Source organism: Arachis ipaensis, chromosome B6 (assembly GCF_059453495.1).
Source record: "Arachis ipaensis isolate K30076 ecotype BB chromosome B6, ASM5945349v1, whole genome shotgun sequence".
Classification (NCBI taxonomy): Eukaryota; Viridiplantae; Streptophyta; class Magnoliopsida; order Fabales; family Fabaceae; genus Arachis; species Arachis ipaensis.
In genome coordinates, this window is record NC_142441.1 from 121,901,733 (window position 1) to 122,040,932 (window position 139,200).

Sequence of the window (139,200 nt, forward strand, 5' to 3'; positions counted from 1 at the left end):
CACACACTAACATCCCCAACGACTATTTTAGTTTGGCACGAGTTCTTTTTTAAAAGATTTTCTTCTTTTTAGTTATTCTAATTTCCATTCATGCAATTTATTCCTCCTAATTTTATGTTTGAAGTTTGTTCTTCATTCTCTTTTGTTTACATTGCAATAAATTTTACATTGCAGTAAATTTTAACTTTTAGGTAATTTTTTTTTTTTTGGAGTATTTTCATTTGCAAAACAATGTCATTTTAATTTCTTATTTCCTCATAAAAAAGAAAAATATATCAAACAATTTTACTTCTTTATCATCACACTAATGATCGACTTTGGTGCATAAAAAGAACTGGTACTCACAATAAATGAATATATTTCACCCTCAGATAATACATATCAAACTAACCCATATTCTTTGATGCAGCAACTAAGCATTTGTCATACACAAAACACATACATCACAGCAACCTCACTATTCAGTGTGACACATCTCTTTCAAGTTACGTGCAACTCAACAAAAAATTTGATTTTTTTTTAGGTTAAACCTATTCACAATATAACATAAGGCTATTAATTTATAACACCAAAAAAATTAGTACAGAATATAAAACAAATAATTACTAATTAAATCTCCTCTTTAAGAAAAGAGAAAGTATAGAGAGCCAATAGAATAGTTGTACAATGTGTACAATGGAGGTTTATGGATGTCCGATTCAGTATTAGAGATATAACCATTAGTGTTACCTTTTTCCATCAGCTTAAGCTTTTGGGATGAGTGGTTTCATGACATGGTATCAGAACTCTAGATTTACCCCAAAATTAGCTTAAACTTTTGGGATGAGTGGTTTCATGACATGAGATGTTTATTATCCCTAGTACCCGATGGTTATTCTGGATAGTATGGGTGATGTTTATTTTTTAACTCATATTGGGTCAAATAAATAGCCCATTGTACATATTGTACAAATATTCTATTGGCTCCCTAGCGATGATTATTCTGGATAGTATAAGTGATGTTCATTTTTTAACTCATATTGGGCCAAATAAATATCCCATTGTACACATTGTACAAATATTCCATTGGCTCCCTAGCAGGACTCGAAAATAAACATATCTCCTAGTTTTGTTATTAACAAAACTGACGTCAAAATTTTTTAAACACAGACATAAATACCTAACACTAAATATATATTCTCAGAATGAGAAATTTTTATTAATGTTCAAGACAAAATGAAAAAGCATTATAGAAGTCGAATTTTATGTGCTTTATATATATACACTTTTTCGAATACTTTCAAGTGAACTCTTTTTCAAATTTATTTACAGAGTTTAGATCAATTACATTAGCAGTTTGCCTTTAAATTAACGTTATGTGTAACTAAAATTTCAAACATAAATGTCTCTCACCTGATTTTTGGTCATCTCGACAGGGTATGGAATCAATCTTGTATCAAGATCTCAGTTCGGGAAGCACATACAACTCCTATGAAAAAGAGTTGGCTCGACACGAAAATTACTGAGCGTTTGTGTCACATTGAACTGTGTTAAAAACTCTTGCGACAAATTGGACTCTGTACGATCACATGCACTTGCACTCCACTGACTTCTGTTACATCAGTATAATTAGGAATTTCCAGAGTTTCTATGTGCTAGTAAAGTGTTTAGATTGAAATCTTTTACTTCTTCTAAACTTCTCTTATTTACATACCACAATAAGTGAAATGCTTTTCTCTTGACACGATCTACCTTCCTCATTTGTCTCAGGGTTTTTATGATGCACAACTTAGTTTTTTCCAACCGCAATTAATTACCACCATACCATTATTATAATTCACATTTTTGTTTATCACTTTTATCCATAACTATCAATTGTGTTAATTTTTTAGTTATTGAAGATTTGCTAAAAGAATCATTTTTTTACTTGATTTAGATATTTACATATATAACTATGATATAGATACTTGTTATTTTTCACACTTGCTTGTTAAGTCATATTTTATTGATTTAAAAAAAAATAATTAAGATATAAATTATTCAAATTTTTTGTTAATCAAATTATCAAAATTTGTCAATGATCATAAAAAATAATATCAAATATATTATACGTTTTTAAAAGAATAACATTATATGTCACAAAAAAAAATATTATATGAACAATATTATTTTAGCAACTTTTAACAACTACAATTGACCCATAAAAAAGTTTATATTGTTGAGTACCTCTTTTACTCTCAACACTATTTATAGTAATTCTAAACTTTTATCGATATCTCATATTTCAATTTTTATGTTCCTAGATAATAAAATGTTTAAGGTTTTTTTAAAGGTCCATTTAATTTCAAAATAGAATAGAAATTATTTGTTGTTAATTTTTTATATTTTTACGAAAGTAATTTTTATGCTCTTTTAACTTTTAAATTTGACATAAAATATAAAAAATAATAAAGAATAAATTATTATTAAATAAAAAATTAAAAATCAATATTTTATAAGTTATTTAATTTTTTTTAATGTACACAGTAAAAATTTTTTTATTATATGTAACAATTAAGATAAAAATTTATAACTACTTGTTAATTTATTTATTTTCTCAAATGAAGCAAATATAAAAATCTAAATACAAAGAACTCTTTTTTTTACATAACTTTAATTGTTAAATTTTTTTTATGTCTTTTAATTATTATACTAAAAAATGATGAATACTACTTTACAAATAAATAAATAAAAATTGTCACCATTCTTAATTGAAATTATCTAAACTCTTATAAACGCAATAAAAAACTAAATTTAAGCTTTTTTATTATGAGTATTTTTTTATTATTTAATATGTACAAACTTTAATTTCTTTATTCGTGATAAAAGTTAAAAAATAATTTTAATATTATTTTTTTGGTTTAACCAGATTAAATTTTAGTGTTATTAGGTCAAATTTTTTTAGACAAAAAAATATATTCATCAAGTCTTTTTTTTTTAATAGAATACGGAGTGCGTCCATTACATCATAACTTTAATAAGTAATATAAATTTTAAAATATTAAATAAATTAATACTTATTTCTGCTCTAATCATATTTATTTTTAATACGGAAATTTATATGTATCACATGCGCATGTTTCTAGTTCCCATGAAAGAATTTTGTTCGTTCATTAAATTGAAATAAACTAATCCATAATACCACAAATTTCGACAATTCACTCATATTTTTTAAAAATTTATGAAATTCTCTAGCAAGCGCAAAAAAAAAAAAAATAAATAAATTCACGTCTCTTGTGACATAGTCTAAAAAATCTACAGCTAGATAAATTTATACATACATTAATACATATGTATGTATGTTTTCTTTTCAACTTCTATTTTTGTATTTTTTTTTGCAATAACCAATACATAAATGATAAAACAAATTTTTTATCATGTAGTTTCAAATCCACATTAATGTCAAATTTGTGTTTGCGCCTCCTAACTTTCTTTCACAGCCAAAAATAATTTACTATTTTTTTGTTGATAAAATTTTATTATTCCATTCACTAAGAAAAAATGTATTATTTTAACTTCTCCAATATTATTTTTTTTTAATTTAGTTATTATCAAATTTTAAATCGCAATACTATCATCCGCAATAAACTCATTACCATAAATTTTAATTTTTATCATCATTACCAGATTTTTTGGCAGTCCAAACTTCTCAAACATGCCTTGGCCAATTTATAGGACCTGGCCTGCATCACACACACTTGGTCCAAATATAATTCAGTTTGGCTAATCAACAAGATGGCTAGGCTAACAGCTAATGCCTTCACATCCTAGCCTTTAGTTGCAAGGGAACACAAGTGTGAGATTATCTGTGTCTGTGGGCTTCTCAACTGCTCCACCCGTTGCATACCCAATGAGCAATCCTATTTTTGGTGTATATTCAAAACAACTTTCCACAATCTTAACCCCTCAAATTTATTTATAATATATATGTGTGGTTTAAATTGATGGAACATCACGTTCCGCTCCCTAAACTGTCATACCTGAACATCTTCCTAATATATATATATATATATATATATATATATATATATATTTCAAAAGTTTTCACCAATTCCATTTCACTTTATTGGAACTAAGCTATATATATAGATTTGGAAAGTTTTCACCAGTTTCATTTCACTTTGTTGGAACTAAGCTATACCAAATTTAATCATCGTCCATTTTATGAGTAAAATAAATGAAATGATTAGATTTGATGGATATAAATCTTTGTGTGCATAACACAATATGAATCAGGGTGGAATCAAACTGGTTGATCCATTTATATTCATTAATTAACCATGATAACGTCTAATTTGTCCTAATGTGAGTCGATCACTGTATTATTTGTTCAGGCTAGTGAAATTGGATGGGCCACATTCTGGGCCATTTAGAACAACATAAGTAAAAAAAAATATATTTTTTTTTAAAAAAGGAGAAACAAATTAAACCCATTTACATGTTTTGAAAATAATGATTTTAGATATTAAAAAATTATGTTATTATTGTGTTTTAATGTATTTCGAAATAATAGGGAAGTCTATTATTAGTGCTAATATATTGTTGAAGTAGACGTTGAAAACCCACATTTCATGAGAAGTGAATATTGAATAATTTATTATTTTTTTATTATAAATAATTAAAATTTGATTTGAAATTAATTGTTATATTTTGTGTCGTTTAAATTCATCTTTATTAATGTGTTTCCTTGTTTATTTTTTTTTTAAGATGGACACAGTATTATGTGGTGAAAAGCACAAGTAGGAACATGTAAGTGAGTCTCATTTTTTTTATAGGATAAATATAATTAATAAACTAAACAAATTTAAATATTATATGAAAATCCTAAATAAAAAAATATTATGTGCATTTCTCGTTTATATTTTTATGTAAATCGAATTCATGAAATTTGAATTATCTTTTTTGGTATTAAATCGAATCAATGTGATTCAAATTAGTAGGATAACTTTGTAAATCGAAGTTATTAATTTCGAGTTCTCATTTATTCTACTAATTCGAATAAGATTAATTCGATTTAACACTAGAGAAGCTAATTCGTATTTGGTGAATTCGATTTACATAGAAACTAGTGGCTCAATAAATACTATCGTGCCTATTCAACAATTTTTCTATTATTTTTATTTAAGATAATTTTATTTATTTTTTTAATTATATTATTCAGACTTCATTTTGTTAATTAAATATTTTCTATCATTTTAATATTGTCCTAACTTTATTTATATTGTAACATCTTACCACACAGAGTCTTATACTTAAGTCATAAAGATGAGGCGGTAAGGTATTACAACCTCTAAAAGTAAAATATATATAATAATAACAATGAAAAAGAGATAATATACTAGGAGTCTTGAAAGATAGGTAAAACAAAATCGCAAAATCAAAAAGCGCAACCCTCAGAAAACGTGGTTACTTGCGTGAGAAGAAAACTAAAGTTCAATAACATATATATACAGATGACACGAGTAGAGGGCCAATAGTACAAAATAACAAGCTCCTAACTCAGCCTGCGAAGCCAAGGTTGGCCGGAGAACATATACGTATATATATATATACATAATAATAACCCAAAAGAACATGTTCAGGTGCCCTAGTTCTCCATAAAACCTCTAAGAGGTACATAAACAAATTATTCTTTCATCTAAGAGGAGAAAATATACATATATATACATCAAAGTAACAAAAGGAGACTTCAAAGTAAACCACTTCGCTGCAGAAACTTCAGATGCCTACCAAGGTGCTGCTCGACCTGCATCTAAAAACAACAAGACAGTATAGGATGAGAACCAGAGATTCTCAGCATGGTAAAGGTGCCACGCGCATAATGTATGAGGTCCTGGGAATGCCAGAGGCAATCCTAGAACACCGATACTCAGATTATAAAGCTAAAAATTACTAAACAGAAATCGAAAAAAGGATAGGTGTCTAAGGAATTCTAAACTCAACTTAAACTCTATCTTAACACCCAACCTGTCCACCCTTCCTCTGTTCCTCCATCTCCAGTGAATTTACAAATACAGACAAACAGGCAATTGCAAACACAGGTAGGAGACAAATAGTGCAAGTAGCAATGATCACAATTATCAATATATATTCAGTTAGGCAATCCCAAATAAGGTATAGCAAACAAGCAAACAAAATGTATATGATGAATGTCTATCCTACTAACCGTGAGCTCACGTGTCGGTTACTTTGCCAGAACCTGACACATCTGGTGGCTAACCCAAACATTGGTCTCTAGGTTGCGCATCTCCAGGAGGATCAAAAACGAAGGAAAGTGCCTTTCCACCTTCTTCTGGAGGTTTCACGAAGGAGAGTGCCTTTCCACATCGAAGGAGTGTGCCTTTCCACCTTGCAACCAGAGAAGAATGTGGGAAAAAAATACGAAGGAGAGTGCCTTTCCACCTTCCCCACATCTACATCACGACAAGAGAGGAAACTTCCATCCTCAACTTGTCATATCGACCATTTTGGCCACATACAGTCATCCCCAAATCTCATCATTTATCATCATCATTTCCTTACATTCGTTCTTTATAGCCATAGCAACATGTATGCATTTAGCTTTCACACCATTCTCTTATAATTCATCACGTTTACCCTTTTCTTCCTTCCTAAGTTACCTCAATTCCCTAGCTTCAACTAGCTACTAGGTTTAGTATTATACTTTATGACTAAAAGGAGAAAAATAGAGGTTTAGAAGTCTAAAATCTGGTTTAAAACACAAAAATCCAGTTTTGTAGGAAACAGTAGCTCACGCATCTGTAACAGCCCAGACCACCCGCTAGCACGATATTATCAACTTTAGCACACAAGGCCTCACGGTTTTGTCTTTGATGATAAGGATGATAGCCGAAACCCCCCACACTCACTCGTCAAAATGCGTCATATTAGGAAGAGGTATCCACACCCTTATAAGGCATGCTTCGTTCCCCTCCCCAATCGATATGGGACCTTACATATATCATTTTTTTTGTTAAAATAAAGTCAATAAAAAATGAAAGACATTTAAAATACTAAATTATAAAAGTACACAATAAATATATATCTATCTTATTGAAAAATAATAATTCTAAAAAATTAATAGATAAAATTCAAAAAAATTATATATAAAATAAAATACATGTTAATTTTTAAAAAAAATAAATTTTACTTAAATGTCATAAATATTTATCTTTGTTTTCATGTTTTAAATGTGTTAGGTCAAAATATAAATTTAAAAAGACCTTCATTTTTTTACAAATAGTAAAAAAATAAAAAGATAAAATAGTTTATTTTTTTGTCTTCTTTATAATTATTCACACAGTAAATATAAATAAATAATTTTTACTGTCTTAATAATATATAATTGGATATATATTTAAATTATTTTTATATTTAAGATTCATCATTGATTAATTTTAAAAAATTATGAAATAATGTGATTTTGACTAATAAATATTTAAAAAATAAAAAGTTTTTAATTTTTTAATAAATATTTTTAAGACACTTTTAAGTTTTTAAGTAATATTTATAGAATGACATTACTAATAATTATTTTCTTTCTTAAAGTCCCAAATTGTTCTCTTATTTTTTTAAAATTTTATTCTTTTTACTATTAAATTTGAGTTGGAATTTGAAAGAAAATATATATTTTAATCTTTATTATTGATATTTTATGTTATATTTTTCTTCTTTATTTTAGTCCCAATCTAATCTGCTAAGTTAATATACTATTATACATGCAAATTTGGATAAGTATGTTATATCTGGATCAACTTTTGTCACAAAAAATTAGATGTGGTAAAACCAAGGTTTTGAAAATCGGACCGGACCGGCCGGTTCGACCGGTTTAACCGTGAACCGGTGATGTAAGCGGTCCGGTCCTCCTTTAATAACCGTTGGATAGAAAACCGCTGAAAAACCGCTGCTAGCTTTGTTTGTAATTGCTAGGTGAAGGTTTAGTGTTTTCTAATTGCTTTAGTGTTTTCTAATTGCTGGCTTTGTTTTCTAATTGCTGGCTTTAGTCGAAGAAATTGGAGGGGCTGGATGAGGAGACATTGATGCCTCAGAAGACACCACCACCATCAACATATTAATAAGATTATATGAATTTGATTGATGACATTTAATATAGTTTTTTAAATTTGAAAACTATTTTAATATTTATGTTATATTATAATTAATTAATTATATTTTAGCATGTTTATTTATAATTTATTTATTATTTTATTTTAAAACGGTTTTTTCGGTTGAACCACCGGTTAGACCGATTGAACCAATGAACCAGTGAACCAGTAGCTAGAGCGGTTTGATGACCGGTCCGGTTTTCCGAACCTTGGGTAAAACGCGTTGAACCATCAGGTCGACCCGCTAAAAAAGGCAAGTCTAATTATGATTTGGAGTCCACCGAATTTGCACCGCAAAATTAGCGGATTTTGCTGATGTAATATGAGTGTCCAATTTTATCTAGATCTCTATACTATTGTTATTTATATTCAAATATGCTATTGTCATTTACATTCAAGTAATAAAAAAAAATTATCATCTCACTACTTTAAGTACTTATACATATTTTAATAATGATATTATGATATATAAAATATGATAAATATTTTCAGTCAACTATTTTTTAATTAACTATGATGGTTTTTTTATCTGTTATTAATAAAATAATATAAAATAAACTGAAATAACTTTTTTTCAGTAATTCTTAATTTTTAAGATCATTGATTTAATTTTAAAAAAAATGGAATTGTTTGACGTAATTCTTAATTCTTGATTCTTAATTTTTATTTGTATATATTTTAAAAAAGTTTATTATTAAATTCTTTTCGTAAAAGAAAATTTTACACCCTTCTTTAATTTTGTATTAATACGATTTAATATATGTGTGAATGGTCAAATATATTAGATACACATATATATTTTTATCGTTGTCTAAATTTATTATGTATTAAATAAAATAAAACATTACTATTTATAGCATAAATTAAATAAAAAATGTCCAAAACTTTTATAATAAAAAAATTAGAATTTTAAAAATAAATAAATATTTATCTTTTTAATATATTAACATATTTTTTTTTTGAGATACAAATTATAGACTAAAAACATTACTTGATGGAGATAAAGCTTGACAAGGCACTGTTGATTATGAGAAAAATTAAAGTTGTCAATTATACTATGAAAATATTTTAATTAAACTATATTAAAAATAATTTTTGAAAATTAGAGTCTAAATTTATTAGGTATTAAATAAAATAAAAGATTACTATTTATAGCATAGATTAAATAAAAAATATAAATAAATAAATTTGCTATTTTTTTAAGAGAATCTTTACATATGTTTATTCACCGTGTAAGATATACAATGCAGAGGTACAGTCAAATTCTAATGAAACAGTGGCGCAAGAGAAAAATTTATATGTAATGCATATGATATTTTTGAGTAATTAAGTTGAAATTGTTAAGAAGAAGAGGAGAATATGACGATGGAAAAAAGATAGGAAGTGACTACCAAAAATGACTAATATTGTTCACCGAAAGAATGCTTCGAATGATCACACTATTAAAGAGAAGAGAAATTTTTTCATGGGGGTTATGGGCGTAGGATTCTTACGCAGGAAGTTGGGTTTCTATATAGGGTTATACTACCGTGCTGAAAGGAAAATTTTTCTACTGGTACTGAAAGTATGTGGCATGAAAAAAGAAAGAACGTGTGTTTAGATTGTTGCTAAAATCTCGAACAATTTCTGCATAATAGCAGAGTGTGATGTACGAGGATTAAGTACAATTAATCAGTTGATGAAGAGAAATGCGTTAATGATAGTGATTATGGTATTGGGCTTTTTTTTAGGATTTAGAAAATATTTAGGTTCACACTAAGGTTTGGTTTTTCGATTATTGAACAAAGATAAAGTGAGTAAAATATATGATAGATTGTATTGACTATGGAGTTATAAATGAGTTTTTTTATAAATATATTTTTGAAAATTTTTTTATTGAGTTGTTAATTTTTGGTCAGTTTGACATAGTATGCAGTTTATTTTTCTTTTTATTGAGGGAGATACTAATTGTTAATTTAAATATTGAAATTGTCATGACAAAAAAAAATTAAAATTGTAAAAAAAAAAATATTACAACTTAAGTGTATATTTAGATTGAAGTGTATAGATGAAAAAATTGATGTTGATTAAAAGTGAGTTAGGATTAGCATAATTTATGTTTAGCAAATTTTTATATAAAAATATATTGTAGTAAATTAAATATTGTTTGGATTATATTCTTCAAATTAATTTTAGATAAAAATTATTAAAAGACACGAATTTAAAATTAAATAATATATAAAAAATTAATTTGTAATTAAAATTAAAAAAAGACTATTTAGCAGTTATTAAAAAATTTAAAAAACATGTTTTATTATGAGACCATTTAATAGTTTAAACATTCTGGGACCATCGAATCCAGTACCGAATAACTGCATTTGTTTTAGATTATAGTGGCAACGATTAAAATGAAAAGAAAGAATGAGCACCCATTATGAAAAAAAAAAGGGCATCAAACTCATATTTTTTCTTTAATTTATTAGGTATTAAATAAAATAAAATATTATTATCAGTATAAATTAAATAAAAATATCTAAGTATGATGTTACGAAAAAATATTATTACGACAGAAATTAAAATTACCAATTAATTAAAGGGATTATGCCAATTTAATTATGGCAAAAAAAAATCAGAGTCTAAATTTATTAGATATTAAATAAAATAAAATATTATTAATTACATTATAAGTAAAATAAAAAATATTCAATACTTTTAGAATTAAAGAAATTAAAATCTTAAAAATAAATAAATAAATATTGATATACAAATTTTAGTAATTATAAAAATTGGTTAGAGAATAACCGAATATTTTTGAATTATAGTAATAGGAATAAATTGAAAAGATAGAATTGGACACTAAATTCATATATTTTAAAAGATTTAGTTTTGGAAAATTAAATTATTTAAAATATATTTAGTTAAGAAAAAATTTATTCTATTTTAAAGTTTGATTTATTAAGAAAAATATAATGTTTTAAACCCAATCTTTTAAGGAGAGATTTTGTTTTAAGTAAAGATTTGAGCTCGGTTTATTAAGAAAAGGAATCTCTACCACAGGAGAGCAGAGAACAAGGATTTAAAGAATATATTAATTAATGAAGTGTCTGCCACAGGAGAGCAGATGTGACATTGTTTGAGCCTTAGTGCCAAATGTAAAGTGGGGACGCCCACACACTGAGAACTGTTTTCCAGATGTACGCTTATTGATTTGGAAAGTCACACTGATGCGGCCTAGCCGTACGACTTAAAGTCACACTGATGCGGCCTGGCCGTACGACTTATAAGCACACTGATGCATCTGGAAAACCATATCTGAGACTTGTGCCCGGGTAATGTCGGGAGCGGGTAGGCAACCGACACATGAGCTCATGGCCTGCGTTAGGGATAGACATGCATCATATTGATTGCGCATTTGCATTTGATTGCGCTTGCCTGTTTTATTACTTTGTGATTGTATTGTTTGTCTTGTTGTGACTTGCTTGTACATTGAATTGAATCTCTTGCTTGCACTATTTGTTTGTGAGTGTATTAAAGTGATTACGAGTTGACATTTGACTAAGGATTAACTATGTGGCTGAGAGATAGAAAATGTGACTAGTTTTATATTTAAAATTTATTTTGAGTTTAGAAATTTAAAGAAAAGTAATTATTTATCTAAAGTAGAAATAAAAGTATTTTCAAAGGGTTAACAAAATAGTTTTATTGAGTAAAGTTAATTATTTGCATTAAATTCATTACTTTTACGGCATTTCCATTCCCTACTGAGAACGTGTGGTTTGTTCTCACCCCAAAATCTTCCACCCTTTTAGTGACACAGGTTCGAAGATTCAGTTAGAAGATGCAGACGACTAGTAGTTTTACTTGTGATTCATGTTATTTTTATAGAGTTCCCTCGTCCTTGTTGCTTTAAGTTTTATTTTATCCAGAGGGATAGGTATTGTATTTGAGTTTTATATTAAATTTATTTGTATAGCATTTATTATTATTAATAATTGTGTGATTTTAATTACTAAAAATAATTTTCTGATATTTTCTTATAAACTGAAACGCGATATCGACCTAAAGACTCAATATTAAATAGTAAATAAGGTGAACAAGTTAGTAACTCCTTACTTTTGGTACGATCATAACGTGCTAAAAATTAGGGATAGATATACATAAAACATGTACGTAACGTTTTTTTATTTGAGACTTTCATGTAATATTCAAATCTGTTTGGTTTATTAATGTTGCTTATCTTTTTTTATAGTAGGCCTTTATACCCTGTTGAATCATGCATATGGATGTTCAAATCCTAAAAAATTTTAATAGTAGAAACAAAAAATATAAACAAAAATTAAGTCTAAATTTATTATTAAAAATGAAAGCTAGTTATATTTATCAAGAATAAATTATAATTATATAAAATCCCATATATACATACGTATAAAACTAAATTTAAATTTTTAGTAAATTAAGTAACAGATAAAAAATATCTTACTTTAAACATATTAAAGTAATAATTGATAATTATTTTCAGTTTAATTTCAACAAAATTAAATATTTTTAAGCTGTATATATTTTCAAATAAGTATTTAATTATTTATTATTTTATATTTATTTATAAAATTGTACTTGCTAAATAAATTTTTTATTTAAAATATCTAAATAATTCTTTTTTTGGAAATTTTGTAGGTGTCCGTCTAAGCATTATCTCATTTATTAAAAATAAGCATTTAATAAAATTTTTTTATATATAAAAAAATTATATTTTTATTACATTTTGAGTCGTATTTTTCACTCACATTTTTAATCTTCTCAAAATAAAAGAATTACAATGTGGCTTCCCTCCCCTCTAAATCCATAATGACATCCATAATAACCCAATGCCATTCAGCCCATCATGGGCTTAGAGCCGTTTATAGCCAAATATAACTATGCCTATCCGGCTATCCGCTTTCTCACTATCCTTTTCGTATTTTGCTTTCTTAATTCAGGGACGAATTTGAAATTACACTATTTACGACGCGACAAATAAATTACCTGCAACAATTCTATCTTTGGTATAGCTTTGTTCTACTATAATGCATTGGAACATGTGAAAACCTTCCTATAGATTTTACCTTTTTCAAATGTAACACCCTGTCTTTTCACGGATTATTTATTGAAAATTCTGTGACGAAAACTTACAAACTCCAAGAATCACCGTTTGATATAAACACAAGAAGACGGATATAGATATATGGATAACGCTAACATAAAAAAATAGATAGAAGGTGCGATAAAGGCTTGTACGAATCCGTTTTTCGCGCTGTGATTTCCGAAATTTTGTAATAAGAACTCGGGAATTTCTAGAATCGCAATACGTGGCGATATATCGAACATACATAAATATATTTATATATCAATTAGATATGTTTAGAACCGGAGGGTTTTGTGACAATGTTTTTCACCACATCGGCTTAAAATTCTGACGACGAGAACTGGTGGTTAAAATTTTGAACATGGTTCGTTAATTTCTCTCAGGATTAATCTCCAATACAAGTTTAATCACTTGTAATGGTTAATCTCCACATAATTAATTCATCAAGTGATGAATTAGTTATAGAAAAACCTAGATACATCATCAAAGAATTAATACATGATCACACTTTTTAATCATTAGCCAAACCATTAACTCCAGTTACAACTTAACCAAAGCTTAATCTCACTCTTCGTTACTTTGTAACCCAAGTTAATCACCCTCCCATTCTCTCACTCCTCTTGCTAGGAAGCCAAGTCACATGATGATAAGGAGAAAGCATTTAATGATGAATTACATGGAACTAAACAAGTGTGACCTCCCTTAAACCCTTTGCATAGTAGCTTAATTCCCATCCTTTCTCCACCTAATCTCCACTTAAACTCCTTATCATTAGCTCACTTAGTTATAAAGCAATCAAAACAAAGAAGAGAGTGTTAAGAGAAGGAGTATAACCGAGACATACAAGAGAGAGTGAAAGTCAAGTTCTTGAATTAACACATGCCTCCTTCCTCTCTTCCTCAAGACTTTGGTTTTCCTTCCCATTAGACACACTAATTTCATAAGCTATCTCATGTCAAGAACAGCATAACAAAGAGGAGAAAGATTAGAAAGAGTGACCGAAGAGAGTGAGTAAGAAAGAGCACAATACCTTCATCATTCCTTCAAGCTTCACATCCTCATCTTCTTAGGGGTTAAAGTAGCTGAGTTCTTCTCTTCATATTCATCACAAACCAGCATCCTAATCCATCCTATCTTCCAAGATCATCCATCCAGCCGAGAGTCCAAGCTCAAGGAGGGATATCTTAGCTGAAAGAAAGAGCTAAGGGAAGGATTTCAAGGAAAGCTTGTAACACGGGTAAAGGTTAGGAACATTAGGTGCTTGGTTGTTGTGTTTAATGATGATGCATGACTGACTTTGATGATGAATTATGTATGTGAAATGATAAATGATTGATAGTGGTGCTGTGTATATGATTCTATTTTGAGAAAATGTGAATTGCTATATTGCTGTTTTTGAGTTTAAGTGATAAACTCTCTGGGTGAAAAAAGTGATTTAATGAGATAGTAATTATCTTGGATCTTGGGGCTTATAAACAAGTTTATATACACAATATACACGTGTTAGAGTGATTAATTAGATAAAATAAGGGCTAGAAGCTTAAAGTGAATCTCAAAGTGAGTTAGGAGACTGGGGCAGATTCTGCAGAATCAGTGGCAGCAAGAGCAGTAACTTCTCGAGGTTGCTGCTCTCTCTCTAGACCTCCAAAATTCGTGAAACTAAATTTCAATAAAACTTTGATATGTCTATTTCTTTTCAACCAAATTTAATAATTTCGTTATTTGTCGATTGAAAGTTATAAAGGTTTAGATTTTGTCCCTCAAAGCTATCAAACCAGATTTTTAATTTTAAAATATAAACTTCCAATCTGCATAACGTTAATTCTAAAATGCTTTTGAGTTACTTTCAAAGTCTAATAGAAGCTAGATATGTCTAGAGTGATGGATTGAATTTTTAGAGTCATATAGTTTGTAGATCAAAAGTTATGAGGTTTGCAAACTGATGAGCTCTCTGACTTGGCTATACAAAATTCTGCAGAACGTGTGTCAAAGCCAGCAACTTGTTCAATTTACTGGTATTGATCCAGAAGTCAAATTGGTGTACAACCAATTGGGGGTAAAACTTTAGGGTGTCTAGTTTGTTCCATCAAAAGCGCATAATTTTTAGAATTATACATTGGGAGTTATGGATTTTACAAAATTGCTGCTCACTGTTGGCTAAACAGAATTTCTAAATTTAGAGCAGTGAATTCCTAGATGCATAACTTCCAACCCAGAAGGACTTTTGAGGTGAGATCAAAACCAAACGAAGGATTAGCTTGTCTAGTTAATCAAATCTAAATTTCAGATCCATAGACGTATTAGAGAATTAGTTATGCACTCTGGAAGTTAACCGGGTCACTGGTTAACCAAACAGAAACTTTTAAAAACAGAATCTGCATTACTTTTCCTCCTGAAATGGGATTGCTCTGAAACTTGAACCAAATGAAACTTAGGAGAGTCTAGTATAATTATAACAAATTTGAGAGATTTTAGATTAGAAACAGATTTTTCATGATTTTCCAAAGTCTACTGCTATTTGCTGTTTTTCCAGAAGTTACCGAAAAGGGCAGTCGAACTTTGAAAATTTATAAAAAAATTAAATTCTTAATACGAAAAGGGTTGCGTGATGAACTCTCTGTTTCACGATGAAGAGGGTTGGAGGGGTTGGGTGCACAGTGAAGAAGGTTGGAAGTGCAACGAAGAGGGTTGGGAAAATAAAGCTCTGTGTTAGGGTTTTGTCAGTAGTTAGTTTAGTGAATAGAGAAGAGTGAATAATAGTGAAGTATTTTTCTCAGTAGTTTTACATAACTCTATTGGCATACTTTAAAACATCATCGTAATGTAATTCTATTGGCATGCTTTAAAAGCGTGCCTGTTGTTCTCTATGGCTACGTTTAATAAGCGTGATATCAAAAGTAGTGTCTAATTTTTAATTAATCACCACCTTTATAAAAGTGTGGCCATTGACCTCTTTAGACCATCCTTTTGAAATGTGACAAGAAAAAACGTAGTCAAATCTCTAACTTATTGATTTTATACTAACATGATTGAACTTAGTTAACTTGGATGTATAACATTATTCGGTTTTTAATTAACCAATATGAGTAGAAATTTTACATCCTTATATTACCCCCCGTAAGAAAACCGAGTGCCAATAGAATTACGTTACAGTGATGTTTTAAAATTCGGTCATAACGTTTTTTATTGAAGCGTGGCTTAAAAATATCAATGGGCACGCTTTTGAAATGTGACTTTTTTCATTACTTTTAAAAAACGTACCCATTTCCTACATGTTCAGAAACTCTAATTACCCTTTACCGTCACCCCCTCTCCTCTCAGGCTCTCACTCTTCTCATCTCTTCACTCAACTCATTCAACCATAACACAACCCTAACAACGCCACTCACTGTCTCCCTCTCTCAACCCGTCGCATCCCCTCCCTCCAACCCGTCGCAGCACCTCCATCCAATCCTCCCTCATCGGTCATCCCTTGTGCCGCCGTCTCCCTCTCCATCAGTCATCGCGTTGCCATCTCCCTCTCTAAAGTCGTAGCGCCTCTGTTTCCCTCTCTCAACTCTGTGTTCTTGGTCGCCAGTCTTTGCCTCTTTCGCGTGTCTCGCCATCCTCTGCGTGTGGCTGTGCTGAAGCTCCAAACTCCGAAGCTTTTGCCTCTACTTTATTAGGTTTGTTTATCTTCCTCCATTAGTATTTCCAGTTTTAGATACATTGATGCTAATTGGTTTAGATAAATTGATAATGATGAATTTAGATGACTGTTGGTGATTCTTGCTTATTAGATAAATTGATAAATTGTGATTGTAGTGCTCAGACTCAGTCCCTCTCCTTTCTCCTCCTTAGTCCTACAGTCGTCGCAGCCCCAACTGCCTTGACTCCAGGGACGGACCGAGGCTTACACTGTGTTTGGATCAATAGAAACGAGAAGGAAAGAAAATGCACGGAAGGAAAATTGATGGAAAATGAAGTTTTCCTCTGATTGGATGAGCATAGAAAATGGATGGAAAAGGAAAACAATGGTGTGGAGCCCACATTGAAGTTTTCTTTCCACACCTGCAAAGAAAACCACCGAAGTTCTAAAATAAAGATAAAATTACTAATATGCCCATTATTAAAATGCAAAGCAAAATTTATAACATTTAATTGAAAATAAAAAGGGATCAATTTAAAAAAAATATTATTGTTAACAATGATAATACATTAAAATTTTAAAATACAATTAGGATCATTTTTTTATTAAAAAAATAATTTAAATACTTTAATATATTATAATTTACATATAATATAAATAAGGGTATTAATGTAATTTTACTTGGTTATAATTTTCTCTCTCCTTATTTTTTCTTCTATTCAAATAAAATAAAAATTTTTTCTACTTTCTTTCCATTCATTTTCTCTTCATCCAAACAATATAAAAAAAATCAACTTTTTCTTTCATTTTCTTTCCTCTCATTTTCTTTCCTTCCATTTTCTTTCCTCACATTTTCTATCATACATCCAAACAAAGTGTTAGAGAAGGGGGCTCTTGCCCCCACTAAGTTAAAAAAAAAAAAAAAAATTCTATATATATATATATATTTGTTCCCATTATAATTATATTTTTGTCTCCGTAAAAATTTATAGAATTTTATCTTGAAATTTATGTTAAAAATATTTTTTTATTAAAGTTTACATGTAACAATATTTATTTTGTTAAATTTGATTTAATATCAAAATTAAAAATAAATAAAGAAATTGACTCAATAAAAAATTAATGAATAATGATAATATAATTTTTAAAATTAATCAATTATTTAATTACCAAACTAAATCTTAATTTTTTAAATATAAGTAAAATTTTTCAATATTTTTTTGTCTTCAAAATTAGTTAAGATAAGAAATAATAGTATTTATTTATTAATTAATATTCTTCTTTTAAGATTATATAATACTTATTAATTTTATCTCTTAAATAATCTTACTTGTAAGTTGTAACAACTATTTTCGATTAAAAAATATTTTATGTCATAAATATTATAACAAATAAAATTTCTAATTAAATGAGAGATAATTAATATTTAAAAATTATAATGAATCGTAGAATGATTATTTAAAAATATAGAAGTTAATTTTGATATATTAAAATATATATTTTTTGTATAGTCATTTAATTATATTTATTCTTTTAGATAATTATTTACATAATGAAGGTAAAAGGTAAGTTTTCTAATTACAATACATAATTAATTAAATTCATAAAATTTTTAATTTGAGAGTATATCAAAATTAAATTAAAAAATATATAAAAAAATTAATTATTTTAAAAAGAAAGAAAGAAAAATAATTGTAAATTAAGTTTATGTTTTATATAAATATACTTTTCGTATACAGGTTTAGTTTTTTCTAATATTTATATATAATTCTAGTTTCAAATTATAAATACTAGTATATTAATATGTGCTAACGTGCTAATTGATTCAGTCTTTTATTATTAAATGTGCATAAAAATAAATAAAAGTAAATTAGTTAAGATGACAAATTATTTATATTTTAATTAAAATATTTTAAGTTCAAGTTTTAGAAATAAAAAAAAAATATTTTTTATAAATTATATATAATAAATAATATTTTAAAAATAAAAATGTTCATAACTCTTTTTAATTTTCATATCTCAATTATATTTTTAGTATAATTAATAATGTTCAACAAAGTTTATATATATATATATATATATTTGTCTTCGTTCTTAAATTTTTTTGGATGGGTCAATGCTTGACTTCTTCACTGTTCTCAAGCTGCTTTTCTGAATCTCTGCATCTAGAACGCTATGAGCAACTAGAAAGTATTAAACTATTGATATGGAAATGTACCGATCTTCGCTTGTCCCAAATAGTGCGGGTATTGATTAGTTGATTGCATTATTATTGACTTTTGTTAAAATCAGTGTCCAATTCCTTTCTACCTTTTCCCCTTCCTTGTGTTGTTTTTTTTTCCTTGTTTATTATTATTTTTTTTTGAAATCATTATGTAGTGTTCTCATTGATGCTCATACAAAGTAATAGCAATTATTCTATATTACGGCATGAACCTTCTTGTTTATTCACGTATTCATTCATGTTGTTTCCAACTTTTTTTTTCGATTTCAGGATGCTTGAGAAGAGGAGTTTGAGCTATTGTGATGGCGCCATTTCTCTCCCCATGGACGAACCCTTTCTTGCCGATAACGTCCATAAAATTTGTATTTGTGAGATAGGTACTACCCTATTATTAATTTATTTGTCAGTTCCAACATACCAACATCTTTAGTCATCTTATGATGCTGGCTCTTTATAATCATTGAAAGAGCCTAGCAGCAGAAACAACACAAAATGACAGCAACTAGGCTCTTCCAATTAAAACCCCCTATCGTTCAAAATGAAGAACAAGATGAGAAGCATCTGCAGTCTAAATTTCACGTCAATCCAACGGTGAAAGAATGAGAAACTGCTATTTAAAAATTGTTGCTCTGTGTAAAATGGAAAACATATTTTTTCTCTTGTGAAGCCAATTTCTCCCACTGCAAACTTCTAATCAACATCTCCACCGACTAGAATAAAGAACCAGATGAGAGTAACACGCGGTTCAAATTTCAAGCCGATCTAATGGTGAACAAATGAGAAACTGCCATTTTAAATTTACTGCTTTACATAAAAATGCGAATTCTGTTTTCTCTCTCCTTTCTCTCTTTGGTGGCTACACTCTCTACCTCTTAATGACCCCAAAAAATCTAATTAGGGTTGAGACACTAGGGTGCAAGAATACAATCAAAATGTTGGGCTTGAGCCTCACAATGGAGAGAAAAACCCAACAAATCTCCCCCTTTTCGACTAGGTGGAGGCCCTCGCCATTCCGGTGATCAAACAACATGTTTCAAGCTTATCTCTTGACAATGTTTTTGTCATCATATCAGCACCATCGTCATCAGTGTGAACTTTCTCAAGTTCCAACAACTTGGAATCTAACACATCCCGTATCCAGTGATACCTAACATCAATATGTTTAGATCTTGCATGAAAAGTAAAATTCTTGGCAAGATGAATAGCACTTTGACTATCACACAACAACACATAACGGTCTTTTTTAAAGCCAAGCGCTACAAGAAACTTCTTCATCCACAACAACTCTTTACATGCTTCAGTTGCTGCAATAAACTCTACCTCTGGGTAGAAAGTGCAATACACTTCTGTAACCTTGACTGCCATGAAATAGCTCCCCCTGCAAACTTGACCAAATAACCTGAAGTAGACTTTCGAGAATCAATATCTCCTGCTATGTCTACATCAGTAAAGCTAACTAGCAAAGGTTTCTCACCACCAAAACTCAAACTCAAGTTAGTTGTACCTTTAAAATATCTCATAATCCATTTAACAGCATTCCAATGTTCTTTACCTGGATTAGAGAGAAAATGACTCACAGTCCCAACCACATGAGCAATGTCTGATCTAGTACACACTATAGCATACATCAAGCTTCCAATAGTTGAGGCATAAGAAATTTCATCCATTGCTTGCTTCTCCTCATCAATGGTTGGACACTGCTTGGTACTCAACTTAAAATGAAGAGCAAAAGAACTAGCAACACATTTGGCGTTATTCATGCCAAACCTTTGAAGCAATTTCTTTATGTACTTCTCCTGTGACAAATAAAGCTTCTTGGAATCTCTATAACGAGTAATAGTCATGCCCAAAATCTGTTTGGCAGGACCCAAGTCCTTCATAGCAAAGAACTTGGCTCAACTGTTTCTTCAACTCATTAATCCTCAAAGAATTCTTGCCCACAATCAAAATATCATCCACATAAAGCAAAAGAATGATAAAATCACCATCAGAAAACTTTTGCACAAATACACAACGATTTGAAGTTGTCTTAACGTAATCATGCTCCCCCATTACAGATTCAAACTTCTTGTACCACTGTCTTGGAGCTTGCTTCAACCCATAAAGACTCATGTTAAGCTTGCACAAAAAAATCTTCCTTTCCTTTAACAACAAACCCCTCCAGTTACTCCATGTAGATCTCCTTGTCTAAATCACCAAGAAAAGCTGTCTTCACATCCATTTGCTCAATTTCTAGATTAAGAGACGCTGCTAATCCAAGCATAGCACGAATGAATGACATCCTCACAACAGGAGAAAAAATCTCCTCATAAGAAACACCTTTTCTTTGGCTAAAGCCTCTAACAACCAATCTAGCTTTATACCAAGGCGTAGAATTATGTTCTTCATTCTTGATTCTGAATACCCATTTATTCTTCAGAACTCGCATACCCTTCGGTAGCTTCACCAACTCATAGGTATCATTTTCAAGCAAGGACTTCATTTCTTTTTCCATAGCTTCAAACCATTTAGCTTTGCTTTTATCTTCAACAGTCTCTCCGAAACATTCAGGTTCCTCCCATCAGTCAACAAAATAAACTTATGTGGAAAATACCTTGACGAATGCTTTCTCTCTCTTGTAGACAGATGCGTGACCATCTTTCCTATATTTTCCTAGTGAATTTGCAATTGAATTGTTAAGTTTAATTAAGATTTAAATACTTTTTAGCCGCTATGAATGCTATTTTGATTTGTGTACAATTTTGTTTATTTCAGGTAGCATTCAGATGGATTTGACGGAGTTTTATAGAAGAAGAGAAGAAAGTGAATGATGCTGTCAACCCTGACCTCCTTGCACTCCAACGGAAATAACTTGAGCTACAGAGGTCCAATTGACATGATCCTAGTGGTATTAGAAAGCTAAATTTCAGAGCTTTCCAACGATGTATAATAGTACACACTTCTTCTATAACCTGTACGGCCATATTGGCGCCTAACTTGGCTTTTCACAAGTTAGGCGCCGGAAGAAGAACCAGCGCTCCAAAAGCTTCCTGCCAGGGTAGCGCCTAACTTCAAAATCCTGAAGTTAGGCGCCATGATCAAAGGATCTTCAATATGCACGCTGTCAAGGCCAAGCCTAACTTCAATTTCTTGAAGTTAGGCGCCAATCCAAGGAAAAGGAGTGATCCCTGCATCCATCAATTATTATGCTCGAAGATTTTAATTAATTTCGATTAAACTTTATTTTATTTATAAATAGAAAAATATATTATTTAGTTTTAGAAAATATATTTTACATTAATTAGGATTAGATATAAAAGGAGAAAAGATCTTGACCTAGGTCTCTCCTAATTTTCATTCCACACTTTCATACTTTTCTCTACTAGGGTTTATTTTCTCCATGAGGAACTAAGCCTCCATTGTTAAGGTTAGGAGCTCTATTTACTTTGATGGATTAATAATTATTTGTTCTTCTACTCTTGATTAATGTTTTGGTTATTGTTTAAGAATTGGTTTCGTTCTTCATCCTAAGAAGTAGTGATTATTGGAAAATAACTCTAATTCAACTTGAATTTTATTTGAATCTTGGAAAAGTTATATCATTAGAATTACATGTTGAAATCAATTCCTCACAACTCCCTATTTATCTGGATTTAATCCGATACATGACATAAAATCGTCTTATTTTTGGGTATCTAGGGTTTGTGTGGCACATAAACTAGTTTTGAACTTAACCCTCTAATCGGAGCCAAGTGATCAAGGAATTGACGGTTGATGAAGGTTAGAGGAGACTAAAAAGGTTTAAGGAATTAGGGTTTAGTCACATATAGTTTGCCATAAACATAATCTTTGCATGATCAAGGTAGTTAACATTGAATATTAATCCAGAAATTTAAATATCTCTGACACCTTAACTATCTTTATCATATTATTTTCTTAACCAATTTTAGTTTATTTTTATTTAATTCTCTGTTTTTATGTTATTTGCTATTAAAACTCTAAATTTTGATTGTCTGACTAGAATAATCAATTGACTATTGTTACTTGATCCATTAATCCTCGTGGGATCGACTCTCACTCACCTGAAGTATTACTTGGTACGATCTGGTGCACTTACCGGTTAGTTTGTGGGTTATAAATTCCGCACCAAGTTTTTGGCGCCGTTGTCGGGGATTAATTGTGATTAACAACTACTAGTTGATTGATTACTTAGATTAGACTTTTTCTTTATTTAATTTCATTATTTTATTTTTACTTTATATTTTTTTCTTTTTCAAAATTTTTCTATATAAAAAAATGAATTTAAAAGAAAAAAATTTAATATCTCTTTTTGTTCTTTTTTCTTAGCTTTTCTGTTTACTACATGGTGTGTTTAATTCTGTTTGGTGTTTTGTGCTATGGAAAATAATGGAGAGAGATCATATGGGCACTCAAGGAGTGATTCATATTATTGTGAATGGAGGAATTACCCAAATTTTGGTTGGAAAAGTCAAGACCAAGGAAACTTCAGTGCTCCATGTTCCATCTATCAAGAACCACCATCTCCATATTCATACCAAGAATCATCCTCCTCTTTTTATTCATATCAAGAGCCACCATCTCCTTATTCATACGAAGAATCATCTTCTTTTTACTCATATCAAGAGCCATCTCTTTATTCATATCAAGAACCATCATCTCTTGAGCTTCTCATGAAAGAATGCATACATGATATGAGGATGAGTATAAAAAATATAGAGAAACATGCGGAGTTGATTATCAAGCACCTGGACAAGATACAAGCAAATTTCTTCCCAAGAGATACAATGCAAGATCCCATGGAAGAAAGTGAGGAAATCAATCAAAAAAATTCGTACTCCGGTGAATTAGAGAACTTTTTACCCTCACGCATGGAAGAAGAAGAAGATGCACAAACAAAGGAGGAAGCCATGCACACTCCATGCTTGCACATTCCAATAATTCAGGAGATAGCCATACAAGTCCCTTCAATTTTATGCATGCAAGCTCCTGAGAAGAAAAATCTAAATGCACCGCCCACATTTGAATTGAAGCCTTCTTCCCCAACACTTGAATATGCTTTCCTTGGTCCTAGTGAATTAGAGAGTTGTATGGGAGTTGCTTTTTGGTGGGTATCATTTTTCTCCTCATGTCCACTGAAGTCATTTCTCTTAACCAACTGGAAGAAGAGGAAGAAATTCAAGAACCAGCTGTCAAGCTAGTGATGTTAAAAAAGCGCTTGTTGGGAGGAAATCCAACGTTAGATAATTTCTTTTCATTTATCTTTTTGCTTTGCTTCATGTTGCATATGTATTTCATGGATCAAGTTTGGTGTTGTTACATGAACATGATACTTGCATTTCACTGGGTACTTAGCCCAGACTTTTATTGATAGTATCACACTAAGTTTGGTGTTCTCACAACAAGTTTGGTATTGCCATACTTCACCTATGCAAGATCCACTCCCTCCAAGCCAATACATTAGCAACATGTTTATTTTGCTTTATTTTATTTTACCTTTTATTTTATTTTTAATTTTGTTTGTTTGATTTGAATGATCTTCCGCCTTGCTTCTTTATATCCACTAGACATCATGATTATTCCAATTTCTATCACCACGATTTTTTTTGTTGCTTGAGGACAAGAAACCATTCTAAGTTTGGTGTTGGAGGCTATGCTCTACATAGCTTAAAAGGGGATAAAGAAGAAGATGATGAAAAGAAAGGCAGAGAGAACTAAGGTTGTTTCCTTCTTTTTTTGATTATATGCATGTGTGTCCTTCCTTTTAGATAAGTATAGTCTAGTTTTGAATTGTAACATATTGTCTTTACATCATAACTATCATCTTAAAATTTGTGAGTCAAAGCAATTAAGCATCATGATCATTAACAAACAGGGTAATTAAAGAAGAAACCAGCATGAGCATATGAGTATTGGAAGGCTAGCATGACTATTTTTGCTCAAACACATTTGAATTTTGTTTGATTGAAATTTTTATCTAGAACACTTTATAAAATCTTTGAAATTTTGAAACCCTTAAAGAAGCTTGTCCATAAATGATCAAGTAAAGAAAGGGGAATGAGAAATTTGAAGGCTCTAAGTACCAATGACAACTCATTAGTTAAGTACTTGTGGTGTTTATGTATCAAGCAAAAAGCTTGAAAACAAAACACTTAGAGTCAAGGCTAAACTCAAGTGTAAAGCACTCTCTCAAAGCTCAAGGCTCTGAGCATCAATAATTAGAGAGTAAAGAAAAGAAACAAAAAGCAAAGCTTAAAAAGTTCTCTAGTTATATGCTTGTGGTGCTTATGTATCAGGTGGTAATACTTAAAAACAAAGCATTTAGAGTCGAAGCTATAAAAACAAATGGTGCAAAGCACCTAAGATGCTAAGAAAAGAAACAATTGAAAAGCTTGTTTCAAAGAAGGAATATAAGAAAATATTCCATAAAGTGATCAAGATAAAATCATCAATCATTTGAAATTCTTTTGTGAGTGTTGCATGCATAGTAAACTTGCCAACCATGAATATTAAAATTGCTATTCTTCTCGTATTGGATTATCAATTTATATTGCATGATTCTTTGTTTGCTTGAGGACAAGCAAAGTTTAAGTTTGGTGTTGTGATACGTGAGCATCTTTCCTATCTTTTCCTAGTGAATTTGCATTTGAATTATTAAGTTTAATCAAGATTTAAATACTTTTTAGCCACTATGAATTCTACTTTGATTTTTGTGCAATTTTGTTTATTTCAGGTAGCATTCAGATGGATTTAACGGTGTAACACCCTACCATACAGAGTCTTATGCTTAAGTCATAATTCAGAGATGGCAAGGTATTACGACCTCTAAAACAAAAATTTAGTACGTATAGTAGTATGAATAATTGATTATAACTAGGAGCCTTTGTAGAAAAAGGGGTAAACAAAAACCGTAACTCGAACGCGCAACACTCCGATCGATAACGTAACGAGCAAAGGATAAGCTAACGCAAGATCATATATATGAAGAGTGTCAAAAACGGGAATATCAAGACTCAAAATCTGGCTGCGAAGATAACCGGTCCGAGCATAGCAATATATACATATAATAAAATAAGGAAAACCCCAAAGTAAACCCAAAGGGACACAAATATAGAAATCTATTCTCCAAAATCCCCTCTAGAAGGAGTCATCACAGTTTGTATTATTTAATGGAGATAAAAATATCTAAACAAGATATATAAACCAAAACGGAGCCCCAAGAGCAAAGGATCTTCGCTAATCCAGAAGTCTCCAGCATGCCTTAACGAGAAGCCTCGCGTCTTGCATCTGAAAACCACAAAACGCATGGGTGAGAACCAGAGGTCCCCAGCACGGTAACAGCTTCCACATATATAATACATAATAATAGAGGAAAGCCGAAGGCAAATCCTAGAACTTCCTCCAGATAATATCAAAGCTTATAAACAAACTAAACCGTAAGTGGCAACTGACTAAAGATCCTTCAGTCTAACTAATACTTCCCTTTCCAATTCCTTCAGACCTCCCAACCACCAGCAGGAGTATAATATAGCAAACACAGTTATATCAGACAAGAGATTTACAAATAGGAACAGATAAGGCATTTAGACAATTAGCAAGTAATATGCAGTCAAATAGGCAATCTCAAACAATTCATGTAGTATGCTTATGATGCATGCCTGTCCCTAGTGGCTGATGATATCATCTGTCGGTTATATAGCCAACCCGACAAGTCCTGGTAGCTAACCATTGGATTGTCCCTCTGTCGCGCATCCCCAACTCGAGTTATACTCATCATAAACTTGATCATAATCATTATCCATATCCATCACCCTCACTGGTGAATATTTACGGGGGCGAGCTCATCCGGGCCTTTCACAGTGCCTGGCCACACTTACGACATAGGGTCAAAAGAGCTTCGAGTCTCAACCTGGAGCACGTGGTGGCTAGCCACTGCTTCCTCCCAGGGAAACCCTCATCTCCGATGGTGGAAGTGCAAACATTCACAATTCATTCAACAGCATATATGCATTTATACTTAACCATAAACATGTCTCTGCCGTAACACGGCGATAATCCAGCCATCCGGCTCATGGTTAAATCCATAACCAACCAATTCATTAACAATTACGGCCCTTCGGCCCATGGCATAACAAGCACTTCCACCGCCATCCTCCGCATCTCACATAATCATCTTTGATCCTCATTGATCATTCATTCTTTCCCTTGCTTCACTCGCAAGTTACCACATTCACCAGCCCTTTTTCTCATGCTAGGCATATTATAATGATTTAAGACATAAGTGGTGAGATCGGAGGCTTAGAAGTATGAAATTTGGCTTTTAAAACTCAAAAATCAACTTTGGGATGAAAACAGGGCCATGCGTACGCGCACTCCACGCGCACGCGTGGATGGCCACAAAACTCATCGACGTGCAAGCGTCATACGCGCGGGCGCGCGGGTTGAAAAATAGCAAAACGACGCGCGAGCGTCAACCACACGTACGCGTGGGTGCTCTTGCGCCCCTGGCACAACTCTGGCACAAATCTCTGGAAAATGGCTGGGCATTTGGTGCAGCGCATCGACGCGCTCGCGCACACCACGCACACGCGTGGATGGTGCTTTCTCGAAGGACGGCGCGTACGCGCCAGGTGCGCCCACGCGCGGGGGGTCATTCTGCTAAAAATTTTCTAAGTTAAAAGCTGCAGAATTCACAAATTCAACCCCCAATCTTCCGACGGACATAACTTTCTCATTTTAAATCGTTTTTCACCCGTTCTTCGAACGGCATGGACATCCCGAATCCAATTTCATTTCTAAATAGATTTGGCACAAATCAGAGATCCGTAGTCCAAGTTATGTCCCGTCAAATTATGCCCAAAAACCATGTTTTCATACAAAACTATAAAGTGCCATTTTCAAAACAAGCCACTTTCAACTCTTTTCAAAATCAATCAAAACATGCCAATTTCATCCCTTTTCTTTGAAATCAATCAAAATGTACCAAAATCAACATCAAGCCATCCTCAACTCATACATTGACATTTTACCAAATTTCCCAAAATCACTATCCAACCCTTTTAACACTTCTCAATCAAATGGCTAAAGGACAAACACAATATCATGTCATACGTCCTCCCTCATCCCAATTTCCAATAATACCATTTCCAATCAACCATCATTATACATAATCAACATCATACTCACCATCAACATGGTACCACTCACCAATTCAACCTTAATCATTCATCAAGCATATATCACAACATGCATTTTCTCATATATTACACAATCAAGGCATCAATATTCATAATCACATATATGATCACATCATATATCTCAACCATTTAACAACATCAACCATTCAATGCCTATCTTAGGGCCTCTAGCCTAAGTATTTCCTACCACATTACATATTAGATACGGGAAACCGAAACCATACCTTAGCCGATTTCCCATGCTCCACCGGAGCACTGACAAACCCCAATTTGACGGTTTGTTTTGCATTGAATTTAGAGTATTTTGATAACCTTTTGTCACATTTAGCCTAGGAATTAGCATGATTTTGTTATCTCTCCCATATTTGTGCTTAAGTGTAAAAACATGCTTTTTAAGCCTTATTTTGATGAATTCTAGTTCCTCTTTGATTCCATAAGATGCCTTGATATGTTTGCTAGTAATTCCAGAATTGAAATAGGCTAGGCATGGATCAAAGGAAGCAAGGAAGGAAGCATACAAGTGGAGAGAAGCATAAAAAGTCAAAGAAGCAAAGTCAGCCATGCACGCGCACGCGCACAAGGCGCTCGCGCGCACATCGCAGAATTAGCCAGGGACGCGCACGCGTACCGTGCGCGCACGCGTCGATGAGGGCACATGACCTCACTAATGCAACACGTGCCTGGCGATTTGAGAGGGTTTCTGAACCCATTTTTGGCGCCAAATTGCGAAGGGAAAGGAATAAAAGGATGAAGGATTAAGGGGAAGGCATCATCATCATCATCACTTTTGGACTTATCATCATCACTTCAAACCACTAATCACTTTTAGTTTAGAGTTTTAGAGAGAGAAGCTCTCACTTCTCTCTAGAATTAGGATTAGGATTAGGTTTAGTTCTTAGATCTAGGTTTTTAATCTTTGCTTTCTTCCACTTCTACATCTCAATTCCTTGTAGTTACATTCATCTTCTTCTATTCTTTTATTGTAATTTCCTTTATGTTGTTCTTATATTTTGTTGTAGATCTAGTATTGTTCCTTCTACTTTCTTCCAATTCAATAAGAGGTAATTCATAATAATTGTTCTTCTTTGTTTTTCTATTGTTGATCTCTTGCCTTTGTAGTTGTAGATTCCTTTAATTCTTGCAATTAATAATGTTTACTTCTATTGCACTCTATGTGTTTGTTGAAATACCTCTTTTAGTTTTAGTGTAGATTTTGTTCCTCTTGGCCTAGGTAGAGTAATTAGTGACACTTGAGTTATCTAATTCCTTTGTTGATTGATAATTGGAGAGATTGCTAATTGGTTTGGAGTGCACTAAAGCTAGTCTTTCCTTGGGAGTTGGCTAGGACTTGTGGCTCAAGTCAATTCATCCACTTGACTTTCCTTTAATTAGTAAGGGTTAACTAAGTGGTAGCAATGAACAATTCTCATCACAATTGAGAAGGATAACTAGGATAGGACTTCTAGTTCTCACACCTTACCAAGAGCCTTTTATAGTTGTTAGTTTATTTTCATTGCCATTTACTTTTCATGCTTCTTATCCAAAACCCCAAAATAACTCATAACCAATAACAAGACACTTTATTGTAATTCCTAGGGAGAACGACCCGAGGTCCAATACTTCGGTTTATAAATTTTAGGGGTTTGTACTAGTGACAAACAACTTTTTGTATGAAAGGATTATTGCTTGGTTTAGAAACTATACTTTACAACGAGAATTCATTTGTGAAATTCTAAACCGTCAAAAATCCAATCGTCAAGCACTTCCAAACCACTTGTCCACAAGCTCTCAAGGTCTCAATACCTCCAAGAACAGATTTTATCACACAAAACCCTCTCCCAAGCTTTTCAAAATCACCAATCAAGCTCCAATATTCACATATACACAACCTAAGCCACAATCATCATACCCATACACAACATCTCAATACCCAAGCATCATAGAACAACAAATTACACTAGGGTTGAGAATCTTATCACACCCAAGGTCCAAGGAGACAAGATTAACCTTCTCCTTCAAGAGAGTTGGGTCCTATAACATCAAAGAACCCAAAATCTCAACATTTCACCCATGAAACTCGAAAACAAGGGCTGGAATTTCGAAGAGTTAAACGTGGCTTACCTCAAGATTGATTGTATGGGTTTTGTAGAGCTCTCCGCGGTGAACGCGTGGCCACAAACGGTGCGGCAATCGGAGCTCTAGATCCAAAGTTATGGGGGTTTGAAGATCAAGTGAGAGATAGAACTTGAGAGAGTGTTCTTCCCTTCCTCTCCACCATTTCAGCGTGAATGAGAGTGTTGTGAGGAGAGAGAGTGCTGAAAACTAGGGTTTTGGTTTAGTTTAGTTGGACCAAGGGCCCACTTTGGGTCCGGTTGGACCGGTTTGGCCCGTTCGGTCCAATCTTGATCCGATTTCTATAAAATTGGTACCGAAATTCTCGTTTCAATCTCCTCTATCATATTAAGCCATAAAAATAACATTTTTGGCTTTCTAGAATAAATTCTCATTTATGGGTTAATTAGCCGTTAATTAACCGGGTCTTACATCCTACCCACCTAATTGGGAATTTTGCCCACAAAATTCAAATCCAATTACCTGAGAATAAGTGCGGATAATCCGTTCGCATCTCCGATTCAAGTTCCCAAGTGTGTTCCTCAACACCGCCTCGACTCCATGCCACTTTGACCAATGAAACCTCTTTTCTACGCAACCGTTTGATACTAGTATCATCGATTCTGACTGGAGCCACTGGAAGCGTCAAATCTTCTCTTAACTGAACCGATTCAGGTTCTAACACATGGCTAGCATCAGGAGTGTACTTCCAAAGCTGCGACACATGAAATACGTCGTGCAGGTTCGAAAGATGAGGTGGTAGAGCCATTCGATACGCCACCGGTCCAATCCTCTCCAGGATCTAAAATGGACCAATGTATCAAGGATTCAACTTCTTTGCTTTAATCACCCTACCTACTCCTGTGGTCGGAGTAACCTTCAGGAAAACATGATCTCCTTCTTCAAATTCCAAGGGCTTCCGCCTCTGATCGGCGTAACTCTTCTGGCGACTCTGCGCCGTAAGCATCCTATCTCGGATTTTCTTAACTTGTTCAGTGGTCTCGGCTATCATTTCTGGCCCCAACAAGCCTTTCTCTCCAGCTTCATACCAACATAGCGGAGATTGACATTTCCTCCCATACAATGCCTCATATGGAGCCATTCCGATGCTCGCATGGTAACTATTATTGTATGCAAACTTCACTAACGGCATATACCGATCCTAACTCATCGGTTAGTCCAAAACACAAGCTCTCAACATATCCTCTAAGGTTTGGATCGTCCTCTCGAATTGTCCATCTGTTTGAGGATGGTACGCTGTACTCAAGCTAAATCGGGTTCCAAAAGCTTTCTGAAATGCACCCCAAAACCTCGAAGTGAAACGAGGATCTCTATTAGAGATTATAGTAGCAGGTACACCATGGAGTCTCACAATCTTCTTTATGTATAATCAAGCTAGCTCCTCAAGGGTGTAAGTCATCCGAACGGGTAAAAAGTGGGCTGACTTCGTCAGTCAGTCCACAATCACCCAGATAGCATCAAAACCAGTCCTAATCCTTGGTAATCCCGACACAAAGTCCATTGCAATACTTTCCCACTTTCATTGCGGAACCTCTAAAGGTTGCAACATACCAGAAGGTCTTTGATGTTCAATCTTTACCTTTTGGCAAGTTAAGCACTTTGAAACATATTCCGCCACATCATTCTTCATACCTGGCCACCAAAACATCGCCTTTAAATCATGGTACATCTTAGTACTTCCCGGGTGAATGGAGAATCCGCTTTTGTGTGCCTCCTTTAAGATATCTTGCCTCAAAGTGCCAACATCCGGCACAATCATCCTACCCTTGAATCTCCATAACCCATCTTTTTCTTCCGACACTCTCCACTGTTTTCCTTGCTCGATAGCCGGTAACACCTTCCATAACGCTTCATCATTTTCATGAGCCTTTAGGAGCTCGGATTTAAAATCACTCGAGATTTCTAATTGGCTCAAACACAAGGTTCCAGATACTTCTCGAGCACCAATTTGCAGACTCTTGAATCCCTTGAGCAACTTCTCCTCTTGAAGCATCATCCAAGCCGCATATAATGACTTCCGACTTAACGCATCCGCCACTACATTCGCCTTTCCCGGATGGTAATTCAACTCAAAGTTGTAGTCCTTTAATAATTCCATCCACCTTCTCTGCCTCATATTAAGCTCTTTCTGATCAAAGAGATATTTCAAGCTCTTGTGATCGGAGAAGACTTGGAACTTAACCCCATAGAGATAATGCCTCCACACCTTCAAGGCAAACACGACCGCAGCGAGTTCCAAATCGTGCGTAGGGTAACTAACTTCATGAGGTCTCAACTGTCGTGAGGCATACGCCACCACATTATGATGCTGCATCAGCACGCACCCTAGACCCTTTAATGAGGCATCACAGTACACCTCAAAAGGCTCGTTTGTCTCAGGTAACACTAACACAGGTGCAGTGGTCAACTTTTTCTTCAATGTTTGAAAGCTCTCCTCGCACTCAGGAGTCCAAACAAACGGAGTGTCTTTGCGGGTTAACTTTGTCAACGGCAAGGCTAATTGCGAAAAGCCTTTGATGAACCTTTGGTAATAGCCAGCTAAACCCAAAAAACTCCTTATCTCAGTTACTGTGGTTGGTTGCCTCCAATCCATCACAGCTTCCACCTTAGTTGGATCTACGGCTATTCCCTTCTTACTCACCACGTGACCCAAAAACTTTACCTCATGCTTCCAAAACTCACACTTAGACAGTTTCGCATAGAGTTTCTTCTCCTTTAGAATTTGCAACACGGTCCTCAAGTGTTCCGCATGCTCTTCTTCAGTCTTAGAGTAAATTAGTATATCGTCAATGAAGACAACAACGAATTTATCCAGAAACGGACGGAACACTCTATTCATGTAATCCATGAATACTGCAGGAGCGTTCGTCAACCCAAAGGACATTACAGTGTACTCGTAATGACCATAACGAGTCCTGAAAGCGATCTTAGGGATATCCTCACCCCTCACCCTTATCTGGTGATAACCGGATCGCAAATCGATCTTAGAGAAAACCCCAGCTCCTTGTAACTGATGCATGAGATCATCAATTCTCGGCAATGGGTACTTATTCTTTATGGTGACCTTGTTCAGCTGCCTGTAATCCACACAGAGTCGCATACTTCCATCTTTCTTCTTTACCAGTAACACTGGAACACCCCACGGGGAAACACTTAGTCGGATAAAGTTCTTACCCAACAATTCCTCTAACTAAGACTTTAGCTCGGCCATCTCTAATGGTGACATTCTATAAGGAGCACTTGAGATTGGTCCCGTCCCAGGCACCAATTCAATAGCATACTCGACCTCTCGGTTAGGTGGAAATTCCTCAATATCATCGGGAAACACTTCCGGAAACTCACACACTACCAGAATCTGATCCAACCTTTGGTCATCACCCGAAACACCCACGGTTAACAACAGGATACCCTAACATTCGATTCCGGAACAATTCACCATCATCGAATTCAAGTAATAATTATTCACCACGACCGGCCCGTCTGTATCTTCCAGCATAAAGTACACCAACTTTGTAGAACAATCAAGCAGGACATGGTTCTCAGATAACCAGTCCAATCCCAAGATAAGATCAAGACTGATCATCGATAAGCAGATTAAATTATGGACAAAATCACGCTGCTTGAACCTAAATGAAACTTTCGGGCATCCTAGCCTAGTTACCATGGCTTCATGGGTAGCATTATATACTTTTAGGTCATAACCTAAGGTTACGATCTTCAATCCTAACTCATGGGCTTTCTCAAATGCAATGAATGAATGCGATGCTCCCGAATCAAATAAAGCATTTAAAGTTTGACCAGCCATTTCACAGTTACCTCGAATGAGTGTCTCGGATCCCTCTGCACCCACAGCTGAGGTGGTGAACACCCGACCAGTCTGTTGTGCTTTCCCAGCACCTTGTTTCTGCTTCTCCGGACAATTTGCGGCTCTATGCCCCGCCTTTCCACAATTGTAGCACAAACCCCATCCAGCCTTGCACGGTACTCCCGGATGGTGACTCCCACACCTAGTACATGCTTGATCATTCTGAGGCTGTTTCCCAAACCTTTTCCCTTGGGAGTAATTGTTGTTGGGCCTCCTAAAAGAACCTCCCCTTTTGAAAGGCGGACCTCTAGGTGCAAAGCTCTTCCCTCGGTTCTGTGGAAATGATCCTTTGTGACTCCCTTTCTCAGTGGCTGCCCTCTTCACACACTTTTCAGCAACCCTACACTTGTTCACCAACTCGGAGAAAGTCCTAATCTCCATTGGCCCCACCGAACCAAAAATATCACTCCGGAGTCCTCCTTCGTACTTAACACACTTCCATTACTCATATTCCACCGGAGTCCCTTGACACATATGAGAGAATCTGAACAGCTCCTCAAACTTGTCAGTATACTCAGATACGGACATAGTACCCTGCTTCAGCTGCAACAATTCAAGCTCTTTGGCCGTCCTAGCAGAAGTCGGAAAGTACTTCTTATAGAACTCCTCTTGGAAGACATCCCAGGTGATATAATCATCACCCTGCTGCAGGAAGCGTCGGATACCCTGCCACCAATGCGACACTTCACCAGTGAGCAAATAGGTAGCAAACTCCACACGCTGCCCTTCAGGTACCACCTGCGCTTGCAGTGCTCGTTCCAGAGCCTGAAACCATGTATCGGCTTCAGTCGGGCTAGTAGTTCCCTTGAACTTCGGGGGATTAACCTTCAAAAAGTTCGCCAGTGTCATCGGGTCCTGAACTCCACCTCCGTCATTACCATGGTTGTTCATCTGTTGACCCAGAGCCTCAGCAGTGGCTTGCATAGTAGCAGCCATGTTCTCCAACGCTGTCATAAAGTTCACCGGGTCATTAGGGTTATTCTCAGGCGCACGAGCATTATTACGACTCCTCCCACGACCTCTACCGTATCCACGAGGCGCCATCTGGTTCCTATACACACCAAACAATCGATATTAAGTTGATCAGTCTCAATATCAGAAGTCTAGTGCTTCAAAGTCCCAAATGTATGCTCATGAATGTTTATGCCAATTATATCAAGTAGATATACTAACAGCACGTAACACACATACAGAGAATGCACAGAAGCATAGTCAGTCCATCCCTCAGGCTCTACAGGAACGAACTGCTTTGATACCATAATGTAACACCCTACCATACAGAGTCTTATGCTTAAGTCATAATTCAGAGATGGCAAGGTATTACGACCTCTAAAACAAAAATTTAGTACGTATAGTAGTATGAATAATTGATTATAACTAAGAGCCTTTGTAGAAAAAGGGGTAAACAAAAATCGTAACTCGAACGCGCAACACTCCGATCGATAACATAACGAGCAAAGGATAAGCTAACGCAAGATCATATATATGAAGAGTGTCAAAAACGGGAATATCAAGACTCAAAATCCGGCTGGGAAGATAACCGGTCCGAGCATAGCAATATATACATATAATAAAATAAGGAAAACTCCAAAGGAAACCCGAAGGGACACAAATACAGAAATCTATTCTCCAAAATCCCCTCTAGAAGGAGTCATCACAGTTTGTATTATTTAATGGAGATAAAAATATCTAAACAAGATATATAAACCAAAACGGAGCCCCAAGAGCAAAGGATCTTCGCTAATCCAGAAGTCTCCAGCATGCCTTAACGAGAAGCCTCGCGTCCTGCATCTGAAAACCACAAAATCCGCATGGGTGAGAACCAGAGGTCCCCAGCACGGTAACAACTTCCACATATATAATACATAATAATAGAGGAAAGCCGAAGGCAAATCCTAGAACTTCCTCCAGATAATATCAAAGCTTATAAACAAACTAAACTGTAAGTGGCAACTGACTAAAGATCCTTCAGTCTAACTAATACTTCTCTTTCCAATTCCTTCAGACCTCCCAACCACCAGCAGGAGTATAATATAGCAAATACAGTTATATCAGACAAGAGATTTATAAATAGGAACAGATAAGGCATTTAGACAATTAGCAAGTAATATGCAGTCAATAGGCAATCTCAAACAATTCATGTAGTATGCTTATGATGCATGCCTGTCCCTAGTGGCTGATGGTATCATCTGTCGGTTATAGAGCTAACCCGACAAGTCCTGGTAGCTAACCAGTGGACTGTCCCTTTGTCGCGCATCCCCAACTCGAGTTATACTCATCATAAACTTGATCATAATCATGATCTATATCCATCACCCTCACTGGTGAATATTTATGGGGGCGAGCTCATCCAAGCCTTTCACAGTGCCCGGCCACACTTACGACATAGGGTCAAAAGAGCTTCGAGTCTCAACCTGGAGCACGTGGTGGCTAGCCACTGCTTCCTCCCAGGGAAACCCTCATCTCCGATGGTGGAAGTGCAAACATTCACAATTCATTCAACAGTATATATGCATTTATACTTAGCCATAAACATGGCTCTGCCGTAACACGGTGATAATCCAGCCATCTGTCTCACGGTTAAATCCATAACCAGCCAATTCATTAACAATTACGGCCCTTCGGCCCATGGCATAACAAGCACTTCCACCGCCATCCTCCGCATCTCACATAATCATCTTTGATCCTCATTGATCATTCATTCTTCCCCTTGCTTCACTCGCAAGTTACCACATTCACTAGCCCTTTTTCTCATGCTAGGCATATTATAATGATTTAAGACATAAGTGGTGAGATCGGAGACTTAGAAGTATGAAATTTGGCTTTTAAAACTCAAAAATCAACTTTGGGATGAAAACAGGGCCACGCGTACGCGCACTCCACGCGCACGCGTGGATGGCCACAAAACTCATCGACGCGCAAGCGTCATACGCGTGGGCGCGCGGGTTGAAAAATAGCCAAACGACGCGCGAGCGTCAACCACGCGTACGCGTGGGTGCTATTGCGCCCCAGGCACAAAACTGGCACAACTCTGGCACAACTCTCTGGAAAATGGCTGGGCATTTGGTGCAGCGCATCAACGCGCTCGCGCACACCACGCGCACTCGTGGATGGTGCTTTCTCGAAGGACAGCGCGTACGCGCCAAGTGCGCCCACGCGCGGGGGGTCATTCTGCTAAAAATTTTCTAAGTTAAATGCTGCAGAATTCACAAATTCAACCCCCAATCTTCCGACGGACATAACTTTCTCATTTTAAATCGTTTTTCACCCATTTCTCGAACAGCATGGACATCCCGGATCCAATTTCATTTCTAAATAGATTTGGCACAAATCAGAGATCCGTAGTCCAAGTTATGTCCCGTCAAAGTATGCCCAAAAACCATGTTTTCATACAAAACTATAAAGTGCCATTTTCAAAACAAGCCACTTTCAACTTTTTTCAAAATCAATCAAAACATGCCAATTTCATCCCTTTTCTTTGAAATCAATCAAAATGTACCAAAATCAACATCAAGCCATCCTCAACTCATACATTGACATTTTACCAAATTTTCCAAAATCACTATCCAACCCTTTTAACACTTCTCAATCAAATGGCTAAAGGACAAACACAATATCATGTCATACGTCCTCCCTCATCCCAATTTCCAATAATACCATTTCCAATCAACCATCATTATACATAATTAACATCATACTCACCATCAACATGGTACCACCCACCAATTCAACCTTAATCATTCATCAAGCATATATCACAACATGCATTTTCTCATATATCACATAATCAAGTCATCAATATTCATAATCACATATATGATCACATCATATATCTCAACCATTTAACAACATCAACCATTCAATGCCTATCTTAGGGCCTCTAGCCTAAGTATTTCCTACCACATTACATATTAGATACGGGAAACCGAAACCATACCTTAGCCGATTTCCCACGCTCCACCGGAGCACTTCCAAACCACTTGTCCACAAGCTCTCAAGGTCTCAATACCTCCAAGAACAGATTTTATCACACAAAACCCTCTCCCAAGCTTTCCAAAATCACCAATCAAGCTCCAATATTCACATATTCACAACCTAAGCCACAATCATCATACCCATACACAACATCTCAATACCCAAACATCATAGAACAAAAAATTACACTAGGGTTGAGAATCTTATCACACCCAAGGTCCAAGGAGACAAGATTAACCTTCTCCTTCAAGAGAGTTGGGTCCTATAACATCAAAGAACCCAAAATCTCAACATTTCACCCATGAAACTCGAAAACAAGGGCTGAAATTTCGAAAAGCAAAACATGGCTTACCTCAAGATTGATTGTATGGGTTTTGTAGAGCTCTCCGCGGTGAACGCGTGGCCGCAAATGGTGCGGCAATCGGAGCTCTAGATCCAAAGTTATGGTGGTTTGAAGATCAAGTGAGAGATAGAACTTGAGAGAGTGTTCTTCCCTTCCTCTCCACCATTTCAGCGTGAATGAGAGTGTTGTGAGGAGAGAGAGTGTTGAAAACTAGGGTTTTGGTTTAGTTTGGTTGTGCCAAAGGCCCACTTCGGGTCCGGTTGGACCGGTTTGGCCCGTTCGGTCCAATCTTGGTCCGATTTCTATAAAATTGGTACCGAAATTCTCGTCTCAATCTCCTCTATCATATTAAGCCATAAAAATAACATTTTTGGCTTTCTAGAATAAATTCTCATTTATGGGTTAATTAGTCGTTAATTAACCGGGTCTTACAGACGGAGTTTTATAGAAGAAGAGAAGAAAGTGAATGATGCTGTCAACCCTGACCTCCTTGCACTCCAATGGAAATAACTTGAGCTACAGATATCCAATTGACATGATTTTAGTGGCATTGGAAAGCTAACTTCCAGTGCTTTCCAACAATTTATAATAATATACACTTCTTCTCCAACCTATATGGCCATATTGGCTTCCAAGTTAGGCGCCGGAAGAAGAACCAGCGCCACAAAAGCTTGCTGCCAGGGCAGCGCCTAACTTCAAAATCCTGAAGTTAGGTGCCATGATCAAAGGATCTTCAATATGCACGCTGCCAAGGCCAAGCCTAACTTCAATTTCTTGAAGTTAGGCGCCAATCCAAGGAAAAGGAGTGGTCCTTGCATCCATCAATTATTATGCTCGAAGATTTTAATTAATTTCGATTAAACTTTATTTTATTTATAAATAGGAAAAGATATTATTTAGTTTTAGAAAATATATTTTACATTAATTAGGATTAGATATAAAAGGAGAAGAGATCTTGACCTAGGTCTCTCCTAATTTTCATTCCACACTTTCATACTTTTTTCTACTAGGGTTTATTTTCTCCATGAAGAACTAAGCCTCCATTGTTAATGTTAAGAGCTCTATTTACTTTGATGGATTAATAATTATTTGTTCTTCTACTCTTGATTAATGTTTTGATTATTATTTAAGAATTATTTTCGTTCTTCATCCTAAGAATTAGTGATTATTGGAAAATAACTCTAATTCAAATTGAATTCTATTTGAATCTTAGAAAAGTTATATCATTAGAATTACATCTTGAAATCAATTTCTCACAACTCTCTATTATCTGGATTTAACACGATACATGACATAAAATCGTCTTATTTTTGGGTATCTAAGGTTTGTATGGCACATAAACTAGTTTTGAACTTAACCCTCTAATCGGAATAAAGTGACTAAGGAATTGACGGTTGATGAAGGTTAGAGAAGACTAAAAAGGTCTAAGGAATTAGGATTTAGTCACATATGATTTGCCATGAACATAATCTTTGCATGATTATTAAGGTAGTTAACATTGAATATTAATCCGAAAATTTAAATATCTCTGACAACTTAACTATCTTTATCATATTATTTTCTTAACCAATTTTAGTTTATTTTTATTTAATTCTCTGTTTTTATGTTATTTGCTATTAAAACCTTAAATTTTGATTGTTTTACTAGAATAATCAATTGACTATTGTTGCTTGATCCATTAATTCTCGTGGGATCGACCCTCACTCACCTGAGGTATTACTTGGTACGACCCGGTGCACTTTCCAGTTAGTTTGTGGGTTATAAATTCCGCACTATAGACCTTCTAAGTGCATTTACAGGAATTTCTAAAGCTCGTTGTTCATCTTGATCATCATCACCAACTTCATCAAGTATCAGATCAACTATTCCATCTTCACCTGCACTTGTATCATGCTCATTATTTTGAAGTTGAACTCTACCATCTTCCACTATAGGCATAGAGGGAGTAATATCCAAGTTAAAAAAATCATCACTAGAATGAACCATTGGCTTCTCCGCATTATCAACATCCTTCAATGTTTGGTCTTCAACAAAGACATCATCTCTACTCCGAATCACCTTCTTGCTAACAGGATCATAAAACCTGTAACCAAACTCATCCATGCCATAGCCAATAAAAATACATTGCCTAGACTTTACATTAAGTTTGGATATCTCATCTTTGGGAATTTGAACAAAAATTTTACATCCAAAGACTCTTAAATGATCATAAGAAACATCTTTACCTGACCATACCTTCTCTGGCACTTCAAATTGCAAAGGAACACATGGTGTCCGGTTCAAGACATGAACAACAGTGCTCAAAGTTTCACCCCCAAAAGATTTTGCCAATCCAGACCATGACAATAAGTACCTAACTCTTTCAACCAATGTTCTATTCATCCTTTTAGCCAAGCCATTCAACTGAGGAGTCCTTGGAGGAGTCTTCTGATGTCTTATACCATGCTCTTTACAATAAGCATCAAATGGACTTGAGTACTCACCACCATTATTAATACAAATACATTTCAACTTCTTCCCAGTTTCTCTTTCAATAGAAGCTTGAAATTGCTTGAATACATTCAAAACTTGATCTTTGGTCTTCAAAGTGTAAACCCATAATTTCCTAGAATGATCATCAATAAAGGTTACAAAATAGATAAACCCTCCAAGTGTTCTTGTCTTCATCGGCCCACATACATCAGAATGCACCAAGTCAAGTATCTCCAGCTTCCTTGAAGGTGGATGGCTCTTGAAAGAAACTTGTTTTGTTTCCCAGCAAAGCAATGGTTGCACTTTTGCAAAGCAACCTTACAACCAGATAAAAGATTCCTCTTGTATAATATATTCATACCTTTCTCACTCATATGACATAATCTCTTATGTCATAAATCAGTTTCATTAATAAACTCAGTAGCATTAACATCTTTCACAATCTTTACTTGAGTTAAATAAAGAGTAGAGTGTCGTGTACCTCTAGCAACAACCATGGAATCCTTGGTGAGCTTCCAACTATCACGTGAGAATGAGCTATCCAAGTCTTCATCACACAACTTACCAATAGAAAGTAAGTTCAACCGAATATCTGGAACATGCTTCACACGCTTCAAAGTCAACTTAGTAACATTAGAGGTGTCTAAACAAACCTGTCCAACATCGGCACATTTTGCAACACCTTGATGAGCCATTTTCACATCACCAAAATCACCAGGAGTATAAGATGTAAACAAATCCCTCTTAGATGTAACAAGAATAGAAGCACCGCTATCAATCACCTAACTAGTGCTATTATCAACAAGGTTAACAGATTCAAACTCCTCAACAAGAAGAAAATCATCATGAGTTACATTGACCTAGTCTTCATTGCTACCACCATCTTTATTTGTGCTATTGTCTTTATTTGCCTTGGCTTTCTCCTTCTTTAGCTACCAACAAAATTTCTTCACATGTCCCTTTTGACCACAATGATGACACTCAATATTTTTATACTTTCCTCGAGACTTGCTTCTGCTTTGATCTCTACTTTTAGGACCTCGGCTTTTGTTTCTCCCCCTACACTCAGAAACAAGAACATTTAAATGTGTAGTCGATGTACCTTGTGACTTTCTTCTCATTTTTTATTCAAAACACTGCTCTTGGCAAGATCCATAGAGATTACACCATCAGGAGCAGAATTAGACAATGACATTCTGAGAATTTCCCACGAGTTTGGTAAGGAGCCAAGAAGTAATAATCCTTGAACCTCTTCATCAAACTTGATACCCATGGAAGATAACTGATTCATAATTCCTTGGAAGTTATTCAAGTGATCAGTCATTGATGTCCTATCTGTATATTTCAAAGCCAACAACTGCTTGATCAAAAATATCTTGTTATTCCCAATTTTTTGAGCATACAACTGTTCAAGCTTAATCTAAAGGGTCTGAGCATGTGTCTCTCTAATAATATGGTTCATCACATTTTCGTCAACCCACTGCCTAATATATTCACAAACTTATCTATGCAACAAAGTCCAATAATCATCAGATTTATCATTAGGCTTCTCTGATCTGTACCGAAAATTAGTTGATAAAAATTCTTGACATAAAGAAAATCTTTCATCTTTGACTTCCACAAATCATAATTAGGACCATTAAGAGTGATCATCCTATTAGTATTAGCTTCCATTGTTCACAGAATCACAAGCCCAGAAAAATACCAACAAGCTCTGATGCTAGTATGAAAGAGCCTAGCAGCAGAAACAACACAAATATCCAACACAAGAACAATATGGAAGTACTCACAACACAATATGACAGCAACTATGAACAAGCAAATATAGCAAGTAAAGCAATAACAAGAACTCATCGAGATTTTAACGTGGAAAACTCCCTTAATGTGAGAGGTAAAAATCACGAGTCGTCCAGACCAATAAAATATCTCCACTATAATCAAATGAGGTACAAGAGAGTCTCAAACAAAACACAAAAACGTGCATATAATCAGCCAAAACATCAAAGCACCAAAGCTTACAAATGAGAAGCAAGAAGATGAAAAATACCCAAAAAATAGAGGTGCTGTCCAAAGCCTCCAATTAAAATCTCCACCGTTTAGAATAAATAAAAAGATGAGAAGAATCTGCAGTCTAAATTTCATGTTGATCCAACGGTGAAAAATGAGAAACTGCTGTTCAAAGATTGCTACTCTGTGTAAAAATAAGAAATCTATTTTCTCTCTTGCAAAGCCAATTTCTCCCACTGCAAACTTTCAATCAACATCTCCACCGACCAGAATGAAGAACAAAATGAGCGGAACATGCAGTTTAAATTTCAAGCCGATCTAACGGGGAACAAATGAGAAACTGCCATTTGAAATTTACTGCTTTGCATAAAAATGAGAATTCTGTTTTCCCTCTTCTTTCTCTCTTTGGTGGCTACACTCTCTACCTCTCAATGACCCCAAAAAATCTAATTAGGGTTGAGACACTAGGGTGCAAGAATACACTCAAAATGTTGGACTTGGACCTCACAAAGAAGAGAAAAAATTCAACAATCATTGATGACTATTTGATGGCTACAAATCACAAAAGTTGCTCGCTCCTTAGCATTCCTGTTAAAATAATACAATAAGCAGTTTGCATATTGTAATTTATTATTAAAATAATACAATACGCAGTTTGTGTATTGTCTTTATAAATTAAAAAAATTTTGATTTAATAATTCGCACTCTGTAAAGTTTATAGCTCCTAGAATTTTTTAGAATACCATAATTTTCAATATTAAAGAATTACACCAATTCTTATTCAATATCCAAAAAAATTAACCGAGGTTTTCCTTGTAATGGGAAAAACCGAGCAGCATTTGAGAAAATGATAATTGTTAATTCTATTAAATATCTTTTCATTTGTGATTGTTTCTAGTACACTTTTTAATTTAGACGTGGGAGGAGAAATGGTATAGGACACAGATATGGAGTGTATAGGTGCTTTACACAAGTGTAGTATCAGAAGCAAAAAATCGGATCGTCCGATTTTTGAGCACACAAATCGAAGGGTCCGATTTGTGTTTAAAAAATTATAAAAATTTGGAGTACACAAATATCGGACCCTCCGATTTGTGTACTCCAAATTTTTATAATTTTTTAAACATAAATCAGAGTGTCCGATTACCTTCACCAAAATGTAAATTTCCTCTTCGACACTAATCGGACTGTCCGATTAGTAAGCTTAATTTTTTTTACAAAAAAAAAAAATCGTCGGATTCACTCCTGTTTCAGAAAAAACTATTCCCACATCCATGTCTAGCACCCACATTTTTCACAATAATACACAACACACACATATTTCTCATATCAAAAAATGAGCCGTTTCCAGTATGGTTGTGCAAATTTGTAATTTTGACAATAAACTATGGTTTGCAGACAGGAATGGAACCATCATTTGTCTTGTTTTTTGATTGTCCAGAGGAGGAAATGAAAAGGCGACTTTTAAGTAGGAACCAGGTTTGGGCTCTTATATATATATATATATATATATATATATATATATATATATATATGGTTCAGTACTAAATAGAAAATACTATCTTTTGATATTAAAGGGAAACAATAAGGAAGCGGTTCAAGGTTTTCTTGAACTTAAATCTTTTCTGGTTGATCTTTACTTTTAACTAATTAGTTTGGTTTGTCCACAGGGAATGAATGGGAGGTCCTTGAGAAAACTTCCGTTTTTGGCACATGCTGCGCTTGCCAATCCTTTCAATTGCAACCCTATTCAGTTTTTATGTACAATGAGAGTATGCAGGAATTAAATTATTAGTTTTGTTATAGAATTGTAATTTTTTAATTAGGTTTAATTATTCTGTTGGTTTTTATAATTTCGCAAAATTTTCAATTAGGTCCCAATATTTTTTTTAATTGAGTCCTTACACCAATTTTTTTTAATTGGGTCCTTATACTTTTTTTTTTTATTTAGGTTCCTATACCAATTCTTTTTTTTAGTTGGATTTCTATAAAATTAAGCCAATTACTACTAAGAGAGACTTAATTGAAAAAAAATTAGTGCAGGGACCCAATTAAAAAGAAAAAAAAGTATATGGACCTAATTGAAAATTTCACGAAACTATAGGGACCAACAGAGTAATTAAACTTTTTAATTATAATTATAGCATGTAAATCTTTATCTTTATCTTTATAGTAATACAAATGGGGAGCTCATATGCTGATGTGGCGCTCATACGTTGAGTCTGGAAGTTTATTTGCTTAGGTGTCATCACTAGAAATTTTTAGATTCATATTTATAAATTATAAATTATTATTTGCTTAGGTTGTTATTTTCAAATTTTAAATTATTTATTTGGGTTGTTATACTTAGGTTGTTATTTTTTAAATTTTAAATTTTTTTATTTAGGTTGTTATTTTTTAAATCTTAGATTGTTGTACTTAGGTTGTTATTTTTTAAATTATTGTAGATTTTTTTCAAAAATTGCAGCTACATACGTAAATTTAAATATATTTACGTTAATTTAGAATTTTAAAAATTGTTAATATATTTATTTACTTTATCTACAAATTTAATTCAAATTTAAATTAAAGTCAATCAAATTTAAAAAATTTTAGCTATGAGTCAACTATAAAAGTATAAGTTATGAGATATGTGTAATACCAGAATTTAGAGTACATCAAACCCCTTTCTTTACATACATCCAAAATCTAAAATTTCTCTACTTATTTCAATGGATGGTATTCACAAAATCGCAGAAATCAAACCTACAATCGACAATTTGTGTGTACGTATACGAGTGATACATTTATGGACACTACTAAGTTATGGTAATTTTTCATTGTCATACTCAATTGAGATGGTTTGGCTCGATGAAGACGTGAATTTTTTACTAATATTTTTTATTTTATTTTAAATTTATATTATTTATATTTTAAATTTGTTTGTTTATCCCCATCTAATTGTTCTTTGATTTTTGTTTATCAATTCTAGGGAGGAAAAATACATGCCTCGGTTAAGAGGATTCTTTTGTCTCGATTCGTGACAAGGAGGCAAAACAAATTTTGAAAAAGAGCTGTGTAGATGTACTTGATCCACTCCTATTGGTAAGTTCTAACCAATATTTATTTCTAAAAACATTAGTGAAGATATTTTTAATGTTAATTTTTATATTATTTATTATTAATATATTATGTGATACTCTGTAGAAGGGAGATCTATTGGATATACCTACACTTTTCCTCAACCTAATTGATAAGTCCTTCCTCTTCATCGTTGAAGTTTAAATATCTGATAATCCATATTTTTCACATTTTTATAAAGTTAAGAATATGACTGATAACGTGGACCTCATAAATAAATTAAAAAAAGCTCACCCTATTCAAATTGTGAGTACAGTTATAAGTGTACTTTCTATTAAAAAGCAGTTTATTTTTCTCTTCCTTGGTCATTAGTAGTATCTAATTTATAAATAATAATTAATAACTAATTATAATTTTAGGATGTTGACTACACCGGTGGTTTACTTCCAACTTCAAAGGCTTCTTTAATCATTGAAGGGGAAAAAGTAGAAAGTGTTAAGGTATTTGTTCAAAAAATAAATTTTTTGTTTGTTTGTTTTCTCAAAGTTAGATCTTTATTTTATTAAAAAAATATTATTGAGATAAAATCAAAGGTGAGAAGGAAGTCTTTAATTTAACGTAGTATTTTATACAGAATTTGTTGCTTGAATTCTCCAATGAAGTTGCGGATAATGATGAATCCGAAGTGTTGGAAAATGCTATTACACCAACCAAGCGACTATCCTCGGAGTCGGAAGATTCGAAGGTGCAAGGAGATACCTCAACTTGCAAGAAGATCAAGATTGAGAATGAAACTTGAGAATTTGGATGCACATGTTTTAGAATCCCTTTTAAAGTATATCTAATAGAATAATGTCAAGCATATGTTTGTTTTGGTGGAAATATTGTCTTTTCTTGAGTGTTATTTTTCTTTTGATTCTTTTGAATTTTTATGTTTGGAATTTAGAATTTTTTTAAATATAAATTGAAGTTATTTGGTTATTAGTTATAGTTTTATTTTTAATTCGATTCACACCATTGATATTCTGTTCATTTCTAATTTAGTATTTAATATCATAAAGTTATAAATTTCTCATATGAATTATTGTTGATACAATTAAATTAGTTATTGATTTTTAATGTGTACTTATTTTAAAAAGAAAATCTAATTATAATTTTTAATTAAAGTATTATGTTTAAAATTGAAAATTTAAATTCAAATAAACCTTTTATTTTTGAATTTTTAAGTAAGCAATTGAGTTTGAGAATATTTTTTAAAATTTTATATAATTTATAAGCTACTATGCTAATTACAAAAGATTATATTAAAGTAAATAGAATTACCAGTCTTATTAAAATGTGAGGTTATTTATACTATTTAAAAAAAATTTAATTTGACATTTTCTATATTTAATTATGTTTCTAATGTTCTTCCGACAAAATTGAATTAATTTAAAAAATTTTATTTAAAAATTTAAAATTTGTACTAACTAATTAGAAAATTCTATTTAAAAATTTAAAATTTGAAATTCTAATACTAATTCCTAATTAAGTGACTTATTAACCGTTTCGATTTTTAAATTTAAATTTTTTTACTTGCCACATTTATAAATTTTCTCTTTACTCAATTTACATTGTTATCTTTTAAATTGTTTCTACACAATAGAAGTACTTTCATTTTTTTCTCTTTTTAAATATTTTTTCTAAATTTACATAATTTATAAAGTTATTAATTTTTATATTGTATTTAATTTTATTTATTTTTATCGACAAATAATAGGATTGACACTATTTTTGACAAAACTAATAAAATCATTTTTAAATTAACAAATTCTTATATTCCTGATGAACAACGAACGTTTAATTAGAAAAATTTTATTTAAAAATTTAAAATTTGCACTAACTAATTAGTAAAATCTATTTAAAAATTTGAAATTTGAAATTCTAATACTAATTCCTAATTAAGTAACTTTTTAACCGTTTCAATTTTTAAATTTAATTTTTTTTATTTGTCACATTTATAAATTTTCTCTTTACTCCATTTACATTGCTATTTTTTAGATTGTCTCTGTACAATAATAGAGATACTTTCATCTTTTTCTCTCTTTCTAATTATAAGCTATTTATTTTCAATTTCTTTATTTAAAGAAATAAAAAAAATATTTTAACTATTAGTTAAATTTATTGACGGTGAGATTAAACTTATATTTATTTGAAAAAAATACTTTTGTGAAAAAATATATATTATTTTTCGTAAAATATATTTACGTAACTAAATAAATGAGTATGAAAAGAAAATTAAAGCTGCCATTGAAGTTAAACTGACCATTTAGTTATTTATTTATTGAGTAGAGATGCAGAGGAGTGAGGAGGTCAAATAGGATAGTTGGTAAAATGGTTGGAAAAAAATAGAGGAAAAATGAGAACTACATGAAAATAAATATATAACAAAACATAATGATTGGTTTAGAATTTTTGATGAAATAGGAACAGAGAAGAAGGAACAAATGTGTGTGGTGGGTCATGGGTATTTTGGCCAAATAAAATTTCATAAAATACAATATTTTTTATACATTATTTAGCTATTGACAAGTAATAAATTATTAGTTTATATTGTCTTCGTAATATTTTACTAAATTTGTTTATAAAAAAATTACCGGAAATCTGAGTGATAGTTCCAATGGTGTGCATTTTGAATCGGTGTTGTCGGACATTACAAATAGCAGCATCAATACAGGTTAATTTTTGGATGAATTTTTTTAAAACTTGCTTTTGTGAATATGTACTCACTTTATGTATTTTGATTTTCCTACCATTTATTCAATTATAAACTTTAACAGAAAATTTGTTCAAAACTAATGTCTCGAATTATCTTATTAGGTAATAACCAAACACCATATCGACCAAGGTTTCCAACTACTAATCCACACTCTGTAGGTGAAAAAGAACAATGTGCCAAGATTAATAGTATTAGTAATTCGGGTATCACACGTGGTCGTAGAGCATATGATAGCCCATGTCATCAGACAAGTCAACAACAGTTTCAACAAACATCAAACAATATCGACCAGTTACAAAGCCAGCGTATGTTAATATGCTTTTATTACTTAAAGACCAAACATTTAATTTTTCAATTGATCTATTAAAAACAATCTTTGGTATATGCTATATAATTATTATAGATTTATTGGAGCACACAAATCGAATTAGATTGGCCTTCAGTGATGAGATTAACCTTTCATTTGCCTGGAGAGCAAAATATCATCTTTAAAGACGATGATGATCTTGAGAAAATCGTGGAAGAAGAGGAAGAAAAATGTACGATGTTCTTAGCATGGATGGAGGCCAATAAAAAATTTGAATCAGGTCAAATTTTGACATGCTGAGTTTCCAAATCAATTTATTTATGATAGAGAAGCAAAGAAATGACATCCACGCAAAAGAGGGTATCCTATCGGGAGGTCAAACTATGTTCCATCGGGTACAGGTGATATTTATTATATGAGAATTTTGTTAGCTGTTCAGAGAGGTTGCACAATATATGAGTCTATTAGGACAGTTAATAGAATTACATATTCTAGCTTCAAAGATGCTTGCTATTCCATGGGACTACTGTGCGATGATAGGGAATTCATTACAGCTATTAATGAGGTAGCTGAACTTGCATCTGGTCATCAATTGAGAAAATTATTTGCGATGCTGCTGATATCTAATAGCATTAACAACCCAGAGCGTGTTTGGAATACAATTTGGACATTATTAGCTGATGATGTAACACCCTAACTACCAAAGCTCGCACTTCCGGTTGCGCGACTCTGATAGCTCGGACATTACGACGACACTTATATTAATTAATACTAAAATATGAGCCTGTTTAAAATTTTAAACCGCAATACCGCTCCCAAAGATACTTTCGTTCGATAACGTACATCCATAAATACCATTCAACTTACAACAACTCATAAAGACTACATCCATATATATACATAAATATATATAAATAATATTACAAACATAATCCAATACAATTCCTATCCTTCTTACAGATTATATCAAGATAAAGGCGAGGGTGCAGTAAACCATAACTAAAACAATACAGAGCATCACAACAACAATTAAATAAGCTCTTCATAACTTCTGCGCCCATATCCTGAAAGGGGAAAAATGTAGGGGGGTGAGAACATCATCCTCGAAAGGGTTCTCAGTAGAGGGTTTTTGGGAATTACTGTAATAGGATACATGAAGATAAACCGTACCAGTGATTAATAACCGTCTTATGCCTCTTTTCAAAAACAACGGTTTACAATAAAAATAAAGTCGGAAATCTTTTCTGAAAGAGGAACCATTCAATTCTCAAAAACTCAAAAGCCTTTCAAAACGGTTTACCTATGCTGAAACAAAATAGCCTTTCATATTTTATTCCAAACCAGAAACACAACCGAAATCAACCATCGGTTCATCTCATTCCAACCACGGCCCTAGGCCCAAACAATCCAACCATCAACCAATCATCACAATCCAACAGAGTCCCAGTAGCAAACACAAATAGGGAGATGCAAGCACAAACAAACAGTTATTGCAAGTAGAACAATTAGAAATTAATCACATAGGCAAACCAAGTATAGTATGCACACACAAACAATGTCACATAGATGCATATGATGCATGCCTGTCCCTAGTGGCTGATGATATCATCTGTCGGTTATATAGCCAACCCGACACGTCCTGGTAGCTAACCATGGACAGAAACACCCATCGCGGAGCAAGTAGGTTTGAGCTACAACCCCATTGCTACTACCCGCTCAACCCAGAGCCAGTGGAATAACCACTACTGCGGCTACTACCCAGCGGGTGTTTAACAGCTCAACCTGGAGCGAGTGGAATCACCACTACTACCGCTACTACCCAGGCGTCACAGTCTTTGACCTGGAGCAAGTGGGACGAACCACAACCCTTGCTACTACCCAGGTATTTCAAGCATATATTCATTCAGTCCCAGTCATGGATCAACATCCATCTCAGCCATCCGGCTTAAATTCATAATTCATAGTCAGCCATACGGCCCATAACTCATTCGGCAATCAGCCATAAATCAATATCATACATAACCATTCCGGCTCACGGTTCAATCCAGAACCAGCCAATATTCATAATCATACACAGCCATTCCGGCCCATAACAAAACAGCACTTCCACCATTCAACATCATCAAATTCATAAAACCGGCATTTTAGCCACAAATCACTTTTCTCAAGCCATTTCACTTTGAAATCAAACTTCAACTCTTTTTAGCCTTGGCTTTTAGAAATCTCGTTTCTCAAATCATCTCAGGCTCATAAGCCAAATTTACTCAAAGTGAGTTCCCTTTTTAAAACAAAGCCGCTCTCGGCATCCTCTTTCCGAAACTTCCAAAACTATGGAAAGTTAAAGATTCATTTTGGGAACATTCAAAATCACCCATCCCACAATGGGATTTTATAACAAAGTTTCTCGGCAGATTCCCAAGTCTTTAGGGGAGAATAGCATAACTCATTTCGCTGAATTCATTTAAAATCATTAAAATCTTGGCTTTCCGATTTGAGTAATAAAATAGGATCTAAGCCAAATCGAGTCACGTAATCATTTACTTCTTTCAAAGCCGTTTCCTTTACTTAGGCAAAACCAGCTTCAACCCCCATGATAAATTCTAAAGCGTTTCAACTGTTCAAAATTATTTTAGTCTTGCAAAAGTTTAGAGTTCAAAGAGTACTTAAAACCTTTCTCAAAATATTTCAAAATAAAACTTGTCAATAGACATTCAGGTTCTTTCAAAGTCATTGAAACTTCTTTAATTGAAACCCCTAAGTCAAATTCAAAGGCATAAACCCTTTTCACATTCAAACAGCTTTAAAACACAAGTTTCATCTAAATAACTTTCTCTTGAAAGAGATACAATGCCTTTCTTAAGAAGCAAGACTAAATCACAATTTCTTCTTTACTAACTCATTTCGAAAGCATGAATCATCCTTTTTTTGATAATTCAAATAAAATAGCAGAAGTCTTTAACTCATCATTTTCCAGACAACATTTCAATAAAGACTCGGATTTTATAGAAATTTCGGCAGCACCTCCCCTAAAACTTGGACTTTTGCCACCCGGTTCGGGTCCCAACTAAACCGTTTCTCATTCCTTTTCAAAAGCTCAAAACCAGAAATCAATTCAAAAGCAAGCTAAATCCAACAGTCGCCTCAATGGCATACCTCAAGGAAACCATTTCAAAAATCAACTCAATATCAACCGATTTAACTCATTTATAAAGCTTTAAAGAATCGGTTCAACAATAAATCATTTATCAAAACCAGAGCAATTAAAGCAACCCAGGCTGGATTTCAAGAGCATTCTATCTTTCACATCATCAAAATAATTGACTCAATTCAAACCAATCCTCAACGGATTAAACTCATTTCAAATATTTAAAGAATCAACTTCAAACATTACATTTCACAAGCCACACAACAATTCAGCCAAGCCAACATCCATAATCGTTCGAGTCAATCAAATAATACATAAGGCAGATACAATCACTAATTACACCATATCTCACATCAGTATCCATATGTAATAATTCCAATAATAAACTGTAGTTTTCGGAAAGCGCCCCTACCTCAAAACGCAAATTCCATAACTCAAACGCGTCACAGAGTCCTTTCCGCCTCAACCCGAAATCAACAATCAAAATCCCGGTTTCGCGTGTCTTTCTCAATAGTAGAAACAGCCTCAACGCCACAAGTAAACTCGGGTTCTAACTCCTAGAACCATCAACATCACAATTACTTTATTACACGGAACATAACACTAATGCAGAGCTCTCGAAACAGGAATACTTACTGAAACTAAGAAAGAACGGCTGAACTGAACCGCAATGCCCTCTGAATCGGTTGGGCGGTAGCCCTGGGAGTCAGCCCCAAGCAGCAGCGGCGATCTGAACCACACGCAGCGACGATGAAGTTCCAGGAAACTCAACAGAAGGGAAACTCAACTTAAAAGCCTTACTGGTAATGGAGCTCGGTGGCGGCAGCGGCGTTCCCGGCGGTTGAGGCTCGGCCAGAAGCTCCGGCGACACAGCAGCAGTGATGTTTTCCGGCGGCAGAGGCTTACTGGTGCACCCCATGAGCGGCAATAAGGTTCCCAACAGCAGCTGGGCTTCACGGCGGCAGAGTAAGCACAACTGGCAACGGCGCGGCTGGAGGTCACGGCGCGTACGGCGGCAACGCGGAAGGACTCCGATGCGGTGGTTGGACCTCAGCTCGGCCTCAGATCCGTTCTCTCCTTCGCGCATCTCCCTTTCTCTCAGTCTGGCTCGGCGACTCGCGGATGGACCGAATGATGGCGGCACGGGGACGGTGGCGCGACGGCGAGACGCGGGTTGACGGCAGGGCGCGGCGGCACGTTCTGTTCTCTCTTCCCTTGCGTGACAGCCCTCAAGGCGTGGCACGGCGGCACGGCAAGATGGGATGGCAGCGCTGAGCAGGACGAGGGCGCGATGGCGGCGGTGAGACTAGCACGCCAGCGCGAGTCTTCCCCTCCTTCTGCCTTATTCTGCGGCCCCTTCTCCTTACCCCCATTCTTCTTTCTTTTTTTCGTTCTTTCAGAGAGAAAGGAAGCTTTGTGTGTGTGTGCTGCCGCTGCTGGGTGTTTGGGGGGAAGGTTCGGTGGCTGTTAGGATTAGAGATTAGGGTTTCATGTTTTTGAAACTTAGGGTTAATGGTATTTTGGTAATTTCACATAAAATTGGGAATAATATAATAATTAAAACCCAAATTAAATCCAATACTAATTATATATAGAAAATATTATTTGCTCATCAATTTCACAAATTATTTTCAATAAAATGTCCAAATCCAAAATTTAGAAATAATATAATTAATTTCTCTATTTTCCAAAATAGCAATATCAATATATTAAAATATTGATTATTTAGTCAATATCATATAAAATCCTTATTATTTCATAACTATCAACTTTATAATGCAAATATAGGAAATAACCCAATAATTATAAGATTGGATAATAAATCATAATTATTTCAAATTCAATTAATCAAAACTTGCTCTAAATTTCTTTAATAAAGAAATTTCTGAAATTAAAGCTGTGGAAGTACTGAATTTGAAATTAGCTAATAATAGCCCTTTTTCAAAAGTTCTGGGTCTTACATCCTATCCACCTTATAAAAAATTTTCGCCCTCGAAAATTGATGCAAAACGAACGAATTTCTCATAACAGTTCACCCTTGAACACATTTAAGGAAGAAGCAAAAATATCTCAACATATAAACATATATACGGTTTTCAAATACTTGGATGGTCGTATGCATAAAGATACAAAGGCAGGAGTGTGATTGTAAAGCAAACGTTACAAGGTAGGCTCAATGCAAAAGATAACATGGGTCAATCATGTGATAGTAGGGCAAGGCATCAAAGGCTATAAAACAGGATGGAGTTAAAACGATGTGCTCAATATCCGCACACTAATCTTATATCAACCTCAAGGTTTCAACTTCCCAACTCCATCAACCACTTTACAATTCCATACTCGATCACAAGTCTGACAATCACAAACCTGTTCGCAAGGAACAAAACGCCCACAACTCATACGTTGCACACCTACCGCTTCAACTTCCGTATACACATATCACGTCTTAAAGAACTAACGCATCGCGTTACTACATCTACAAGTCGCACGTGATATCAAAACAATTCTCGAGTCTACTCAGAAGAATACGAGATCTTAGAAAGGAGAGACAAATGTCAAAGACAATACTCATAGATTTGAAAGAATATATCCAATTCCAGATAAACAAGGATGTTCAAGCAATGAAGTTTGCTAGACACGATTCAATTGACAACTTCAAAGATAACCCTTAGATCAAAGAAGTTCAATAGGATCAATAAGAAGAAAACCAGCGTATCGGTTTGAAACAAACTCAAGCTGAGTCGAGGAAGCATGAGGTTTACAGAAGAGAATATTTCAAACCCAAGACAAAGCTCACAGAACTCAAGAGCACGATTAAAAGTACTTCCGAATACATTGTTCATAAAGGAACCAAAACTTGCGGAAAAACTACTTCGCAGTCTAAAAGAAAGGTTAAGTATCAACATCCTTCAAGAGAGTAACAAAAGAATAATCGTGGCTTTACTTCAATACAATTTCATGTTGAAGTAAATCATGTAAAGTTTAAAAAAAAAATGCACACAAGTTTCGCTAAGAGCTAAAATATTTCCTCAAATATTTTAGAAAGATAATTACATGCACAACTTAACCAAAAGTAATTGATAAAACTCGGAAGAGAAATCAAATGCTTGTTCAAAAATTCCCAAAACCCATATTCAAACAAGCGTGTATAACATTTATAGCGGGGACAAAAGAGGAAGTTAAACTCTCTTTAGAAAAGAAATTTCGAGGTAAAATTTTACTTATAAATTGGTAAGAAAACAAGTGGTGCGTTACAAACGGACAGGTTTCCACTAACCAAGGAAGATTCTCAAAACTTCATTTAAAATAGCGCATGTCAACTTTAAATCATCTTTGTCAAAATTAAACAATGGTTTCAATTATAACCAAGCAACTGAAAAATAAGTTCGATTTGGAACTTCTTCAAAGAGAATTCAATCTGCTTTATAAAATTCAAAACAAGATTCCAAAAGTATACTTGAAATCACCATGTCATAACGATATTCAAGAAGATTAGGATGTACTTGAAAAGGAGTCAAGCCATACAAGAAAAGATCTTAAATCAAAGTAGTTTAAACAAGATCTACTAGTCGTGAGACATCCAACAAGTTTTAAATTGATCCAAAAGAATACAAAAGTCGTAGAAAAAGGCAACTCAATCATTTGTAATTTCTCAAGGATAAATCTTTGACTAAAAACTCTCGTAGAGATAATGAGAGAATAAACAATGCACTAACTTGAAACGAATCAAACTGACTCACTTAAGGATGAGATTCACAAGAGAAGACAAACCAAGATCAATGGTAATGTTCACAAGATGCAAAAGATTAGTTAAAAACAGAATCACGTATGACATTCATAGAGGTAAAAAGCTTAAGAAGGAGCGAGTCTGATCATAAGAAGAAAGCTATGAGTCCAACATTTTCAAAAGAATAACAATGGCATAAACCATGCAGTATGCTAAATCAAACTCAAATCAAAATAAATTAAGTGAAGTTTACCAAACGAAACTCAACCTAAGTAAAAGCGAAAAATTCTTTCTTTCCGGGATCTTGAAGAATAACCAAATACATAATCAAATGAAGATGTTCATTGGAACTATAGTAAAATTACTAGAAAGTCAATTTACTTTTAAAGTAAATGCAATTTCATAAACCAGTAAAAGTACAGGCGAGGCATTAGAAATAAATAATTGTTAAACTGTATAAGTAGTCTCGAAGTTTCACATATGGATAAGTGTATATCTAGTCAACAGCAATTTTTATAAAAATCTCAAAATTAGCTGTAATCACCGTCAAATAAGAGGAAAACTGAATCAACAAGTTCTCTAAGAATGAACACGGAACCCGGAGTTAAAAGTCACAGCACATTAAGACAAGTTCAAGACTATATCAAAGAATACTTGAATCAAGAAGAACTCAAACAGAGGAAGACAGATGCATCAAGGATTCCAAACAAGCATATGCAACTGAGGTCAAACAAGAATGCATATGAATAGAGAAATAGAGTGGAAACATCAAATTACTTTTCAAGAGGAGTAGCAAACAAGAACTTCAAGTTAGGGTATGAAGAACAGGTCGACTCGAACAAAATCCAAGATACACAACTGAATAGCCTCGAGAAATAGTTTCTAACGTTCCCAAACCAGCGATTCGCTTCACTCAAAACTCGTATATCATCTATGATAACCCATTAGTGCTTTCATATAAAAAATTCACTAGTATTAAGCCGGCCAAACTTAATACCAAGAATCATGCAATGCAAGACTAATAGCGTTAATCAATAGACCGTCATGTGCATAAAGCTCTAATCATCGTCATTCGACAAGACCTAATACATGACAAACACTCAGAGTATGCAATTGAAGCATAGTCAGTCCATTCCTCAGGCTCTACAGGAAGAACTGCTCTGATACCATAATGTAACACCCTAACTACCAAAGCTCGCACTTTCGGCTGCGCGACTCTGATAGCTCGGATATTACGACGACACTTATATTAATTAATACTAAAATATGAGCCTGTTTAAAACTTTAAACTGCAATACCGCTCCCAAAGATACTTTCGTTCGATAACGTACGTCCATAAATACCATTCAACTTACAACAACTCATAAAGAGTACATCCATATATATACATAAATATATATAAATAATATTACAAACATAATCCAATACAATTCCTATCCCTCTTACAGATTATATCAAGATAAAGGCGAGGGTGCAGTAAACCATAACTAAAACAATACAGAGCATCACAACAACAATTAAATAAGCTCTTCGTAACTTCTGCGCCCATATCCTGAAAGGGGAAAAATGTAGAGGGGTGAGAACATCATCCTCGAAAGGGTTCTCAGTAGAGGGTTTTTGGGAATTACTGTAATAGGATACATGAAGATAAACCGTACCAGTGATTAATAACCGTCTTATGCCTCTTTTCAAAAACAACGGTTTACAATAAAAATAAAGTCGGAAATCTTTTCTGAAAGAGGAACCATTCAATTCTCAAAAACTCAAAAGCCTTTCAAAACGGTTTACCTATGCTGAAACAAAATAGCCTTTCATATTTTATTCCAAACCAGAAACACAAAACCAAAATCAACCATCGGTTTATCTCATTCCAACCACGGCCCTAGGCCCAAACAATCCAACCATCAACCAATCACCACAATCCAATAGAGTCCCAGTAGCAAACACAAATAGGGAGATGCAAGCACAAACAAACAGTTATTGCAAGTAGAACAATTAGCAATTAATCACATAGGCAAACCAAGTATAGTATGCACACCCAAACAATGTCACATAGATGCATATGATGCATGCCTGTCCCTAGTGGCTGATGATATCATCTGTCGGTTATATAGCCAACCCGACACGTCCTGGTAGCTAACCATGGACAGAAACACCCATCGCGGAGCAAGTAGGTTTGAGCTACAACCCCATTGCTACTACCCGCTCAACCCAGAGCCAGTGGAATAACTACTACCGCGGCTACTACCCAGGCGGGTGTTTAACAGCTCAACCTGGAGCGAGTGGAATCACCACTACTACCGCTACTACCCAGGCGTCACAGTCTCTGACCTGGAGCAAGTGGGACGAACCACAACCCTTGCTACTACCCAGGTATTTCAAGCATATATTCATTCAGTCCCAGTCATGGATCAACATCCATCTCAGCCATCCGGCTTAAATTCATAATTCATAGTCAGCTATACGGCCCATAACTCATTCGGCAATCAGCCATAAATCAATATCATACATAACCATTCCGGCTCACGGTTCAATCCAGAACCAGCCAATATTCATAATCATACACAGCCATTCCGGCCCATAACAAAACAGCACTTCCACCATTCAACATCATCAAATTCATAAAACCTGCATTTTAGCCACAAATCACTTTTCTCAAGCCATTTCACTTTGAAATCAAACTTCAACTCTTTTTAGCCTTGGCTTTTAGAAATCTCGTTTCTCAAATCATCTCAGGCTCATAAGCCAAATTTACTCAAAGTGAGTTCCCTTTTTAAAACAAAGCCGCTCTCGGCATCCTCTTTCCGAAACTTCCAAAACTATGGAAAATTAAAGATTCATTTTGGGAACATTCAAAATCATCCATCCCACAATGGGATTTTATAACAAAGTTTCTCGGCAGAGTCCCAAGTCTTTAGGGGAGAATAGCATAACTCATTTCGCCAAATTCATTTAAAATCATTAAAACCTTGGCTTTCCGATTTGAGTAATAAAATAGGATCTAAGCCAAACCGAGTCACGTAATCATTTACTTCTTTCAAAGCCGTTTCCTTTACTTAGGCAAAACCAGCTTCAACCCCCATGATAAATTCTAAAGCGTTTCAACTGTTCAAAATTGTTTTAGTCTTGCAAAAGTTCAGAGTTCAAAGAGTACTTAAAACCTTTCTCAAAACATTTCAAAATAAAACTTGTCAATAGACATTCAGGTTCTTTCAAAGTCGTTGAAACTTCTTTAATTGAAACCCCCAAGTCAAATTCAAAGGCTTAAACCCTTTTCGCATTCAAACAGCTTTAAAACACAAGTTTTATCTAAATAACTTTCTCTTGAAAGAGATACAATGCCTTTCTTAAGAAGCAAGACTAAATCACAATTTCCTCTTTACTAACTCATTTCGAAAGCATGAATCATCCTTTTCTTGATAATTCAAATAAAATAGCAGAAGTCTTTAACTCATCATTTTCCAGACAACATTTCAATAAAGACTCGGATTTTATAGAAATTTCGGCAGCACCTCCCCTAAAACTTGGACTTTTGCCACCCGGTTCGGGTCCCAACTAAACCGTTTCTCATTCCTTTTCAACAGCTCAAAACCAGAAATCAATTCAAAAGCAAGCTAAATCCAACAGTCGCTTCAATGGCATACCTCAAGGAAACCATTTCAAAAATCAACTCAATATCAACCGATTTAACTCATTTATAAAGCTTTAAAGAATCGGTTCAGCAATAAATCATTTATCAAAACCAGAGCAATTAAAGCAACCCAGGCTGGATTTCAAGAGCATTCTATTTTTCACATCATCAAAATAATTGACTCAATTCAAACCAATCCTCAACGGATTAAACTCATTTCAAATATTTAAAGAATCAACTTCAAACATTACATTTCACAAGCCACACAACAATTCAGCCAAGCCAACATCCATAATCGTTCGAGTCAATCAAATAATACATAAGGCAGATACAATCACTAATTACACCATATCTCACATCAGTATCCATATGTAATAATTCCAATAATAAACTGTAGTTTTCGGAAAGCGCCCCTACCTCAAAACGCAAATTCCATAACTCAAACGCGTCACAGAGTCCTTTCCGCCTCAACCCGAAATCAACAATCAAAATCCCGGTTCCGCGTGTCTTTCTCAATAGTAGAAACAGCCTCAACGCCACAAGTAAACTCGGGTTCTAACTCCTAGAACCATCAACATCACAATTACTTTATTACACGGAACAGAACACTAACGCAGAGCTCTCGAAACAGGAATACTTACTGAAACTAAGAAAGAACGGCTGAACTGAACCGCAATGCCCTCTGAATCGGTTGGGCGGTAGCCCTGGGAGTCAGCCCCAAGCAGCAGCGGCGATCTGAACCACACGCAGCGACGATGAAGTTCCAGGAAACTCAACAGAAGGGAAACTCAACTTAAAAGCCTTACCGGCAATGGAGCTCGGTGGCGGCAGCGGCGTTCCCGGCGGTTGAGGCTCGGCCAGAAGCTCCGGCGACACAGCAGCAGTGATGTTTTCCGGCGGCAGAGGCTTACTGGCGCACCCCATGAGCGGCGATAAGGTTCTCAACAACAGCTGGGCTTCACGGCAGCAGAGTAAGCACAACTGGCAACGACGCGGCTGGAGGTCACGGCGCGTACGGCGGCAACGCGGAAGGACTCCGATGCAGTGGTTGGACCTCAGCTCGGCCTCAGATCCGTTCTCTCCTTCGCGCATCTCCCTTTCTCTCAGCCTGGCTCGGCGACTCGCGGATGGACCGAATGATGGCGGCACGGTGACGGTGGCGCGACGGCGAGACGTGGGTCGACGGCAGGGCGCGGCGGCACGTTCTGTTCTCTCTTCCCTTGCGTGACAGTCCTCAAGGCGTGGCACGGCGGCGCGGCAAGATGGGACGGCAGCACTGAGCAGGACGACGGCGCGATGGCGGCGGTGAGACTAGCATGCTAGCGCGAGTCTTCCCCTCCTTCTCCCTTTCCGCGGCCCCTTCCCCTTACCCCCATTCTTCTTTCTTTTTTTCGTTCTTTCAGAGAGAAAGGAAGCTTTGTGTGTGTGTGCTGCCGCTGCTGGGTGTTTGGGGGGAAGGTTCGGTGGCTGTTAGGATTAGAGATTAGGGTTTCATGTTTTTGAAACTTAGGGTTAATGGTATTTTGGTAAATTCACATAAAATTGGGAATAATATAATAATTAAAACCCAAATTAAATCCAATACTAATTATATATAGAAAATATTATTTGCTCATCAATTTCACAAATTATTTTCGATAAAATGTCCAAATCCAAAATTTAGAAATAATATAATTAATTTCTCTATTTTCCAAAATAGCAATATCAATATATTAAAATATTGATTATTTAGTCCATATCATATAAAATCCTTATTATTTCATAACTATCAACTTTATAATGCAAATATAGGAAATAACCCAATAATTATAAGATTGGATAATAAATCCTAATTATTTTAAATTCAATTAATCAAAACTTGCTCTAAATTTCTTTAATAAAGAAATTTCTGAAATTAAAGCTGTGGAAGTACTGAATTTGAAATTAGCTAATAATAGCCCTTTTTCAAAAGTTCTGGGTCTTACAGATGAAATACTATATGAGAGGAGAAAAGCTTTGAAAAATCAAGATATTTTACTATGTCTTTTTTTTATATCAAGATTGTATTCTCTTATTATTTTTATTTTTATTAATAATATTAATAGTTTTATTTTGGAATTACTTATTAAATATTTCATAAAACCACCATGTGCTTTTGCTAGGACTAAACATGACTGATGACGAATTGAAAAACTTCTGCCTTATTGAGATTGAGAAGATACTCAACAGCAATGCGAGATCTTTAAGAGACTATCAATCAATACCATATCTTGAGATGTCTGATGTTTGCCTTTTTCAAAATAAGCTAATAGAGGAGGAGTTAGCATATGACACAAATGATTTGACTCATACAAACTTATATACGGAACAAAAGATGACTCATGAGCAAAGGTTAGTATTCGATGAGATACTCAATGCTGTTATTACAGATTCTGGTGGTTTTACTTCCTTTATGGGCATGGTGGGTGTGGTAAGACATTTATTTGGAATGGACTTTCTTCTGCTATTCGGTCTAGAGGAAAGATTATTTTAAATGTCACATCCAGTGGAATTGCATCTTTATTCCTACCTGGTGGCAGAACGGCTCATTCTAGATTTTCAATACCATTACAATTAATGATGAATCTACTTGCAATATCAAGCATGACAGTTTGAAGGCTGAGCTGCTCATCCAAAGTAGCTTAATAATTTGGGATGAAACTCCAATGCTCAATAAAATGTGCTTTGAAGCACTTGATCGGACACTCAGAGATCTTATGTCAGTTACCGACAACATAAGACACATCAACCATTTGATAGTAAGGTTGTTGTTCTAGGAGGTGATTTCAGACAGATACTTTCGGTGATTCCGAAAGGGAGTAGACACGATATATTGACATAAGCTATTAACTCATCCCATATATGGTCGTTTTGTAAGGTTCTGAAACTGCATACGAATATGAGACTTCTAATGTCTTCTTCAGATCAAGATGAAGGTGAAATGAAGAGATTTGCTAATTGGATACTTGATGTTGGAAATGGAAATATTGGTTCTATTGTTGGTGATGAATCAAAAATTGAAATTCCAGATGATCTATTGATTGCAACTACTGATGACCCTCTCTTTCATTTAGTAGACTTTGCATATCCAAATTTGTTGCAAAACATGTCAGATTACAGGTATTTTCAGAGTAGGACAATTCATGCACCCACGCTTGAGAGTGGCGAGAAGGTAAACGATGGGATGGAAAAGGAGTATTTGAGTTTTGACACAACATGTCAAGCTGATGAGAATGAAGATGTACAACAAGAGTGGTTCACACTAGAGTTCCTAAATGACATCAAATGTTCGGGACTACCCAATCACAAGTTGACTTTGAAGCCAGGAGTCGCTGTAATGCTACTACGAAACATATACTAGACTTCAGGTTTATGCAACGGGACAGGATTAATAGTTAATGAACTTGGCAGCAACGTAATTGGAGTGACGGTAGTGACCGGTAGAAATATTGGAGATAAAGTGTACATTCCAAGAACGAACTTGATCCCTTCAAATTCAGGGTTGCCATTTAAGTTTCAACGGAGACAATTTTCATTAACAGTATGCTTTGCAATGACCATTAACAAGAGTTAGGGTCAATCATTATCACATGTAGGACTTTACTTGTCAAAATCAGTGTTCACCCATGGACAACTTTATGTTGCTTTGTCAAGAGTTAAGAGTCGCGCGTGGCCTCAGGGTTTTAATTCTAGACGAAGACGGCAATCTGAAGTCATCAACAACAAATGTCGTGTTCAAAGAAGTTTTTAATAATATTTAGGTAAGAATAATATTATTTTCATTTTAATAGCATGTTATGATTTACACTTTTGTATAAATATTTACTATAGATATAACAAATTTATCTATAACTCTGTTTTCAGATTTGAGATGAAATGCGTAACAAGGAGCACAACATCATATGCCAATTGCTTTTCTAATGAAGTTAGTAAGATACTAGGTTGTCGATAAATTTTTATTAGCCTTTTGATATAAAATTTAGTGTAAAATTGACATGCTATTATTATAGTTATATATGTTCTTATTTTTTTCATGTCTCCCTCTTTATGGTTCAAGAATATTATAGACTTTAAACTCTTCTATTTGCTTTTTACTTTGAATAAAGATAAAACAACATATTCAGTACGTTTATTATATAATAACGATGATCGTGTTATACTAAACTCAAAAAATTTATAATTATAAAATATTATTTTTAATTTAACATGTCAAATTTAAATATAATCCCGTGCATCGCACGGGTTTAATACAAGTAATTCATATAAATCAATAAAAAATCAATTCCTTTTAAATTTTCTGATTTTCTCATTTTTTTTAATTTGACAAAGGAATAAGCAAAACTTTGAAAACGTGGTAAAAGGTTCTAGCTGGCAAGCCACACTTTTGAAGCGTGGTTGTATGTTTCTTATTGGCACGCTTTCGAAGCGTAGCCAAAACCAATTCACACGTTCCTAAAAGCATGTCAACAAAAAAGCATGCTAATAGATTGAGAAAAACGTGGCAGTAGAGCGTGCTGTAACTCAAAAAGCGTACTGAAAATTATTGTTACGCTTGTTCCAACTTTTTGCCACACTTAAAAGCGTAGCAAAAGCCTAGTTATCTTGTAGTGCATTCACAAGAAAAACTACATTTCAATCAATTATATAGAGCATTTGAAGCACAAAAGTTAGTCATCAGAGAAACATAATGATGCTTGGTTTTAAATTTTCTGATTTTCTCATTTTTTTTTAATTTGACAAAGGAATAAGCAAAACTTTGAAAACGTGGTAAAAGGTTCTAGCTGGCAAGCCACACTTTTGAAGCGTGGTTGTATGTTTCTTATTGGCACGCTTTCGAAGCGTAGCCAAAACCAATTCACACGTTCCTAAAAGCATGTCAACAAAAAAGCATGCTAATAGATTGAGAAAAACGTGGCAGTAGAGCGTGATGTAACTCAAAAAGCGTACTGAAAATTATTGTTACGCTTGTTTCAACTTTTTGCCACACTTAAAAGCGTAGCAAAAGCCTAGTTATCTTGTAGTGCATTCACAAGAAAAACTACATTTCAATCAATTATATAGAGCATTTGAAGCACAAAAGTTAGTCATCAGAGAAACATAATGATGCTTGGTTTCATGCATATCACAAACCAAGCAATCAAAGTTCCAAAAAGATGATAAAAGGAAAAATAATTACACACGATGTAGCACTTCTAGAGATTTTTCCTATAATAGAACAAGCAATGAAGATTGAATTTTTATAATAATGGAGGGAACAGAAAATCAGCCACTAATAAGTGGCGACAGTTACAGTAACCCTTTAACCGCTAGAAATGATAATGAGCGGTGACGGCTCAAAGTAACCGTAGCAAACAAAGCGACACCATTCCCTTGAAATGCGAAGCACCTTCCTTCTCCTGAGCAAGCACTTCTTGCCATGTTCCCTAGCTCCATTGCTCTTTTCCTCTTCCTCCTTCCCCTCTTCACTACTCATTATGCACATCTCTACAGCTTCAACCACTCTCTTTTCATCATCACTTCAGCTTTCTCTTCATCACCGGAACACCAATAAAGACCATATTTTCTACAAGATTTTAAAATAATGTTCATCAAATTATAAAAACATTCACCTAATAATAAAAAAAGCACTGCCTCCATGAAGCATTAATTTCTTTCAACCATTTATTATAGTACTTTGCAATTGATGTATGTAGTAATAGCGGAAGAACATTAGATGAAGGGAAACAACTTCACTCTGCATTTCACTCTTTCTTGGACAGTTCCATTTCCATGATATCTTGGATCAGAAGATTCACGTTTTTGTGTGAAGAACCTCCTCCTTCCACAGCACTCTTAGCCATCTCCGCAAGCTCTTTTGCCCTTCTTCTTCTCTCTTCAGTCTCCTTGTTCTCTTCCATTAAATCTTTTATGGCATTCTTCACTTCTTCCTTCTTCACCAAAACCCCTGTTTCCTCTTCACCCCAATTCACAGGACTCTCCACTCCAACACTGACACCAACTCTCAATATTTCCACAACAAACATCTGATTGAAGAATTGATCGCCGAACAATGGCCATGTTAGCATTGGCACCCCGTCACATATTGCTTCTAAGGTCGAATTCCAACCACAGTGTGTTAAAAACCCTCCCACTGAAGGGTGCGACAGTATTAGTACCTGTGGAGCCCAACCTCTGATCAAGAGGCCACGACCATTAATTCTATGGTCAAAACCCGATTGCTTAATCCATTCATTCAGTTCTTCTGATTGGTTCCTTTCCCTGATGGCCCAAATGAATGGCCTATTAGATTCTTCCAAGGCCATAGCAAGCTCTATGAACTGCAAGGGAGTTAAATTGCACATGCTTCCAAGGCAGACATAAATAACAGAATTTGTTTCTTGCGAATCAAGCCACTTCATGAAACGTTCCTCGTCGATAGAGGCCCTGTTTCCTCTCCAAGCCTTGTCCGAGTGATCCTTGTTCCTAAGCGAAACCGGTCCAATGCACCACACTTTTCCGTTTTTCGCCTTCTTGAAGTCCCTTGCATAAGGTGGCTCCAACTCCTCGAAAGAATTTACCACCGTTCCATAGGCCGCCATTTCAGCCACTCCCATTTTATCAACAAACTCTTGCCACTTCCAATTCGTCGTAGCTCCCGGAAGCTGAGCTTTGGTGACCATAATTTTGTGAGGGATTCCAGGTATGGGAAAGTACTCTGAATCCTTGGCTACGCTATCTAGAATGTTAGAGGTTAGAACATTTATGTTCCACGATAAACAGAAGCAACTAACCCCGTAGAAAGAGATTCTTGGGACGTTGAATTTGGCGGCTATGTGTGAAGTATATGGCAAACCTACATCAGAGATTATGCAGTTTGGTTTTGGTGTCAATTCCTCGAACAGCTTCTCTGCTGGTTCTTGAAGTAGGTCACTTGCAGCACTGAAGAAGCTATAGGCCATGGCCATTGAAGGAAGCATGTCGAAATTCTCACAGCCTTGTGGAAATCCAGCTTTTTCCGATGGGAACTCGATCTGTTCCAAGCGGAGATTGAGGCCGGAATCCGAAGCCCAAGAGAATGTTTGCGAGACGCGAGAAGCGTTGTGAGGGGTTGTTACGACGGTTACAACAACGTTGTCTTGGTGTGATAATACTGTGGCTATGTCTATCATTGGGAGCATATGGCCTGGGGACATGAGTGGGAACACCACAAAGTGAAGCTGCTGCTTATGTGTTTGGGATGCCATTTTTTGTGTGGTTGGACACTGGAAACTATGGAAGGAAATTGATGATTGTTCCACCTTATAATGTTTCCAGAAAGCAAGATGGTAGTGGGTGAAGACTAAAAAAAGAAGCAACTCATCCGATTGAAGACTGAAGCAGCTTCCTAGCTGTTTCGGACGTCAACAACTTTTATTTTTAAATCAATACTAGTGTGAAGACCCGTGCATTTGCACGGAATTTTATTTTGGTTAACATGTTAAAAAATGAAATGATTTAACATTCTTAAAAGAAGAAAAAATTAATTTAATAGTTCACAATTATTTACAGAAATTATTTATGGCATAAAATAAAAAATAACATAAACTAACTAACAAGTTTCACCTACTATACATATTATGTGTTCTAGAGGATAGAAAACTAAAGTTTTAAAATATTATATACATCCTAAAAATAAACTAAAATATTGAGAATTCACTTAAATAATTACTTTTTTGTTACAGAAATTTAAATTAAATGATCTTTTTTCTTTCGAAATCATCTTAAAAACACATGAATATGCAGCATTAAGTTTATACATTTTCATAAAATCTTTCTATTTATGACCAATTTTGTATTCTGAGTTCCTGCTTCTACTTTTTAGCACATTCATTGCAAAATTTTTAGTAATATCTAAGTCCTTAACAACAAACTTCTAATATTCTGATCTTCCAGTATTAAGTAGTAACCTAGCAAAGCGATATGGGATATGCTGTGTAAAAAAAAAAAAGTAACAATTAGTCCATAAAAAATAAAGTAACCAATAAACATGAAAATATAATTATACAAACTTACAAATTGATCAGTTTTGACATCATACTTAGTCAAGGTCTTGTCATGATATAGAACAACATATCTGTTTATTTTAATGTTAATTTATAGAAAAAATATCATGAAACTAAATATTACAACAATGAAAAATGTAAGATGATGCTATACAAAATATTCTAAAATGCAAATTAACTATTCTACTCAATACAGTTTGAATGTAACAAACCTAACCACTAATTAATTTACATTAAGAGATACAAATTCAAGAACACATGTAAACTAATGTAATATTAAATCAGAAAAGAATAAAACAATAATATGAAAATAAAAATTAAGCATAAAACATGTAATGCTAAAAAATTTAAAAGAAACTAATATGAAAATATTTAAAACATATGATAATACCTGACGTTAATAAATTTTGTGTTAGACCACCAGCATCTCGATCAACATCTATATCATTTAACATTTAAAAAATAAAAAGAACATTCAAATAAAGAAAGAAAGAAGATAGTATTAAGGAAAATTATAAAAACAAAAAAAAAAGAAAAGAAAAAAAACCCATATATAAAAAAGATCATAATAATAACAAGAAATATAATAAGTGAAAAAGAAGGACAAGCTACAATATTTAACCATTAGAGGAAAAAAATAACCTATAGTATTTGTGGATGTAGTGCTAGGTAATGAAAAAACAACATTTCCTACAAAATATCACAAACAATGAGCACAATACAATATTTACTATATCTAACATTTGGTTGAGAAATACATGAAAAGAAAAATTACCCGGACCATGTGAATGTTGAGATCTTTGACTTCGTTTTCTTTTTAAACATTCCTTTCTATATAACCTTGCTGAAGCACATAACTTAAACATTTAAACTTGATTTGTCTCACAAAACAATAGAAGATAAATATACCAATATGTAGCAAAGAATATTCAACATGATACTTGAGTCATTTTGTTTATTAAAGAATATCAACCAATCACTTCAACAAACAAAATTACACACATATATAGAGACACACACATATATAGATATATCTATGAAGTAAACCTACAATAGGAATGAGAGAAAAAATCTAAAACCCAGATATCTAATATGTATCTGAGCATAGTTTAAAAAAAATATGTAAAAAAACCTGACTCCTAAAATACAACATCAAAGCTATACCCAATAACACAATATACCTAGTACATAGCTAGATAAAAGAATAACATATAACTCATAATTTTTTGTTTCACACTCACAGTAATCTTATATGTTTTACCCTTTAATATGGATCCTGTTATTATTATTATTATTATTATTATTATTATTATTATTATTATTATTATTATTATTATCTTCTAGATATGAGTTTAAAAAAATATCTTGCTAGGATACTCAAATAATTATAAAACAATCATTAATGAAATTAAAAATACACACTACATGAATAAATAGAAAAGCTGCTGGATTTCATTTACTCTTGTACTTTCACACAAACATACATATACATAAACATCATAGCTAGAAATTAAAAAAAAAAAAAAAGGCTAGAATCCGTAACCTTACCATATCACATCATTTATACAAGATATTGTGTACAATTCCTGGCAAAGTAGAAACAAACAAAAGGAAACTATCAAACCATGCTAGTCTTTGGACACAACTCAAAAAAATAGATGGGACAGAGAGACAGCATCTTCATACTCATTTGTAACATTGGATTCAGTGCCTATGGCTTAACTATTTCTTAAATTAGTAGGCTATTTTATAATAACACCAGCAGCTCCATTAAAACATCTTAAGAATCACGGTTTTTGAAAACCTTGGAAGCCGGGGCAAGCTCCTCGTCAGCAACTTCATCAAAAGCTTTCTTAAGATTTTTCTTAACCTTTGAACCCCTAGGAAGATTCTCAGCAGTCTCTTTCTTGATCACATGAACAGGGGATCCATCAAGAACAGCAGAAAGTACTTCCTGCCATGCAAAAGAATGGAATAATTAAATAAATGTATACAGGAGAGAATATGCAACCATATAAAGAGGCACATCATCCTAATTTTCCAGCCCAAAAAAAATTATAGTCATCCCTAATTCGTGAAACACAGCAGATAATTTAACTAACCAACACATTCATAATTTAAATCTCTCCAAAATAAACAAATTACTGTAGTTTCAGTGGGAGGAGAATTCAAGAAGACCTCAATTTCGAGGTTGCACTCCCCATCAATAGGTATACTATCATCAACAGTTTTGCCTTTCTCTTTCATAATATCAACTTCGTTGCTTATATCATCCAATCCAGGAACTCCAGCATCCTTTTCACCAAAGAAATCAATAAAAGGTCCGCAGTTTGTCTTCACATCGAAACAATTCCCATCACAAGCCTAGCACCTCACACGAATCCTTCTTGCCAACAATATATTAATGGTCACTTGAAAGGATCTTTCCCAAAGAACCATCTTAAAGAACATTTATTAAAAACATAAAAGAAAATCAAACGACAAGAAACCAACAAAGAAGCATCAAGGAATAAACTAAAACAACATTATAAAAGAGACACATATCAAATACAGGAGTTTGAAGAGGCAACCTTGACTGGAGTACGCTCATCATCAGCATTATAGTTAGGCAACTCAAACATGGCAATAATAGCAGCATCATCGCAAACTCTTCTTATACGGAAAGTTCCAAAATATTTATCAGCACCAACACTCTTGGCATCTATCTTAAGAAGCAATTTTTTTTCCAGCAATTGTTGGAACATCAACAGGATAACTATCTCCACAAACAACCTATGAAATAATTTGAAGTTTGTGATTCTTAGAAAAATCAAGGACCAAGTGCACACTCAAACACAATCAACATATACAATTATACATGATACAAACAAACCCTATCCAATTACTAAATTCAACAACAGGAAAAAAGCATAAACCATACATTTGCATCCTTTTGAACCTCCCCAAACAGATTAGCACATGATTTTTTCAATAAATAAGCAGCCTCACGATCGAACAAGACAAATACACCATGTCCGTTATCATCCTCAACAGCTACTTTGATCCGATATCTGACCATATAACAATTACCCAATAAGCAATTTACCAAAAAAAAAAAAACACAAGGAAACAACTATAGTTAGAAAAAATGGAACAAAGAGAATGAAACAATAGAAGGACAAAGAAAGAAACGAAAACAGAAGTCAATATCACAAAATAAATAAATAAATAAACAAATAAACACAACAACCTTAGGAGTCACGTTGGTAATATAATGCTGACAAAAATCACAATAATATGCACCTCCTTGAGGCTGAATTGACTTTCCACAAGCACAAGCTGAATACCACCAAGGTCCTTCATCCACAATAGATCTCACAATACCAAAAACCACAAAAGACCCTTCCTATTATAACATAAAAATAAACCTTGAGATACAAATGGAAAACATAACTTTGCATTACTTTTTAATTAAAAGACAACTAAGTCAAAATTAAGTAAAGACATCGAAAACTTAATAAACCTCATTGTTATCATGGAGTTCCTCAATAGTGCATCTCATAGTAAGCCGCATAAAATCATCTTCCAATGAAACACCCTTGCCCTTATTAGCAATAAACAATGGTTGTGTTCCATTGATACCTTGATCAACTTTACTAATAATCATCACAGAAGAATAAAAAAAAAAGGGAAAGATCCAAAAATAAAAAATCAGAAGCAATATGAACCAAACTTAAAACACAAAGAGAATAAAATGAAATCATATTAGCTAAGTTAAAACTATAAATAAGAACACCAATGAACTAAACATATCATTTATTGAGTCTAATAACCTATTTTTAAAATTAACAACTTCAGCCAAATCAGGATTAAAGAACAGGCGAGTAGCATGCATAACATTTTGGCGACCAACGTGTCCTACAAAACACCCGACTGAATAAATAAAAAATGAGAAACAGGAAAATAAATATAAAATAGAGAGTTCAGAAGAAATTAAGAAGAATGAATATTATAATATTCACTACCCCTAAAGAATTTAACTTTGGCAAGTTGGATCACAACAACTGGTTGCTCCATATAACCAGAACCTAAGAAATGATGCACTTCATCCACATATTCCCCAAACAGAGCACAGTGTATTGTCAACCTAAAAAAAATTATTTTTAAAAACTTCGATCCATTAACAATCCAATATAAAATAACACTAAAAATTGACAAGACAGTTCATAACATAAATAATAGGAAACTAATACAAAACACAATCAATATGAAGATAAGATGGACAAAAACAGACTCTTTTGAAGATAACTCAAGAACAATCATCTTCATCACTTTGTCATCTTTCACATACTCTTTCTCTTCACCAACAGAAGTTAGCAATCCAATTACATCTATTGGAAAACAAACATGAATAAAATTACAGAAAAAAAAGTGCACATTTCCATAAAAGAAAATAACCAACAAAAAAGAAACAACAAACTGAAAGAAAAAAAGAAAATGGAGGGGATAAAGAAGATACGAAGTCACCTACCAACTTAGTAAACATAATCCTCAGTCATCTTCAAGAGCTCATCAAATGGATAAAAACTGAAACACGTCTTGGGGATAGCATCATCAGGGACAAGAACAACACTTGTACGGTTAAGGAAAACCAACTTAAACTCATGTTCTGCTGCCCTATAATTGCCTTGATTTGCAACAATACTAAAATATGCCATTCGATATGTTTGACCCTCAATAATATTCTCTTTAAACCTATTTATCAGTTGCTTCTTAACAGTTGTCTGGATTTTGTTAGACTAAAAATAGCCACAACAACTAAAATTTAGGAACAAAGCACAACAACTAAAATTTAGGAACAAAGAAAGTCATAAATAAAATCAACCAAAAATCAACAATGAACAACCACTCACATCTGCATCAACAAGAACAACTTCCATTGAATTTGCAACATTATGATTCCCAAATGAAGGAACAATCAAAGTCCTTAGTACCCTAACTTTAAGTCTCCATGCCTTCTTTGTAGGGCTGTCAAACGGGCTAGCCCAGCCTATTTAGGCCCGGACCGTTAAGCCCGTGGGTTAAATGGGTTGGACCGTTTAAACCCGTTTCATTCGCGGCCATAATTTTTTAGCCCGAACCATTTTATGGTAAGCCCGGTGGGTTAAATGGGTCAGCCCATTTATCCTTTTATTTTATTTTTTGAAAAATATTTTGATAAAAAATATCACTTTTAGGTCAAAAATCTTTAAAAAATAATATTTTTTTAGTTGATGGATCGAATTTTTGGGGTATGTGTAAAATTGTCTCAACGATTTTGTGTGCACTAGATGCACCATATTTTATGAAGCATTAGATTATATTAAATGAAAATTAAAGGATGTTATGAAAGAAGAGTATTCACACGCTTTATAAATATAGAATATATTAGTATATATATACATTAACACAATTTTAATGTATAATATTTTAAAAATGGCAAGTATAATCTTTTACTTTAAAATGAATATATGGTCCTGCGTTATCTTCCCTTAAAAATTCAGTTTTTTGTTTACAATTTTACATGTTATGTAACCACTGACTACTGAGATTGGATGTGATTGAAAGTTCGAAAATTGAAACACAAAAATCTATTGATGACGATGATGATGTAAGACGGTATAAGGGGAGAAAATGAAGTATACCTTACCAATAAATATATAAATAAATAAATTGCAGAATATATAATGTATTTAAAAGAAAAAAAAAGAAAGAATACTCCGAATAAATGAATTTCAGCCGACTCATCATGAGTATCGAAATAAATGGCTTAAACTTGTTGGGTTAGTTTGTTGATATACCTAGATAAAAAAAATTCAATAATAAAATATGAGCATTTTATTAATAAAAAAGAATTATTTATCTTTTCTTAGAAAGAAAAGTCAGATGATATCAATGCAAAATTGATTTTAATCTGTAAAAAAAAATTTGATTTTAATCTAAATTATATCTTTTGTTAGAAAAATAATTTCTTGGTGCTTTCTGTCTTCTATTTTTTTATTATTATTTTGGTTCTAATATTTAGGTCAAATTCTAATTTGATGTCTGATATTTTAAACATTTTATTTTAGTGCAGAATAATTTTGCACGAGTTTAATATTATTTCACTTTTAAATTTGATACAAATTCTTTGTATCAGGAAATATTTTGTATTAGACTATTGAGATTTAAAGTACTTAATTATGCACTAAAATGTTATGCATTTATTAGAGTCTATCAGTGTTCTTCTTTTATATTTACCTTTGATTTCTATATAATATAATCAAATGGTCTATATAAATATGGGATGTTCTATAAGCAGATAATTGTTGTTCTCATTTAAAAGATACCATCTTCTTTAGTGGATAAATTTGATGATTCATATTTTTGTATTTTATTTTGCTTCTTTTTTTTTTAGTTTAAAAAGCCATTTTTTAAATACAGTTATTTTGTTTGATATGAAAAAATTATTTCATTATGTGATTTTGAAAATATTCAATTTTATTAAAAAACTTAGTTATTTACTTTTTTAAATTTGATATTATTTTTTCCAAAAAAAGATAAAGAAAGTATATCTTTAATATATTAATAAGAATAAAATATGACCATTTTATTAATAAAATCTTTTGTTAGAAAGAAAAGTCAGATGATATCAATGCAAATTTGATTTTAATCTGTCAAAAAATATGATTTTAATCTAGATTATATCTTTTGTTAGAAAAAAATTTCTTGGTGCCTTCTGTCTTCTATTTTTTTATTATTATTTTGGTTCTAATATTTAGGTCAAATTCTAATTTGATATCTGATATTTTAAATATTTTATTTTAGTGCAGGATAATTTTGCACGAGTTTAATATTATTTCACTCTTAAATTTGGTACAAATTCTATGTATTAGGAAATATTTTGTATTAGACTATTGAGATTTAAAGTACTTAATTATGCACTAAAATGTTATGCATTTATTAGAGTTTATCAATGTTCTTCTTTTATATTAACCTTTGATTTCTATATAATATAATCAAATGGTCTATATAAATATGGGATATTCTATAAGCAGATAATTGTTGTGCTCATTTAAAAGATACCCTCTTATTATTTTATTATATGGTTTTGATGGTATTAAAATTTATTAATAAACTTGATTATTTATTTTTTTAAATATGATATTATTTTTTCCAAATAAATTGAAAGAAACTATATTGTTAATATATCAATAAAAATAAAATATCATAATTTTATTAATAAAAGATAATTATTTATCTTTTTATACAAAAAATAGTCACATAATACCAGTGCAAATTTGATTTTAATTTGTCATAAAAAAATTTGATGAAAATCTAAATTATACTCTATCCATACAATTTTATTTTATTTTTGTTATTTCTAACATATATATTTAAGTAATGAATATATTATTAGTAGTAAGTTTTTTATAATATCATATATTAATTTTTTCTTGGCCTCTCTTAACATAATTTGGTTAATTTATCCAGATCTCAATTGATTTTGTTTTTTTTCTTTTGTTAGTTAAAACGTATCTTTTTTAATAGATGAACCAGATTTTTATTTCTTAAAAAAATCAATTCAAATTGTTTTTTTTAATACAACGAATTTCCATAAAATTCAAAAATTAAATATCTAAAATGATTGATATTTTTTTTATTATCTAAAAATACTTGGTTGCAGAATTTTGTTTTTATTAATATAATCCTTTCAATTTAACCATAACCCTAACTAAAGTCAGATAATGTGAGTTTAAGTAATTTTGTTTTGCCAAATTCATCAGTTTCAGTTCATTAGGATCCCTAAAAGACCTTTCGACCTCACCCCATCTTCTTCATCCCTAATCTCACTCCATCCGTCGCACCATCTCCGTTCCTGCTCCCTCGGCTGAGGTTTCTGCTTCTCTCCTGGGTTTTGGCCACAAGCAGAGAAGGTATGGGTATCTTTGCGATTCCATTCGATTGCACCATGAGGGTGTTGTTCTCTTCGTTGCGTCTGTTCTTTCTCCCCAAGGTTCCTTTGTCTCTCTCTGTCGATCATACGTGATTCTCCATCTCGATTTCTCGGTTTTGGATAGCAGATGTCGTCATCGCGGTTCAAGAGGTATATGTGGTCTATGGTTCCATTCTGCTCCTTTTCAATCTTTCTGGATTCCTTCTCCAGTTTCAATTTTTTTTTTCTGTTAATTGTTACTGTTTTCTTTATCCATCATTTAATTTTGAATTGTTTGGTTTCTGATTTAATCATGGTGATTGTTACTTGTTTTTCTAAATCAATGGTTCTCTCCTATGTTTGTGCTCTTGGTATTTTTGTGAAATAATTTTCTTCTTGGGGGGTTTTGCTCATTATAATTTATATAATTTTTTTTCTGCTGTTGGACTGAAATTAACTATAGTGTTAGGTATACTTGACTGATGAAATTTTGTTTTTGCTTTATTGTGAATTGTCAAATCAACTATATGTGGTAGGTATTTGGTAATTTGTAACAGGCCTCTTCCCATATTTTTTTTGCTCTTTTTTATGCCTATTAGTCTATCTCTGTCCCATATGTGAAGCTTTCATTGTAAGCTTTAGTGTTTGTTAACCTTGGGAGTTTATAACTCCAACTCATCTGTTTATCTTCTCATCTTAGTTCTGAAATTTTCTCTGTATATTTTCTCCTTTTGCTGTTCTTATCCTATATATGTTGGGAATGAATAACCGTGTTGATCTGGTGGAGAAAATCACTCCCTGGAGAGAATCATGGAAAGTGCATGTTAAAGTTGTGAAGTTGTGATACCACAAGAATCTTGCTTTGGATCTTTCTCAAAATCTGTTGCATATGGTCTTAATGGATGAGAAGGTCAGTTTTATTTTATGTTAGTATTTCCTTAAGTTGTTGCAACTTTTCTTTTTCTTTTTCTTTTAAATATGCAGAAGGGAATTTTTATTTTTGGTTGCAAAGTGATGTGTTTTTGTTGTTTTAATTTTTTAGTCAATTGTTTTTATGCTATTTGGATACCTAAATATGTTAATAAATTCAAAATATGAAGCATTTTTTTCAATTGCAGTTACACAAGATCCAAGCAACGATTAGAGACCAGCTTATATCAAAGTTTGTTGTGCCTCTAAATGAAGGGGATCTGTATTTGATGACCGATTTTACAGTTGTACCAAACACTGGTTTGAACAGAGTGACCAAACATCGATTCAGAATTTTGTTCCAATACAAGACCTCTGTTGTTTCTGTGGTATCTCCAAGGATACCTTATTCCGGCTTGTGTTTTACATCAATAGATGAAATAGATCAAATGAAAAAGGACCACAATTTCCTCATTGGTTTGTACAAGTTTCTTGCTTTACCCTTTTAGGATCATAGTATTATGTTTTAACAAGTGTAGTTTCTGATTCAAATTTGTATATGTTTCAATCTAATTATTAGACTTTGTTGGGATCATTACTGGTGTTCGAAAAGAAAGAGATGTAGCATCATATGGGAAGCTGATCAAAGCAGTTGTGCTAGAAGTTTTAGTGATGGGTAATATGTCTCTGACTTTCTCCCATATCAGTAGTTATCTTCTATTCATTCAATTTTTATTTTGTTCCAGCCTTTATGTTTATAACAATAAATATATAGTTAGATCCTTTTGATCTTTTGAAACTTATTTCTCCAGCAAAAAGGTCCAATGCAATATGTTTGGAAATGCTTGTGATCTGTTGGAATATGATAACTTACAAAAATATCCAAGATCTCCACTGATTGTCCTCGAGGCTTTTAAAATCAAAGCAATTGAAGGTTAGTTTCAGGCATATTCAGCGAATTTTTACTGTAATATTTACTTTTCTTATTTTTGACCTTTTAATTTAAATATGGTTTGAGGCTAATAGAGTAGGATTCTTGCATGCAGGTGGAGTAATTCTACAAAATGTGATAAATGTCTCTAGGTTATTCATTAATCCCGACGTTCCTGAGTCTGTTGAGTTCCTAAGCAGGTTAGTTGTCATAAAAATATTGTAAAGCTACAACCTGCTATGCTTATTTTGTTGGTATTCATGTATATGTTTTGTGTTATGAAGATTAGTTATTGTATCTTTTATGTAGATTTAGTGTAGCCAGTTATGGATTCTCAAGACTTGTGACCAATGACCTTGGATACTTAGTTTCTAAAGTTGATGGTGATTATTTCAATCCCAAAGAGATCAGTAATATTCAAGATCTTCATGTAGATAACGGGGTACTATTTTAGATTGGCAAACTCCCCATTTAATACTTAAACTTGAATTTCTGAAACATGTGTGTTGGGTTTATATGATTGTTTTTAAAATTTTACAGGATGCTCATTACTTTGTTACTGGGACAATTAAGGAAGTTATGGATGAACCAAATTGGTGGTACTACTCATGTGTATGTGGTCATGTCGTTGTTGAGCATGATGATCTCTACCTTTGTGATGCTTGTGGTTTATGTGTTGAACATGTTATGGTCAAGTAAGGTTCATATGTAACTCTATTATGGAATGGATTAATTATCAATCTTTTGCATTTTTGGTTAGTTCTTTGTTATGCATCAGTCTATGTGTTGTTAAGTAGATTTCTTGGTTTTAGTTATCATTCTTGGTTGTCAATTGTGTTAGATATGGGATTCGGGTAAAGATTCACCATGCTGGGTGTGCTGTTTTGTTTGTTCTGCTTGATAATGCGGTAACAAAATTATTTGGGAAAACTTGTTCTGAAGCATTTCTCAGGATAGAAGAAGAATTCCCTGTTGATCCTAGTGTGCTTGCAGTATGAACTCTTTCATATTGAACCTCATTTAATCTTTGTTATTTTTTTTTGTGTTCAAGTTTATTGATTCTTTTATATTAAACTCCCAAGGTCTGTCGGTCATATTCTCCACAAATATTTGGTGATGTTGTTGGAGAGGAGAAAGTTTTCAAGGTTGAAACTCTTTCTGCAGTTGATGCAGATTACTCCGGGTCCTTTAAAATTATAAATGTCTTTAGTTATAATCCGGAATCAGCTGCAACCGATGATTATATGAATGTATGATTTCTCACCCTATGTTACAACATGTTCATGCAATTTTATTTTTTCTGAATCAATGCATTCGATACTTATTCTAACCAAATTATCCCAGGCAAGGCTTCAGGATCCCATTTTTCCACCAATCTATGATGCCTATTTGCAGTATGCAACTGCTGAAGATTACAAGACTCAAGTAGTGTGTGATAATTCTATTCAATCAGAAACTATTGAAGATATTATTACTGATCTTATTTCACCCAATCGCTGCTATTCTGATGTTGACAACGTATATTTTTTTCCTCATTTGTGATAAAATCTCTTAGTTCTTTCTTTTTTGTTATTCTTGTTATATCATATGCTGAAAAGTTAGTAATTTATAGCTTTGTAAATTATTTGAAATTTGAAATGCTGTATTAATTTTTTCTTTGCTGGCAGGGTGGTTTCGTTTTTATTCTCGGAACTATATCATCTGTTTTGAAGAATCATAAGTGGTGGTTCTCAACTTGTTTATGTGGTTCTCTTGTGTCAGCTAATAAACAAATTTTATCATGTGATCTATGTCAGCTTCAATGCATTCATGCTGTCCCAAGGTGTTTTGTAGTTTTATTCTGTTTTCATAACTAATTATTATTTCAATGTTAACTCAAAATTTCCTTGTTTTCTCCTGCTTTTCAAGATTCTGCTTGAAGATTGTAGTGTCTCATGCAAATGGCAACAATATATTTGTTCTTAAAGATCGTGAGGTTGTGTAAATAATAAAGACAAGATGCTCGAGCTTTTTGGATAATCACCCAGAGTTGAATAAGGTTGTATTCCAGTTGTGGTTTTAATTAGTATATAGATATATATATATAGTTAGTTTGTATCTATTGACATTCCTAACGAAAACCTAAACTATTATTATGCTATTTTTTAACTATTTTGTTTTTTTTTTGTTTTTAGGGATCTTATTACAAAGTTGTTCCATTGAAACTCATTTCAAGTCTTTTGCACAAAAAAGTTATATTCATGGTTGATGCTAGGCCTGTGGGTTATGAGATGAATCGATCTGTGTATATTGTTCAACAAATTTGGGATGATGCCTCCGTTATTAATGTTTTTGAGGCTGCTGCTGAGATGAATGAGCATAAGGTTTGGTTATATAGTTTTTATAATTTGTTCAATTATTAGTACTTACAAATATCAATAACTGAGAGGATTTCAATTTTGTTCAGATTCATGTTCTGGTTGATTCTATGCCTGAAGTTGAAGATGCTTTCAGCCAACGTGGAAGCGATCATGAGGCTGTGGAGGATCTGCATGCTTTTTAGTTTAATATGTTAACATACTACTTTAAATTGTTGTTGTGGAGGATCTTCATGCTTTTTAGTTTAATATGTTCAGATACTACTATAAATTGTTGTTTGATTTGTAATACAATGTTAGTCTCTTGTGAATTCTAATGTGGATATAACTATGATATTTATATATTTAATCAAATTCCTTTTTTTAATTACAACAAAAAAAAATATGTGTTTATTTTACCAGTTTCAAATAAACCGGTGCAATAATTAATCAACTATTAATCAGTATTAAAAAAAATGATAATTGTGGAAAAAAATATAGATACTGGTTAATAAAATGGTTTCATTACCATTTTTAAATGTATTCAAGCTAAGGTTAAATTTAATTATTATTAAAAAATATATATCTCTTTAGTTTTTTATATGTATTTAATCAAATCCCTTTTTAATTACAAAAAAATACCTTTATTTTACCAGTTTCAAATAAACCCATGCAATAATTAATTAATTATTAATCAATGTTAAAAAAATTGATAATTGGGAAAAAAATATAGATATTCGTTAATAAAATGGTTTTCATTACTATTTTTAAATGTATTCAATCTAAGATTAAATTTAATTGTTATTAAAAAATATATATCTCATTAGTTTTTTTAATTTTCTTTTTTGGCAAAAAATGTCAATTCAAGGGTGCCATATTCTCATTAACACATAAGTCATCTTGTTCTTTTTCTTCATTTTTTTTATTTACGGGTCCCTTCTTCTCTTTTTTTTTCTCACTTTGAAACCCGATTTGGTTTCCGTCAGCTCAACGATCACTCGCTCGCACTCGTCCTCTCCAGAATCAGAAAGCCAAGTACCCAGAGGTGCGAACTGTTCTCTTGAGGTCATCGATTTTATTTGTTGGTTGTGTGATTCAATGAGAGTCGCGATGGATGCTGTTCTTCAATTAGGGGGCTTCTCTTTCTTCCAATTATCCCAAAAATAGGTTTTTATAGTTGTCACAAGGCTTGGAGCACATTACGTAACATTTATCATCGGTTATTATTCCCCCAAACTGATTAATGGGTTTCCCGCAGAATCTAATGTTTATCATGGGTTTTCCAAAAATGAAAAAAATTTGCTCCTTTGCAAAGCTGATGCGCCTTCTTCTGTTGCTGATGGGTTTGCGAAAGGCTTGATGGGTCTTATTGTATCTACTATTTGAGGGCTGCATTCTGTGGCTATGGTTCTCGCTGCCGTTTCAATCATCCGCATGACCGTGCGACGGTAAAATTTTTTGTTTGTTTCATTTTCAAGTTTGGAGAGGGTTTTTGGTTGTGTTATTTTTGTGCTTGATGTCATTAATTATTCATCGTTGTACTTTGGATCTGTTAGTTAATTTTGTACATCCTCTAATTCACTGCTACTTTGGTTTCATTTTGTAGGTTTAATTGATTCGTTTGGATAAAATATTTTTGCTGTTCTTTATCTGAGTTAATCTTCTTGCTTTCTTATTGTTGTCTTCTTGATTTAATGATTGGGCTCAAGAGTTGATTATCAATTTTCAGTTTCAATAATGCAATCTATGTTTCTGATTGGCAATAAGTTGACATGTCTTCTATTTCACCAGTCATACTTATTGGGAATAGTATTCTTATATAGTCAAACATAGGATCAATCAGTAGGTATGATTTCTTTATAGATTTATAGATTATAGATAGATAGATAGATAGATAGATGTATATAGATTCATAGATAGGTTGATATGACATAACTATATTATATAGAGGTATGAGTATATCTAATTTAATTACCTATGGACACATTGAATGTCATATGTCAATCAATCAATCAATCTAGCCAAGGAGTCTAAGAGAAACGTATTCTACAAGCTTTGCCTTACAAACTTGCTCATTTCTCTGGTATAAGTACTAATGACGTGATGGAGTATTGTGGAGATTTTTCAAGAGCTATCACTTGTTCCTTACTTGTCTTTTTTCCCTTGCATTCCCTTCTGTTGAGATAAATCTCAGATCCCACACAATTTTCTGTCGCCGATATTTTGTTCTTTGTTTTTTTTCATCCACATTCTTTCATCTTTACAATTTATTTATTGATAAGATGAGTCTTACTATTGATCCTCTTCATAAAATCTCTCCATGGAAGGAAACTTGGAGTATTGAGGCTAAGATCTTGACCATTTGGGAAGATGCTACCATTGTTAATGAAAATATGCAGAAACTCTTACATGTGGTCTTGATGGATAAGCAGGTGAGTGTGTGTGTGTGTGTGTGTGTGTGTGTGTGTGTGCGCGCTACCAAAAACTCAGTTTTTAGTTAACTAAATTCTGTATTCTAAAATTATGTGTGTGATCAGTTTTAGCATGTAATATGTCATGGTATGATATTTAGAAATGATCAGAAGATCTTTTTCTCTTTTTTAATTTCCAGCACCACAAGGTCCAAGCAATTGTTGAGGATGATTTGATCACAACTTTTATTCATCAGTTGAAAGAAGGACACATATTCATTATTTCCAACTTCAAAGTGATACCTAATGGTGGATTGGTTAGGGTTACAAGACATCGGTTCCGCATCCTTTTCAAGTGTAGTACCTCTGTTGTTGCAACTGCAAATAGGGTCATACCTAATCCTGGTTTAAGTTTAACCTCTATGGATGAGATTCTTCAAAAGCACACTGATTATGAGTACTTAATAGGTAAGTTTCACTTTTCCAAAATTGATCCGGAATAAAGGTGTTTTAAAGTGATGAGATTAATAACAACTCAATGAAATGTCTCCTGGTATTGTATCCGGCGGTTTAATCTTTTCTGCTATAATTTAACTAAACAGATTTTGTTGGGGTCCTGTGCGGATTGAAAAGGAAAACAGATTTTTGCTGATGGGTATCCATTGGCTTTCTATTTTTCATCTTATTTTTAAATTATGTTATGTCTGTTTTTCATTTTTTTATTACTGTTGAATTGTTCTATTGTTGTGGCTCATTTATTATAATGATTACCCAGGAAGAAAATCCCCTGCAATCTTGTTGGTGACTATTCTGCTCTTATAGACATCAATTGTTTGAAAAAGTATCAGAGACCACCAGTTCTTATTTTGCAATCTTTCAAGATTAAAGTCAATAGAGGTGAAAAGTTGTCCATGTTGCACACATGTCTTAGTTTGATTTGTTTATATATTTTTGTTTACCAATGAATTGTTTCTTTATGAATTAATTTCTTCTTATTGTGTTTTGTGATTTGTAGATAAAGTTAGTCTCCAAAATGTGATCAATGTTTTTCGGGTTTCAATCAACCCTGATATGTAGGAAACTGTGAATTTTCTGAATGAGTTAGTTCGATTCAATTCTCCTGAAATTTTGTCCCACTGAACTGAAAATTTCTGCCTTTCTCGCTATTGCTCAGTCCCTCACTCTCTATCTCTATTGCTCAATCGCTCATTCTCTCTCTCTCTCTCTCTCTCTCTCTCTCTCTCTCTCTCTATTGCTCACTCACTCACTCACTCACTCTCTTTCTCTCTCAGTCTCTCTCTCACTCACACACTCTCTCTCTCTAGTTGTTTTCCTGAAATTCTTTTACCCTAATATTAATTAATTTTTTTTCATAGGTACCGTATTGCAAGCGACCATTTCAGTAGACTGCGTAATAATGAGATTGGGGATTTAGTATCTGTTATTGATGATGAATCTTTTGATTGGAAGCTAATATGGACTATTTCTAATCTTAAGGGAAACAATGAGGTGTGTACTATTAGGTTTTTAACATCTTTTAGTGCTATGTAAGAAGTACTCATGTTAATTGATTTTTGCATATTGTATACATGCTTTGTCGATTCAATTGATAAATTTTTTATTTTAATAGGATGGACAATTTTTGTGGTTGGAAAAATTAAAGAGATTGTTGAAGATTCAGAGTGGTGGGTCTTTTCTTGTGTTTGTGGTCATCCAATTGTAGGTGATGATAATGTGTTTCATTGTCAGCTGTGCGGCAGAGAGGTCCAGCAGGTAAATCCAGGTTATGATTTAAAAATTTTCTTTCATCTGTTCTGATTCAATAATGTAAGTAAGCTTCACGTATCAGCTTCTTGTGAGACTCACAAATAGATTAATCTGATATTTACTTTCTTGGTTATAGTTACAGGATTAAGATAGTTGTTGAAGATGGGACTTCTTGTGGAAAGTTTGTCTTGTTAGACAGTGCAGCCACTAAGCTATTAGGGAGAACGTGTTCTGATGTGTTTTTGTTGTTAGAAGATGAACTGGAGGTATGTTTAATTCTCTTAAATTTTATTTCTGTATAGTGTATCAATAACTATTTCTTATTCTTCAATTTTGTCCATTAATTAGTGATCACTTTTCAATATCTATGACAGAAAATTGAGCACCAATACTGTCCACAGTTTTTTCATCAACTCATTGGGAAATAGATTGTTTTCAAAGTTCAAGGAAAGAGGATTAACACTCGCGGTTATTGCGGTACCTTTAAAATCATCAATGTTATTAGTGATGCATGTTTTTTCAACAAACTTCAGGCTGATCAATGCATCAAGGTTAGTACTCTTTCTTTATGTTAGATATTAATGAATTGGAGGAATCATTTTTAGATATAGTTTGTTGATCCCCAGTTTCTAATTCTTTGTCTGTTGTTTTGAATGGTATTCTTTACATGCCAATATGATTTTTACTCATACTTTACAAAGTTGGCTGCGTTTTGTAATTCATGCTTTGCTTCCAAATTTTAAGGATGTTAGTTCTGATTCGGCCTTTAGCCCAATACTTGAAGACTTCTCTCAGTGTGGACAGCTTAGAAGTTATGACAACCAAGTCATATCTGGTGTTCCAATACAACTGCATAGCATTAAAGAGATGCTTGCTGACATTCTTTGTGCTAAAATATATTCTTCTGCATCAAGAAATGTTAGTATTTATGTTTATGTTCTCAACCGTCTGAACTGTGTTTCAACATGTGTAGTATGATAAAACATGTATCATAATATACCAATTATTGTTTCTCTACAGGATCATATTTGTTTTTTGATCGGTGAGATTATTGACGTTCTGAAACATCAGAAGTGGTGGTACTACTGCTGTTTGTGTAATGCACCTGTTTGTTATGTTAGGAATTTATTTTATTGTTATCTGTGTAGAGTTGAGTGTGTTGATGTCATAAGAAGGTATCTATTTTATCTCTCCGAGTTGTTGGTACCAGTTTTCTTTTTGCTTTATTGCATCTTCTGCACCTATTTCTCAGTGTATATTTTGCTTTTGTTTACATTATTTAGGTATCGGATCAAAATTATTGTTTCCCATTCAAATGGCAGCAATATTTTCATACTTGAGGATGATGAGGTGATGCAAATACTCAAAAAGAGTTGTTCAGAATTTTTTATAGACGAAGAAAATTCCTCCCAAGTAATCATTTTGGTTTTAATTTAATTTAATTGTCCTTGTTTTCAGTTTAGTGTTTATGGTTCAGGTATGTGAATTTTGCTAATGACCTATTCTATTTTTTTTCCTTAGTCAAAAGATGATTACACTGTTCCGAATAGCATGATTTCTCAGTTAATGAACAAGAAAATTGTCTTCATAGTGGATCCTAGACCCATTGGATATGAATTGAATACATCTCTTCATGTTGTTCGTGTAATATGTAACACCCTACCATACAGAGTCTTATGCTTAAGTCATAATTCAGAGATGGCAAGGTATTACGACCTCTAAAACAAGAATTTAGTACCTATAGTAGGATGAATAATTGATTATAACTAGGAGCCTTTGTAGAAAAAGGGGTAAACAAAAACCGTAACTCGAACGCGCAACACTCCGATCGATAACGTGACGAACAGGGATAAGCTAACGCGAGATCATATATATACAAAGAGTGTCAAAAATAGGAATATCAAGACTCAAAATCCGGCTGCGAAGATAACCGGTCCGAGCATAGCAATATATACATATAATAAAATAAGGAAACCCCAAAGGAAACCCAAAGGGACATAAATACAGAAACCTATTCTCCAAAACCTCCTATAAGAGGAGTCATCACAGTTTGTATTATTTAATGGAGATAAAAGTATCTAAACAAGATATATAAACCAAAACAGAGTCCCGAAAACAAGGATCTTCACTAATCCAGAAGTCTCCAGCATACCTCAATGAGGAGCCTCGCGTCCTGCATCTGAAAACCACAAAATCCGCATGGGTGAGAACCAGAGGTCCCCAGCATGGTAACAGCTTCCACATATATAATACATAATAATAGAGGAAAGCCGAAGGCAATCCTAGAACTTCCTCCAGATAATATCAAAGCTTATAAACAAGCAAAACCATAAGTGGCAACTGACTAAAGATTCTTCAGTCTAACTAATACTTCCCTTTCCAATTCCTTCAGACCTCCCAACCACCAGGAGGAGTATAATATAGCAAAGACAGTTATATCAGACAAGAGGTTTACAAATAGGAACAGATAAGGCATTTAGACAATTAGCAAGTAATATGCAGTCAAATAGGCAATCACAAACAATTCATATAGTATGCATATGATGAATGCCTGTCCCTAGTGGCTGATGATATCATCTGTCGGTTATAGAGCCAACCCGACAAGTCCTGGTAGCTAACCATTGGACTGTCCCTCTGTCGCACATCCCCAACTCGAGTTATACTCATCATAAACTTGATCATAATCATGATCCATATCCATCACCCTCACTGGTGAATATTTACGGGGGCGAGCTCATCCGGGACTTTCACAGTGCCCGGCCACACTTACGACATAGGGTCAACAGAGCTTCGAGTCTCAACCTGGAGCACGTGGTTGCTAGCCACTGCTTCCTCCCAGGGAAACCTTCATCTCCGATAGTGGAAGTGCAAACATTCACAATTCATTCAACAGCATATATGCATTTATACTTAGCCATAATCATGGCTCCGCCATAACACGGCAATAATCTAGCCATCCGGCTCACGGTTAAATCCATAACCAGCCAATTCATCAACAATTATGGCCTTTCGGCCCATGGCATAACAAGCACTTCCACCGCCATCCTCCGTATCTCACATGATCATTTTTGATCCTCATTGATCATTCATTTTTCCCTTACTTCACTCGCAAGTTACCATATTTGCTAGCCCCGCTTCTCCTGCTAGGCACATCGTAATGATTTAAGACATAAATGGTGAGATCGGAGGCTTAGAAGTATAAAATTTGGCTTTTAAAACTCAAAAATCAACTTTGGGAAGAAAACAGGGCCACGCGTACGCGCACTCCACGCGCACGCGTGGATGGCGTTAAAACTCATCGACGCACGGATTGAAAATTAGCCAATGATGCGCACGCGTCAGCCACGCGTACGCGTGGGTGCTCTTGCGCCCCAGGCACAAAACTGGCACAACTCTGGCACAACTCTCGGGAAAATGGCTGGGCATTTGGTACAGCGCATCGACGCGCCCGCGCACACCACGCGCACGCGTGGATGGTGCTTTCTCGAAGAACGGCGCGTACGTGCCAAGTGCCCCTACGCGTGGAGGGTCATTCTGCTAAAAATTTTCTAAGTTAAAAGCTGCAGAATTTACAGATTCAACCCCCAATCTTTCGACGGACATAACTTTCTCATTTTAAATTGTTTTTCACCCGTTCTTCGAACGGCATGGACATCCTGGATCCAATTTCATTTTTAAATAGATTTGGCACAAATCAGAGATCCGTAGTCCAAGTTATGTCCCGTCAAAGTATGCCCAAAAACCATGTTTTTATACAAAACCATTAGGTGCCATTTTCAAAACAAGCCACTTTCAACTCTTTTCAAAATCAATCAAAACATGCCAATTTCATCCATTTTCTTTGAAATCAATCAAAATGTACCAAAATCAACATCAAGCCATCCTCAACTCACACATTGACACTTTACCAAGGTTTCCAAAACCACATCCAACCATTTTAACACTTCTCAACCAAATGGCTAAAGGACAAACACAATATCATGTCATACATCCTTCCTCATCCCAATTTTCAATAATTCCATTTCCAATCAACCATCATTATACATAATCATCATCATACTCACCATCAACATGGTACCACCCATCAATTCAACCTCAATCATTCATCAAGCATATATCACAACATGCATTTTCTCATATATCACACAATCAAGGCATCAATATTCATAATCACATATATGATCACATCATATATCTCAATCATTCAACAACATCATCAATTCAATGCCTATCTTAGGGCCTCTAGCCTAAGTATTTCCTACCACATTACATATTAGATACGGAAAACCGAGACCATACCTTAGCCGATTTCCCAAGCTCAACCGGAGCACTTCCAAAGCACTTGTCCACAAGCCCTCAAGGTATCAACACCTCCAAGAACAGATTTTATCACACAAAACCCTTCTCCAAGCTTTCTAAAATCACTAATCAAGCTCCAATATTCACATATACATAACCTAAGCCACAATCATCATATCCATACACAACATCTTAATACCCAAACATCATAGAATAACAAATTACACTAGGTTTGAGAATCTTACCATACCCAAGGTCCAAGGAGACAAGATTAACCTTCTCCTTCAAGAGAGTTGGATCCTATAACATCAAAGAACCCAAAATCTCAACATTTCACCCATGAAACTCGAAAACAAGGGCTGGAATTTCGAAGAGCAAAACATGGCTTACTGGTATGCGAAATTGTTACTCAGGTTGTGAATTATTGTTCAAAATTGATTCCCTGGCGATGGCACCAAAAACGGATGCACAGAACCATGGTCTAAACATATCTTCACAACTTCGTATAACTAACCAGCAAGTGCACTGGGTCATCCAAGTAATACCTTACGTGAGTAAGGGTCGAATCCCACGGAGATTGTTGGTATGAAGCAAGCTATGGTCACCTTGTAAATCTCAGTCAGGTGGTTATAAAATAGTTATGTAGTTTTCGAAATTTAGTAATAAAAGAAGGATAGAAATACTTATGTAAATCATTGGTGAGAATTTCAGATAAGCGTATGGAGATGCATTCATTCCTCTGAACCTCTACTTTCCTGCTGTCTTCATCCAATCAGTCTTACTCCTTTCTATGGCTGGCTTTGTGTAAGGATGTCACCGGTGCCAATGGCTACTTTCAATCCTCTCGGAAAAATGGTCCAAATGCTCTGTCACAGCACGGCTAATCGTCTGGAGGCATCACCCTTGTCGTTGGTTGCATCCTATTCCTCTCTGTGAAAATGGTCCGATGCGCTGTCACTGCATGGCTAATCATCTTGGAGGTTCTCGATCATACTGGAATGGGATTTACTATCCTTTTGCGTCTGTCACTACGCCCAGCACTCGCGAGTTTGGAGTTCGTCACAGTCATTCAATCTCAGAGTCCTACTCGGAATACCACGGACAAGGTTTAGACTTTCCGGACTCTCATGAATGCCGCCATCAATCTAGCTTATACCACGAAGATTCTGATTAAGAGATCTAAGAGATACTCATTCAATCTAATGTAGAACGGAAGTGGTTGTCAGGCACGCGTTCATAGGGAATGATGATGATTGTCACGTTCATCACATTCAGGTTGAAGAGCGAATGAATATCTTAGAAGCGGAATAAGTTGAAGTGAATAGAAAAACAGTAGTACTTCGCATTAATCTTTGAGGAACAGCAGAGCTCCACACTTTAATCTATGGAGTGTAGAAACTCTACCGTATGAAAATACATAAGTGAATAGAGGGTAGGCATGGCCGAGTGGCCAGCCCCCAAACGTGATCAATAGATCAAGAGATAATCCAAAGATGTCTAATACAATAGTAAAAGGTCCTATTTATAATAAACTAGCTACTAGGGTTTACAGAAGTAAGTAATTGATGCATAAATCTACTTCAGGGGCCCACTTGGTGTGTGCTTGGGCTGAGCTTGAAGTCTACACGTGGAGAGGTCATTCTTGGAGTTGAACGCCAGCTTTTGTGCCAGTTTGGGCGTTGAACTCCACTTTGCAACTTGTTTCTGGCGCTGGACGCCAGAATTGGGCAGAGAGCTGGCGTTGAACGCCAGTTTGCATCATCTAAACTTAGAAAAAGTATAGACTATTATATATTTCTGGAAAGCCCTAGATGTCTACTTTCCAACGCAATTGGAAGAGCGCCATTTTGAGTTCTGTAGCTCTAGAAAGTCCATTTTGAGTGCAGGGAGGTCAAAATCCAACAGCATCAGCAGTCCTTCTTCAACCTCTGAATCTGATTTTTGCTCAAGTCCCTCAATTTCAGCCAGAAAATACCTGAAATCATAGAAAAACACACAAACTCATAGTAAAGTCCAGAAATGTGAATTTAACATAAAAACTAATGAAAATATCCCTAAAAGTAACTAGATTCTACTAAAAATATACTAAAAACAATGCCAAAAAACGTATAAATTATCCGCTCATCACAACACCAAACTTAAATTGTTGCTTGTCCCCAAGCAACTGAAAATTAAATAGGATAAAAAGAAGAAAATATACTATAAATTCCAAACTATCAATGAAACATAGCTCCAATCAGATGAGCGGGACTTGTAGCTTTTTGCCTTTTGAATAGTTTTGGCATCTCATTTTATCCATTGAAATTCAAAATGATTGGCTTCTATAGGAACTCAGAGTTTAGATAGTGTTATTTGATTCTCCTAGTTCAGTATGTTGATTCTTGAACACAGCTACTTTATGAGTCTTGGCCGTGGCCCTAAGCACTTTGTTTTCCAGTATTACCACCGGATACATAAATGCCACAGACACATAATTAGGTGAACCTTTTCAGATTGTGACTCAGCTTTGCTAAAGTCCCCAATTAGAGGTGTCCAGAGTTCTTAAGCACACTCTTTTTTTGCTTTGGACCTTGACTTTAACCGCTCAGTCTCAAGTTTTCACTTGACACCTACACGCCACAAGCACATGGTTAGGGACAGCTCGGTTTAGCCGCTTAGACTAGGATTTTATTCCTTTAGGCCCTCCTATCCACTGATGCTCAAAGCCTTGGGATCCTTTTTATTTGCCCTTGCCTTTTGGTTTTAAGGGTTATTGGCTTTTTGCTCTTGCCTCTTGGTTTTAAGAGCTTTTGGCTTTTTCTGCTTGCTTTTTTTTTTTTGCCTATTTTATTTTTTTTTTCTGTAAGCTTTGTTCTTTGCTACTTTTTCTTGCTTCAAGAATCATTTTTATGATTTTTCAGATTATCAAATAACATGTCTCCTAGTCATCATTCTTTCAAGAGCCAACATATTTAACATTCTTAAACAACAACTTCAAAAGACATATGCACTGTTCAAGCATACATTCAGAAAACAAGAAGCATTGTCACCACATCAATATAATTAAACTAAGTTCAAGGATAAATTCAAAACTCATGTACTTCTTGTTCTTTTGAATTAAAACATTTTTCATTTAAGAGAGGTGATGGATTCATAGGACATTCATAACTTTAAGACAAAGTTACTAACTACTAATGATCATGTAATGAAGACACAAACATAGATAAGCACTTAACATAGAGAAAACAAAAAACAGAGAAAGTAAGAACAAGGAATGAGTCCACCTTAGTGATGGTGGCATTTCCTTCTTGAGGAACCAATGATGTCCTTGAGCTCTTCTATGTCTCTTCCTTGTCTTTGTTGCTCCTCCCTCATTGCTTTTTGATCTTCTCTTATTTCATGAAGGATGATGGAGTGCTCTTGATGTTCCACCCTTAGTTGTCCCATGTTGGAACTTAATTATCCTAAGGAGGTGTTGATTTGCTCCCAATAGTTTTGTGGAGGAAAATGCATATGAGGCATCTCCGGGATCTCATGGTGATGAGCTTCCTGCGCCTCTTGAGCTCCATGAATGGGCTCTCTTGCTTGCTCCATCTTTTTCTTAGTGATGGGCTTCTCTTCCTCAATGTGAATGTCTCCTTCTATGGAAGCTCCAGCTCTACTTCTTCTCCAATCATGATGCTATGGATCATGATGGCCCGGTCCACAGTAACTTCAGATCGGTTGCTAGTGGGGATGATGGAGCGTTGGATGAACTCCAACCATCCTCTAGCCACAGACTTGAGGTCCAATCTTCTTAGTTGAACCGGCTTGCCTTTGGAGTCAATCTTCCATTGAGCTCCTTCCACACATATGTCCATGAGGACTTGGTCCAACCTTTGATTAAAGTTGACCCTTCTAGTGTAGGGGCGTTCATCTCCTTGCATCATAGGCAAGTTAAACGCCAACCTCACATTCTCCGGACTAAAATCTAAGTATTTCCTCCGAACCATTGTAACATAATTCTTTGGATTTGGGTTCTTACTTTGATCATGGTTCCTAGTGATCCATGCATTGGCATAGAACTCTTGAACCATTAGGATGCCGACTTGTTGGATGGGGTTTGTTAGGACTTCCCAACCTCTTCTTTGGATTTCATGTCGGATCTCCGGATACTCATTTTTCTTGAGTTTGAAAGGGACCTCAGGGATCACCTTCTTCTTGGCCACAACATCATAGAAGTGGTCTTGATGAGCTTTGGAGATGAATCTTTCCATCTCCCATGACTCGGAGGTAGAAGCTTTTGTCTTCCCTTTTCCTTTTCTAGAGGATTCTTCGGTCTTAGGTGCCATCAATGGTAATGGAAAAACAAAAAGCTTATGCTTTTACCACACCAAACTTAGAATTTTGCTCGCCCTCGAGCAAGAGAAGAAAGAATAGATGAAGAAGAAGAAGAAATGGAGGAGAGGGAGAATGGGTTGTGTTTCGGCCAAGAAGAGAAGAGAGGGTTGTGGTGTGTGAAAATGAAGAAGAATGGAGGGCTTTATATAGTGGGGGGAGAGGGTGTTAGGTTCGGCCATTTAGGGTGGGTTGGGTGGGAAATTGATTTTGAATTTTGAAGGTAGGTGGAGTTTATGAGGTAGGTTTATGGGGAAGAGTGGATGGATGTGAGTGGTGAAGTGGTGATAGGGAAGAGAGATTGAGGTGATTGGTGAAGGGTTTTGGGGAAGAGTGTTTATGGGATTGTGTGAAAGAGGGGTGAGAAAAAGTGAGTGGAGGTAGGTGGGATCCTGTGGGGTCCACAGATCCTGAGGTGATCCTGTGGGGTCCACAGATCCTGAGGTGTTCAAGGATTTACAACCTTGCACCAAATTAGGCATGTAAAATGCCCTTGCACACAACTCTGGGCGTTCAGCGCCAGGTTGGTGCCCATTTTGGGCGTTCAACGCCCATTTGTTGCCCATTTCTGGCGTTGAACGCCAGAACCATGCTTGTTCTGGGCGTTCAGTGCCAGCTCTTCTCCAGGGTGCAATTCTGGCGTTCAGCGCCCAGATGCTACCCATTTTGGGCATTCAGCGCTCAGATACTGCCCATTTTGGGCGTTCAGCGCCAGAACCATGCTCTGTTCTGGCGTTGAACGCCAGACAGGTGCTTCCTCCAAGGTGTGATTTTTCTTCCGCTGTTTTTGATTCTGTTTCTAAATTTTTCGTTTATTTTGTGACTCCACATGATCATGAACCTAAGAAAACATGAAAAACAAAAATAAAATTAGATAAATAAACATTGGGTTGCCTACCAACAAGCGCTTCTTTAATATCAATAGCTTGACAGTGGGCTCTCATGGAGCCTCACAGATGTGCAGAGTTTTGTTGAGAACTCCCAACACCAAACTTAGAGTTTGGATATGGGGGTTTGACGCCAAACTTAGAGTTTGGTTGTGGCCTCCCAACACCAAACTTAGAGTTTGACTGTGGGGGCTTTGGTTGACTCTGCTTTGAGAGAAGCTTTTTCTGCTTCCTCTCCATGGATGCAGAGAGAGATCCTTGAGTTGTAAACACAAGGTTGTCCTTATTTAATTGAAGGATCAATTCTCCTCTGTCCACATCAATCACAGCTCTTGCTGTGGCTAGGAAAGGCCTTCCTAGGATGATGAATTCATCCTCATCCTTCCCAGTATCTAGGACTATGAAGTCAGCAGGGATGTAAAGGCCTTCAACCTTCACTAACACGTCCTCTACTTATCCATAAGCCTGTTTTCTTGAATTGTCTGCCATCTCTAGTGAGATTTTAGTAGCTTGCACCCCATAGATTCCCAGTTTCTCTATTACAGAGAGGGGCATGAGGTTTATCTCTGAACCAAGGTCACACAGAGCCTTAAAGATCATGGTGCCTATGGTACAAGGTATTATGAACTTTCCAAGATCCTGTCTCTTCTGAGGCAATGTCAGTTGATCCAGATCACTTAGTTCATTGGTGAACAAGGGAGGTTCATCTTCCCAAGTCTCAATGCCAAATAATTTGGCATTCAGCTTCATGATTGCACCAAGAAACTTGGCAGCTTGCTCTTCAGTAACATCTTCATTCTCTTCAGAAGAGGAATACTCATCAGAGCTCATGAAGGGCATAAGGAGGTTTAATGGAATCTCTATGGTCTCTAGTTGAGCCTCAGAGTCCTTTGGTTCCTCAGAGGGAAGCTCCTTATTGATCACTGGATGTCCCAGGAGGTCTTCCTCCTTGGGATTCACGTCCTCTCCTTCCCTTACAGGTTCGGCCATGGTGATCAATTCAATGGCCTTGCACTCTCCTTTTGGATTCTCTTCTGTATTGCTGGGGAGAGTACTAGGAGGGATTTCAGTGATCCTTTTACTCAGCTGGCCCACTTGTGCTTCCAAATTTCTAATGGAAGACCTTGTTTCATTCATGAAACTTACAATGGCCTTAGATAGATCAGAGACTAAGTTTGCTAAATTAGAGGTATTTTGTTCAGAGTTCTCTGTCTGTTGCTGAGTGGATGATGGAAAAGGTTTATTATTGTTAAACCTGTTTCTTCCACCATTACTAAAGCCTTGTTGAGGCTTTTGTTGATCTTTCCATGAGAGATTTGGATGATTTCTCCATGATGGATTATAGGTGTTTCCATAAGGTTCACCTAAGTAATTCACCTCTGCTATTGCAGGGTTTTCAGGATCATAAGCTTTTTCTTCAGAAGATGCCTCTTGAGTACGGTTGGATGCAGCTTGCATTCCATTCAGACTCTGAGAAATCATATTGACTTGCTGAGTCAATATTTTATTCTGAGCCAATATGGCATTCAGAGTATCAATTTCAAGAACTCCCTTCTTCATAGGCATCCCATTACTCACAGGATTCCTCTTAGAAGTGTACATAAACTGGTTATTAGCAACCATGTCAATGAGTTCTTGAGCTTCTGCAGGCGTTTTCTTTAGGTGAATGGATCCACCTGCAGAAGTATCCAATGACATCTTTGATAGCTCAGATAAACCATCATAGAATATATCCAGGATGGTCCATTCTGAAAGCATGTCAGAAGGACACTTTTTGGTCAGCTGCTTGTATCTTTCCCAAGCTTCATAGAGGGATTCAGCTTCTTTCTGTCTGAAGGTTTGAACATCAGCTCTAAGCTTGCTCAGCTTTTGAGGAGGAAAGAACTTGGCTAAGAAAGCCGTGACCAGCTTATCCCAAGAGTTCAGGCTGTCTTTGGGTTGAGAGTCCAACCATATTCTAGCTCTGTCTCTTACAGCAAAAGGGAAAAGCATGAGCCTGTAGACTTCAGGATCTACTCTATTAGTCTTAACAGTATCACAGATTTGCAAGAATTCAGTTAAGAACTGAAAAGGATCTTCAGATGGAAGTCCATGAAACTTGCAGTTCTGCTGCATCAGAGAAACTAGCTAAGGTTTCAGCTCAAAATTGTTTGCTCCAATGGTAAGAATGGAGATGCTTCTTCCATGTAAATTGGAATTAGGTGCAGTAAAGTCACCAAGCATTCTCCTTGCATTATTGTTGTTGGGTTCGGCTGCCATCTCCTTTACTTGTTTGAAATTTTCAATAAGGTTGTCTCTGGATTGTTGTAATTTAGCTTCTCTTAGTTTTCTTTTCAGAGTCCTTTCAGGTTCTGGATCAGCTTCAACAAGAATGCCTTTTTCTTTGTCCCTGCTCATAAGAAAGAGAAGAGAAAAAGAAAAGAAGAGGAATCCTCTATGTCACAGTATAGAGATTCCTTTGTGTGAGCAAAGAATATAATGTAAAGAAGGGGAGAATGGAGAATCCAAACACAAAGGTGAGGATAGGAGCAGTGATGTGAGATGAAGAGAAGTGTTAGTAGATGAATAAATAATTAGAAGGAGATGAGGGAGAAAGATTTTCGAAAATAATTTTTGAAAAAGAGTTAGTGATTTTCGAAAATAGTTTTTGAAAAAGGTTAGTAGTTTTTCGAAAATTCAAATAAAAAATAAAATAATTAGTCTAATTAAAAAGAAATTTTGAAAAAGAGGGAAGATTTTTTCGAAAATTAGAGAGAGAGAGAGAGTTAGTTAGGTAGTTTTGAAAAAGGTAAGAAACAAACAAAAAGTTAGTTAGTTAGTTGAAACAAATTTTGAAAAGATAAGAAGTTAGGAAGTTAGAAAAGATATTTTGAAATCAAATTTTTGAAAAAGATAAGATAAGAAGATATTTTTGAAAAGATATGATAGAAATTAGTTTTTGAAAAAGATTTGATCTTTTTTTTAAATCTCAATTAATGACTTGATTCACAAGAAATCACAAGATATGATTCTAGAACTTAAAGTTTGAATCTTTCTTAACAAGTAAGTAACAAACTTGAAATTTTTGAATCAAAACATTAATTGATGATGTTATTTTCGAAAATATAATGTAAAATTAAGAAAAATATTTTTGAAAAATATTTTTGAAATTTTCGAAAATAACTAAAAAAAATTGAAAAAAGATTTGATTTTTGAAAAAGGTTTTGAAAAAGATAAGATTTTTTTTTAAATTGAAAATTTGATTTGACTCATAAAAACAACTAGATTTTAAAAAATTTTGAAAAAGTCAAATCTAATTTTTGAATTTATGAGAGAGAAAAAGGGAAAGATATTTTTTTTTGAATTGTTAATGATGAGAGAGGGAAACATGAAAATGATGCAATGCATGAAAATTTTAGATCAAAACAATGAATGCATGCAAGAATGCTATGAATGTCAAGATGAACATCAAGAACACTTTGAATGTCATGATGAACATCAAGACTTATTTTTGAAAATTTTTATATGCAAAGAAAACATGCAAGACACCAAACTTAGAAATCTTTCATGTTTAGACTATGGATGCAAGAATGCACATGTAAAACAAGAAAAGATGCAAAACAAGAAAATATCAAGATCAAACAAGAAGACTTACCAAGAACAACTTGAAGATCATGAAGAACACTATGAATGCATGAATTTTCGAAAAATGCAAGATGAATATGCAATTGACACCAAACTTTCAACTTGACTCAAGACTCAAACAAGAAACATGAAATATTTTTGCTTTTTTATGATTTTATGATTTTTTTGTATTTTCTTTTAATGTTTTTCGAAAATCATTTTGAAAAAGAAAAATAAGGATTCCAAAATTTTTAATATGAATTCCAGGAATCTTATGCTCTTTAGTCTAAAGCTCCAATCAAAGGGGTCAGGCATGGCTTAATAGCCAGCCAAGCTTTAGTATGTAACTCAAACATGACACGCCTGACATACCCTACAGCCAAATTGTTACTCAGGTTGTGAATTATTGTTCGAAATTGATTCCCTGGCGATGGCACCAAAAATGGATGCACAGAACCATGGTCTGAACATATCTTCACAACTTCGCATAACTAACCAGCAAGTGCACTGGGTCGTCCAAGTAATACCTTACGTGAGTAAGGGTCGAATCCCACGGAGATTGTTGGTATGAAGCAAGCTATGGTCACCTTGTAAATCTCAGTCAGGCGGTTATAAAATAGTTATGTAGTTTTCGAAATTTAGTAATAAAAGAAGGATAGAAATACTTATGTAAATCATTGGTGAGAATTTCAGATAAGCGTATGGAGATGCATTCATTCCTCTGAACCTCTGCTTTCCTGATGTCTTCATCCAATCAGTCTTACTCCTTTCTATGGCTGGCTTTGTGTAAGGATGTCACCGGTGCCAATGGCTACTTTCAATCCTCTCGGGAAAATGGTCCAAATGCTCTGTCACAGCACGGCTAATCGTCTGGAGGCATCACCCTTGTCGTTGGTTGCATCCTATTCCTCTTTGTAAAAATGGTCCGATGCGCTGTCACTGCATGGCTAATCATCTTGGAGGTTCTCGATCATACTGGAATGGGATTTACTATCCTTTTGCGTCTGTCACTACGCCCAACACTCGCGAGTTTGGAGTTCGTCACAGTCATTCAATCTCAGAGTCCTACTCGGAATACCACGGACAAGGTTTAGACTATCCGGACTCTCATGAATGCCGCCATCAATCTAGCTTATACCACGAAGATTCTGATTAAGAGATCTAAGAGATACTCATTCAATCTAATGTAGAACGGAAGTGGTTGTCAGGCACGCGTTCATATGGAATGATGATGATTGTCACGTTCATCACATTCAGGTTGAAGAGCGAATGAATATCTTAGAAGCGGAATAAGTTGAAGTGAATAGAAAAACAGTAGTACTTTGCATTAATCTTTGAGGAACAGCAGAGCTCCATACCTTAATCTATGGAGTGTAGAAACTCTACCGTATGAAAATACATAAGTGAATATAGGGTAGGCATGACCGAGTGGCCAGCCCCCAAACGTGATTAATAGATCAAGAGATAATCCAAAGATGTCTAATACAATAGTAAAAGGTCCTATTTATAATAAACTAGCTACTAGGGTTTACAGAAGTAAGTAATTGATCCATAAATCCACTTCAGGGGCCCACTTGGTGTGTGCTCGGGCTGAGCTTGAAGTCTACACGTGGAGAGGTCATTCTTGGAGTTGAACGCCAGCTTTTGTGCCAGTTTGGGCGTTGAACTCCACTTTGCAACTTGTTTCTGGCGCTGGACGCCAGAATTAGGCAAAGAGCTGGCGTTGAACGCCAATTTGCGTCATCTAAACTTGGGAAAAGTATGGACTATTATATATTGCTGAAAAGCCCTGGATGTCTACTTTCCAACACAATTGGAAGCGCGCCATTTTGAGTTCTTTAGCTCTAGAAAATCCATTTTGAGTGTAGGGAGGTCAGAATCCAACAGCATCAGCAGTCCTTCTTCAACCTCTGAATCTGATTTTTGCTCAAGTCCCTCAATTTCAGCCAGAAAATACCTGAAATCACAGAAAAACACACAAACTCATAGTAAAGTCCAGAAATATGAATTTAACATAAAAACTAATGAAAACATCCCTAAAAGTAACTAGATTCTACTAAAAATATACTAAAAATAATACCAAAAAGTGTATAAATTATCTGCTCATCACTTACCTCAAGATTGATTGTAGAGGTTTCTGCAGTGAACGTGTGGCCACAAATGGTGCGGCAATCGGAGCTCTAGATCAAAAGTTATGGTGGTTTGAAGATCAACCAAGGGAGAGAACTAGAGAGAGTGTTCTTCCCCCCTCCATCTTAATTTTTAGCGTGTGTTTGTGTGTTGTGAGGAGAGAGAGTGCTGAAAACTAGGGTTTTAGTTTAGTTTAGTTGGGCCAAGGGCCCACTTTGGGTCCGGTTTGGCCCGTTCGGTCCAATCTTGGTCCGTTTTCTATAAAATTGGTACCGAAATTCTCGTCCCAATCTCCTCTATCATATTAAGCCATAAAAATAACATTTTTGGCTTTCTAGAATAAATTCTCATTTATGGGTTAATTAGCCGTTAATTAACCGGGTCTTACATCCTACCCACCTAATTGGGAATTTTGCCCACAAAACTCAAATCCAATTACCTGAGAATAAGTGCGGATAATCCGTTTGTATCTCCGATTCAAGTTCCCAAGTGTGTTCCTCGACACCGCCTCGACTCTATGCCACTTTGACCAATGAAACCTCTTTTCCACGCAACCGTTTGATACCAGTATCATCGATTCTGACTGGAGCCACTGGAAGCGTCAAATCTTCCCTTAACTGAACCGATTCAGGTTCTAACACATGGCTAGCATCAGGAGTGTACTTCCGAAGCTGCGACACGTGAAATACGTCGTGCAGGTTCGAAAGATGAGGTGGTAGAGCCATTCGATACGCCACCGGTCCAATCCTCTCCAGGATCTGAAATCGACCAATGTATCGAGGATTCAACTTCTTTGCTTTAATCGCCCTACCTACTCCTGTGGTTGGAGTAACCTTCAGGAAAACATGATCTCCTTCTTCAAATTCCAAGGGCTTCCGCCTCTGATCGGCGTAACTCTTCTGGCGACTCTGCGCCGTAAGCATCCTATCTCGAATTTTCTTAACTTGTTCAGTGGTCTCAGCTATCATTTCTGGCCCCAACAAGCCTTTCTCTCCAGCTTCATACCAGCATAGCGGAGATTGACATTTCCTCCCATACAATGCCTCATATGGAGCCATTCCGATGCTCGCATGGTAACTATTATTGTATGCAAACTCCACTAACGGCATATACCGATCCCAACTCGCCAGTTGGTCCAAAACACAAGCTCTCAACATATCCTCTAGGGTTTGGATCGTCCTCTCGGATTGACCATCTGTTTGAGGATGGTAAGCTGTACTCAAGCTTAATCGGGTTCCAAAAGCTTTCTGAAATGCACCCCAGAACCTCGAAGTGAAACGAGGATCTCTATTAGAGATTATAGTAGCAGGTACACCATGAAGTCTCACAATCTCCTTTATGTATAACCGTGCTAGCTCCTCAAGGGTGTAAGTCATCCGAATGGGCAAAAAGTGAGCTGACTTCGTCAGTCAGTCCACAATAACCCAGATGGCATCAAAACCAATCCTAGTCCTTGGCAATCCTGACACAAAGTCCATTGCAATACTTTCCCACTTCCATTGCGGAACCTCTAAAGGTTGCAACATCCCAGAAGGTCTTTGATGTTAAATCTTTACCTTTTGACAAGTTAAACACTTTGAAACATATTTTGCCACATCATTCTTCATACCCGGCCACCAAAATATCGCCTTTAAATCATGGTACATCTTAGTACTTCCCGGGTGAATGGAGTATCCGCTTTTGTGTGCCTCCTTTAAGATATCTTGCCTCAAAGTGCCAACATCTGGCACAATGATCCTACCCTTGAATCTCCATAACCCATCTTTTTCTTCCGACACTCTCCACTGTTTTCCTTGTTCGATAGCCAGTAACACCTTCCATAACGCTTCATCATTTTCATGAGCCTTTAGGAGTTCGGACTTAAAGTCACTTGAGATTTCTAATCGGCTCAAACACAAGTTTCCAGATACTTCTTGAGCACCAATTTTTAGACTCTCGAATCCCTTGAGCAACTTCTCCTCTTGAAGCATCATCCAAGCCACATATAACGACTTCCGACTTAACGCATCCGCCACTACATTTGCCTTTCCCGGATTGTAATTCAACTCAAAGTCGTAGTCCTTCAATAATTCCATCCACCTCCTTTGCCTCATATTAAGCTCTTTCTGATCAAAGAGGTATTTCAAGCTCTTGTGATCGGAGAAGACTTGGAACTTAACCCCATAGAGATAATGCCTCCACACCTTCAAGACAAACACGACCGCAGCGAGTTCCAAATCGTGCGTAGGGTAACTAACTTCATGAGGTCTCAACTGTCGTGAGGCATACGCCACCACATTATGATGCTGCATCAGCACGCATCCTAGACCCTTTAACGAGGCATCACAGTATACCTCAAAAGGCTCGTTTGGCTCAGATAACACTAACATAGGTGCAGTGGTCAACTTTTTCTTCATTGCCTGAAAGCTCTCCTCGCACTCAGGAGTCCAAACAAATGGGGTATCTTTGCGGGTTAACTTTGTCAACGGCAAGGCTAATTGCGAAAAGCCCTTGATGAACCTTCTGTAATAGCCAGCTAAACCCAGAAAACTTATCTCGGTTACTGTGGTTGGTTGCCTCCAATCCATCACAGCTCCCACCTTAGTTGGATCTACGGCTATTCCCTTCTTACTCACCACGTGACCCAAAAACTTCACCTCGCTCTTCCAGAACTCACACTTAGACAGTTTCGCATAGAGTTTCTTCTCCTTTAAAATCTGCAACACGGTCCGCAAGTGTTCTGGATGCTCTTCTTCAGTCTTGGAATAAATCAGTATGTCGTCAATGAAGACAACAACGAATTTATCCAGAAACGGACGGAATACTCTATTCATGTAATCCATAAACACTGCAGGAGCGTTCGTCAACCCAAAAGACATTACAGTATACTCATAATGACCATAACGAGTCCTGAAAGCGGTCTTAGGGATATCCTCACCCCTCACCCTTATCTGGTGATAACCGGATCGCAAATCAATCTTAGAGAAAACTCCAACTACTTGTAACTGATCCATGAGATCATCAATTCTCGGCAACGGGTACTTATTCTTTATGGTGACCTTGTTCAGCTGCCTGTAATCCACACAGAGCCGTATACTTCCATCTTTCTTCTTTACCAATAACACTGGAGCACCCCATGGGGAAACACTCGGTCGGATAAAATTCTTACCCAACAATTCCTCTAACTGAGACTTTAGCTCGGCCATCTCTAATGGTGACATTCTATAAGGAGCACTTGAGATTGGTCCCGCCCCAGGCACCAACTCAATAGCAAACTCGACCTCTCGGTTAGGTGGAAATTCCTCAATATTATCGGGAAACACTTCCGGAAACTTACACACTACCGGAATCTGATCCAACCTTTGATCATCACCCAAAACACCAGTGGTTAACAACAGGATACCCTGACATTCGATTCCAGAATAGTTCACCATCATCAAATTCAAGTAATAATTATTCACCACGACCGGCCCTTCTGTATCTTCTGGCATAAAGTACACCGACTTTGTAGAACAATCAAGCAGGACATGGTTCTCAGATAACCAGTCCAATCCCAAGATAAGATCAAGACCGATCATCGGTAAGCAGATTAAATTATGGACAAAATCACGCTGCTTGAACCTAAACGAAAATTTCGGGCATCCTAGCCTAGTTACCATGGCTTCATGGGTAGCATTATATACTTTTAGGTCATAACCTAAGGTTACGATCTTCAATCCTAACTCATGGGCTTTCTCAAATGCAATGAATGAATGCGATGCTCCCGAATCAAATAAAGCATTTAAAATTTGACCAGCCATTTCACAGTTACCTCGAATGAGTGTCTCAGATCCCTCTGCACCCACAGTTGAGGTGGTGAACACCCGACCAGTCTGTTGTGCTTTCCCAGCACCTTGCTTCTGCTTCTCCGGACAACTTGCGGCTTTATGCCCCGCCTTTCCACAATTGTAGCACAAACCCCATCCGGCCTTGCATGGTGCTCCCGGATGGTGACTCCCACACCTAGTACAAGCTTGATCATTCTAAGGCTGCTTCCCAAACCTTTTCCCTTGGGAGTTGTTTCTTAAAGAACCTCCCCTCTTGAAAGGCGGACCTCTAGGTGCAAAGCTCTTTTCTCGGTTTTGTGGAAATGATCCTTTGTGACTTCCTTTCTCAGCGGCTGCCCTCTTCACACACTCTTCAGCAACCCTACACTTGTTCACCAACTCGGAGAAAGTCCTAATCTCCATTGGTCCCACTGAACTAAAAATATCACTCCGGAGTCCTCCTTCGTACTTAACACACTTCCATTCCTCATATTCCACCGGAGTCCCTTGACACATACGAGAGAATCTGAACAGCTCCTCAAACTTATCAGTATACTCAGATACGGAAATAGTACCCTGCTTCAGCTGCAACAATTCAAGCTCCTTGGCCGTCCTGGCAGAAGTCGGAAAGTACTTCTTATAGAACTCCTCTTGGAAGACATCCCAGGTAATATAATCATCACCCTACTGCAGGAGGCATCGGATTCCTTGCCACCAATGCGACGCTTCCCCAGTGAGCAAATAGGTAGCGAACTCTACACGCTGCCCTTCAGGTACCACTTGCGCTTGCAGTGCTCGTTCCATGGCCTGAAACCATGTATCGGCCTCAGTCGGGCTAGTGGTTCCCTTGAACTTAGGTGGATTAACCTTCAAAAAGTTTGCCAGTGTCATCGGGCCCTGAACTCCACCTCCGTCATTACCATGGTTGTTCATCTGTTGACCAAGAGCCTCAGCAGTGGCTTGCATAGTAGTAGCCATGTTCTCCAACGCAGTCATAAAGTTCACCGGGTCATTAGTGTTAGTCTCCGGCGCACAAGCATTAGTACAACCTCTCCCACGACCTCTACCGCGTACACGAGACGCCATCTGGTTCCTATACACACCAAACAATCGATATTAAGTTGATCAGTCTCAATATCAGAAGTCTAGTGCTTCAAAGTCCCAAATGCATGCTCATGAACATTTATGCCAATTATATCAAGCAGATATACTAATAGCACATAACACACACACAGAAAATGCACAGAAGCATAGTCAGTCCATTCCTCAGGCTCTACAGGAACGAACTGCTCTGATACCATAATGTAACACCCTACCATACAGAGTCTTATGATTAAGTCATAATTCAGAGATGGCAAGGTATTACGACCTCTAAAACAAGAATTTAGTACGTATAGTAGTATGAATAATTGATTATAACTAGGAGCCTTTGTAGAAAAAAGGGTAAACAAAAACCGTAACTCGAACGCGCAACACTCCGATCGATAACGTAACGAACAGGGATAAGCTAACGCGAGATCATATATATACAAAGAGTGTCAAAAATAGGAATATCAAGACTCAAAATCCGGCTGCAAAGATAACCGGTCCGAGCATAGCAATATATACATATAATAAAATAAGGAAACCCCAAAGGAAACCCAAAGGGACACAAATACAGAAACCTATTCTCCAAAACCTCCTATAAGAGGAGTCATCACAGTTTGTATTATTTAATGGAGATAAAAGTATCTAAACAAGATATATAAACCAAAATAGAGTCCCGAGAACAAGGATCTTCGCTAATCCAGAAGTCTCCAGCATACCTCAACGAGGAGCCTCGCGTCCTGCATCTGAAAACCACAAAATCCGCATGGGTGAGAACCAGAGGTCCCCAGCATGGTAACAGCTTCCACATATATAATACATAATAATAGAGGAAAGCCGAAGGCAATCCTAGAACTTCCTCCAGATAATATCAAAGCTTATAAACAAGCTAAACCATAAGTGGCAACTGACTAAAGATTCTTCAGTCTAACTAATACTTCCCTTTCCAATTCCTTCAGACCTCCCAACCACCAGCAGGAGTATAATATAGCAAAGACAGTTATATCAGACAAGAGGTTTACAAATAGGAACAGATAAGGCATTTAGACAATTAGCAAGTAATATGCAGTCAAATAGGCAATCACAAACAATTCATATAGTATGCATATGATGAATGCATGTCCCTAGTGGCTGATGATATCATCTGTCGGTTATAGAGCCAACCCGACAAGTCCTGGTAGCTAACCATTGGACTGTCCCTCTGTCGCGCATCCCCAACTCGAGTTATACTCATCATAAACTTGATCATAATCATGATCCATATCCATCACCCTCACTGGTGAATATTTACGGGGGCGAGCTCATCCGGGACTTTCACAGTGCCCGACCACACTTACGACATAGGGTCAACAGACCTTCGAGTCTCAACCTGGAGCACGTGGTGGCTAGCCACTGCTTCCTCCCAGGGAAACCTTCATCTCCGATAGTGGAAGTGCAAACATTCAAAATTCATTCAACATCATATATGCATTTATACTTAGCCATAATCATGGCTCCACCGTAACACGGCAATAATCTAGCCATCCAGCTCACGGTTAAATCCATAACCAGCCAATTCATCAACAATTACGGCCTTTCGGCCCATGGCATAACAAGCACTTCCACCGCCATCCTCCGCATCTCACATGATCATTTTTTATCCTCATTGATCATTCATTTTTCCCTTGCTTCACTCGCAAGTTACCATATTCGCTAGCCCCTCTTCTCATGCTAGGCACATCGTAATGATTTAAGACATAAATGGTGAGATCGGAGGCTTAGAAGTATGAAATTTGGCTTTTAAAACTCAAAAATTAACTTTGGGATGAAAACAGGACCACGCGTACGCGCACTCCACGCGCACGCGTGGATGGCCTTAAAACTCATCGACGCGCAAGCGTCATACGCGCGGACGCACGAATTGAAAATTAGCCAACGACGCGCACGCGTCAGCAACGCGTACGCGTGGGTGCTCTTGCGCCCCAGGCACAAAACTGGCACAACTCTGGCACAACTCTCGGGAAAATGGCTGGGCATTTGGTACAGCACATCGACGCGCCCGCGCACAGCACGCGCATGCGTGGATGGTGCTTTCTCGAAGAACGGCACATATGTGCCAAGTGAGCCTACGCGCGGAGGGTCATTCTGCTAAAAATTTTCTAAGTTAAAAGCTGCAGAATTTACAAATTCAACCCCCAATCTTCCGACAGACATAACTTTCTCATTTTAAATTATTTTTCACTCGTTCTTCGAACGGCATGGACATCCTGGATCCAATTTCATTTCTAAATAGATTTGGCACAAATCAGAGATCCGTAGTCCAAGTTATGTCCCGTCAAAGTATGCCTAAAAACCATGTTTTTATACAAAATCATAAAGTGCCATTTTCAAAACAAGCCACTTTCAACTCTTTTCAAAATCAATCAAAACATGCCAATTTCATCCCTTTTCTTTGAAATCAATCAAAATGTACCAAAATCAACATCAAGCCATCCTCAACTCACACATTGACACTTTACCAAGGTTTCCAAAACCACATCCAACCATTTTAACACTTCTCAACCAAATGGCTAAAGGACAAACACAATATCATGTCATACATCCTTCCTCATCCCAATTTCCAATAATTCCATTTCCAATCAACCATCATTATACATAATCATCATCATACTCACCATCAACATGGTACCACCCATCAATTCAACCTCAATCATTCATCAAGCATATATCACAACATGCATTTTCTCATATATCACACAATCAAGGCATCAATATTCATAATCACATATATGATCACATCATATATCTCAATCATTCAACAACATCATCAATTCAATGCCTATCTTAGGGCCTCTAGCCTAAGTATTTCCTACCACATTACATATTAGATACGGGAAACCGAGACCATACCTTAGCCGATTTTCCAAGCTCAACCGGAGCACTTCCAAACCACTTATCCACAAGCCCTCAAGGTATCAACACCTCCAAGAACAGATTTTATCACACAAAACCCTTCTCCAAGCTTTCCAAAATCACTAATCAAGCTCCAATATTCACATATACACAACCTAAGCCACAATCATCATATCCATACACAACATCTCAATACCCAAACATCATAGAACAATAAATTACACTAGGGTTGAGAATTTTACCACACCCAAGGTCCAATGAGACAAGATTAACCTTCTCCTTCAAGAGAGTTGGATCCTATAACATCAAAGAACCCAAAATCTCAACATTTCACCCATGAAACTCGAAAACAAGGGCTGGAATTTCGAAGAGCAAAACGTGGCTTACCTCAAGATTGATTGTATGGGTTTTGTAGAGCTTTCCGCGGTGAACGTGTGGCCGCAAACGGTGCGGCAACCGGAGCTCTAGATCAAAAGTTATGGTGGTTTGAAGATCAACCAAGGGAGAGAACTTGAGAGAGTATTCTTCCCCCCTCCATCTTAATTTTTAACGTGTGTTTGTGTGTTGTGAGGAGAGAAAGTGCTGAAAACTAGGGTTTTAGTTTAGTTTAGTTGGGCCAAGGGCCCATTTTGGGTCCGGTTGGACCGGTTTGGCCCGTTCGGTCCAATCTTGGTTCGTTTTCTATAAAATTGGTACCGAAATTCTCGTCCCAATCTCCTCTATCATATTAAGCCATAAAAATAACATTTTTGGCTTTCTAGAATAAATTTTTATTTATGGGTTAATTAGCCATTAATTAACCGGGTCTTACATAATATGTGATGATATTGATATTGTGAGGTTTTGGAGGACTCCACCCATGATAATCAACAGCAGGTGATAACATTATTATGTAAATCTGATGTTGAGTTAGTCCACTTTGTTGCTGATCAAGTTAACCTCAGTTGGCTATATTTTTTTTTGTGTTTTTCATGTGTGATGTGTTAAGAGTTACTGGTGTTATTCCTCTCTTATTCCATTTAGAAATTTCATCTGGATCCCTTTGTTCCTCATTTTCCTTTCGAATTTAAGAATCCAGTTGAGTTTCACTCCAATGCAAGCATTCAATGTTCGTCGAGCTCAAGTGCTCCAGTGCGTCAGGCTTCATCGATTTCTATTCTCAACTGGAATTGTTGGGTATTTCTTGATCTAATGGACTTTGATTCTTTATCTCTTAGTAAACTATGTTTACAATAATATGTATATGCATACATGTATATCGCTTAAATTTTTTTCTTTATTTGTTTAATATTTCTTTTATTAGTCCTCAAATTTTTATCACATCTGATTTCTTTCTCATCTCAATTTTTTTTTGGCTTCTGTATTCCTTGTTCTTATATTTTGCTGTGTTCTCTGTAGACTGTTAACCATGATTTTCATGCAAGAATCTCGTCCTCACAAGGTTCCAATTTAGTTGGGAATCATCAGCTTCTCACTATTAGGGAAGAGCTTTGGAGTGCCTTTGGACAATGTGAAAATACTGCTGACGCTGTTGAAAGGATGGATGAGTGTAGTGGCTAATCATTTGTTACATTACAATATATATATATATATATATATATATATATATATATATATATATATATATATATATATATATATATATATATATTGGTGCACGAATTGTAAATCACACTTTTTACAACTCGTACCACTAACCAGCAAGTGCACTGGGTCGTCCAAGTAATACCTTACGTGAGTAAGGGTCGATCCCACGGAGATTGTTGGCTTGAAGCAATCTATGGTTATCTTGTAACTCTTAGTCAGGAAAATAATAAAATAATTCACTTATCAAATTTGATTGCAAGGAATAAAAGGGCAGAACACAAATTATACTTGTATGCAATGATGGAGAATATGTTGGAGTTTTGGAGATGCTTTGTCTTCTGAAATTTTGCTTTTCTCTGTTTTCTGATTCACGCACGCACGTCCTCCTATGGCAAGCTGTGTGTTGGTGGATCACCGTTGTCAATGGTTACCATCCATCCTTCCAGTGAAAAGGGTCCAGGTGCGCTGTCACCGCACGGCTAATCATCTGCAGGTTCTCAATCGTACCGGAATAGGATTTACTATCCTTTTGCGTCTGTCACTACGCCCAGCACTCGCGAGTTTGAAGCTCGTCACAGTCATTCAATCCCTGAATCCTACTCAAAATACCACATACAAGGTTTATACTTTCCGGATTCTCTTGAATGCTGCCATCAATCTAGCTTATACCACGAAGATTCCGATTAAGAGATCTAAGAGATATTCATTCATTCTACGGTGGAACGTAAGTGGTTGTCAGGCACGCGTTCAGGAGGAATGATGATGATTGTCACGTTCATCACATTCATATTGAAGTGCGAATGGATATCTTAGATAGGAACACGCATGTTTGAATGGAAAACAGAAATACTTGCATTAATTCATCGAGACACAGCAGAGCTCCTCACCCCGAACAATGGAGTTTAGAGACTCATGCCGTTAAAAGGTACAAAGTTCAGATCTAAAATGTCATGGGATGCAAAATAAATCTCTAAAAGTTGTTTAAATACTAAACTAGTAACCTAGGTTTACAGAAAATGAGTGAACTATGATAGATGGTGCAGAAATCCACTTCTGGGGCCCACTTGGTGTGTGCTGGGGCTGAGACTTAAGCTTCTCACGTGCATGGGCTATTTTAGGCATTCAACGCCAGGTTGTAACCTGTTTCTGGCGTTGAACTCCAACTTGTAGCCTGTTTCTGGCGCTGGACGCCAGACAGCAACATGGAACTGGCGTTGAACGCCAGTTTACATCATCTATCCTTGAGCAAAGTATGGACTATTATATGTTGCTGGAAAGCCCTGGATGTCTACTTTCCAACTCAATTGGAAGCGCGCCATTTGGACTCCTGTAGCTCCAGAAATGCCATTCCGAGTGCAGAGAGGTTAGAATCCAACAGCATCAGCAGTCCTTTTTCAGCCTGAATCAGATTTTTGCTCAGCTCCCTCAATTTCAGCCAGAAAATACCTGAAATTACAGAAAAACACACAACCTCATAGTAAAGTCCAGAAATATGAATTTTGCCTAGAAACTAATGAAAATAAACTAAAAACTAACTAAAACATACTAAAAACTATATGAAATTAACCCCAAAAAGCGTATAAAATATCCGCTCATCACAACACCAAACTTAAATTGTTGCTTGTCCTCAAGCAACTAGATAAATAAAATAGAATACAAATAATTTAAGAAGCAATAATATCTCAGAGTTTTTGAGTGAAGCTCAGATTCTAATTAGATGAGCGGGGCTAGTAGCTTTTTGCTTCTGAACAGTTTTGGCATCTCACTTTATCCATTGAAGCTCAGAGTGATTGGCATCTATAGGAACTCAGAATTTAGATAGTGATATTGATTCTCCTAGTTCAGTATGTTGATTCTTGAACACAACTACTTTATGAGTCTTGGCCGTGGCCCTAAGCACTTTGTTTTCCAGTATTACCACCGGATACATAAATGCCACAGACACATAATTGGGTGAACCTTTTCAAATTGTGACTCAGCTTTGCTAAAGTCCCCAATTAGAGGTGTCTAGGGTTCTTAAGCACACTCTTCTTTTTGCTTTGGACCTTGACTTTAACCGCTCAGTCTCAAGTTTTCACTTGACACCTTCACGCCACAAGCACATGGTTAGGGACAGCTTGGTTTAGCCGCTTAGGCCAGGATTTTATTCCTTTAGGCCCTCCTATCCACTGATACTCAAAGCCTTGTGGTCCCTTTTTTATTACCCTTGCCTTTTGGTTTTAAGGGCTACTGGCTTTTTGCTCTTGCCTTTTGGTTTTAAGAGCTTTGGCTTTTTCTGCTTGCTTTTTCTTTCTCTTTCTCTATTTTCTTTTTTTTCTGCAAGCTTTTGTACTCACTGCTTTTTCTTGCTTCAAGAATCATTTTTATGATTTTTCAGATTATCAATAACACGTCTCATGTTCATCATTCTTTCATGAGCCAACATATTTAACAGTCTTAAACATCAAATTCAAAAGACATATGCACTGTTCAAGCATTCATTCAGAAGACAGAAAGCATTGCCACCACATGTAAATAATTAGAATTTATCTTATTAAAAACTCGAAAAATATTGCCTCTTATTCTAAAGAAATTCTTCTATTTTATTCATGTTTAATGATGATGATAAAATTAAATTATAGCTTAATTGGAGATAAAATCAAAAATATAGATACTAATTACTACTATATGACTCCTAAGGTAAAACTAAAATAAAAACAGTTATCACAGAGTTAAGGCTAAGATTGGAATTTAACAACCTTTGTTCTGGGAAGTGGATGTTCCTCTAATCTGCGGGGTGCTTGGTCCTTCAAGAGACAATTTTTGGCGCTTCAATTCCCTTAAATCACGCCCTTGCTCCTCCTGTTCTTTAAGCAAATAGCAAAGAATGCTACTTTGTTCCTTCTGTTCTTTCTTTATTTGTTCCATAGCTTCTTGCATCTTGGTAATAGATGTTTCAAGATACTCCCAGTATTCAGATTGAGGGATTTCTGGGAGAAATTCCTGTGTTCTCTTCTTGATGGGGTCATCCTGTGCTTGTTGTTTTTCCATTGATGCTTTGGTGATTGGTCGCTCAACTGAGATATACTCAGTTATTCCCATCCTTACTCTAGCGTCCTTGCAGAGCATAGAAATCAAGCTTGGATAAGCCAACTTGGCATCTTTGGAATTCTTGTTTGCAATTTTGTAAAATTTAGTTGAAATCAGTTGATGAACTTCCACTTCTTTTCCCATCATGACGCAATGGATCATCACTGCTCTTCTAATAGTGACTTCAGAACGGTTGCTAGTGGGCAGCAGAGAATGCCCAATGAAGTCCAGCCATCCTCTGGCGACTGGTTTGAGATCTTCTCTTTTGAGTTGATTTGGGACACCCTTCGTGCTGGTGGTCCACCTGGCTCCAGGGATACATATATCCTCTAGAATCTTATCCAGGCCCTTGTCTATTCTCATCATTCTCCTATTGAAGGAGTCTGGATCATCTTTCAGCTGAGGTAGCTTTAAGATCTCCCTGATCTTGTCAGGGTGGGTATGAACAATCTTTCCTCTGACCAAGGTCCGATAGTCATAGAGAGCAGATCCAGATAGTCTTTGCTTGTCTGTTTGCCACATATTAGCATAGAACTCCTGAACCATATTCCTTCCCACTTTCGTTTCAGGATTAGCTAGGATCTCCCAGTTCCTAATTCGAATTTTCTCCTAGATCTCCGGATATTCGTCTTCTTTCAGATCGAATCCAACTTCCGGGATCACTGATCTTAGACCCATTATTTTGTAATAATGGTCTGAATGTTCTTTAGTTAAGAACTTCCCTTGATTCCAAAGTGGTTTTGGAACACTCTCTTTCTTGCCTCTTGGAGTGGGTTATTTTCCTTTAGGAGCCATGATCTTAGTGGGTATGGTTTAGTGATCACGGATAAACACACCAAACTTAGAGGTTTGCTTGTCCTCAAGCAAAAGAAAAGAAAGGAGAGGGATAGAAGGAGAGCTAGTGTAGGATGGTGGATAAGAGGAAGGAGGCCGAATGGATTTTTAAAAAGGGAGGGGGGGTTTTCGAAAATAGGGAGGAAGATAAGATAGAAGATATGATTTTAAAAAAATAAGTATGATAAGAAAAGATATGATTTAAAATTGAAAAGATATGAAAGATATTTGAAAAAGATAGATTTGGATTTTTTTTGAAAAAGATAGTATGGAGATTTGAAAAAGATATTGATTAGTTGAAAAGATTTTTGAATGAAAAGAGATAGATTTGTTTTGAAAATTTTGAAAAAGAGTTGAATTGGATTGAAAAAAAGGATTTGTGCTTATGGATTAAGATACATTTGATATTTTTAAAATATGGTTTTTAGAAATTAGGGATTTTAGAAATCAGGGTTCTTAACATGTTTATGCAAGAAATCATGAATTGAAACATGAAAATTAAATTTAGAATGAAAAATATGAAGTAAAAAACGAATTCACCTCCTCCCCACCATCCTGGCGTTTGAACGCCCAAACGCTGCATGTTTTGGGCGTTCAACGCCCAAATGCTGCCTCTCCTGGGCGTTCAACGCCCAGCTGTTGCTTCTTTCTGGCGTTGAATGCCAGGAACTCCTTTGTCACTGGGCGTTTTTCTGAACGCCCAGGACGCTGTAAATCTGGCGTTAAACTCCCAGAAGGAGCTTCTTTCTGGCGTTCAACGCCCAGTGGATGCTTCTTTTGGGCATTGAACGCCCAAAACAGACTCTTACTGGCGTTTTCTTGCCAGTGAGCTCTTTTTCTCTGTTTTGTGTGCAGAATCCTTCTGTAACCCTGTGAACTTATACAATTGACTCTTTACCTTAGTATCAGTGAACTTTATATAAACAAATAAAATCAAGAATAGGGCAAAATGCTTAGAGGAAGTGATGCCCCATGGCTGGGTTGCCTCCCAGCAAGCGCTTCTTTATTGTCTTTAGCTGGACTTTGCTGAGCTTTTAATCTAGCTTCAACCTTGAGCACTCTTGCTCAACATTTCCTTCAAGATAGTGCTTGATTCTCTGTCCATTAACAATGAACTTCTTGTCAGAATCAATATCTTGAAGCTCCACATAACCATATGGTGATACACTTGTAATCACATATGGTCCCCTCCACCGGGACTTCAGTTTCCCGGGGAATAGCCTGAGCCTAGAGTTAAACAACAGAACCTTTTGTCCTAGTTCAAAGATTCTAGATGATAGCTTTCTGTCATGCCACTTTTTTTATTTTTCTTTATAAAGCTTGGCATTTTCGAAAGCAGTAAATCTGAATTCCTCTAGCTCATTTAGCTGGAGCAATCTTTTTTCTCCAGCTAATTTGGCATCAAAGTTTAGGAATCTGGTTGCCCAGTAGGCTTTGTGTTCCAGTTCCACGGGCAGGTGGCATGCCTTACCATACACAAGTTGGTATGGAGAGGTCCCTATAGGAGTCTTGAATGCTGTTCTGTAAGCCCACAGAGCATCATCCAAGCTTCATGCCCAATCCTTTCTACGGGTACTTACAGTCCATTCCAGGATTCTTTTTAGTTCTCTGTTAGAGACTTCAGCTTGCCCATTTGTCTGTGGATGATATGGAGTCGCCACCTTGTGGCGAATCCCATACCGAACCATGGCAGAGTAAAGCTGTTTGTTGCAGAAGTGAGTGCCCCCATCACTGATTAGTACCCCGGGGACACCAAACCTGCTGAATATATGTTTCTGGAGGAATTTCAGCACTGTTTAGTATCATTGGTGGGTGTGGCAATGGCCTCAACCCATTTTGATACATAGTCAACTGCCACCAGAATATAAGTGTTTGAATATGATGGTGGGAAAGGCCCCATGAAATCAATACCCCATACATCAAACAACTCAATCTCCAAGATTCCTTGTTGAGGCATGGCGTAACTGTGAGGCAAATTACCAGCTCTCTGGCAACTGTCACAGTTACGTACAAACTCTCGGGAATCTCTGTAGAGTGTAGGCCAGTAGAAGCCACATTGGAGGACCTTGGTGGCTGTTCGCTCACCTCCGAAATGACCTCCATATTGTGACCCATGGCAATGCCATAAGATCCTTTGTGCTTCTTCTTTAGGCACACACCTACGGATTATGCCATCTGCACATCTCTTAAAGAGATAGGGTTCATCCCACAAGTAGTACTTTGCATCAATAATTAATTTTTTCTTTTGTTGCCTGCTGTACTTCTTGGGAATGAACCTTGCAGCTTTGTAGTTTGCAATGTCTGCAAACCATGGTGTTTTCTGAATGGCAAACAAATGCTCATCCGGAAAGGTCTCAGAGATTTCAAGAGAGGGGAATGACGTCCCTTCTATTGGCTCTATCCGGGACAGTTGATCAGCCACTTGGTTCTCTGTCCCTTTTCTGTCTCTTATTTCTATATCAAACTCTTGCAGAAGCAACACCATCTTATGAGCCTGGGTTTTGAATCCTGCTTTGTGAGTAGATATTTAAGAGCAGCATGGTCAGTATACACAATCACCTTTGATCCTACCAAGTATGATCTAAACTTGTCAATGGCATAAACTACTATAAGCAATTCTTTTTCTGTGGTTGTGTAATTTTTCTGGGCATCATTTAAAACGCGGCTAGCATAATAAATGACATGCAGAAGCTTGTCATGCCTCTGCCCCAGTACTGCACCAATGGCGTGATCACTGGCATCACACATTAGCTCAAATGGTAATGTCCAGTCTGGTGCAGAAATAACTGGTGCTGTGACCAGCTTGGCTTTCAGCGTTTCAAACGCCTGCAGACACTCTGTGTTAAATACAAATGGCGTGTCAGCAGCTAGCAGATTGCTCAGAGGTTTTGTGATTTTTGAAAAATCTTTTATAAACCTCCTATAGAATCCTGCATGCCCCAGAAAGCTTCTGATTGCCTTAATATTGGCAGGTGGTGGTAATTTTTCAATTACCTCTATTTTTGCTTGATCCACCTCTATTCCCTTGTTTGAAATTTTATGCCCAAGGACAATCCCTTCAGTCACCATAAAGTGACATTTTTCCCAGTTTAAAACTAGGTTGGTCTCTTGGCATCTTTTCAGAACTAGTTTCAGGTGATCAAGACAGGAGCTGAATGAGTCTCCACATACTGAGAAGTCATCCATGAAGACTTTCAGAAAATTTTCCACCATATCAGAGAAAATAGAGAGCATGCATCTCTGGAAGGTTGCAGGCGCATTACACAGCCCAAATGGCATCCTTCTATAAGCAAACACTCCAGATGGACATGTGAATGCTGTTTTCTCTTGATCCTGGGGATCTACTGCAATCTGGTTATAGCCTGAGTAGCCATCCAAAAAGCAGTAATAATCATGACCTGCCAATCTTTCTAGCATCTGGTCTATGAATGGTAAAGGAAAATGATCTTTTCTGGTGGCTGTATTGAGCCTTCTGTAGTCAATACACATGCGCCACCCTGTAACTGTTCTTGTAGGAACCAGTTCATTCTTTTCATTATGAACCACTGTCATGCCTCCCTTTTTGGGGACAACTTGAACAGGGCTCACCCAGGGGCTATCAGAAATAGGATAAATAATCCCAGCCTCCAGTAATTTGGTGACCTCTTTCTGCACCACTTCCTTCATGGCTGGATTTAGCCGCCTCTGTGGTTGAACCACTGGTTTAGCATTATCCTCCAATAAGATTTTGTGCATGCATCTAGCTGGGCTTATGCCCTTAAGGTCACTTATGGACCACCCAAGAGCTGTCTTGTGTGTCCTTAGCACTTGAATAAGTGCTTCCTCTTCCTGTGGATTTAAAGCAGAGCTTATGATCATTGGAAAAGTGTCACCTTCTCCCAGAAATGTATATTTCAGGGATGGTGGTAATGGTTTGAGCTCGGGTTTAGGAGGTTTTTCCTCTTCCAGAGGAAATTTCAGAGGCTTTTTCATTTCCTCTGAATCCTCCAAATCAGGCTGAACATCTTTAAAGATGTCTTCCAACTCTGATTCGAGACTCGCAGCCATGTTGATCTCTTCTACCAAAGAGTCAATAAGATCAACTTTCATGCAATCTTTTGATGTGTCTGGATGTTGCATGGCTTTGACAGCATTCAACTTAAACTCATCATCATTGACTCTCAGGGTTATTTCCCCCTGTTGGACATCAATGAGAGTTCGTCCAGTTGCTAGAAAGGGTCTTCCTAGAATGAGAGTGGCACTCTTGTGCTCCTCCATTTCCAGCACTACAAAGTCAGTGGGAAAGGCGAATGGCCCAACTCTGACAATCATGTCTTCAATCACGCCTGATGGGTATTTAATGGAGCCATCAGCAAGTTGGAGACATATCTGGGTTGGTTTAACTTCTTCAGTTAAACCAAGCTTTCTGATAGTGGATGCAGGTATTAGGTTGATGCTTGCCCCAAGATCACATAAAGCTGTCTTGGTGCAATTACCTTCTAATGTGCATGGTATCAGAAAACTCCCAGGGTCTTTAAGCTTTTCAGGAAAGCTTTTCAAAATGACTGCACTGCATTCTTCAGTGAGGAGAACTCTTTCAGTTTCTCTCCAATCCTTTTTATGACTCAAGATCTCTTTCATGAACTTGGCATAAGAAGGTATTTGCTCAAGTGCCTCTGCAAATGGAATCTTTATTTCAAGAGTCCTGAGATAATCTGCAAAGCGAGCAAATTGCTTATCCTGCTCCTCTTGGCAGAGTTTTTGAGGATAAGGTATCTTGATTTTATATTCCTCAACCTTAGTTGCTGTAAGTTTATTTCCTACAGAAGTGGTTGAAGAAGCCTTTTTAGATGGGTTGTTATCAGTACTTGTGTGTGTCTGATCCCTCACTGGTAATTGAGTGCCAGAGTTAGAAGCTGGAGTGACGTTAGATGCCAGCTCCTCATCTGTTCCTGGCGTTTGAACGCCAGAACTGTGCTTCTTTTGGGCGTTCAACGCCAGATCCTTGCTTGTTTCTGGCGTTGAATGCCAGTCCTGAGCATGGTCTGGGCGTTCAGCGCCAGCCTTCCACCCAACTTCTGGCGTTTTAGCGCCGGAATTATTTTTCCCTCGGCTCTTACTGTCCTCAGATGGATTTTGGGTGGTTTGCTCATTTCTTGGTTTCCTGCTGCCTTGAAGTGGGGTATTTAGTGCTTTCCCACTTCTTAATTGAACTGCTTGGCATTCTTCTGTTATTTGTTTTAACAGCTGCTGCTTTGTTTGCTTTAATTGTACTTCCATGTTTATATTAGCCATCCTTGTCTCTTGTAGTTTATCCTTGAATTCAGCTAACTGCTTTGTTAGAAAATCCAATTGCTGATTGAATTTAGCAGCTTGCTCTGCAGGACTGAGTTCAGCAGTTACTGTTTTAGCCTCTTCTTTCATGGAAGGGTCACTGCTTAGGTACAGATGTTGATTTCTAGCAACTGTATCAATGAGCTCTTGAGCTTCTTCAATTGTCTTTCTCATGTGGATAGATCCACCAGCTGAGTAATCTAGAGAGATCTGAGCTCTTTCTGTAAGCCCATAATAGAAGATGTCTAACTGAACCTATTCTGAAAACATTTCAGAGGGGCATTTTCGTAGCATCTCTCTGTATCTCTCCCAGGCATCATAAAGAGATTCATTATCTCCTTGTTTAAAGCCTTGGATATCCAGCCTTAGCTGTGTCATCCGTTTTGGAGGAAAGTATTGATTCAGGAATTTTTCTGTCAGCTGTTTCCATGTCCTTATGCTAGCCTTAGGTTGGTTATTTAACCACCTCTTGGCTTGGTCTTTTACAGCAAATGGAAACAGTAATAATCTGTAGACATCTTGATCTACTTCCTTATCATGTACTGTGTCAGCAATTTGTAAAAACTGTGCCAGAAACTCTGTAGGTTCTTCCTGTGAAAGACCGGAATACTGGCAGCTTTGCTGCACCATGATAATGAGCTGAGGATTCAACTCAAAGCTACTGACTCCAATGGAGGGTATGCAGATACTACTCCCATATGAAGCAGTAGAGGGGTTAGCATATGACCCCAGAGTCCTCCTGGACTGTTCATTTCTACTTAGATCCATGATGGAGAAAGGGAGATGATGTAAAATAAAAAATTTATTTTTATTTATTTATTTATTTATTTAATTATTTCGAAAATAAAATAAATTAAAATAAAATAAATAAAAATAGGTAAAGATTTTCGAAAAAATGAGGAGAGAGAAAGTGGTCAGGAAGTTTTGAAAAAGATATGATTTGAAAAAGATTTTAAATTTTAAAAAAAATCTGAATTTTAAAAATAAATTTCAAAAATTTGTTTTTTTTTTAAAAAAGAGAGAAAAGATATTTTTGAATTTAAAGAGGAAAGAGAGAAACAATAAGATAGCCCAAGATTTTAAATTTTTAGATCTAATGATCCTTGTTTTCGAAAATTTTAGAGGGAAAACACCAAGGAACACCAAACTTAAAAATTTTTAAGATCAAGACACAAGAAAAACTCAAGAATACTTTGAAGACTCACAAGAACACAAGAACATGAAGAAAGAACACCAAACTTAAAATTTTTAGAAAACCAAACTAAAATTTTCGAAAAACAAAGAAAAATCAACAAGAAAATACCAAACTTAAAGTTTGGCACAAGATTTGTTCAAAGAAAAATTATTTTTTGAAAAAGATTTTAAAAATAGGCTAGCCAATTACTAAGAACATAAGCACCACGCTCTAGCTAATTGAGCTATAAGTTTAAAGTGTTTTAACAAGGTATAAATAATAAAAGACTCTAAACCAAAAAGAAAATTTTTTTCTAATACAAGCAACAAGATTCACCGTCAGTTGTTCAAACTCAAACAATCCCCAGCAACGGCGCCAAAAACTTGGTGCACGAATTGTAAATCACACTTTTTACAACTCGTATCACTAACCAGCAAGTGCACTGGGTCGTCCAAGTAAGACCTTATGAGAGTAAGGGTCGATCCCACGGAGATTGTTGGCTTGAAGCAATCTATGGTTATCTTGTAACTCTTAGTCAGGAAAATAATAAAATAATTCACTTATCAAATTTGATTGCAAGGAATAAAAGGGCAGAACACAAATTATACTTGTATGCAATGATGGAGAATATGTTGGAGTTTTGGAGATGCTTTGTCTTCTGAAATTCTACTTTCCTCTGTTTTCTGATTCACGTACGCACGTCCTCCTATGGCAAGCTGTGTGTTGGTGGATCACCGTTGTCAATGGTTACCATCCATCCTTCTAGTGAAAAGGGTCCAGGTGCGCTGTCACCGCACGGCTAATCATCTGCAGGTTCTCAATCGTACCGCAATAGGATTTACTATCCTTTTGCGTCTGTCACTACGCCCCGCATTTGCGAGTTTGAAGCTCGTCACAGTCATTCAATCCCTGAATCCTACTCGGAATACCACAGACAAGGTTTAGACTTTCCGGATTCTCTTGAATGCTGCCATCAATCTAGCTTATACCACGAAGATTCCGATTAAGAGATCTAAGAGATATTCATTCATTCTACGGTGGAACGTAAGTGGTTGTCAGGCACGCATTCGTGGAGGAATGATGATGATTGTCACGTTCATCACATTCATATTGAAGTGCGAATGGATATCTTAGATAGGAACACGCATGTTTGAATGGAAAACAGAAATACTTGCATTAATTCATCGAGACAAAGCAGAGCTCCTCACCCCCAACAACGGAGTTTAGAGACTCATGTCGTTAAAAGGTACAAAGTTCAGATCTAAAATGTCATGAGATGCAAAATAAATCTCTAAAAGTTGTTTAAATACTAAACTAGTAACCTAGGTTTATAGAAAATGAGTGAACTATGATAGATGGTGCAGAAATCCACTTCTGGGGCCCACTTGGTGTGTGCTGGGGCTGAGACTTAAGCTTCTCACGTGCATGGGCTGTTTTGGGCATTCAACGCCAGGTTGTAACCTGTTTCTGGCGTTGAACTCCAACTTGTAACCTGTTTCTGGCGCTGGACGCCAGACAGCAACATGGAACTGGCGTTGAACTCCAGTTTACATCGTCTATCCTTGAGAAAAGTATGGACTATTATATATTGCTGGAAAGCCCTGGATGTCTACTTTCCAACGCAATTGGAAGCGCGCCATTTGGACTTCTGTAGCTCCAGATATTCCCTTCCGAGTGTAGAGAGGTCAGAATCTAACAGCATCAGCAGTCCTTTTTCAGCCTGAATCAGATTTTTGCTCAGCTCCCTCAATTTCAGCCAGAAAATATATGAAATTATAGAAAAACACACAACCTCATAGTAAAGTCCAGAAATATGAATTTTTCCTAGAAACTAATGAAAATAAACTAAAAACTAACTAAAACATACTAAAAACTATATGAAATTAACCCCAAAAAGCGTATAAAATATCCGCTCATCATATATATATATAATATAATATAATTCCAATCCTGTAAAGAATTGTTAGAATTTTGTTAAGTAGTTAGAAAATTGGTAAAGTATGTTGTCAACAGATCTATTTTGGTATGTAATTATCAACTCTTTTTATGGAGTTGTGATCTTTATGAAACTTATTGTTCTCTTTCTTATGCTTAAATTTGTATATGTGAGTATGTTTCTCTCTGTTTTTGAATAAAGCATGGTTATTATATATAAAGCTGGGCTTTGTTTGGTATATATATATATATATATATATATTTTTTTTTTCTTACAAGTTATTAAAATGAATGCAATAATTTAAATAATGAACCCCAAAATCATTTAAAAAATGTATTTTTTTCAATTGTGTTATAATTTTATATTTAGATATTTAAATATCTCATATAAAGATATTTTTAAGTAAAATTGGTTAAAGTAATTTTTTGTTTATTTATCATGTGAAAATATATATTTCAAAAAAAATAAAAAATAAAAATTTGAACTTCTCAAAAGAAATTATAATAAATTTTTTAGTAATCTTACTACTTTTCCATTATAATCAACTGCACTAAAAAGTAAGTAAAAATATATTTTTTTATCCATTTTTTTTATTTAGTCATGCCTAATCAAATACTTGGTTGCTTTTATTAGTTTATTGATATGTTTAACATAGTTATCTATCTTAATACTTTAATAGTCTAGAGATATATATTTTTTCGTAAAAAAAAAGTTAAAAATTTCTAGGATACTGGATGTATTAGATCAATAGATGTGGACCGCATGATGGAGTTAGAATGAATCTGATTGGAAAACAGGGGTGTTCCGTTGGGAAGACATTATCTCTTCCTCACTACTTTCCTTTTTGTCAAGCCGATTCTGATTCGGAGCCTTCTCAGTCACATATATCTTCTCACTCTCTCTGGAATTCCGGCGAAGATAGAGTCCGATCGGAAGAGGAAGAAGTCTCCGGTGGTGCCAGCGGAGCAGAAGGAGAAGCATAACCCCCATTTGAACAAGACGAAGAAGATGTCGTACTGTGGCAATAGCCACGTTGGTGATGGAGGTGAGGTTAGGGCATCGCACGTACTGGTGAAGCACCAACGTTCCTCACTACTTTTCTTTTTGTGAAGTTGATTCTGATTCGGAGCCCTCTTAGTGACACATCTCTTCTCACTCTCTCTGGAATTCCGATGAGGATAGAGTCCGATCGGAAGAGGAAGAAGTGTCCGGTGGTGCCGGCGGAGCAGAAGAAGAAGCATACGCAGCATTTGAACAAGACGAACAAGATATCGTACTGTAGCAGCAGCGACGGTCGTGATAGAGGTGAAGTTAGGTATCACAAAAATATCTATTTACTCAGTAGAGGAAGAGAAAAAGTGTTGTTAACATTTCCTATTATGTTTAGATCTTGCTTGAGCAATTAGATATCATTATGAATTGTCGTTGTTCATTCTGCAATTTCTTAGTTGTTAGGAACTTATCACGATGAATAAGTCACTCCCAATTTGTTTTGCAGAATACTTCAAATACTGCTAGAGGATGGGAACCTTCTTGATAAATTTGGTTGTTAAAGCGGTGTTTTCATTTACATTGGTATGTGATCAATTGAGATTTGTCTTGGAACTATTCCAAAATTCCAAAGGACATTGTGTTTGAATTTGGATGGCTTCATTTGTTAGTTTGTTACTTTTTGGATTGATTCTTTTTTTTCCTTCTGGTTGTGAGTTAATTGTGTGTTTTGAGAATCAGTTTTATGGTTATTAATTATTGAGATGAAATACTAGTTTATGAATTCAGGGAGTCAAGTAGAGGATATGGCAACTAAAACTGGTGGATATAACAGAGTAGTAGAAGAGAATGGGAAATTATTTAACATGATTCAAGATCTGAAAGGTTGAATTTTTAATTGCTTATTTAATTAATGACCACTTTCTCTTTATATATTATTGAGCAAAGTTAATTTTGTCAAACTTTTCAGATCCAAATTATAGGTAATATTCGAGTTTACTACAGAATCAGACCCACATCCCAGGCTGAATCCAAGAATATTATTGATTTCATTGGGGAGGATGGTTCTGTATTCAGTTTAGATCCATCCAAAACATTGAAAGATGGAAGGAAACTTTTTCACTTCAGTCAGGTTTTTGGTGCAAAGGCTGGCTAAGGTAAAGTTCCACATGCTGATTATAGAAATTTTCCCTCCCCTTCCCTCTCTTTTACATCATCTTATTGAAATTTATTCTAACTTTTTACAAATATGAGGTTTTTAAGGACACAGACCCGTTAATTAGATCCGTGATGGATGGATATAATGTTTGTATTTTCGCATATGGTGAAACTAGATCTGGAAAGACATACACCATGGTAAGATAAAAGAAGTATGATACACATTGCATTCGTTCTTCCATACATTAATTAATGCGGACACAGACCAATAAAATAAGAAGCAATGTCTGCTTACTATATATGCAAACTTAAACCAATTATATATCCATCTAATATTTTTTGTTTCTTGTTTCTTTTGGCAGAGTGGTCTATGAGGTGGAACCTCTAAGGATATGGGGATCAATTATCTCCCTCTTAACTATTTGTTTTGGAATGTGTAATGACATGAAAACCATTATGACATATGACATTTATGTTCAAATGGTTGAGATTTACAATGAACAATTTAGAGACCTACTTGCTTTGGACGAAACAGATAATAAATTAGAGATTAGGAGCTGCAATGATGATGGATTGAGTCTTCCTGATGCTACATTCCGTCCGGTGACATCTACAAGTGATGTTTTGACCCTAATGAAACTCGGTGAGGTCAACTGTGCTATCAGTTCCACTGCACTGAACAATAGGAGTAGTCGTTCCCATGGGTAATTTTTTAAATTTGTTCAGACCCTATAACTTGAATTTAAATGTTTAACGCAGACACTGATAATAAAGGCTGTTTAATTTAGTTGGCTGACCGTGCATGTTAACAGAAGAGATACATCCCGTAACACCATTCGCAGTTGTCTGCATTTGATAGAGCTTTCTGGAAGTGAATGAGTAGACAAGTCTGAGATCATAGGGAAAAGAGTAAAGGAAGTGCAATTCATTAACAAGTCTCCTTCTTATTTGGGAGATGTGATCACATCACTAGCTCAAAAGAATTCTCATATTCCATATACAAATACCAAACTCAGACTTCTTTTGCAGTTCTACTTAGGTACACACTATTGAATTTTATGTTGAATTCTATTGCACAAGATTCTGTCTTGAATTCTTTTACCTTATAGAGTCTGTTCCGAGAGTTACCTGAAACTGTAGGCCGATCTCGGATGAGATCTTCTGTGCTGGTCGGAGATGACGTGTCTAGTTGGCTGGTGGCGGCTGGAACTGTTGTGTCTGACTTGTTGGGCTGGCTTCACTTCTGATCCTTGGTCACCGGAGGGTGGGGGGTACCTACAAGAGACTCCGATGCTTAAGTTAGCACGGGTATTAAACAGGTTTTATTGTAGAATCAGAGTATGAGTTATACCTGGGTGCTCCAGTGTATTTATAATGGTGTGGAGTGACCTTTTAGATAAGATAAGTTAGTTATCTTGTCTTATCTTATCTTATCTTTGGGTGATGTCAGCTTATCTTTAAGGGAACCACCCTTATCTCTGTAGGCTCGAACTGCCTGTGGATTTGGGTCGTGTTCCTCTATTTGGGCCCTTTATTGGGCTTTCCTGTCGATTGGCCGAGCTCTTTAGAAGAAGAGGTCGGATAGTCTGACCTGAAGAGGTCGGTTGCTTTGTCGCCAATTATCCCGGGTCGGATAGCTTGACCAAGGGTATGAACAGTGCCCCTGCTTGAGCTCGGTCTTCTTTTTTGAGGTCGAGTCCTTTGACTTCGGTCCTTCTTTAGTGAAACCGAGTTCAAGCATTTTGTCGATTTCTTCCTTTTGTAGAATCTTTTGAATGTAGAACGTTTTCCTCTAAAAGCGCACGCTTTTATACCAGCGCCTTGTTCTTGGGAACGTGCGAGGGTTTAATACCTTCATTAATTGGTATTAATTGCCCCGTTTTTTCTTAGCTTTTTATTTTGAATTTCACAATCAAAAATGGTTTCTCTTCTTCGCTCTTCTTTGTAACTTCTCCCTTTACTCTCTCGCTTTCTGTTTCTTGCTTAGAGTTCGAAGGGTGGCTCTTTCACCTGTCGCTTCCGCTTTTCTGCTTTCCTTTGCGGCTTTCTCCCATTTTCCCAGGTTTGGTTTTTCTTCCTTTCTCTTTCTACGTCACTTTTTGAGAAAGTTTTGATTTTTCTTGGAGAAAGTTTGGATCTTTCTGCCTTTTGCTGTGCCTGATCACTGTGTGTTCTGGAATTTCTTCGCTGTTTGTGTGAGTTTTTTTCGCCTTCCCTGCTGCTCGATGCTTTTTAGGGTTTTTTACATGTTGCCGTCATTTCTGTTTGTGCTTCTGATGATGGTTTTGGAATGATGATTTTGTTTGATTCTGAAAAAAGGTTTGTGTCTTTGACGATTTCCGCTTGGTCTGTCTGATTGTTGGTGATGCTTTTTGCTGATATACTGTAGAAAGATAGTGGCTTGGATGACTTTTGTGTTTTTACTTCCTTTATTTCATTTTGAAACATTTCTTTTCTTGTTTGATGAATGCTGGGACGTAGACTGTAGGAATTTCTTGAAACTTTGCTTTGTTTCTGCCTCCAAAGAATGCCCCAGGACTTTGGTTTGAGTCTTGGGGTTTTCCTTTTCTGCTTGTTCGCCTGTGTCATTTTAGTCGAGTTGTTTTGCCCCTTGTCCGAGATGTTTTTTAGTAATCCAATCTTCTTTTCTTATTTGTAGGATTAGTCGGCGTCATGTCTTCTCGCAATAACATTGTAGAGGTGTCTTCCAAAGTTCCCGAGGGGATGTCCGATTGGCTGGACTCCCTTGTCTTAATGTGTGTCTCTGTCGTGGATACTGAATTTTGTGTAGAGCTGAGAAAACATCATAGGATTTGTGGTAGCAGTGATCGGGAGAGGGATTATGAGCTTGTAGCTCTTGACTCTGATGAGAGGGCTTGTTTTCCTACTTTTGTCGAGGGGGAACGTCCCTTCTTCTACGCCTATGAATATTTCTTCAGCCAGTTGGACGTTACTTTTCCTTTTACTGCTTTTGAGACCGATTTGTTGTGGTCATGTAATATTGCTCCATCCCAGCCTCATCCGAATTCCTGGGGTTTTATCAAAATATTTCAACTGCTTTGCCAAGAGTTAGGCGTAACACCTTCTGAAACTCTTTTCCTCTATCTTTTTGTCTCGGCCAAGCCCGGAGGTTCTTCCAAAAAGAAAGCTTCCTGGGTTTCTTTCAGATCGGCCCAGGGGCATAAAGTTTTTGCCATGTATGATGAGTCCTTTAAAGATTTTAAGAATTATTTCTTCCGAGTCCGTGCTGTTGAGGGGGTCCGCCCCTTTTTTCTTGATGAGAATGACGAGCCTGCTTTTCTTCTAGAGTGGCAAAAGAATGTGAGAGTTCCACGTTATACATGGGAGATGCTTAGTGAGGTTGAGCGGGCTTTTGTAATTGTTCTTGAAGATTTGTGGGGGGAACCACCCCATCTAGATACAAAAAGATTCTTAAGTGATCCATCTTTGGTTCGAACTGCTTTGGGTACTGTCTGACTTATTTTTATACTTGTTTCTGAGCTTTTCATATGTTGTAACTCGTCATTTGTGGTTGATTCTGTATTTTCAGAGATGTCAAAAAATAATGATTCCATGAAGGCCTACAAGAAGGCGAAGAAGGCTGGTGCTGCTCAAAACATCTCGGCCAAGGTGGCCGGAGAGGGATCTTCTCAAGTTCCTGTGAAGCCGCCCGTGCCAAGTTCTCCTAGCCCTAGAAAGGTGATCCCCACTCCTCGAGTTCACCTGACTGATCCTCCACAGACTTCTGCCATTGCTTCTGGTACTCCTCCCAATAAGAAACAGAAAACAATTGAGGCCTTTAACCTTGACGCCCCTGATTTTAATGCAATCAAATTCGTAGATCAGCAAATCGGTCCCTACGGTACCCTTCCCATGGATGATGTGTCAATCCTTCGCCATCTGGATTTTATGACCCGAAATAGTGTTAAAATGGCATATATGGGGGCTGCCCTATATTGAACTGCTCAGAATCTTCCTCTCCATGCTACCAAGGAGTTTATGGAGGAGGCTAAACAGGAGTTCGACTGAATGAAAGGCCTGAAGGAAGAGCTTGAGGTAAAGGTAGCCAAGTTGGAGAAAGATCTGGAGAACGAAAAGGCGAGTTCCCTTGCTCTGGCAGCTTCTGTGCGGTTGGCCGAGGACACGGCATTGAGGCATAAGGACAGTTATGTGACATCTTATCGGGAGGTGGTGCGCCTGAGGGAGGAGTTGGAGAATGCGCGAGCTGATTACTCCGAGCTCCAAGGTCATCTTGTTGGTAGCATAACTGCTGCCTATGAGAGCATGAGGGAGCAAGTTCGGATTATTGCTCCCGAGGCCGACCTTACTCTTTTCAGCCTGGATAATGTTGTGAGGGATGGTAAGATTGTCCCTGATGACCAGGATGATGATGATGTTGAACCTCCCCCTGTGTCTTCTGCCAAAGTGTCAGCCTCTTTAGTTCCTCCAGTTGTGTCTGACCCGGATTGCCAGATTCTGAACCGGGATGATGGAACTGTGGATGCTGTCCCCATTCAGACTCGACCTCCTTCTCCCTTTGCTGATGCTACCGGGAAGGCACCCGATCTTTTCTGATTTCTCTTTGGATATTTGTGTAGTTGGCCCGACTTGTGGGCTTTGAAACTCTTTATTTGTAGTTTGAATATTTTTCTGACTGTTGATATTCCTTTTGGTTGCTTGTTTAGCAACTTCTATCTTGAAAAAATAACAAGTAGCTTTTGTGCTTTTTATCCTGACCCCGAAGCTTTATAATATTGTATTTCATATTATGCTTGTTTGTCTTGGCATTTTTTAAAAATGTCGGAGCCTTCGGCCTTTTTGAATTGGGCTGGATCCTTTGCGGTCGTGAAGGGGTGGTTCCAACTTGTTTCTTGGTTTTCTTGCTTCTTGCTTGTATCTCTATCGATCCATAGCCGATTTCTTTGCGTTGGTCCTCTTTCCAGTTACTTTTGCAGTCCTCTATCTTGGGCCTTTGTTAGGTCTTTTTCAGAGACTACTTTATAACTCTTTTTGGGAGGTTGATGCACGGAAAACTTGTCTCATAACAAATTTCTTTCGGCAAGTGTACCGAATTTGTCGTCAAGTAAAAACTCACAATAGAGTGAGGTCGAATCCCACAGGGATTGATTGATCAAGAAACTTTAATTAGAGGAATGTTCTAGTTGAGCGAATCAGTATTTGAGTTGAGAATTTCAGAAAATAAAATGGCGGGAAGGTAAATAACAGAAGAAGTAAATGCTAGAAATAAAGAGCTGGAAGTAAATGACAGAAAGTAAATTGTAGAATTGTAAATAGGAATGGGGTAATTGCTCATAAAAGTAAATGACAGAAATTAAAAAGAATGGGTAAGATCAGAAATGGGGAGTTCATTGGGCTCAGGAGATGTTGCATTCTCCGGATCAATTTTATTTTCATCTCTTCCTCAATCAATGCACTCATTGATCTCCTTGGCAATCTTAAGTGATCGAATTACAATTCCTTGTAATTCAATCTCTCAAATCTTGATCAATAGCCAATTCCTTGGTCAATTGCTCATGAGAAGAGATGAAGTATGGTCACTGATTATACCACATGCATTTCCCAAATCAAGTGTTGAGAGGATTATAGTCACATATCCATCTAAACCCAATTTGGTCCAGCATGAGAAAGCATTTCTAGCATGATCTCTTCATTCCTCTTTCAAGGTTTAGAAGAGATCCAAGTTTGAATAGCTTCTTTTCCAAGATAACTACCCAATTGGATGAAGATCGAAAGCTTTCAAGTAAAATCAAGAGAAAAGATAGAAGAAGAATAATGAAAACTAGTATTGATCCATCAAATTACAACAGAGCTCCCTAACCCAATGAAAGGGGTTTAGTTGTTCATAGCTCTGGAAAATGAAAACAAAGATGGAGAATACATAATGAAACTAGAAGTGCAGAGAAAGTAAAAATACAGAGAGTAGTTCTATGCCAAGAGGCTCCCTATAATTTCCAACTCCCTATCTAATTCAAAGCTACTCCTATATATACTACTCTTCTGTTCTTCTAGTTGGCTCTTCAAGTCTTGGGTATGGGCCTTTGGATCTTGAGTTTTGAAGCAGTTCTCTTCTTCATTGGGCTTAGCTTTGCTTGCAGAGAGAAAGTGTGAAGTGGGTAGAGACTTTAGCTCAGGACGTTAGTGGTGTTAACGTTTAAGTGGAAATGTGGGTTCCAGAACGTTAGTGACAATCACCTTTTTCACTAACGTTCCTCACCAAAGTAAGAGCCATGTTAACTTCAACGTTAGTGGCACAAACGTTGCTACTAACGTTGCCTCTATGCCCTTCGCACACGTTATTGGGACTTACCTTTCCCAGTAACGTTGAGAAGTCTCCCCCTTCCCTACGTTAGAGTCCACGTTAACTTAGTTAACGTGGCTCTTTTAACGTAGGCTTGCCAACCTTCGAGAATGTTAGTGACACTTACCTTTGTCACTAACGTTCCAATGTGCCCCTATTTCTCACGTTAGAGTCCACGTTAACTAGGTTAACGTGGCTTCTACGTGGCCATGCTAGCCATTTCCAACGTTAGTGACAAAGTTGAGTGTCACTAACGTTGGCTCATCATTCCCTTATCCACGTTAGCTTCCATGTTAACTAAGTTAACGTGGGATTTAATGTGGCTCATTGTGGCTTGTGTGGGCTCCTTCCAACGTTAGTGACAATGTTAGGTGTCACTAACGTTGGCGATCACCTTTCTTCTTCACGTTAGCTTCCACATTAACTAGGTTAACGTGGGAGTTAACGTGGCTTATTGGGGCTTGTGTGGGTTAATCCCAACGTTAGTGACAATGTTTGGTGTCACTAACGTTGTCGATCACCTACTTTCTTCACCTTAGCTTCCACGTTAACTAGGTTAACGTGGGAGTTAACGTAGCTTATTGTGACTTGGCCAATGTTAATGACAAAGTTGAATGTCACTAACGTTGGCTTCCCCTTTACTTCTTAACGTTAGATCCCACGTTAACTAAGTTAACGTGGCTCTTAACGTGGCCACTTATGAGCTTGGTCCAACGTTAGTGACAAAGGTAAGTGTCACTAACGTTGGCTTCATTTCCTTTCTTCCACGTTAGAGTTCACGTTAACTTAGTTAACGTGACTCTTAACGTGGGCTATGATGGCTTCGAGGGCGTTATTGGCGATTACTTTTCTCATTAACTTTGCAAGTTACTCCCATTCCACGTTAGTGCCCACGTTAGTGTAACTAACGTAGCCACTAATGTGGTTCTTCTTTGCTTCCTTTGTCCTGGAATCAAGCAATAAAGTGCATCAAAGTTCTAATCCAAGTCATGGGAAATGCATCATCTAATTTGTCATTAAATTCATGCAAAAATCCTCATGAAATCATGTAAAGTGCACAATGTATGCTTAACTCAAGATGTAAGTGAATATTTACCCAAAACTAGCTTATTTTCTAAGGAAATGCATGAAACTACCCTAAAAACAGTAAAGAAAAGGTCGGTGAAACTGGCCAAAATGCCCTGGCATCACAACACCAAACTTAAAGCTTGCTTGTCCCTAAGCAAGTACTGGAACAAGAGAATGATGAATGGAATGCCAAGAGAAATGAGTCATTCTTGTGGAGGTCATGTCCCTGGTTTTATGGTGGTTTCATGCATAGCAACTTAGATTCATTCCTTTACTGGCTTTCAGACCTTTATCATGTCCTAGAATACTCACTGTGATTGCATCCCATGAGACTTTTATTCATTGATCCTTTTATTGTTACTTCAGGGCTTATTTGTGTTCTTAGGCTAAGTGCTCTGTAAGGGGGCGACTCTTTAAGATAAGCTTTCAGCCAACACTCCCGAACCAGTTGGTTCAAGGTGCTAGGTGTTAAGACACCCCTAAGGACTTACTCCCTCAAGTCTCTTTCCCCCATACATACACACCACAGGCATATAGTTTATTTATTTTCTTTTCTTGAGACCTTGGTGTCCAGTACCTCTTTGGGTTACTAAATGCTCTGTGGTGAAGGTTACTCTTGATAGTGGACTTTTAGCTGATAATCCCGAGTTAGTTAACCCAAGTTACCAAGTGATAAGGCACCCCTAAGAGCTTATTCATCCAAGTAGATCCCTCACACAGGAGCACCACAGACACATGCCTCAAGATTAAAACCATTGGTGCCTAGCCTTATTGCTTACTCTTTTTCTTTTATTTTTCAACCTTTATTGTTCTTTCCCTTTTTCTTATTAGGATCTTCTTATTTAGATAGTCTCATGGGGTGTATTCAAAGCATATAATTCAGGACAAATAGTTGTCTTCCCACCTTATGGTTGAACCAACTTAGCTAACTTATGACTATACCATAAACTCATGAACTTACTCCATAGTATGAACTCCTCTCTGGTCTTCTAAAACACTCATTCTCCTTTCATTTGATTTAAAGGGAACAAGCATACAAGTAAGCCAAGTGATGATGCAGTGACATAAAGACTAGCAAGCATAGACCTCTTCAACACAAAACTTAAAAGACAAAATAAAAAAAATTCAAACTAACATGGAAGCAAGTTCTATTTCATACAAGATCTTCCTTATTTAAAGCATAGAGAAAGATGGACCAAAGAAGGAACTCCACCACCTTTTACTCGTGTGGTTGCCCATGCTCTCTTCCTTGTTTGTCCTCTTTGTGTCCTCTTGCGTTTCCTCGTATCCATGCCAATCTTGCTTGCTTCCAATCCTCAAGTGCCTTCCTTACTGATTCATGACTCTCTTCCACCTTTTGTCTTTCTTCTCGTGCTAATTCATCCCTCATTTCTTCGTACCTTGTAATTCCTGGATGCAATATAGGCAGCTGTCCTACTAAGTAACCGAGCCTGACTTGAGTGTTTATATGATGCCCAGTCTCGCTCAGGTAAACTCCTTCTGCGAATGCCCTTTGCTCGTCCAGTAGTTCTGCCTGTTCTATTTATCTTCGATGCATCTCATGTATGTGTGCACCTTGATGTGTTTGGATATTGATTAGCCTCTGGATGGATTCTTGTTGTTCATTTTGCCTCTGTTCCATCCTGTGGAATGTTTCACCCCATTGTTGTCCTTGACTCAGTTGTTGCTCTATCATTTGCTTTTGCCACTCCCCTTGTTAAGTCATCCATCTTGAGAGTGATCCCTCTTAGCTTGCTGCCCCATCATCTGTAGTTGAAGCTCTTTCTGTGCTCCTTGGCTTTCCAAATATTGTCGAGATAGGCCATCAATAGCTTCCTGCAGTTGGTGCATATCCAAGGTGACTGATGCTTGCCCTTCTAAGACTTGTCCTTCTACTGCTTGAGGGGTTGGCCTCTTCCTTTGCTTCTGTTGAGGCAGGGGGGATGCGGTAGCATGCATTCGTCGAATGGTTATTGGAATGCCCTCTTTTATCCACACGGGGTCCTCATCTTCAAACACCACCCCAGCTTTCTTGCACAGTCGGTAAATAGTGCTGGGGTAACCTAACGTTCCTCTTGAGTCGCTTTTCTCTGCCATTTTTCTAATGCCTTCTGCTATGAGTTCATGAACCTTGATCTCTCCTCCTTTGAGTATACAGTGCACCATTGTGGCTCTCTTGAGATTCACCTCCGAGTTGTTCCCTGCTGGGAGGATGGACCTCCTTATAATTTCGAACCACCCTTTTGCTTCCGGGGTGAGATCTGCTCTCTTAATGAACCTTGGTCTCCTATCTGCATATCTTTCCCAGTCAGCTCCTGGTACACAAATGTCTTGCACAATCTGGTCATGATTGGGGTTGTTGTCCATTCTTGAATGATAACTCTCTTCTTCAAACGGTATGGACCGCAGCTTTAATGCCCTCATGACACTCATGGGACCAAAATCCACAATCTTTCCTCTCACAAAGCTTGTATATGACTCATCTGCCTTATCATATCGGACCGCATTTGCATAAAACTCTCTTATAAGATTTGCATTCACCTTAATGACCGGATCAGTGAGGAGCTCCCATCTTCTCTTTTCTACCTTCTTTGTGATTTCGGGACACTCAGTTTTCCTAACTTGAAATCCCAGCTCATAAATGATCTCCTTATCCACCATCCACCCGTATTGCAATGCATGATGCAAGCTTCTAAATCTCTTTTCATCATACGGTTGTTGCTCCATAGGTTCCTTTTCCTTCCTTCTTTTAGAGCTCGAAGATGCCATGAGTGAGGGTTAATGTGTGAAGTTGGCAAGGGTGTGGAGACTTTAGGTTGTTTAGGGTTGAGTGCAATGAAGGGAGTGAGGAAGAATGTTTTTAATGGGTTAGGAAATGCTTTGCTCCGAAATGGATAAGTGTGAAGAGTGGGTGTGGAGTGTGAAGCTAGGGTACGGAGGAACACTGATCACTTATATAGAGAGGTTGTGAGTGAATGGAGGGTGTGGATTGATGGAGTGGTTACATGATGGACGGTTGGGGTTGTGCATGGAGAAAGGACAAGGATCATCACTTTATGATGGGGATTGCTCGATCTTCAAGGGTCCCATTCTTTTCCATGTTGCATGGCAACATTTTCCAATGCGTTCCCTTTTGGGAATAAGTGTGTAGTCCCTCTTCATGAAGTGGCCGAACCGTCTTCATTTCATTGTCCAATCAATCCCTTTCAATACTCCTCTCCTTCTCCCTAAAATTAAGAAAAATTACTATCATAAAAATTCAAAATTTACGGCTAGAATAATAAAGAAAAAGGATTAGATTGTTTATTCATGAACACCAACTAACTAACTAACTGTGTATCTTTATATGCATATTCGTGGCACCCTGAGGTGACACCAAACTTAGTTTGGAGCACTGTGATAAAAAGTTCTGTTCAAAGCTCCAAGACTAGCATGCTCTCAGTTGCATTCATGCTTTCGTGACATGCTTTGAACACCAAACTTGTTCTTCACTATATACTGCAATATAAGGATTTCACCAAGTGTTTGTCAAGTTTGGTTTGGAATTCATGAATATTGACTTATTCACTAGTAAAAGCTCATAAAACATGGGTTGCCTCCCATGAAGTGCTTCTTTAGCGTCACTAGCTTGACGTTTCTCCTTCATCAGGGAGGTTGATAATGCTTCAAGTCCTCCCCTCTTGCCTTGGACTTATATCCATTGGTTGTATCAATGATCTCTACATGTTCCAAGGAGAGAACTCTGTTGATAGTGAAGACCTTAGGTAACTGAGATGGTACAGTGGGGAGATTAGGGGGGATATCTGGGAAGTAAGCTGAGATCACTTTATCCCCTAGAGAGAAGTCCTCTGTAGGGATCTTCTTGTTCCTCCGCCCCCTTGGTACCTTCTTCTTTGTCCCTTTTGATATTGCCTTGCTCTTTGTGACTTCTTCTTCTAAGGGAATTTTGTTGTTGTCTTCACATGTCTCTGGTGGTTTAGGTTCCTCCAGCTTTTCCTTGAGCTGTGACAACTGCTTATTTCCTTGTTCATCAAGCAAGGGCTTTCCCAGATGGGCTGGTTGTACTTCAGTACTTGCTTCCTCTTTCAGCATCTCATTATGATCTTTGCTTGGTTCTTTGTTCTCTTGGTTTGCTTCTTGTGAGAGTTTGAATACATTAAAGCTGAGTCGTTCATCATGGATCCTCAATATTAGCTCCCCTCGCTCCACATCTATGAGTGCTCTGGCTGTAGCTAGGAATGGTCTTCCCAATATGATTGGGTGAGTGTGACTCTCTTCCATGTCCAGGATGACAAATTCTGTAGGAATAAAGTATTTCCCAACCTTTACCAACACATTTTCCACCACTCCTATTGCTTGTTTTTGAGTTTTGTCTGCTAGCCTGATGACTACATCTGTGGGCATTATCTCATTGATCTGCAGCCTCTTCACCAGGGATAAGGGCATTAAGTTGATGCTTGCTCCCAAATCACAGAGTGCTCTATCAAACATTGTTTCTCCTATGGCACAGGGGATGTGAAAACTCCCTGGGTCCTTTCTTTTTGTGGGCAACTCTGGTTGAATGAGGGCGCTGCACTCCTTGTTCATCACTATAGTTTGGCCTCCCTTGAGTGAGCTTTTCCTGGGAATCAGTTCCTTCATATACTTGATATATGCAGGCATTTGTTGGATGGTCTTGATGAATGGTATGTTGACATGCAGAGATACAAACAAGTCAAGAAATCTTGAGTATATTCTCTTCTCAACAGCACCATTGAGTCGTTGGAGAAACGGTGCATAGAGTCTCAGCAGCTCCTGTTGTGAGATTTCTGGTTCTTGGTAATCTTTTTCCTTCTTCTCTGTTGAGGTGTCTCCAGGTTGTTCTGCCGACTTGTTTGGCTTGTCCTCAGTCTCCTTATCACTTATAGTGACCATCTTGCAATCTTCCCATCTTACTTTCTTTGTTTCACCTCTCGGATTCTTCTCTGTGTCACTTGGGAATCCATCTGTGGGTTTGGGAATCTGCTCAGAGAGATACCCCACTTGAGATTCCAACCTCTTGATTGTATCTCCTTGGTTCTTAAAATTTGCTCGCACTTCCTCCTTGAATGCCTTGTTGTCTTGAATTTCTTTGCCTATGCTTTCAAGTAGATTCTCAATCCTTGAGAGTCTGTCATCAAATGATGGTAGATTGGGATTAGAGGTGGAAGGATGAGGTAAGTTATTTTGGTTTTGATATAAATGTGGAGAGGTGTTGTTATGGGGGTGTTGATATGGTCTCGATGTGAAATGTTGATGGGTTGCATTGTTGGGATTTAGGCGTCTTTGATCAGGGCCTTGGTCTTGTTGATTTCCCCACCCAAAGTTTGGGTGATTCCTCCAGCCAGGGTTGTAGGTCTTGGAGTATGGATCATGGTTTTGCCTAGGTGAATTCCCAATGTAGTTGACTTGCTCCTGACTTTCCTCTGCTTCTTCATTCACTCCTTCTTGGGTTGTTGATGAAGTGGTGATTGCTGCTACTTGGTTCCTCTCCATCTTCTTGGTTAGGTCAGCCAGCTGCTTGGCAATGAGCTTGTTTTGAGCCAGCAGAGCATCTACATTGTTTAGCTCCATCACTCCTCTCGTGTTCCCTCTTTCGGAAGCATAGAAGTAGTCATTCCCTGCTACAGTTTTAATGACATCTATGGCCTCCTCAATGGTCTTCTTCTTGTTCAAAGATCCTCCGGATGAATGGTCTACGGCCTTCTTTGATTCATATGACAGGCCTTCATAGAAAATGTGCAGCTGCACCCATTCGTTGAACATGTCAGGTGGACACCTCCTTGTCAGGTCCTTAAACCTCTCCCATGCTTCATAAAGAGTCTCACCATCTTGTTGCCTGAAAGTTTGGACCTCAGCTCTCAGCCTATTGATTCGTTAAGGAGGGTAAAATCTTGCTAAGAATTTGTTCACCACATCTTCCCAGGTTGTCAAGCTCTCCTTTGGGTAAGACTCCAGCCACTTGGCTGCCTTATCCTTGAGTGAGAATGGAAATAAGAGCAGTCTATAGGCGTCAGGATGAACACCATTAGACTTCACTGTGTCACATATTCTCAGGAAGGTGGTTAGATGTTGATTGGGGTCTTCTTGGACACCTCCTCCGAACGAACAGTTGTTCTGAACAAGGGTGATGAGCTGTGGTTTTAGTTCAAAATTGTTGGCATGGATGGTTGGCTTTTGAATGCTACTTCCACAGTTTCTTGGGTTTGGATTGATGTAAGAGCCTAAAACTCTTCTATCCTCCCCAGCATGATTTGCTCGACCTCCTCCGCCATGGTTGTGAGCCTCTTCTTCATGATGGTTTTCCATGTTTTCTTTCATGTTTGGTTCAAAGTATTCCTCCTCTTCCTCAGCACCAACTACTCTCTTTCCTCTTGCTTCCCTCCTTAATCTAAGGAAGGTCCTCTCAGGTTCAGAATCAAAGGAAGTTGAAGCCCCGCCTCTTCTCCCTGTCATACAACCAACAAAGCACAAGCAAGGAAAGTAAATGCAAAAAGTATTCTGTTAGAATTACTGTTAGTGTGAGTGATGCAATATATCAAACAGTTAATGGGTTAGTGAACTGAATTGTAAATAACAAAAAGAAACGAAAAAGTAGGGGGAAGGGAAGAAATTAACTAAAACTGAAAGTAAATTACTCAAATAGAAAATTAAATCAAACAAAACAAAAATGCTCAATCTAGTTATCCTCCAATTTAATCATTGTTGATGCACAATCAATCCCGGCAACGGCGCCATAAACTTGATGCACGGAAAACTTGTCTCATAACAAATTTTCTTCGGCAAGTGTACCGAATTTGTCGTCAAGTAAAAACTCACAATAGAGTGAGGTCGAATCCCACAGGGATTGATTGATCAAGCAACTTTAATTAGAGGAATGTTCTAGTTGAGCGAATCAGTATTTGAGTTGAGAATTGCAGAAAATAAAATGGCGGGAAGGTAAATAACAGAAGAAGTAAATGCTAGAAATAAAGAGCTGGAAGTAAATGACGGAAAGTAAATTGCAGAATTGTAAATGGGAATGGGGTAATTGCTCATAAAAGTAAATGACAGAAATTAAAGAGAATGGGTAAGATCAGAAATGGGGAGTTCATTGGGCTCAGGAGATGTTGCATTCTCCAGATCAATTTCATTTTCATCTCTTCCTCAATCAATGCACTCATTGATCTCCTTGGAAATCTTAAGTGATCAAATTACAATTCCTTGTAATTCAATCTCTCAAATCTTGATCAATAGCCAATTCCTTGGTCAATTGCTCATGAGAAGAGATGAAGTATGGTCACTGATTATACCACATGCATTTCCCAAATCAAGTGTTGAGAGGATTATAGTCACATATCCATCCAAATCCAATTTGGTCCAGCATGAGAAAGCATTTCTAGCATGATCTCTTCATTCCTCTTTCAAGGTTCAGAAGAGATCCAAGTTTGAATAGCTTCTTTTCCAAGATAACTACCCAATTGGATGAAGATCGAAAGCTTTCAAGTAAAATCAAGAGAAAAGATAGAAGAAGAATAATGAAAACTAGTATTGATCCATCAAATTACAACAGAGCTCCTGGTGCACGAAATTGGAAATCACAATTCTTCATAAATTCGCACAACTAACCAGCAAGTGCACTGGGTCATCCAAGTAATACCTTACGTGAGTAAGGGTCGATCCCACGGAGATTGTTGGCTTGAAGCAATCTATAGTTACCTTGTAACTCTTAGTCAGGAAAACAATAAAACAATTCACTTATCAAATTTGATTGCAAGGAATAAAAGGGCATGAAATAAATACTTATTATGCTGTAATGGAGAATATGTTGGAGTTTTGGAGATGCTTTGTCTTCTGAAATTCTTCTTTCCTCTGTCTTCTTGTTCACGCACGCACGTCCTCCTATTGCAAGCTGTGTGGTGGATTACCGTTGTCAATGGCTACCATCCATCCTTCCAGTGAAAAGGGTCCAGGTGCGCTGTCACTGCACGGCTAATCATCTGTAGGTTCTCAATCGTACCGGAATAGGATTTACTATCCTTTTGCGTCTGTCACTACGCCCAGCACTCACGAGTTTGAAGCTCATAACAGTCATTCAATCCCTAAATCCTACTCGGAATACCACAGACAAGGTTTAGACCTTCCGGATTCTCTTGAATGCTGCCATCAATCTAGCTTATACCACGAAGATTCTGATTAAGAGATCCAAGAGATATTCATTCATTCTACGGTGAATGGAAGTGGTTGTCAGGCACACGTTCGTGGGGGAATGATGATGATTATCACGTTCATCACATTCATGTTGAAGTGCGAATGGATATCTTAGATAGGAACACGCATGTTTGAATAGAAAACAGAAATACTTGCATTAATTCATCAGGACACAGCAGAGCTCCTCACCCCCAACAATGGGGTTTAGAGACTCATGCCGTCAAAGAGTACAAAATTCAGATCTAAAAATGTCATGAGATACAAAATAATTCTCTAAAAGTTGTTTAAATACTAAACTAGTAACCTAGGTTTACAGAAAATGAGTAAACTATGATAGATAGTGCAGAAATCCACTTCTGGGGCCCACTTGGTGTGTGCTGGGGCTGAGACTAAAGCTTCTCACGTGCCTGGGCTATTTTGGGCGTTCAACGCCAGGCTGTAACCTGTTTCTGGCATTGAACTCCAACTTGTAACGTGTTTCTGGCGC

The 139,200-nt window shown here is 36.2% G+C and overlaps 5 protein-coding genes and 2 non-coding genes across 7 annotated transcripts; 5 read left to right on the top strand and 2 right to left on the bottom strand.

Annotated features, from left to right (window-relative positions):
- The first annotated feature begins 61,842 nt into the window (after positions 1 to 61,842).
- Positions 61,843 to 63,072, top strand: LOC107647212 (uncharacterized). Its single transcript, XM_021105599.1, has 2 exons — positions 61,843 to 62,142; positions 62,590 to 63,072. The coding sequence occupies exons 1-2, from the start codon at positions 61,843 to 61,845 to the stop codon at positions 63,070 to 63,072; spliced, it is 783 nt and encodes a 260-aa protein (XP_020961258.1).
- A 1,668-nt stretch (positions 63,073 to 64,740) lies between these two features.
- On the bottom strand, positions 64,741 to 67,093 carry LOC107604798 (UDP-glycosyltransferase 73C1). The gene has a single exon (XM_016306488.3). It carries the CDS (start codon positions 66,932 to 66,934, stop codon positions 65,453 to 65,455), a length of 1,482 nt encoding a protein of 493 aa, XP_016161974.1. The 5' UTR covers positions 66,935 to 67,093; the 3' UTR covers positions 64,741 to 65,452.
- Positions 67,094 to 67,602: 509 nt separating this feature from the next.
- LOC107647213 (uncharacterized) lies at positions 67,603 to 75,773 on the bottom strand. The gene is made up of 15 exons (XM_088490911.1): positions 75,545 to 75,773; positions 72,625 to 72,761; positions 72,306 to 72,510; positions 72,006 to 72,102; positions 71,737 to 71,858; positions 71,545 to 71,629; positions 71,235 to 71,367; positions 71,035 to 71,117; positions 70,648 to 70,782; positions 70,303 to 70,504; positions 69,878 to 70,066; positions 69,537 to 69,686; positions 69,314 to 69,318; positions 67,743 to 67,803; positions 67,603 to 67,659 (listed from the first exon to the last, which is right to left on the bottom strand). Exons 1-15 carry the CDS (start codon positions 75,771 to 75,773, stop codon positions 67,603 to 67,605), a joined length of 1,890 nt encoding a protein of 629 aa, XP_088347037.1.
- A 227-nt stretch (positions 75,774 to 76,000) lies between these two features.
- On the top strand, positions 76,001 to 77,699 carry LOC110263457 (uncharacterized). Its single transcript, XM_088489614.1, has 5 exons — positions 76,001 to 76,575; positions 76,784 to 77,051; positions 77,155 to 77,250; positions 77,387 to 77,508; positions 77,621 to 77,699. The coding sequence occupies exons 1-4, from the start codon at positions 76,555 to 76,557 to the stop codon at positions 77,470 to 77,472; spliced, it is 471 nt and encodes a 156-aa protein (XP_088345740.1). The 5' UTR covers positions 76,001 to 76,554; the 3' UTR covers positions 77,473 to 77,508; positions 77,621 to 77,699.
- A 7,673-nt stretch (positions 77,700 to 85,372) lies between these two features.
- LOC148562538 (uncharacterized) lies at positions 85,373 to 108,617 on the top strand. The gene is made up of 5 exons (XM_088489880.1): positions 85,373 to 85,432; positions 85,541 to 85,690; positions 107,898 to 107,933; positions 108,081 to 108,233; positions 108,456 to 108,617. The coding sequence occupies exons 1-5, from the start codon at positions 85,373 to 85,375 to the stop codon at positions 108,615 to 108,617; spliced, it is 561 nt and encodes a 186-aa protein (XP_088346006.1).
- Positions 95,314 to 95,421, top strand: LOC148562539 (small nucleolar RNA R71). The gene has a single exon (XR_015888320.1). It is a non-coding gene; the product is annotated as a small nucleolar RNA R71 (small nucleolar RNA).
- A 27,670-nt stretch (positions 108,618 to 136,287) lies between the features above and the next one.
- Positions 136,288 to 136,391, top strand: LOC148562540 (small nucleolar RNA R71). The gene has a single exon (XR_015887699.1). It is a non-coding gene; the product is annotated as a small nucleolar RNA R71 (small nucleolar RNA).
- The last annotated feature ends 2,809 nt before the right edge of the window (positions 136,392 to 139,200 follow it).

Bases quoted from the DNA above. Each gene is read 5' to 3' on its own strand.
- LOC107604798 (XM_016306488.3), bottom strand. From the start codon at position 66,934: ATGGCATCCCAAACACATAAGCAGCAGCTTCACTTTGTGGTGTTCCCA.
- LOC107647213 (XM_088490911.1), bottom strand. From the start codon at position 75,773: ATGATCGACAGAGAGAGACAAAGGAACCTTGGGGAGAAAGAACAGACG. The intron at 71,630-71,736 runs GTAGTGAATATT...GGTGTTTTGTAG, and splicing joins CAAAGTTAAATTCTTTAGGG to GACACGTTGGTCGCCAAAAT. The intron at 70,505-70,647 runs GTTTATGCTTTT...ATTATTTCATAG, and splicing joins CAAAAGGATGCAAATGTATG to GTTGTTTGTGGAGATAGTTA.
- LOC110263457 (XM_088489614.1), top strand. From the start codon at position 76,555: ATGGTCTTAATGGATGAGAAG. The intron at 76,576-76,783 runs GTCAGTTTTATT...TTTCAATTGCAG, and splicing joins TGGTCTTAATGGATGAGAAG to TTACACAAGATCCAAGCAAC. The intron at 77,052-77,154 runs GTTTGTACAAGT...TCTAATTATTAG, and splicing joins GGACCACAATTTCCTCATTG to ACTTTGTTGGGATCATTACT.
- LOC148562538 (XM_088489880.1), top strand. From the start codon at position 85,373: ATGCAAATACTCAAAAAGAGTTGTTCAGAATTTTTTATAGACGAAGAA. The intron at 85,691-107,897 runs GTCTTATGCTTA...TGATATTGTGAG, and splicing joins GTAACACCCTACCATACAGA to GTTTTGGAGGACTCCACCCA. The intron at 107,934-108,080 runs GTGATAACATTA...TATTCCATTTAG, and splicing joins CCCATGATAATCAACAGCAG to AAATTTCATCTGGATCCCTT.
- LOC107647212 (XM_021105599.1), top strand. From the start codon at position 61,843: ATGACTGATGACGAATTGAAAAACTTCTGCCTTATTGAGATTGAGAAG. The intron at 62,143-62,589 runs GTAAGACATTTA...TCGTTTTGTAAG, and splicing joins TTATGGGCATGGTGGGTGTG to GTTCTGAAACTGCATACGAA.